At 43.5% G+C, this 136,583-nt stretch overlaps 1 protein-coding gene across 4 annotated transcripts; it reads right to left on the bottom strand.

The window, feature by feature from the left end:
- Window positions 1-28,762: 28,762 nt before the first annotated feature.
- Window positions 28,763-126,521, bottom strand: CHM (CHM Rab escort protein). 4 transcript variants are annotated; one of them, XM_058197043.1, is made up of 15 exons: window positions 126,434-126,521; window positions 112,071-112,137; window positions 103,279-103,351; window positions 101,604-101,728; window positions 94,970-95,366; window positions 89,568-89,684; window positions 87,112-87,232; window positions 86,149-86,374; window positions 67,586-67,663; window positions 55,451-55,555; window positions 49,821-49,887; window positions 48,554-48,650; window positions 39,341-39,430; window positions 30,752-30,921; window positions 28,763-29,508 (listed from the first exon to the last, which is right to left on the bottom strand). In XM_058197043.1, exons 1-15 carry the CDS (start codon window positions 126,480-126,482, stop codon window positions 29,323-29,325), a joined length of 1,968 nt encoding a protein of 655 aa, XP_058053026.1. In that variant the 5' UTR covers window positions 126,483-126,521; the 3' UTR covers window positions 28,763-29,322. The 4 variants fall into 4 exon arrangements, with proteins under 4 accessions (XP_058053026.1, XP_058053023.1, XP_058053024.1 ...); XM_058197040.1 differs by lacking the exons at window positions 28,763-29,508; window positions 30,752-30,921; window positions 67,586-67,663 and adding exons at window positions 31,702-32,445; window positions 33,683-33,852; window positions 68,126-68,203; XM_058197041.1 differs by lacking the exons at window positions 28,763-29,508; window positions 30,752-30,921 and adding exons at window positions 31,702-32,445; window positions 33,683-33,852.
- Between the last annotated feature and the right edge of the window lie 10,062 nt (window positions 126,522-136,583).

Raw genomic sequence — 136,583 nt, 5'->3', positions numbered from 1 at the left:
CATACATACATACATACATAAATATATCATTATAATTGTCCGTAGTAATTCTCCATTGATGAATAATGCACATACTGGTATCACTAATAACATCAATTCTATAGACCATTGACTGATGATGTCATGTTATTCTTCTAATGCTCAAAAATAAGTCTTTTAGCTCCAAAATTAAACACAGAGAATCCATTTTCTTTTTCCAGATGTTAATTTCCATGGGATAGGAACACAGTTCAAAGAAGAACACGAAAATATAAGAATATTAAATCTTAATGGAGTATACATGTGATCATTTCCTCAGTAATAGGACGCTGAACCAACATAGGCCTAGATGAATCATTCATTGCTTCAAAACGAATTCAAAAATTTGAAAGTGCCTACTGTTCCTGTCCTATTGTTCCCTTCATTATATCAAATTAATATAGCTAATGCATATTCTTTACTTATATATATATATATATATATATTTTCTTCATGATATGTTTTTTTACTTCTGACAATGTTTATGTCTACTGTTATGACAAAATTAAATAAATAAATAAAAAACTCCAACAAAATGAGAATTTATTCAAGTCGTTCCTGTCCAAGTGTAAAGATGCACAATAGAGCCGAGTTATATTTGTTTCCATTGTGAATAAGACATAATTCAAACTTTAATTGAACATTTTGGTATTTGTACTAGCATCTCTTGTTAGTGCGTCACATTGCAAGCTTTGATCAATTGAAATGTCTTAATCCGAAGCTTTAATCAGGCAGCAGTCTTGGGATAACACATTTAACCCAGCTATTTATTACCTAACCATAGCTTATTACCCAGTGGTTCTGGCAACATAACAAACACCTTAATTGGGTCAAGAACAAGGGTGAAATTGAGCAGGTTCTGACAGGTTCTGGAGAACCGGTAGCAGAAATTTTGAGTAGTTCGGAGAACCAGCAATACCACCTCTGGCTGGCCCCAGAGTGGGGTGGGAATGGAGATTTTGCAACATCCTTCCCTGGAGTGGGGTGGGAATGGAGATTTTGCAATATCCTTCCCCCAGGAGTGGGGAGGGAATGGGGATTTTGCAGTACCCTTCCCCTGCCACGCCCACCAAGCCGCGCCCAAGAACCGGTAGTAAAAAAAAAAATGAATTCCACCACTGATCAAGAACCACCTTTTCTACCAGCCCTATTAAGTAACCCAGTAAATCCCTACTTTATGAGAATTCTTTATATTGGTGATCCTTTCCCATTGGTGATGCAATCAGCAGTAAGCATGACTGGAGCACTGCAGCTAACCGTGCGAAGTACATTCTAAAGGTGACAGATCTTGTGATCATTATGGACTACTTTCTATTTTTCCATTTTGTTTCCTTGAAGGACCCCTGGGGGCCACTTCTCACAGTTCACTAAAAGTTGGAGTTCACACTGTACAGTTGATTTGGCAAAGGGCGTGGTGGAACCACCTGCTGAAGGAGAGGAGGCCCTGGTGGTGGTTACAAAAAATCATTCTAGCTTAGAGTCCATTCAGGAGAAGAAACATTTGAGGTCACACCCCTTGGTTTGTATCTGCTGTTTCCCAAGAGAAGGCAGACAGTTTAGGGAAGAGTCTTACAAACTGATGCTCAACAACAAAGAAACTTATTTGACCCATCCTTGGATCTGATCTGGTTACTTAGTTACTGTTGATAGAGAGCTACCCAACTGATTACTCCTCTGGTCTTTGAAGCCTTTGACTTCAAACTGGCCCTCACCTGTTAGGGTTCTGTCAGAGTTAGTATCTTCATACAGTCTACTACAAATCTGTTGCTGATGCAGGTATATTGTGTGAATGCTGTCACTATTTAGATCAGGGGTGTCGAACTTGAGACTCTGGGGGCCGGATTCAGTCCACGGGGTTCTTAAATCTGGCCCATGGGGTTTCCCTGGAAACAGCAAAGGACTGGGCCCGTGGTGCCTCTGCCAATGAAAACGAAGTTCGGGTGGGCTGCGCACGGCCCCCACAAGCTCTGTTTTCACTGGCAGAGGGTTGCAGGAGGCTGTCACAGCCAAAATCGGAGCTTGGGAGGGCTGCAGGTGGACCTCACAAGTTCCATTTTGCTGGCAGAAGGTTGCAGGTGCCCGTCGCAGCTGAAAACGGAGCTCGGGAGGGCTGCAGGCAGACCTTGTGAGTTCCGTTTTGCTGGCAGAGGGTTGCAGGAGCCTGTCGCAGCCGAGAACAGAGCTCGGGAGTCCATTTTTGCTGCCAGAGTTATTGGGCCACCACAGGGGCCCCTGAAATGAGTGATGTCAAGCTGGCCACACCCACCCTGGCCACACCCACCCCAGCTCCCCAAAATCAAACACAACCCTGATGCAGCCCTCGATGAAATCGAGTTTGTCACCCCTGGTCTAGATATATACAGGAATGGACACATCGACATGAAGCGGAAAGAGGTGGGTTGAGTCGATTGAGTATCCCACAAGGGTGGCCAACCAATCTTCGGTCCCCCTAATTGATGGATTCAGGCGTTCTTGTTTTCTCCCACGCATAATAAGCAGCGCATGATGTGCTCTGAGAAAGAGGACCAGAATTATTTCTGCCTGATACTGTTAGTACTGTTTCTCACACTTCGCCAGCGCTCTGCAGTTGACAAATCTGGGTTGTTCTTGGAACGGTGCCTATAGAAACTGAAGAGCAATGTGTTTGCAAGATATATATATAATTAGGCGCATGTTGCAACTGGTCCTTGGCTTCTGAGGAGTATCTTGCCCTATCAAAACTTCACCTATCCATAAATTAGAGCTGGTCTTAGTCACTTCATCCTAGCTTTACCCCCAAATCTTTGAGAATTATCCTGAAATACAAGATTAGAAGAAGAAGAAAAAGATAGAATGGATGAAGGAGAAGAGAGAAGTTGCTCATGACATCACTAAACAATCCTCTTCCCGGTCTTTTCCAGCTTCTTCAGTCCCCGAATCAGAGGTGGCATTCAGTCGGTTCAGACCGGTTTACCTGAACCGGTAGCGGAGATCACAGGTGGGCCCGCCCCCCCGCCCCAGCACTATGCCATCCTATTTAGCCACATTTTTTAGGCCGGGCGCATGCATGGAAGGTGCGCATGAAGCAAGCATGCACGTGCGTGGCAAACCGGTGGTAACAATATCTGAAACCCAGCGCTGCCTCAAATGTCATATCAAGTAGATGCATTCTGGTTAATATGAGAGATTACAGGTAGTCCTTGATTTACAACAAATTTGTTTAGTGACCGTTTGAAGTTACAGCGGCACTAAAAAAAGTGACGTATGACCATTTTTCACACTTATGACCACTACGGCAGGTGTTGTGTCTTGCCCGCCCTCAGAGCAGCCGGGGCCTTCTTATCTGCTCCCGAACACGGAGGAATGTATGCCTCCCGGCCCCAGTCCTGGCTCCATGCCCAGACAAACTGCAGAAGAAGGAGCACCTCCCAGCCCTGACTCCATGCCCAGGCAAACGGAGCAGCTAGACCCCTCCCCCTCCTCCACAGCATGTGAGCCTGAGGAGGGTTTATTACCAACAGCTGATTGGAGTGACCCTCGCATCAGAAGATTGGATAGGCGGAGGCAACAGAAGGAAGGGAGGGGCAGGCCTTAATGAGTGCTGAGTCATGGAGCCACACCCCATGGCCTATATAAAGGATCTGCTTTCTGGCAGTCTCTGAGTCAGGCAAAGTCGAACTTATCTTGCTGAAGTCACTTACTGGTCTCCTGCCTGCTCTGAGGACTTTGCTAGGACTTTGGGCAGAGCTGCAGAGGCAAACCTGATTCGGATTTCCCTGACCCGGCCGTCAGCGGAGGAGTGGGACACGACAGCAGGGGTCTCCAACCTTGGCGACTTTAAGACTTGTGGACTTCAACTCCCAGAAGTCCACAAGTCTTAAAGTCGCCAAGGTTGGAGACCCCTGCACTACGGTATTCCCATGGTCATCAAAATGATGACCAAAATTATCAAATCAAAATTATGATGGCTGCAGAGTCCGGGGGTCATGTGATTCCACTTTTGCAGCCTTCTGACAATGAGGAAGCCAAATTCACTTAACAACCAAGTTACTAACTTAACAACTGCAGTGATTCACTTAACAACTGGGAAGTGGCTCACCAGGCTAATGCAGCCTGTTATTAACACACAGCTGCCTGCAATTACAATTACTGCAGGCTCGAGTCCCACCAGGCCCAAGGTTGACTCAGCCTTCCATCCTTTATAAGGTAGGTAAAATGAGGACCCAGATTGTTGGGGGGGCAATAAGTTGACTTTGTATATAAATATACAAATAGGATGAGACTATTGCCTTATACAATGTAAACCGCCCTGAGTCTTCGGAGAAGGGCGGGATATAAATTCAAATTTAAAAAAAAAAAACTATGGCAAGAAAAACCCAAACATCATCAGATTAAGAGAGGAACAGATCCCTAGAAGAGTTGCATTTACATATTATGCTCAGCCGTGTTCCATTTAACCTTTGGTGAACAAAGCACAACCAATCTGGGTTCATACAAACTCCTGAGCCGTAAAACCAACATGGCTGCATCTACATGAGGGGCTAAACTAAAAATGAAGAAAACCACACGAAATCTTAGCACATTGACTCAGATACTACTTTTTTTTTTTTTTTACAGTGATCTCTTTTCCATTCTCAAGAGAAAGAAAAATCCACCCATAGTAGGAATGGTTACAAACAACAATTTCCTCACAAGGTTTGGTTGACCTCAAACAGCCATTCTGCCTTCTAGAAGGTGTGGACCATAGTTCACATAAATTCCAGCTCCATTACCAAAGTTGCCACTATTTTGAAACTTAATTAAATCACATTTGAATGGAGAGCAGGGATGAAATGCTACCGGTTCGCACTGGTTCGGGTGAACCGGTAGTAAAAAAAGCTACCGGTTTGGGCGAACCAGTAGTATTAAAAATGCTACTGGTTCGTCTGAAATGGTATTTCCGACGATCAGCTGTGCTGCCCGATTTACATTCACTAAAAAGCAGGAAATCCTGCTTTCTAGCAAATCTAAATCACACAGCACAGCTGTTCCCCCATTTGCTGTTTTATATACCTTTTTAAGCCTCCTTTTTCAGTGTGTTTGGCGCACACTGTGCATGTGTACATGCAGCATGAATTTGGCTTGCACTGAGCCTGCGCATTCAGTGAACCAGTGGCAAAGCTTCGAGGATTTCACTAATGATGGAGAGCTACTTAGGACCCATCATACAGGCCCCAGAGAGATAAATAAAATAAAGATGAATAATTGGACAAGGTTTCGGTGTTTGCGGTTCACCACTGGCAATTTTATGGCTCATGGCATAAAATTCAGAATTCCTGTGAACTTACTACAAAATTTATTTATGCTGTTTTTTCCGCTCAAATTCTCTGAGATGATGAGCAATATCCAAATAATTATAATGAAGGCGTTAAAAAAAATTCCTAAAGGGGAGACAGTTCAAAAGCAACTTACGCTGAATTGAAACTAATTCGCAGGTGGATTATAAAATGGTTGAAAACCACACAAAGTGAACTAAATATGGTTTGCAAATCCTGCAGACTGTAAATATCCTTTTCAGATCCTTTATACTTTTAAAATATTGAACAAGAACAAGATAGAATAAGATTAATGTCTCACCAGAAGACTCTGTTTGGATTTTTGATTACAAACTGCTGAAATATTTTTTTAAAAAGACATGGAAGCAAGATGGAAATGTATTAATTAAAATAAAAATAGGGTGATGAAGATGATGGATCTTGCTGAGACTGTTAAATTTACTTCTTCAATCAGAAAAAAAATAAATGAAACTTTATCTTTAGGGAAGACAGAAAACCCCTGACAAACTTTTTCCATGAAATGGAGAAAAATGCATTCCTGGTCTTGATGATTAGGAGAAAAAATAATAATAATAAAAAGTGAGCTCCCACTGCATTCTTTTTTCTTTTTTCTTTTCCTTCTATTTTTCTTTCTCTGTTCTCTCTATTTTGTATTGGTTTGTGTTAGTTTTTATCTCTTTTAGTAACATTTATTTAAAAAAAAACAAAGTAAAAACAATACATACCCTTTCTACCTATTTATGTTTGGAAAAAAGTCAATAACAATGAACTGTTTTACATATTGGCTCAAGAAAATAACCAGGATGTACCAGAACCGTAAAGACAACAAAAAAATCAAGCCCAATTTGCTTTTAATGAGACTTTTAAAACAAATTTAAAAACAGTAAGAATAACAGCATTGGGGGGAAATGTACTTTTTGTCTAATATTGAAATTATTCAAGGTTCAGGATCAGTTGAACCAAACATGTCCTCTGTTAAGTCATCCATATATGATTCATTCCAGAGGACTTTTTCAACAGACTATGGCTTTCTAACTGGTACCAAAAGGAAAAAGCACAATCACTTAGCAGCTGACCCAGTGGTGAAATCTGAACCGATTTGCTACCATGCGCACCAAAGGATTTCCTGCTTTCTAGTGAAGCTAAACCGCGTAGCACAGCTGATCCTGAGCTCGCTGTTCTACTTACCTTCCTAAGCCTCCTTTTGGCATGTGCTGCACACGTGCACATGCGCAGTACACACAACTAAAAGGAGGCTTGGGAAGGTAAGAAGAACAGCAAGGAGTGGGAATCAGCTGTGCCACGTGATTTAGCTTTGCTAGAAAGCAGGATTTCCTGCTTTCTAGCAAAGCTAAATCATGCGGCACAGCTGATCATCAGAAATACCAGTTCGGTTGGGAGGAACCAGTAGCTTTTTTAAACTACCAGTTTGCTCGAACCGGTAGGGGTTTTTTAACTACTGGTTCGCCCAAACCGGTATTTTTTATCACTATAGATTCACCTGTACCAGAATGATCCGGTAGCATTTCACTCCTGAGCTGACCCTGATGGATAGATCTCGAGTTGAGGGAAAACGTATCAATAAGATCTGACTTGCTTTATTATCTGATTCAGCTTAGCTTTGATTTTCTTGGTTTGCGGATCTCTTAATGGGTAAGGCAAGAGGGTTTCCTAACCACTCAATTTCTTCAGAGCTTGGGACTAAGCTCTTCCCTCCCATGAAAACAATAGGACTGTTGGGCTGCCATTTTACATCACAACATGAGGAGAGATAAACAAAGCTACCACCTACCATCTGTCCTACCAAAGGCAACTCCATGAAAGGAAACCAGGACGTTACACCAAAAATGACATTCCTGACACCAGGTGTGGAAGCCAAGCAACAAATCAGAATAGAACTGGAAAGGACCTTGGAAGTCTTCTAGTCCAACCCCCTGCTCAAGCAGAAGACCCTAGATCATCTTAGACAAGTGGCTGTCCTTAAAAACCTTCAGTGATGGAGCACCCACAACTTCTGAAGGCAATGTGTTCCACTGGTTAATTATCCTCACCATTAGGAAATGTCTCCTTAATTCTAGGTTGCTTCTCTCCTTAATTAATTCCCATCCATTGTTTCTTGTCTTGCCTTCTGGAACTTTGACCCCCCCCCCTCTTCTTTGTGGCAGCCTCTCAAATACTGAAATACTGTTATCATGTCACCCCATTCCTTCTTTTCTCTAGACTAAAAGGTAAAGGTAAAGGTTCCCCTCGCACATATGTGCAAGTTGTTCCCGACTCTAGGGGGCGGTGCTCAACTCCGTTTCAAAGCTGAAGAACCAGCGCTATCCGAAGACATCTCCGTGGTCATGGGCCTCTGGTGGCTCAGCAGACTAAGCAGTCTGTTATTAACAGCAGCTGCTTGCAATTACTGCAAGTTCAAGTCCCACCAGGCCCAAGGTTGACTCAGCCTTCCATCCTTTATAAGGTAGGTAAAATGAGGACCCAGATTGTTGGGGACAATAAAAGTTGACTTTGTATATAATATACAAATGGATGAAGACTATTGCTTAACACAATGTAAGCCGCCCTGAGTCTTCGGAGAAGGGCGGGATATAAATTCAAATAAAAAAATAAAATAAAAATAAAATAAAATAAATGACTCGATGCCAAAGTGCACAGAACACTGTTACCTTCTCACCAAAGGTGGTCCCTATTTTTCTACTTGCATTTTTTACGTGCTTTTGAACTACTAGGTTGGCAGAAGTTGGGAACAAGTAACGGGAGCTCACCCCATTATGTGGCACTAGGGATTTGAACCAGTGAACTGCCAACCTTTCGACCGACAACTCGTCTTAGCCACAGAGCCACCACGCATACCCATATATGACCCACTGTCAGGCTGCCTCTGATTATAACTAGGAAAGAATACACCTTGACTTCATTTGGAAATAAAGAAAAGTACTTTTACTAATTACATCTGGATAGCAGCAGGGTTTAAGGTGAATCTGAGACAGAATATGGCTGACAATCTGTATCACCCTATTCCTCCCTCCTCTTTCCCAAAAGGTCATCAGGTCTGGTCCAATGCCAGCTCCTTCCTGGGGTCCCGTGGTAATCTTCTTCCGCAGGTCTCTGGTTGTCAATCAAATCAGGAATGCAATGTTCGTTAGCGTTCGCGCTCAAACATTCCTGTTGAATTCAAACATTAATCTCTCCTCCCACCTTAATTATGTCAGACCGACACTCTTAAAGGCCCCTCTCTTCTTAACTTGAATCCAATAGCTATTTACATTAGAAATACAATCCCATTCTATCTAACAACTGAATATAAGGAGTACAAAGAGATACGAAGTTTGGAGTGGAGGCTGACACCCACACTCAATTCCTGCAACCGTTCTTCATAAGCCTCCAGGCCTTTAATCACCTTAGTTGCTCTACATCTTCTCAGTTGCTCTTCATCTTCAACTCCACCAGGACTCAAGGAGAAGCGGTGCCAAGTGGGATGGGCAAAGAGACTTCTAGGCTCAGCAGGTTCTAAGGCCCAGGGTGAGGCTGGCTCATGCCGATACTTCATCTAAAACATCCACATTTCTGGAGCAAGGAGAATTGGGAATCACAGTTGGTCAGGTGCCATTCTCTCTGTGTAAAGGTGTGACTCAGAGCCCTCACTTGGCTTCTTCTAAGAACACAAATCAAAGGATGGAGTTGGTACATTCTTAGGCAAGTTTCAGCTTATTAGACTCTTTGATCTTTGAAGGCTGGTGCTGAGAATAATATCTACCTATTTTTTTTTCCTTTTTAAGAGATGGTCTGTGGAGGCATTTCTCAGCCTTTGAGCAGAATATCTCTCGTTCCTGGGGATTGTTTCTTCTGGAACAAATCAACATCCATTCAAGATGTGTGTTGGGCACTGCACAGCTTAATTGTTTAAATTAATTTCAACTTATTAATGTTTGTATAACTGATCCTCAGGGAAAAGTAAACTACGGTAAATACGGTCTCATTTGAGAATGTGATGAATCCGCATACAGACGGAAGGTTAAACAACTAGCCTTGTGGTGCAACTGGAACAATCTGGAACTGAACACACTCAAAATCGTAGAAATGGTGGTGGACTTTAGGAGAAACCCTTCCATACTTCCACCTCTCACAATACTAAACAACACAGTATCAACAGTAGAGACCTTCAAATTTGTAGGTTCTATCATATCTCCAGACCTAAAATGGACAGCTAACATCAAAAACGTCATCAAAAAGCACAACAAGCAATGTTCTTTCTGTGCCAACTCAAAAAGTGCAAACTGCCCAAGGAGCTGCTGACACAGTTCTACAGAGGAATTCTGCACCTCCATAACTGTCTGGTTTGATTCTGCAACCCAACAAGACAGACACAGACTTCAGAGGATAATTAGAACTGCAGAAAGAACAATCACTACCAATCTGCCTTCCCTGGAGGACCTGTATCCTGCACGAGTCAAAAAGAGGGCTGTGAAAATATTTACAGACCCCTCACATCCTGGACATAAACTGTTTCAACTCCTACTCTCAAAACGACGCTATAGAGCACTGCACACCAGAATAACTAGACACAAGAACAGTTTTTTCCCCAAACGCCATCACTCTGCTAAACAAATAATTCCCTCAACACTGTCAAACTATTCACTAAGTCTGCATTACTATTAATCTTCTCATCGTCCCCATCACCCATCTCCTTCCACTTATGACTGCATGACTGTAACTTTGTTGCTTGTATCCTTACGATTTATATTGATATAGATTGTTTCCTGATTGCTTATTTGTACCCTACAACTATCAAGTGTTGTACCTTATGATTCTTGATGAACGTATCTTTTCTTTTATGTACGCTGAGAGCATATGCATCAAGACAAATTACTTGTATGTCCAATCACACTTGGCCAATAAAAAATTCTATTCTATCTATTCTTTTTTTTTTTTTATTCAAAAAGTTTTACAAAAAATTCCCCCCCCTTTCCCCCAACCCCCCTCCCTTCACTAATCCCCTCCCCCCTGACTTTCCAGAAGAAGCACAAGGTATAGTTAAAAATAAAACAAACATATGCTAAGAAAATTTTTCCCCAAAACTATTATACCAATTTCCCCTCTCTAGCTCTGACTTCCTCCTAACATAACCAAAATCCTTCAAAAAAAAATTAACAATTAACAGTAATAAAATATATAAATCAATAAAACAAATTAATCCTAAAGTATTTAAAACCAGCTAAAGCATAAAAATCCAATCCAATTCAGAGAATATCTCCCTTATAGCTTCTATAACCATATAATTTTTCCCCCAGGTCTTTCTTACATAAGATCTTTCGAGAATATTCTATTTAAAATTCAGTACAACACATTATAAAATTTCAATACAGAAAATTACAATATCTATTCAACTTTAGTCCTTCCTCGTCAAAATCCAGTATAAATCCAAATACCTAGTCTTTTATGATAGATATAAAACATATAATCAACCCATTTCTTCCAGATCTTCCTCAGATATTGTCTTTCAGGGACACTAATATTTTTGTCTGTTAATATTTCAAAACAACCTTGTATTCTATAAAAACAGGAAAATAACAACAACATAGAGGAAATGTTACCATGATCCCAAAACTTGGTTAGAAAGACTTCACTCTGGATGAACTTTGGGTGGGTGCCAGTAAGGGTGATCCTCCATTTATAAAATAGCTTTATTAATGGTGATAAACAGAAGAACCAAAGTACCCTCTCCCCCTACAAGACCTTAATACCTGGGCAGGTATTATCTAGAGAAAGGTGTTCTGCCCAATATCCATATACTTTTGATTCTAAAGTTTCTTTAGCATGATGGTATGGATAAGGAGCAATTAACTTTCACTTGTCTTTCACACAGACTTTCCAGCTAATATGTAATCTCCTTTTGGGAGTATATTATTATTCTTGTCAGGCTCAAGCAACCAGATCTACATGTGAAGGATTCTAACTCTTTTTGGCCAATAGAATAAGATAATAATATACAATCTCAACTTTTTACTTTTACGTAATATTATATACTAGACATTTCTATAACAACACACCTATCAAATCAGCAAATCCAGAATCCAAGTTTCATTCTTTTTCCTAACCTCAAGCATAAAGTCCAGAATCGGTTTCCCAATAGAAACAGAGGCCATTTATGTCAAAATTGAACATCCCTCTCTCAACAGAGGGACATGACATCATCTATCTCCAATCTACAAATTAGTCCTTTCAACAGTTCCAAGAAGGCTCCACACCCATTTGCACCACTCAGGTGACCCTGAGGACACAGATAAACCTCCAGACGACCTTAACGATCTGCTAAAAGAATGCAAATGTCCAGCTATCTGAAAGGTGTATAAATCCTTCCATTCCCCACCATCCAGTCAGAGCTGAAGAAGCTTCTTGGATGAGAAGAAAACACAGAAAGTCCAGTTGCCTCTTGAAATAACATCTTTGGGACAACTGTGACCTGGAAGACTTGAGAATCTCCATAGACAATAAGAACAAAAGTAAAATTGACTAATCATCTTTCAACTGAAAATCACTCAATGATCTCAGGAGCTCTATTGGGACCCAAAACTGTTCCTCCCCTCTTCAAGGCAGAACACTTCACAGCTACCCTACGCTGGTTGTGAATAGGGTAATTATGTCTTAATTAAGCTGGATAAAAGTTGAATGTACCGTGTGAACCTGGATCTCAAGTTCTTTTGTTATACTCAGAAAGAAAACAGGATGTTCTGTCTCCGTCCTCACTTTGGAGTAATGAGCTGGCCTACAGCCAGTGGGTTCACGGCTCCTATCAGTCCTGGCCGAGAAAACGCAGCTGCCTGCCAAAAAGTTCAAACAGATTAAGACTTCAGTTCACTTCGACACGGTTCAGCTAATTTGCTTCCAGTGGAACTGAGAGCAGTCCCAAAGCTCCTTATATATCCTGTGGGGTGGGGCTCCTGCCCCACCCTTCCCTCTGATGATGCCGCCTCTCTAATCTTCTGAAGCGCGGGTCGATCTAGGCTTGATTAGTATGATTATCAGCTGTGTCTGAGGGCGTAGCCTGAGGAAGGGAGGAATCAGGGGATGTCGGCTTCATTATGTCCTCCGACTGGCCTGGTTCTGGCTCCTGGAGCCGGGCCAAAGGAATCGGTACTTCTGAGGTAAGCCTTACCGGCCCTTCCCCCTCACTCTCGGAGTCACTTTCGGGCTAAGGGCCAGGTTCAGGGGCTGGAGCCACAACACAGGAATTGTATTGTTCTTAAGCCATTCAGTTCCATCACAATGTGTGGAGTGAATGACAAAATGTTTATGGATTAAAAGGAGTAATCAGAAATGATGGCAGCGTTTTCTAGAGGACCTTTCTTTCATCGGTCTGGAATGCAAAACTGCTCTCCTTCTCTGGCATGGTCACAGGAATAACCCACTAATTGTTGTGGTCCGCCAACAGCCTCGGAGCTGGCAGCTGAGTTGGACAGTGAGGAGGCTGGGGAGGACGATGGGCCAGTCCTGGAGTCTGGGGAAGGCCTGCATGAGGCTCTGCATCGGAGGCAGAGAGGGGGCCAGGGCCATCTGGGAGAGATGCGTACACTCTGGAGCCTCCAGTGGCAGACAGCAGAGAGGCAGAGGAACAAGAGGAGCCTGTTCCTAGTGCACACATGCAAAGAGCTGCCAGATGGCAAGAGCAGCTAAAGCAAAAAGGACGACTCAGGAGTAAGGCCAGGAAAATGATTGGGCCCTCCCATAAGACTTAAAAGAGCGACAACAGCTCTTGGGCTCTTTGTAGGAATGCTACGTTGCTACAATTGTTTCTTGTATTGTAGAGAAGCAGCCGGCACATTCTTGAAGCCTGTTAGAACTAAAGGAGGCATCAAAAGGAGGCTTGCGACAAAGTCAGCACCTTTCCTACTTCCTCAAGACACAAAGTACTGATATGGTCCTTCAGCCTAATATTTGCCCATCCCTGCGTTACAGCAGAAATGGCCCATTTGCTTTAACTGATAAGGTCTACAGATCATGATTGTAGAAAACAGTTGAGGAGTAGAATGGGCGACACTTGAATAGATAGTCATGTTTCATATCTGAGTGTTCAATATTTCCTTCCTTCCTTTCTCCTCCCTTCTTCCTTTTTGTTCCTTCCTTTCTCTTTCTCCTCCTTCCCTCTCCCCTTCTTTTTTTTCCTTCCTTCCTCCCTTCCTCCTTCTTCCTTTTCCTTCCTTCCTCCTTCCTTTTCCTTCCTTCCTTTCTCCTCCCTTCTTCCTTTTCCTTCCTTCCTTTCTCTTTTTCCTCCTTCCGTCTCCCCTTTTTCCTTCCTTCCTTTCTCCTCCCTTCCTCCTTCTTCCTTTTCCTTCCTTCCTCCTTCCTCCTTCCTTTTCCTTTCTTCTTCTCCTTCCTTCCTCCCTCTTTTTCCTTCCTTCCTTCCTTCTCCCTCCCTCCTTCTATTTATTCCTTCCTTTCCTTTCCTTTCTTCCTTCCTTTCTCCTCCCTTCTTCCTTTTCCTTCCTTTCTTCTCCCTCCCTCCTTCTATTCCTTCCATCCTTTCCCTTTTTTCTTCTCCCTCCTTCCTTTTCCTTCCTTCCTCCCTCTCTCCTCCCTTTTCCTTCCTTCCTTTCTTCTCCTTCCTTCTTCTTCCTCCTTCCTTCCTTTTCTTCTCTCTCCCTCCTTCCTTCCTTCCTTCTTCTTCCTTCCTTTCTTCTCCCTCCTCCTTTCTTTTCCTTCCTTCCTTTTCTTCTCTCTCCCTCCTTCCTTCCTTCCTTCTTCTTCCTTCCTTCCTTCCTCCCTCCTCCCTTCTTTTCTTCTCCCTCCCTCCTTTTCCTTCTTCCTTTCTTCTCCCTCCTCCCTTCCTTTCTTCTCCCTCCCTCCTTTTCCTTCTTCCTTTCTTCCTTCCTTTCTTCTTCCTCCTTTCTTTTCCTTCCTTCCTTTTCTTCTCCCTTCCTCCTCCCTTCTTTTCCCTCCCTCCTTTTCCTTCTTCCTTCCTTCCTTCCCATTCAAGGAGGAGAGGTCAGATTATTTAAGGGTGGATATGTCACTTGTTTTTTGCTTCAAGTTTTCAGAAAAACACGCTGCAGATCTTTAACAAGAATGCAGAAGGAATGTTCTAGGGGCTAGAAAACCAGAGGGTTTCATATTGCTGAACCCCACCCTGGAAGATGTATTGGTTAAGCTTTAATCTAGGTGCTAATTTTTGCTTCTTCCCGACAGTATTCTGCTTTAATTAGCTTTCCCAGATCTCAGCTTGTCTGGCCTGGTGGTCTGATAGTTAAGCAAGATGCTCTGCCTTTGCCAAGAGCTAGGATTTTTTTGGCTGCTCAGCATGAAGGAAAGGGCTACAGGGTGTGTTTAATGAAAAAATGAGGGCTAGCTGGGAGAACAGCAAGATAAACATCTGTGTGGATCAAACAACTGTGGGATCAAAAGAAAAAGCAAACCCAAATACGAGAAAAACATCCCAATAGTTGGTATGGCCGCTGAGCTAGAGGTCACAGAATTTTGCTATCCCCTTTTAAAATTAAATAGATAAAGGTAAAGGTTCCCCTCGCACATATGTTATAGACATTCCCGACTCTAGGGGGCGGTGCTCATCTCCGTTTCAAAGCCCAAGAGCTTTGAACACGTCTCCGTGGTCATGTGGCTGGCATGACTCAACGCCAAAGGCGCACGGAATGCTGTTACCTTCCCACCAAAGGTGGTCCCTATTTTTCTACTTGCATTTTTTATGTGCTTTTGAACTGCTAGGTTGGCAGAAGCTGGGAGAAGTAACGGGAGCTCACCCCGTTACACGGCACTAGGGATTCGAACCGCTGAACTGCCAACCTTTTGATCGACAAGCTCAGAATCTTAGCCAACTGAGCCACTGTGTCCCTCTTTAAAATTAAATAAATCACCTTAAATTTGTTTTTTTGGGGGGGTTGTAATTTATCAGCTTCCTTTGTGGCTTGGGTGTTAACTTCAGTTCTTTTATAAGAGTTTTATAAAACTTGTAAAAAGTGAGAGCCAGTTTGGTCGAGTGGATAAGACACCCAGCTAGTTGATTTTTGTAGACAGTAAACAGTAACAAAAAGTTGGAAGGGATCTTGGAGGTCATCTAATCCACTCAGGAGATCTGTACTAGGGATTCGAACCGCCAAACTGCCGACCTTTCTGATCAACAAGCTCGGTTAGAAATCAACAGAACATGAGTTTTGTTCCTGCTCATAGATAGGAAGCCACCTGTGATCTTATGGCCAGTCATTCTCTCTCACCCCTAGGAAGAAGGGAATGGCAAACAACTTTTGACATTTTGTCAATAAAACTGCAGGGACTTGTCCAGGCAGCTGCCAGGCGTCATACCCCCCATTTAAAATGTGAATGCCAGGCGTCATACACACTTTATAAAGCAATTATCTTCTGCATATAAAAGTATATAAGAGTGCCTTATTATTGTAATTGACAGTGCCTCTCTTAAAAATAGAACAAAATTCCTTAATTTTAACTCTCAGAACCAAAATTCAGTTTTCCTCAGTCACAAAAAGGTCTACTGTCTAGATTTGTTTAAGTTAAATCCCCCGACCTGATGTCCTCCTGGGTGTAACAACTTTCAAATTAGCATTTGCTTAATCTTCTAAATGAAGAATATACAAACTGGCCAGCACCACATACACTAAAAAGTCACAATCACTTGCAGAGGGCTAAAAAGCAATATCAGTGAATAGAACACTGACCACGTTCCTAAGTGCGAATTAAAAAATGGGGAGGACGCACAGCCTCTCCTGTTTAATACAACCTATTTTTTACAGTTGGAAACAATAATGTGGGTAAGCAAGAATGAAAAGTATCTGAAAAGTAGGAAAACAGTGTCCTCTGCTGGAGAGTTTCTTTCTTTTTCAAATGATCCTAATCTAGATCATTTTTAAAAATCATACAGAATAGAATAGAATAGAATAGAATAGAATAGAATAGAATAGAATAGAATAGAATAGAATAGAATAGAATGTAGAGTAGAGTAGAGTAGAGTAGAGTAGAGTAGAATAGAGAATAGAATAGAATAGAGTAGAGTAGAATATAGAGTAGAGTAGAGAATAGAATAGAGTAGAATATAGAGTATAGAGTAGAGTAGAGTAGACTAGAGAATAGAATAGAATAGAATAGAATAGAATAGAATAGAATAGAATAGAATAGAATAGAATGTAGAGTAGAGTAGAATAGAGTAAATAGAGAATAGAATAGAATAGAGTAGAGTAGAGTAGAATATAGAGTAGAGTAGAGAATAGAATAGAGTAGAATATAGAGTATAGAGTAGAGTAGACTAGAGAATAGAATAGAATAGAATAGAATAGAATAGAATAGAATAGAATAGAATAGAATAGAATAGAATAGAATTCTTTATTGGTCAAGTGTGATTGGACACACAAGGAATTTGTCTTTTCCATCCATTTCTTACCAATAACATATTTCCTCCAATAAAATCTTTTCCATATGTTCTACCTGCAGCTGGTCATCTTTCTGTGTTAGTGTGACTTCTGGTGACTATGTGATCAGACACCTACCTTTTAGCTAGAGCAGGGGTCTCCAAACTTAGTAACTTTAAGAGTAGTTGACTTCAAGTCCAAGAATTCCTAAGCATCTATTCTGAATCTTCATCTCCATTCCTCTGTTTTCCATCTTATCTGCAAGGGGGACCCAATCAGGAGCTTTTGCTGGGACCACCCCTAGAATTGCAGGTGCTCCTGAGCCCCTCCCATCAGAATTATTAAAAGAATTATTAGATTTTTATCCCATGTTTTTTAAAAAATCAAGATGGCAAACACACCTCCTGCTTCCTATTTTCCTCACAGCAACAATCCTTGAGAGAGAAGGAGCGGTCCAAAGAGCACCTACCAAAAAATAGCCTCTGGAAGGACTTGTATGTATTACGTATCCATTTGATTTATTTAATCCATTTGTTTAGTTGATATCATTTTAATTGTTTATTTTTTAAGATCGTCAACTTCTTGGAGTGGAACTCTCGGCATCACTTCTCAATCAGAAGCTCTGAGTTTAAAGTACTTTCTCTTCTTTTCCTTTGTTTAATTTATAGGCTCACAGTCAAGACAATCTTTCATCTTAAAAAGAAAATTTAAAAAATGAAATATAAACTAAAAACACAAGCTACGAAAGAAAAAGCTAAAAGTAATCTACCTTATATTTTACATTTATCAGCTGTCACTGGCTTACTAAAAAAAAATCACTACAGTAGTGCCAAAATTGTGGAAACCTTTTGAGAAAAGTGTATTTTCTAAAACTAGCTAATAACACCACTTTTTGTTTTTTTGGAGTAGTACCATAAAATTATATATCAATGGAAAGATAATTTAATCAAGAATGTAATGCAATAACTTTTATGAGGGATTTGCTATTTGAATAGCAGTTACAGTATAAAGAAGAAAAGTGAAACATGTAGAAAAAATGAGATATACAAAAATTATCACCATGTCAGTTAATACTTAGTTGGGTAACCTTTAGCATGAATTACGGCCTTACAACGTCTTTCCATAGAGTAAACCAAGTCTTTTAATTCTGCAGCTGTTATATTGTGAAACCAAGATTGAAGGATTGCTTCTATTAACTGGGTTTTATTGGTGGGTCGCTTCTGACTTAACAAGTTTCTTTAGTTGGCTCCATAGATTTTCAATTGGGTGAAGGTGTGGGCTATTCCAAGGCCTTTCCAGCAGTGGAATAGGATTATCTTGAAATCCCCCCCCCAAAAAAAGTGGTGTTATTAGCCATCAAACCTCAAAAATACACTTTTCCCAAAAGGTTTCCACAATTTTGGCCACTACTGTATATAATGTGAACTGTACAAAATATTATTGCAAGATATCACAAAATCTCAGCCAGAGTAGCACACATTACTGTGTCTATTAGGTTTTCCAAAAATAGATTGACCACACATTTCCAACAACCCTTCCTTGACCATACTGTGTTTATAACCATAGTACTAATAACAATAGTAGTATTTACATGAATTGCCATTCAAGATAAAAACCCAGGAAGATTCTATTCATTTTCACCATCAGATTTTCAAGTCGATTCAGGCACTAGATTGTGTCTGAAGAACTAAGTAAAGTTTACAACTGACGTTTTGGCACAGCCTGAATTCATAGGCTTCAAAATTTAAAGAGACCTCTTTTAAAGATTTCCCAGCAGGGGTCGCTATGAAGCAATGGTGGTTTGATTTCAAATAGAAACCCAAATTCAAAGCTTGGGATGGAAAAGAGAGGAAATACATTTGAAGAGAGTTGCAAGAAAGTACAATTGAAGGGACTCCTACCATGGATATTTTGATTTCACACACACACACACACACACACACACACACAAAGAGGCTTTATTTGAAAAAAGTTTGGAAAATTAGACCATCTGACGCTAAACCAAGATAATCAGATGCTTCTATCACCAGGTTTAGGAAGTTACCAGTTACTTCCACTCAAGGGTGGGCTTCAAAAATGTTAGCAAGGGAATCTCTGCCAGGTTGCTGTGTGGGTGTGGCCATGGTGGGCGTGGCCTAGTCAGCCTCTTGCACCACGGCGGGAGTGGGTGGGCTTTTTGCCTTCCCCGGGCTCTAGAGGCTTCCCTCGAGCCTCTGGGAGGGCGAAAATGGCCTTCCCAGGCTTTGGAGGCCCTCTGGAGGCCGGAAACGGACCCAAATTTCTGGCAAGCCTGTTTTTGGCCCTCCCTGAGCCTCTGCACGTGCCCTGAACTTTTGTTGCTGTTTGTTGTGAAGTCGTGTCCGACCCATCACGACCCCATGGACAATGTTCCTCCAGGCCTTCCTGTCCTCTACCATCCTCTGGAGTCCATTTAAGTTCATGCCTATTGCTTCAGTGACTCCATCCAGCCACCTCTTTCTCTGTCGTCCCATTCTTCTTTTGCCCTCAATCTTTCCCAGCATTAGGCTCTTCTCCAGTGAGTCCTTCCTTCTCATTAGGTGGCCAAAGTATTTCAGTTTCCTCTTCAAGATCTGGCCTTCTAAAGAGCAGTCAGGGTTGATCTCCTCTAGGAGAGACCGGTTGGATCGCCTTGCAGTCCAAGGGACTCAAAGGAGTCTTCTCCAGCACCAGAGTTCAAAGGCCTCCATTCTTTGGTGCTCAGCCTTCCTTATGGTTCAACTTTCACAGCCATACATTGGAACTGGGAAAACCATCGCCTTGACTATACGCACTTTTGTTGGCAAGGTGATGTCTCTGCTTTTTAGTATGCTGTCTAGATTTGCCCTGCACTTACCTGCATCCAAAAGGGGCTGTGTGGGGATTCCTGGTGGGTGGGGCGGGACAGGGCCAGTCAGGAGTGGGATTTGGGAGGTTCTCTGAACTGCACAAAATCTTAGCTAGAGGTTCTCCTGAACCCCTGCGTACCCCCAGCAGCCCACCGTTGCTTCCACTTGGCTCCAAAGCCAACACGTGTGGGAGCTGCCAGGGTGCGAGAAACTGTGTTCCACGAAGTCTTGTTGCACCATGAAGTCTTGTTGAATTGCATGATAGGAATCTCTCTCTCCCAGCTGTCATAGACCTGCCTGTCAGGACTAAGGATGGATGGTCTCCAGTGAATTGCGGCAGCTATTCAATTGTTCTTTTCATCTTTTGGCATGCAGTCTCCACGCCTTATCATCCACTCCTGGCCACGGCTACACAACCATTCATTTCTTCGCTGTTTTTTGAAGGAGGCTTCTTATCACCATGGAGCTGACATCTCCTTTGCATTAATAAGTTTCCCCCTTGTCCAGATACAATGCTCATTTTGAGCCACGGTCAGCCGATGAAGAGCTTGAGAGTCTGGAAAGCAAAATTTGGATCGGGGGACCTTAAATCCTAAAAGTATTTGCAGGATCTCAACCTGGAGAAAAATGTGAATTGGGTTCAGGATCTCTGTTTGGTTGCAGAGCCAAACCAGACAGTTATGGAGGTACAGATGACAGACTCAATAATTCCTCTGTAGAACTGAATCAGCAGCTCTTTGGGCAGTTTGAGCTTTCTGAGTTGGCGCAGAAAGAACAGTCTTTGTTGTGCTTTTTTGATGACATTTTTGATGTTAGCTTTCCATTTTAGATCTTGCGATATGGTAGAAGCTAGAAATGTGAAGGTCTCTACTGTTGATACTGTGTTGTCTAGTATTGTGAGAAGTGGAAGTATGGGAGGGTTTCTCCTAAAGTCCACCACCATTTCTACGGTTTTGAGTGTGTTCAGTTCCAGATTGTTCCAATCGCACCGTCTCCTGATCGTTCCATTTCTTGTATATGGAGATAGACATTTTATGGGGAGGCAGCAGAGAAGGGAAGAGAGGTTAGAAACCAATGGAAAAATCACTGCAGCTTGTTTTTAATTGGGAATGTTCAACCTTTTAAGTCCAGATGTAACTCATCAAGCATCCGCAATCATTGAATCCTAATTTTTAATGAGACCAGATGAGAGATGTTTAAATATCGCAGAACTAATCATACGATCTACAGTTAATGTTTTTCATGTATTTCAATTAACTGAATCAATTTCCTTTTCTTTTGTCCTGATCTCAACCTACTTTGATGTCGGGAGTGTCTCATCCAAGCTCGCAGCCCGGTGGGTGGGTGGGGGGAGTTTTAGCCTCTGTATCTTCTCCCTTGCTCAACAAGGGAATGTTCACAACTGATTGTAAAACGGGAAGGGCAACGGTTTCATTTCTTCCATCATGATAAAAACACAAAAAGTCCTGACGTTCTGAGCATGGGATGCATAGTTTTCTCCGTATATATTGCCCATTAAGCATCTCCTGCCAATGGGTTTCCTCTTGCAAAGGTAGTTTTCCAGTGGAGCGGGGAGGGAAGTGTCCATCCTTGAAAGAGAAGATCATCCTCCAAAATGGGCAACCTACAGCCACTATCTTGAAGAACACAACAGAAAAGAGCCATGGTGGCGCAGTGGTTAGAGTTGCAGTACTGCAGGCCACTTCTGCTGACTGCCAGCTGCCTGCAATTTGGCAATTCAAATCTCACCAGGCTCAAGGTTGACTCAGCCTTCCATCCTTCTAAGGTGAGTAAAATGAGGACCCAGATGGTTGGGGGCAATAGGATGACTCTGTAAACTGCTTAGAGAGGGCTGTGAAGCAGTATATAAGTCTAAGTGCTATTGCTCTTTTTTCCTCCCTCTCTCCCTCCCTCCCTCCCTCCCTTCCCTCCTTCCGTGTGCTTAGAATGCAGTATTGCAGGCTAACTCTGCCCACTGCCAGGAGTTCAATGCTCATCGGCTGAAGGTTGACTCTGACTTCCATCTTTCCTAGGTTGGTAAAATGAGGTTCCAGATTGTTGGGGGCAAGAGGCTGATTCTGTAAACTGCTTAGAGAGGGCTGTAAAAGCATTGTGCAGCAGTATATAAGTCTAAGTTTCCCTTCCCTCCCTTTCCTTTCCCTTCCCTTTCTTCCTTCCCTCCCCTCCCCTCCCCTCCCCTTCCTCCCTCCTGTCCCTTCCTTCCTTTCCCTTCCCTTCCTTCCTTCCCCTCCCCTCCCCTCCCTCCCTCCTGTCCCTTCCTTCCTTCCTTTCCCTTCCTTCCTTCCCTCCCCTCCCCTCCCCTTCCTCCCTCCTGTCCCTTCCTTCCTTTCCCTTCCCTTCCTTCTTTCCCTTCCCTTCCCTTCCCTTCCCTTTGGTGTGGTTAGAATGTAGTATTGCAGGCTAACTCTGCCCACTACCAGGAGTTCAACCCTCACTGGCCCAAGGTTGACTCAGCCTTCCATCCTTCCAAAGTGGGTAAAATGAAGACCCAGATTGTTGGGGGCCATAGGCTGACTCTGTAAACTGCTTAGAGAGAGCTGTAAAAGCACCGTGAAGCGATATGTAAGTCTTAAGTGCTTCTGCTACATTGGCTTCTCAAGAGTTCAAAGTCGTTACAAAATTCAGATCAACCCAACGGAAGCCACATTCCATCCAGAGCTCCCATCGCTTGGGTGTAAAAGTTGGGAGTGACTTTCTCATTTGATGGAGGAGCTTTGCAAACCGAGGGTAGAGAAGGGAGATCTAAAGGTAAAGGTAAAGGTAAAGGTTCCCCTCGCACATACATGCTAGTCGTTCCTGACTCTAGGGGGCGGTGCTCATCTCCGTTTCCAAGCCGAAGAGCCAGTGCTGTTCGAAGACGTCTCTGTGGTCATGTGGCCGGCATGACTCAAAGCCAAAGGCGCACGGAACGCTGTTACCTTCCCACCAAAGGTGGTCCCTATTTTTTCTACTTGCATTTTTACGTGCTTTTGAAACTGCTAGGTTGGCAGAAGCTGGGACAAGTAACGGCAGCTCACCCCATTACACGGCAGCACTAGGGATTCGAACCGCTGAGCTGCCGACCTTTCGATCAACAAGTTCAACATCCTAGCCCCTGAGCCACCGCATCCCTTAAGGAAGATCTACATGAGTAAAAAAAAAAAAAATCTTGATGAAGGAAAGCCTGGGAAGGCGAGACGAAAGCGAAGTATATCATCTTGATATTTACGTTAATGCTGAAAGGACGTTTTTGCATCTCTTGGGGCGGCTTTCTTCCTTTCTCTTTTCTCTCCATTCTGCTGACTGCAGGACAGGTGACGGAGAACCCTTCCCATTTTTTGCTGCTGACACAAGAGAAGGGCTTGCAAACGCGCTAGGAGTTTTTGATGCTGAGAAAGCAAGCTTCGGTGGAGAGAAGGAACGCAGCTGTCAGGATCCATCCTTTATTTTGGTTTCTAAATTATGACTTTGAAGGGCTGCGGGCTTCAGCAAAAATCTCGGCCTGGGTCGGAGGAAGCTTCACCGAGTTCAGTTTTAAATAGGCATCTACTCAACTTCATGGAAAGCCTGACTAATCTTGACAAGACATTAATACAATTGAACGAGTCCAGAAATATTTTACAAGAAGAGTTCTCCGCTCCTCTGTAAACAACAACAATACCTTATACCTCTAGACTTGAAATCCTGGGATTAGAAAACTTAGAACTCCGCCGACTCCAACATGACCTGTGTTTAACACACAGAATCATCTATTGCCATGTCCTTCCTGTAAAAGACTACTTCAGCTTCATTTGCAATAGTACAAGAGCAAACAATAGATTCAAACTTAATTAACCGCTTCAATCTTGATTGCAGAAAATATGAGTTTTGTAACAGAGTTGTTAACGCTTGGAACACACTACCTGACTCTGTGGTCTCCTCTCAAACTCCCAAAAGCTTTAACCAAAAACTGTCTACCATTGACCTCATCCCATTCCTAAGAGGACTATAAGGGGCGTGCATAAGTGCACAAAAGTGCCTACCGTTCCTGTCCTATTGTTTTCTTTCATTATATGTGCTTGTATATAATGTTGTGACAAAAATAAATAAATATTTTTTTTAAAAAAGGCTGTTTAAAAGGCTACCGTATGAACATTTATTCTTGGATTTCCCCAAAGTTTATGGTGAAGACATTTTTCCTTCGTTGTTTCATTTTCAACTTAATTCAAAATTCCTTCCTTCCTTTTTTCTTTCTTCCTTTTTCTTTCTCTTTTCTCTCCATTCTGCTGACTGCAGGACAGGTGACGGAGAACCCTTCCCATTTTTTGCTGCTGACACAAGAGAAGGGCTTGCAAACGCGCTAGGAGTTTTTGATGCTGAGAAAGCAAGCTTCGGTGGAGAGAAGGAACGCAGCTGTCAGGATCCATCCTTTATTTTGGTTTCTAAATTATGACTTTGAAGGGCTGCGGGCTTCAGCAAAAATCTCGGCCTGGGTCGGAGGAAGCTTCACCGAGTTCAGTTTTAAATAGGCATCTACTCAACTTCATGGAAAGCCTGACTAATCTTGACAAGACATTAATACAATTGAACGAGTCCAGAAATATTTTACAAGAAGAGTTCTCCGCTCCTCTGTAAACAACAACAATACCTTATACCTCTAGACTTGAAATCCTGGAATTAGAAAACTTAGAACTCCGCCGACTCCAACATGACCTGTGTTTAACACACAGAATCATCTATTGCCATGTCCTTCCTGTAAAAGACTACTTCAGCTTCATTTGCAATAGTACAAGAGCAAACAATAGATTCAAACTTAATTAACTGCTTCAATCTTGATTGCAGAAAATATGAGTTTTGTAACAGAGTTGTTAACGCTTGGAACACACTACCTGACTCTGTGGTCTCCTCTCAAACTCCCAAAAGCTTTAACCAAAAACTGTCTACCATTGACCTCACCCCATTCCTAAGAGGACTATAAGGGGCGTGCATAAGTGCACAAAAGTGCCTACCGTTCCTGTCCTATTGTTTTCTTTCACTATATGTGCTTGTATATAATGTTGTGACAAAAATAAATAAATTAATTTTTAAAAAAGGCTGTTTAAAAGGCAGCCTTTAAAATGTATGAACATTTATTTTTGGATTTCCCCAAAGTTTATGGTGAAGACATTTTTCCTTCGTTGTTTCATTTGCAACTTAATTCAAAATTCTTTCCTTCCTTTTTTCTTTCTCTTTCTTTCTCGTTCTTTTTTCCTTCCTTCCTTCCTTCCTTCCTTCCTTCCTTCCTTCCTTCCTTCCCTTTTCCCCCCTTCTCCTTTCCTATCCTGTGTGCACGCATGTATATGCAGGGGTGGGCTTCAAAAATTTTAGCAAGGGGTTCTCTACCTGGTTGCTGGTGGGTGTGGCCATGGTGGGCGGGGCCTAGTCAGCCTCCTGCACCATAAGGGAAGGCATTTTTCCCCTCCCCAGGCTCCAGAGATTTTCCACGAGTCTCCAGGAGGGCAAAAATGGCCTCCCCAGGCTCCGGAGGCCCTCTAGAAGACAGAAATGGCCCCGTTTTGGCCTTCCCAAACTTCCAATAGGCCCATTTTTCACCCTCCCCGAGCCTCTGCATGCACCCTGCACTTATCTGCATCCGAAACAGGCTGCCTGGGGACTCCTGGGAGGGGAGGGGTGGGCGGGGCCAGCCAGGAGTCAGATCTGGGGGTTCTCCAAACTACGCAGAATCTCAGCTAGAGGTTCTCCCGAAGCCCTGTGAAGCCCCAGCAGCCCAGCCGTGTGTATATGTATGCATATATGTCTTTTTGTATACATGACATATGCGTATATGATCTGAGAAATTGCTTTTGTAATAAGAGCAGAGTTGTAAAGAAAGCAGTAGGTAGGAAAATGGCTTTTTGTATGACAGAGCTGGGAAATGGATAGATAAAGGTAAAGGTTCCCCTCGCACATACATGCTAGTCGTTGCTGACTCTAGGGGGCAGTGCTCATCTCCGTTTCAAAGCCGAAGAGCCAGCACTGTCCAAAGACGTCTCCGTGGTCATGTGGCCAGCATGACTCAATGCCAAAGGCGCACGGAACACTGTTACCTTCCCACCAAGGTGGTCCCTATTTTTTCCACTTGCATTTTTACGTCCTTTCGAAACTACTAGATTGGCAGAAGCTGGGGCAAGTAACGGGAGCTCACCTCGTTACACGGCAGTACTAGGGATTCGAACCGCTGAGCTGCCAACCTTTCGATCGACAAGCTCAATGTCCTAGCCCCTGAGCCACCGCATCCCCTGGGAAATGGATATAATCGCTTAAAAACTAAGGTAGCCCTGGCTCTTGAGTTGTACTCTCCTTGTTTTTTTATTGCTGCCTCCCTTTGTAGTTATTATTGCCTCATTATACAGTCATTTGTACAATGTTTTGGCAGAGCTTCAGTATTGCATAAATTAAAGTCACTGCACCTAATTTTTGCCTACAGGTCGCTGATGAAAATGCCCGGAAAATTTCTATTTGAATGTCAAAGTTTGTCAACCATTAAAACGGATTGTTTTTCCATTATCTAATTCAATAGGAGAGGCAATCTTCAGCTTGTATGGCCACATTGCATGGAGAGATATCTGGGAAAGGAGGAGAGAAAGAGGGGGAGCAAAACCTTTCCTGCTTCTGCCTTAAAAAAAAAATGATCTTCCTAGCACAGCGAAGCCCACATGTTCCTAAGTCATGGCGTACATGAATTGTTTTGTTAATACACCTGCGACAGCTATGCTGCCGCAGTTCCATTTTCAGGCAAACAAGAGGGAAAGACATAAAAGCGGCTACAACAATTCGCTTTAACAACTTTTTGATGGGCTTCGGAAATCAAGAGGCTATCCGAGGGTTGCCGGAAATGGCCTGGGAAGCCATCAGCGTGCGCGTGCTTGAAATTGCACTTGCGTGCATGAAGAGTGGTGTGCGTGCAAAGGGAGATGCCGTCGCCTCCTCTGATTTCCTGTGAAATGCAGTGTAAAATTTGGATTATCGATACATGATTATGTATTAAATTGGCAGGCCACCGTGTCATTCCGATTCCCCCAAGGCTTGCAACGAGAATATTCACGCTTTACGGATTTATACATGTTCAGTTGTTGCTTCCAAAAAATAAATAAATGCATCCTCTCTGTTGTCCTCCATGTATGTCTATAACAGAGCCTCTGTCGTAAAGTGGCTGCCACATTTAAGCAAAGATGGCAGCCAACCTACAGTTCGCTTTCATGTTTTTGCTGAAAACCTGAAGGAAATGCCGGCTTTTCGAAAAACCATCATGAGGTCACATGACTGTGGATGTTGCAAATCGCCATGTCCATTGCTCAGTGCCCAAAGTTGGATCACGTGACTGGAGGAGAGGGAAGGGGCCAGATTATAAGCAGGTCGGTCTGTTGTTAGGTGATTGGTTGTAAGTCAAGGACTATTTATATGAAGTTACTTTGACTACCGTATTGATTTATATTCATCCATGGAGGTTCCATACTGTTGCACATTCTAAGCAAGGAGATGTCTACATTTCTGAGTAGGCTTCTGGAATTGAAGGCCATCAACTGATGGAAGGTGAGACCAAGACATCTTTCGGCCAATCCCTTCCTTTAATAACCTCCTCTCTTTCTGTCCGTTTTGCTTCAGTTTCTCCTGTCCTTTTGTATTTCTTCTCACTGTTGGGCTCTCTTTTCTTCCTATCCAGGTGGCTTCTAAGCTAAATAACAGGTCATGTTGCTCAATACGAATCGTTTACCTAGGGAATTAGGGAAAGTTGCTTTGGGGACAACCACCTTTTAAGTTTAGATGGTCAGAGCAAAACGATGGTTGCATCTCAAAGGGGCTTTTTCAAAAGGCAACTCAACTGCTTCTTCCCTTGAGTAAGAAGTAGTAGTTTCGCTTCTCATCCAAGAAGCTTCATCGATTCGGGCAGGATGGTGAGGGCGATGGAAGGATTAGTTTTGATGAGATGAAGGGGGGATTGGAAGGAACATATTGCTTTGCAGTCATCTGGTCATTAGCACTCTCTCTGAGAGCTCTTGAGGCCACTTGGGTGTTTTATCTATGCCTTCAGGGTCACCTGAATCAGGCTGCAATTGGTTGTGGAATCTTCTTGGAACTGCTGAAAGGACTATGTTGTAGACAGGAGCTCGGGGTTATCTCATCCCTCCCCATCTGTTAAGAGAGGGCTGCTTAAATGTTAACATAAATAGCCTCTTTTACCCCTCTTTCAAACCAATGGTCCTCTCTATCCAGAATGTGGACTTTGCGGTTCTTTGAAAGAGTGGCCTTTTTCCTTTCAAACACAAACAGACTGCTGAATCTTGTCCTGATATATTTGCTCTTCTATGTCGTGCCATGTGTTTGCGAAGTGGTTGTTTTGTTTCAATGTACGAGAAGGTTGCATCTTTCTTGCCTTCTGCTTCATCCCCAAATATGGTGGTACCAGTGGCGGGATTCAATGTTTTTTTATTACCATTTCTGTGGGCGTGGCTTGGTGAGCGTGGCATGGCTTGGTGGGCGTGGCAGGGGAAGGATACTGAGAAATCTCCATTCCCACCCCACTCCAGGGGAAGATTACTGCAAAATCCCCATTTCCTCCCGATCAGCTGGGACTCGGGAGGCAGAGAATAGATGGGGGCGGGGCCAGTCAGAGGTGGTATTTACCAGTTCTCCGAACTACTCAAAATTTCCACTACCGGTTCTTCAGAACTGGTCAGAACCTGCTGAAACCCACCTCTGGGCGGTACCCACAGGTAGTGTCACTACCTCCCTCAGCCAAGTTGTGTGGCAGGCCCTCAAGACCTTTGCTCATAAATAACAGATTTTTATTTTAGAAATGTTACCTAAAAGGATTCATTTTTCTACTGGATCACTTCAGCAGCAGGGGAATAAAAAGGTGCGAATATTGAATGAACTTCAACGGGCTTGAAGGATAACACCGCCACTCGTTAAAAAATTCAATTAACCTTATCTTTCTTTAACATGATTAATTATCCTACAGATAAATGACTCCTTTGGGGAAGAAAAAAAGAGTATCATCTTTTGAGCCATACCTGTCTAGCATGCTTTGCTTGTCCTCCTTCCTTTTGCCAAACCAACTTGTCCTTTTTAGCATATTTGTATGTATGCAATTCATAAAAAAAAAAGACGGGAATCCACAATAGTTCTAGAACGTTCTTTTTGTAACAGTTCAAAACTGGCCGGTTGCAAATTTAATACGCAGGTGTTTGAAAGTTTAAAAATGCGACCCACTCACTGTTTCCAAGAAAGCTGCGCGATCTACTTTATTACGCAAGTTTGCTGAGGTTTAAGACAAGTGAGTTTCAAAGCCACTTCAGAGATGATTCTGTACAGCAAGCCGAAACGGAACTGTGTTAATATTGAAAGGCGTAGCTTTCAGGAAGAAGAATTTGTGCCGTAACAGAAGACGTATGTTCCCAACAAGAGGGGACTGGGGAGGTGGGAATGCCTGGGAATCAGTTTGCCCTTCCTTTGAAAAACAAGCCAAATGACATATGGAGCTACTGTTGACTTGGGCCAACTGGCCGAACTGGCCCTGAAGGTTGGAAAGCCTTATTTACAAGATATCGACATGGGTTTCTAGGAGAAATGAGTCAAGCATGTAATACTTTTTTTTTTTAACCCAATGACTGGAAGGCCCTTCATATTCCCAACTCAATTCAAGTCTTATCAAACCAACTCCGCAGAGGCCCCCACCCTAATTCCTGGAGTTACACACGATGCACAACAACTGTTAGAACTCTGCTCAGGGTCTGGGGCCACCGGGTTTCGATTCCGGGCCTAGTCGCCACCTCATTCCTCAGGAGGTTCTTCTTCAAGGTTCTTCTCGGGCACCTTTTCTGCCTTGCCTTCTGATGGATTGCTGAACCCAGGATCTTCGGGCTGAGTTCCATCTCCATCGTAGATGATATCTTCGGGATTGGGAGGTGGGGGACAGAATTCTTCACCCGGGAACATTTCTTGAAAGATGGCTTCTGCCTGTTTGGAAAAACCAATATATTATTTTGGAAGTCTCGGGGGCTTCTTGGAAATCTTTCATTTTTATCTGGGCTCCCTCCTGTGCAATATTGTTATTTTACCAAATCACCAATAGGGTGTTAAAAACCTATTTATCAAATAGGTTTTATAACAGATGGTGGCCAATGCAATTGGGAATCCAGGTTGGTGGTGAAATGCACTTATCTTCGCTACCGGTTTGGGAATGTGAGCACGCTCGCGCCTCTTCTGCGCATGTGCAGAGGGTCAAAAACGGGACGTAATGACGTTCCGGCGGGTGGGCAGAGACTCCCGTTGCCGGCTCTACCGGTTTACGCGAGCCGGATAGAACCGGCTGAATTTTACCACTGATCCAGATGCTTTGCCCCAGTTCTTTCTCTTTCTCCTTCTCTCCTTCCTTCCTTCTCTCTCCTTTCCTTCCTTTCTTCTTCCTTCCTTCTTCCCTCCCTCCATCTCTCCCTCCCATACTTTCTGTTTCCTCATAGGCTGCCAAGCTGTCAGGATAGTTTTTACCTGAATACACTGTCAGCAGAAGATTTTAAGTGAGTTACTTATAGACCCTGGGCTATAAGTAGCTCACCTCTGTGTTAAAAAGACAGGGAATAATTTAAAGAAGTATGAAAACCATGCCACAGACTTTAATCCAACTGATATCAAAAGAAGGAGAGTCAAAGGGAAATGTTGATCGGCTCAGAGAATATAAATATGCTTGAAGCGTCATTAATACATGCTTTTGTATGAGCACACAGGTAAATCTAGTCACCATTTATTCTTAAACAATGTAAGCAAGGTAAATAAATATACATGCAAGGTATTTTAAATTACTATTGGTTTTTTTTTCTCCCCCTGCAAAATACCTGATATCTATTTGGCCTGAGAGAACTTGCTTGCCTTAGTCGTTTATATATTCCTACCTTACCCAGAAAAGGGTCTCTGGTGGCTCAACAGACTAATGCAGTTTGTTATTAACAGCAGCTGCTTGCAATTACTGCAGGTTCAAGCCCCACCAGGCCCAAGGTTGACTCAGCCTTCCATCCTTTATAAGGTAGGTAAAATGAGGACCCAGATTGTTGGGGGCAATAAATTGACTTTGTATATAATATACAAATGGATGAAGACTATTGCTTGACATAGTGTAAGCCGCCCTGAGTCTTCGGAGAAGGGCGGGATATAAATGCAAATAAAAATTAAAAAAAATATAAAAAAATAAAAGTGAATGATGTACCTGTTTGACAGCGCAGTCATTCCCTAGTCCCCCGTCCGGCCCAGAACAAACATACATATTGGAGGGCAGATTATCATACGAAGCCCTGTCAACGCTGGAGGAATCCCTCATGTTGAAATACACAGACCAGAGAATCTGAGGTTTGGTTCCTTCCCCTTCATCTTCCCCTTCTGAAAAGAGAAGGCAACTGTCTTAGCATCCGCAGCTTTCAAAGGAACTGAAACCTGGAAGAATTCACAAAATCTGAAAAGCAAAGCATTGGGGATTCTCTTTAAAGGAAGAAGGTAGCGAACATTTCTGACTCTGCGCATCACTGATGGCAACGGGGGGGGGAGGGGGAGAAGAGGATGATTTCCACATGTGCCCACCACTTAACAGTTTAACAGAGTTGGGAGGGACCTCGTAGGTCATCTAGTCCAACCCACCTCTGGGCGGTACCCACAGGTAGTGTCACTACTTCCGTCAGCCAAGTTGTGTGGCAGGCCCTCAAGACCTTTGCTCATAAATAACAGTTTTTTATTTTAGAAATGTTACCTAAAAGGATTCATTTTTCTACTGGATCACTTCAGCAGCAGGGGAATAAAAAGGTGCGAATATTGAATGAACTTCAACGGGCTTGAAGGATAACACCGCCACTCGTTAAAAAATTCAATTAACCTTATCTTTCTTTAACATGATTAATTATCCTACAGATAAATGACTCCTTTGGGGAAAAAAAAAAAGGAGTATCATCTTTTGAGCCATACCTGTCTAACATGCATTGCTTGTCCTCCTTCCTTTTGCCAAACCAACTTGTCCTTTTTAGCATATTTGTATGTATGCAATTCATAAAAAAAAAAAGAGGGGAATCCACAATAGTTCTAGAACGTTCTTTTTGTAACAGTTCAAAACTGGCCGGTTGCAAATTTAATACGCAGGTGTTTGAAAGTTTAAAAATGCGACCCACTCACTTGTTTCCAAGAAAGCTGCGCGATCTACTTTATTACGCAAGTTTGCTGAGGTTTAAGACAAGTGAGTTTCAAAGCCACTTCAGAGATGATTCTGTACAGCAAGCCGAAACGGAACCGTGTTAATATTGAAAAGCGTAGCTTTCAGGAAGAAGAATTTGTGCCGTAACAGAAGACGTATGTTCCCAACAAGAGGGGACTGGGGAGGTGGGAATGCCTGGGAATCAGTTTGCCCTTCCTTTGAAAAACAAGCCAAATGACATATGGAGCTACTGTTGACTTGGGCCAACTGGCCGAACTGGCCCTGAAGGTTGGAAAGCCTTATTTACAAGATATCGACATGGGTTTCTAGGAGAAATGAGTCAAGCATGTAATACTTTTTTTTTTTAACCCAATGACTGGAAGGCCCTTCATATTCCAAACTCAATTCAAGTCTTATCAAACCAACTCCGCAGAGGCCCCCACCCGAATTCCTGGAGTTACACACGATGCACAACAACTGTTAGAACTCTGCTCAGGGTCTGGGGCCACCGGGTTTCGATTCCGGGCCTAGTCGCCGCCTCATTCCTCAGGAGGTTCTTCTTCAAGGTTCTTCTCGGGCACTTTTTCTGCCTTGCCTTCCGATGGATTGCTGAACCCAGGATCTTCGGGCTGAGTTCCATCTCCATCGTAGATGATATCTTCGGGATTGGGAGGTGGGGGACAGAATTCTTCACCCGGGAACATTTCTTGAAAGATGGCTTCTGCCTGTTTGGAAAAACCAATATATTATTTTGGAAGTCTCGGGGGCTTCTTGGAAATCTTTCATTTTTATCTGGGCTCCCTCCTGTGCAATATTATTTTACCAAATCACCAATAGGGTGTTAAAACCTGTTTATCAAATAGGTTTTATAATAGATGGTGGCCAATGCAATTGGGCATCCAGGTTGGTGGTGAAATGCACTTATCTTCGCTACCGGTTTGGGAATGTGAGCACGCTCGCGCCTCTTCTGCGCATGTGCAGAGGGTCAAAAACGGGACGTAATGACGTTCCGGCGGGTGGGCAGAGACTCCCGTTGCCGGCTCTACTGGTTTACGCGAGCCGGATAGAACCGGCTGAATTTCACCACTGATCCAGATGCTTTGACCCAGTTCTTTCTCTTTCTCCTTCTCTCCTTCCTTCCTTCCTTCCTTCCTTCCTTCCTTCTTTCTTCCTCCTCCTCCTCCCTCCCTCCCATACTTTCTGTTTCCTCATAGGCTGCCAAGCTGTCAGGATAGTTTTTACCTGAATACACTGTCAGCAGAAGATTTTAAGTGAGTTACTTATAGACCCTGGGCTATAAGTAGCTCACCTCTGTGTTAAAAAGACAGGGAATAATTTAAAGAAGTATGAACACCATACCACAGACTTTAATCCAACTGATATCAAAAGAAGGAGAGTCAAAGGGAAATGTTGATCGGCTCAGAGAATATAAATATGCTTGAAGCGTCATTAATACATGCTTTTGTATGAGCACACAGGTAAATCTAGTCACCATTTATTCTTAAACAATGTAAGCAAGGTAAATAAATATACATGCAAGGTATTTTAAATTACTATTGGTTTTTTTTCTCCCCCCCGCAAAATACCTGATATCTATTTGGCCTGAGAGAACTTGCTTGCCTTAGTCGTTTATATATTCCTACCTTACCCAGAAAAGGGTCTCTGGTGGCTCAACAGACTAATGCAATTTGTTATTAACAGCAGCTGCTTGCAGTTACTGCAGGTTCAAGCCCCACCAGGCCCAAGGTTGACTCAGCCTTCCATCCTTTATAAGGTAGGTAAAATGAGGACCCAGATTGTTGGGGGCAATAAATTGACTTTCTATATAATATACAAATGGATGAAGACTATTGCTTGACATAGTGTAAGCCGCCCTGAGTCTTTGGAGAAGGGCGGGATATAAATGCAAATAAAAAAAATAAAATAAAATAAAAATAAAAAAAATAAAAGTGAATGATGTACCTGTTTGACAGCGCAGTCGTTCCCTAGTCCCCCGTCCGGCCCAGAACAAACGTACATATTGGAGGGCAAATTATCATACGAAGCCCTGTCAACGCTGGAGGAATCCCTCATGTTGAAATACACGGACCAGAGAATCTGAGGTTTGGTTCCTTCCCCTTCATCTTCCCCTTCTGAAAAGAGAAGGCAACTGTCTTAGCATCTATAGCTTTCAAAGGAACTGAAACCTGGAAGAATTCACAAAATCTGAAAAGCAAAGCATTGGGGATTCTCTTTAAAGGAAGAAGGTAGCGAACATTTCTGACTCTGCGCATCACTGATGGCAACCGGGGGGCAGGGGGGGGAGAGAAGGGGATGGTTTCTCATGTGCCCACCACTTAACAGTTTAACAGAGTTGGGAGGGACCTCGTAGGTCATCTAGTCCAACCCACCCCCCTCTGTGTGGGCAAACCTGCTGTCGCCAACTGCTCTTCCGGGTTCTGTCACGCGCATGCGCATCGGACAGTTATCCAGCGTGCATGCACACTGAACAGCTGCTCTTTTTCGCAAAGACCAGCTGTCTGGCGCGCATGCGCGCAATGGAACCCGGAAAAGCAGCTGGCTGCCCTGCGCATGCGCCCCGGTTAGCTGCTCTCTTCTGGGTTTTGGCGCTCCGGCGCGCGCACACATACAATCCAGTTTCGGCACATTGTGCCGAAAAGGTTCACCATCACTGCCCTACAGCATTTCTGACAGATGGCAGTCCAGTCTCTTCTTGAAAGCCTCCAGTGATGAAGCTCCCACAACTTCTGAAGGCAACTTCTGTTCCATCGGTTGATTGCTCTCTGTCAGGAATAGGTTGATCCCCTCCTCCCTGGGCAGCCCCTCAAATACTGGAAGACTCCTATCATGTCTCCCCTGGTCCTTCTCTTCACTAGATTATCCATGCCCAGTTCCTGCAACATTGTTCAATCGAATGCTTCTTGGGGGAAAAATACATTTTGATTTAAGTTTAACACCATCAAACAGATTAACAGATTAACAGAGTTGGAAGGGACCTTACAGGTCATCTAGTCCAACCCACCCCCCTCTGTGTGGGCAAACCTGCTGTCGCCAACTGCTCTTCCGGGTTCTGTCACGCGCATGCGCATCGGACAGTTATCCAGCGTGCATGCACACTGAACAGCTGCTCTTTTTCGCAAAGACCAGCTGTCTGGCGCGCATGCGCGCAATGGAACCCGGAAAAGCAGCTGGCTGCCCTGCGCATGTGCCCCGGTTAGCTGCTCTCTTCTGGGTTTTGGCACTCCGGCGCACGCACACATACAATCCAGTTTCGGCACATTGTGCCGAAAAGGTTCACCATCACTGCCCTACACGATTTCTGACAGATGGCAGTCCAGTCTCTTCTTGAAAGCCTCCAGTGATGAAACTCCCACAACTTCTGAAGGCAATTTCTGTTCCATCGGTTGATTGCTCTCTGTCAGGAATAGGTTGATCCCCTCCTCCCTGGGCAGCCCCTCAAATACTGGAAGACTCCTATCATGTCTCCCCTGGTCCTTCTCTTCACTAGATTAGCCATGCCCAGTTCCTGCAACATTGTTCAATCGAATGCTTCTTGGGGGAAAAATACATTTTGATTTAAGTTTAACACCATCAATCATATTAACAGATTAACAGAGTTGGAAGGGACCTTACAGGTCATCTAGTCCAACCCCCCGCTCAAACAGGAGACCCTACACCATTTCTGACAAATGGCAGTCCAATCTCTTCTTGAAAGCCTCCAGTGATGAAGCTCCCACAACTTCCGAAGGCAACTTCTGTTCCATCGGTTGATGGTTCTCACTGTCAGAAAATTTCTCCTTATTTCCAGGTTGAATCTCTCCTTGTTCAGTTTCCATCCATTATTCCTTGTCTGGACTTCAGATGCTTTGGAAAATAGCTTGACCCCCTCCTCTCTGTGGCAGCCCCTCAAATATTGGAAGACTCCTATCCTGTCTCCTCTGGTCCTTTTCTTCACTAGACTTGATATGCCCAGTTCCTGCAACCGTTCATCGTATGTTTTAGCCTCCATGCCCCTAATCATCTTGGTTGCTCTTTTCTTCACTCTTTCTAGAGTCTCAACTTGTGCAAATGGAGCTTTGCACATTTGCACGCTTTCCTGCTGCTTGTGCGGCCTGGTTAAGAATGTCTGTTAACTTCTCAGACACTTTTAGCTTCAAGTGACTATTATTATTATTATTATTATTATTATTATTATTATTATTATTATTATTATTATTATTATTATTTACACAAAATGACAGTATACACAGCAAACGAGATAAATATGCTGGATTTGGTATCACAGATCACTAGTCGAACACTTCCCAAGCGTTTAGGACTGTGTGATGTATCGGCGAATTATGCGAGCAGATCCCAGTAAGGTGACCTTCTGCAGCTGACCAATGGTGATCTTGTCAGCGCCAATTGCTTTTAAGTGCTTGCCTAGGTCTTTAGGCACAGTTCCCAGTGTGCCGAGTACCACTGGAACCACCTGCACTGGTTTATGCCAGAGTCTCTGCAATTCAATTCTCAAATCTTGATATCTGGTGACTTTTTCAAGTTGTTTCTCATCGATTCTGCTGTCACCAGGTATAGCAATGTCGACTATCCACACTTTTTTCTTTTCCACAATCGTGATATCCAGGGTATTGTGTTCCAAAACTTCTTGTTGTTGTTGTTGTTGTTGTTGTTGTTGTTGTTGTTATTATTATCACCATCATTATTATTATTATTATCATCATCATTTTAAAAAGATAGGTGGGTTAGAGCATCTAGCAGGGAACAAAGGAGATTATCCAGTCTTATTTGTGCCTGCGAACAAATTGTTGCCTGTAATCTTCAAAAAACTGTTCCCAAAAATAATAGTTCATTTCTTCTCGTATCGTTCGGGAGGGTCTGTCTGCCAGAAGAGAATGGAGCCTTTTCTTGAATATTATTAAAAGTTCCTACTGCTGCTATTTTATGAAAAAAAAAAGAAGAAGTTACTTCTTCATAATTTAGGCAGGAAAATGAATAAAGTCCTCTTCCTTTAGGTGACTTTGCTTCTCTGACCTGCCATGGCCCAGTGCTCGCTTTATCTGGTGATTCATTTTCAATAACTCCAACAGTATTTGTTCTGACATTTTAATTAAAATACGACTACTACCTCATCTTGATGATAAAAAGGCCTATGTGTCAATGAAAACTACCTTCTCAGTGCCTCAGTGCACCTGAGGACTCTCCTGATCAGAGGCTTCCTCTGAACGAACTCCGGGCAGCTTCTAAACAATACATCACTTCAAAACTAGACCATTTTAAACATTAAGATTAATGCTAAGAAAGAAAGGGGAGGGGAAGCCGGGAGGAAAGAGAAGGAAAGACAAACGTTCACAGGCAGCCTAGCTTTTATTTTTTCCTCCCCCTTCTGTTTAGGCTCTGGTAGTTCTTGATCGCAGTAAAAGTTAGACAATTTAAGTTTTGAGAAGCTTTGTTTGAAGCAAAGGATCTACCAAGGTTTATTTCACCTCTCTGCTAGTGGTAACAGAGTAGTAGACATCTTATCCCTCTCCTCCTCCTTCTTCCTCTTCCTCCTCCTCCTCTTCTTCTCCTCCTCCTCCTTCTTTGTCTCAGCCTTCTCCTCTTCCTCCTTCTCCTCCTCCTGCTCATCAGCCTTCTCCTCCTCCTCCTTCTTTGTCTCAGCCTTCTCCTCCTCCTCCTCCTCTTTCTTCTCCTCCTCCTTCTTTGTCTCAGCCTTCTCCTCCTCCTTCTCCTCCTTCTCCTCCTCCTCCTCCTTCTTTGTCTCAGCCTTCTCCTTCTCCTCCTCCTCCTCCTTCTTTGTCTCAGCCTTCTCCTCCTCCTCCTCCTCCTCCTTCTCCTCCTCCTCCTCCTTCTTTGTCTCAGCCTCCTCCTCCTCCTCCTCCTCCTCCTCCTCCTCCTCCTCCTCCTTCTTTGTCTCAGCCTCCTCTTCCTTCATCTCAGCCTTCTCCTTCTCCTCCTCCAAGAACTGATCCTGGGGATCGTCTGAAGTCTGCATTACAAGTAATCCTTGATTTACAACGGTTCATTTAGAGGAGGCGTGTCAAACTGGCGGCCTGCGGGGTGGATGCGTCTCCCACAGGTCACGCCCACCCCAGCTCCGCGACGGGGAAACACGTTGCAAAATGTCACGTCATGGCAACGAGTTTGACACCCGTGATTTTGAGACCGTTGGTTACAACATCCCTGGAAAAAAAGTGACGTATGACAGTTTGTCACACTTACGACCGCTGCAGCCTTCCCGTTGGTCGCGTGATCAAAAATTTGGATGCTTTGGCAACTGGTTCGTATTTATGACGATTGCAGTGTCCTGGGGGTCATGCGATCCCCTTTTGAGACCTTCTGGCAAGCAAAGTCAACGGGGAAACCAGAGTCACTGAAACAACCGTGGTACTAACTTAACCGCTGCAGCGACTCCCTTAACAACTGTGGCAAAAAAGGTTGTAAAATGGGGCCAAATTCATTTAACAACTGTCTTGCTTAGAACAGAAATCTTGGCCTCGATTGTGGTTGTATATCGAGGACTACTGTAATTGTAGGATCAGGGCTGGAAATTTGGTCTCAAATAGCTGGAAGCACACAGCTAATATTCACTGGAGGAGCACATCTTATTTTTCTGAAGCTGTTTCTCATCCTTTAGAGCAGGGCTGGCCAACTATGGCCCCTTTATAACTTGTGGACTTCAACTCCCAGAATTCCTATTTTCAATGGCTGGCACAGGAATTATGGGAGTTGAAGTCCACAAGTCATAAAGAGGCCATAGTTATCCAGTCCTGCCTTAGAGATGGTGAAATGTTTCAGGGGGGGAAAAGATTTGAAACCTTCATGCCAGGGGTGAAATGCTCCCGGTTCAAACCGGATCGCCCGATCTGGTACCAATGGCGGTGGGTGGTTCGGAGAACTGGTAGCAAAAATCTGCCTCCCCCCCACCCATGCCCAGCTGAGCTGCGCGATCATCAGAATATTTTTTTTTAACTTTTAAATGCATTTTTTCTTTGGCCGAAAAATTGCTTTTAAAAGTAAAAAAAAACACCCTCTGATGATTGCACGGCTCAGCTGGAATCGTCAGAACCCTTTAAAAGCTTTTTTTCTACAACCTCTTTGGCGGAAGAGGTTGTAAAAAAATGCTTTTAAAAGGCTCTGACGATCCCAGCTGAGTTGCTTGATCGTCAGAGCCTTTTTTTCCTTTTAAAGGCAAAAAAAAAATGCTTTTAAAAGAAAACAAAAGCCTCTGACGATCAGGCAACTCAGCCGGGATCTTCAGAGCTTTTTAAAAGCATTTTTCTACAACCTCTTCGGCTGAAGAGGTTGTAGAAAAAATTCTTTTAAAAGTAAAAAAAAAAAAGTTCACCACACCTACCCAGTCACATTACTCCCCCACCACGCCCACAGGATCAGTAGTAACAAATTTTACATTTCACCATTGCTTCATGCCGCCTTTGCACTTGGGGGAAAAAAAAATACAGGAACACGCATTTAACAGAAAAGCGGGGTGGGGGGGGGAGCCATTTAGCCAGACGATTACACAACGGGTATCAGGCACTTTGAATGGGAAGAAAAATGGCAAATCTTCATTTTTGTTTAATCTTAAACCACCTCCACCTCCCACACACACACACATTTCACCTGTTTCTGCAACACTGAATAACTGCTCCACTACGTGTGTCAGGTCTTCTTTAGCGGTTCGAATAGAAGGACAGGTCAAATGAACCAAATCTGTTGAAAGAATGGAAGAGCAAAGTGGTTATTCAAGGCGCCGATTCATTCACTCGATTTATATCCTGTCTTGGTATTGGTAATGAAAACTCAAGGTGACCAACGACGATACAGAAGGATCACATGTATGGATCCATGACTTGACTGGTTTCAATTATTTGAATGTTTTGACGACTCGCAATGATTTGGGTTGAAGGCAGTGGTGGGATTCAACCAGTTCGCACCACTTCGGGAGAACCGGTTGTTAACTTTCTGAACAGATTGGCAAACTGGTTGTTGGAAGAAATCATTAGGGCAGAGAACCGGTTGTTAAATTGCTTGAATCCCACCACTGGTTGAAGCCCAGCATGCTTGGAAGCAGTGCAAGCAGAGGTGGCTTTCAGCAGGTTCTGACCAGTTCTGGAGAACCGGTAGAAGAAATTCCGAGTAGTTTGGAGAACCGGTAAATACCACCTCTGGCTGGCCACGCCCCCATCTATTCTCTGCCTCCCGAGTCCCAGATGATCGGGAGGAAATGGGGATTTTGCAGTAACCTTCCCCTGGAGTGGGGTGGGAATGGAGATTTTATAGTATCCTTCCCCTGCCACGCCCATCAAGCCATGCCCACATAACCGGTAGTAAAAAAAACCTGAATCCCACCACTGGTACCACCATATTTGGGAATGAGGTAGAAGGCAAGAAAGATGCAACCTTCTCGTACATTGAAACAAAACAACCACTTCGCAAACACATGGCACAACATAGAACAGCAAACTCATCAGGACAAGTTTCAGCAGTCAGTTTGCGTTTGAAAGCAAAAAGGCCACTCTTTCGAAGAACCGCAAAGTCCACATTCTGGGTAGAGAGGACCATTGGTTTGAAAGAGGGGTAAAGAGGCTATTTAAGTTAACATTTAACCAGCCCTCTTAACAGAGCGGGAGGGATAAGACACCCCCTTCTACTTCTCCAAAAGCAGACTTATAACAGATTAACAGAGTTGGAAGTAACCTTTGTAGGTTATCTACTCCAACCCCCGCCCCCACAACCAAGCAGGAGACCCTACACTATTTCTGACAGATGGCAGCCCAGTCTCTTCTTGAAAGCTTCCAATGATGAAGCTCTCACAACTTCTAAAGACAAGCTCTTCCATCGGCTGATTGTTCTCACTGTCAGAAAAGTTCTCCTTATTTCCAGGTTGAATCTCCCCTTGTTCAGTTTCCATCCATTATTCCTTGTCTGGCCTTCAGGTGCTTTGGAAAATAGCTTGACCCCCTCCTGTTTGTGGCAGCCCCTCAATTATTGGAAGACTGCTATCCTGTCTCCCCTGGTCCTTCTCTTCACTAGACTAGCCATACCCAGTTCCTGCAACCGTTTATTGTATGTTTTAGTCTCCAGTCCTCTAATCATCTTGGTTCCTCTTCTCTGCCTTTTTTCTAGAGTCTCAACATCTTTTTTATAGTGCAGTGACCAAAACTGTATGACTCACCACACAGCATTGAAAACTGAATATTTTTTCTTAAAAGGTTTGGAGAAGAGGAGGGAGGGAGGGAGGGAGGGAGGAGGAGGAGGAGGAGGAGAAGGAAGGAAGGAAGGAAGGAAGGAAAGCTAAGGATGAAGGACCTTTCTTGAAAGTTATCTAATCCTGGAATCCAGAAGAACAAAGTGTATTGATTAGAGATCTAATTGCCACATATTAATAACAGGCCCTGAATTTTTATGCTAAAATGAGGCCAAGGAGGAAAGATAGAGAGGCAGCAATACGATTGGGGAACATAGGACAACCTAAGGACAATTTCTTCCTCTCCATCCTATTTAGGACCGTTTAGTGTCACATCTTTTTATTAGGTTGCCATAATATAAAATACAAAGGAGAATGAAAAAAGGGGAAACTAAGGGAGGAAAAAAGAAAGAAGGGAGCGTAGAGTAAAAGGGGAGAAATTTAAAAAAAAACCACATTGACTTTTGACTCTTTTTAGCGCACTAGAAGATAATACCGTTACAGCCACAACTTTTTGCTTTTATACATTAATATATACTAGCAGGGGTGGGATTCAGCTGGTTCAGCGAACCGGATCTTAATTTTAATCTGGTTCACTGAACCAGTTGTTCCAAGGACTGGCTGACCCCGCCCCTCCCCGCCCCTCCCAGGAGTCTCCACGCAGCCCATTTTGGATTCCAAGTGCAGGGCACTGTTCTACAAAGCTGTTCTAATCTACAAAACCCAAACTCCGAACAGTTTAGTGGTTCAGGATATCGATGGGCTAGAGGAGATATGGGAGCAGGTGAAATAATTGAAAACAAAATGGAAACTATTGGGGAAAAAAATGGCTGGTTATTTGTGACTCGTCCTCCCTCCTCTCCTCAGCCGGGCCCCTCCCGTCTCCAACCAGGCCTTTTATCAGACTCCGAGTCTGATAATGAAGATGAACGGCCTTCATGCCTCCAGTCCCCGGCCCTGGCCCCATGCCCGGAGAGGATACAAGGAGTGAAAGGAGAAGCCCAATAAACCTCACTCATACAGCGTGTGTTCCTTTGGCTCAGCCTTCAGAGCAGAAAGCCAGCCAGGTGGTGGAATTACCCGGGCCTACTCCCTCTGACCCCTCCCTTTCCCAGACGCTGACAGCAGATCCAGCTGAAGACAATTCAGATGGGTGGACCCTCGCTTCCGGAGATCTGAGAGGTGACGCCAGCAGAAGGAAGGGAGGGGCAGGCCTGGATAAATGCTGAGTCATGGAGCCACACCCCACAGCCTATATAAAGGACCTGCTTTTGGCATTAAGCAAAGTCTTATCCAGTTTGCTGATACCGGACCCTATCGCTGAAGTCACAACTTGGACTCCTGCCTGCCCTGATAAACCTCGAAGGAACTTGGCAAGCTGCAGAGACTTCATTGCCAAGTTTGTTACGGACTTCCTTGACTCGTTCGTCGGAGTGGGGGTGGGACACGACAGGTTAGAATACCAAACAGCTACAGCCATTATGCAACATTCTCGACTGTTTTAATGGTTTCGTCCTGAAATGCAATACAGGTAGTCCTCGATTTACAACCATTTGCTTACTGGCAATTCAAAGTTACAACAGCACTGGAAAAAGTGACTTATGGCCGTTTTTTTACACTTACGACCATTGTAGCACCTCCCCCCCCCACGGTCACATGATCCACATTCAGACTTTTGGCAACTGGCTCGTATTTATGACGGTTGCAGTGTCCCGGAGTCCTCTTTTACGACCTTCTGACCAGCGAAGTCTAGGGAGAAGCCAGATTTGCTGAACGACCAGGTTGCTAAAACAACTGTAGTGAGAAAGATGGTAAAAATGGGGCAAAACTCACTCAACGTCTCGCTTAGCAAAAGAAACGTTGGGCTCGATTGTGGTCGTAAGTCGAGGAGCACCTGTACGTATTTTCTTCCTGGGCTTGAGAACCTTCAGCCTACATTGAGCTTAAGAGTCCAACCAGCTGTGCTGAGCCAAGCATCTGGGAATTCCTGCCAAGGATTTTCCTGCATCTTTCATTTGGCAGTGCAGTTATAATTCAGGAGGGGTTAAAAAAAATAGCTGTGTGTTAAATGCTTGCATCCTATGGCGTCTTCATACGGAGTTTAAAAAAAAATTAAGATAACCATCTGTCATTCTAATGAATGAGCATTAACGGTCCCGTTGACCTGAAGTGTAAATACATAATTAGAGCCTTTTCTCCAAAGCTTATTAAAATGATTTTTAATAATAGGGGGAAGAAATAGGCAGAGAGATTCAAGCGCAGGTAAGTAATGAGGCGAATGACGTCTTACGCTTAGAGGAGAATTTCCCAATTTACAACGTCGGTTGCAAAAGGGGGAGGAGGTCGTACTGTTGCGGTCCACCAGCAGCCTATGGAGCTGGCAACTGAGTCGGACGGCGATGAGGCTGAGGTGAGGCCAGGGCCATCAGGAAGTGAGGACTCCAGAGCCTCCAGAGACTGATAGTAGTGAGGCAGAGGAACAGGAGGAACCTGTTCCTAATGCATGCATGAGAACAGCTGCCAGAAGGCAAGAGCAGCTCAAGCAAAGAGGACGACTCGGGAGTAAGGCCAAGAGATGATTAGCCCCTCCCATAAGGCTTAAAACCGACCAGCAACGGCGTTTGGGCTCTTTGTCGGAAAACAACGTTGGTGGCTTCGTCTTCTGATTCGTCTACATCTTGCATTTATTTCTGAACGTTTGCCAAGAAAGGCCTTTGGCAGTTTGCCTAATTGGACCAAGGTTTGCGATAGGACTGAGGAATTCGTGTTGGGGGGCATTTCTGGACCGGGAGGCCCTATGCACGGTCACTCACGCTCTCGTGACGTCTCGCCTGGATTACTGCAACGCTCTCTACATGGGGCTTCCCTTGAAGGGCATCCGGAGGCTACAGTTAGTCCAGAATGCGGCTGCGCGGGTGATAGATGGAGCCCCTCGTGGCTCCCGCATAACACCCATCCTGCGCAGGCTGCACTGGCTACCTGTGGCCTTCCGGGTGCGCTTCAAGGTTTTGGTGACCACCTTTAAAGCGCTCCATGGCATAGGGCCGGGTTATCTACGGGACCGCCTACTGCGACCAGATACCTCTCACCGACCCGTGCGCTCTCACAGAGGGACTCCTCAGGGTGCCGTCAGCTAGGCAGTGTCGTCTGGCGGCGCCCAGGAAGGGCCTTCTCTGTGGGGCTCCGCCCTCTGGAACAAACTCCCCCCAGGACTCCGTCAACTTCCGGATCTTCGAACCTTCCGTCGCGAGCTCAAGACACATTTATTCATCTGTGCAGGACTGGCTTAGATTTTTAAATTTAGAGGGGTTTTAAATTGATTTTAATATTTATATTTCTATTTTAATAATTGGTATTATTAATTATTGGCATTAGAATAAGTCTTTTAATGATTATTTTAATTTGTATATTGATGTTTTTATATGCCTGTAAACCGCCCTGAGTCCTTTGGGAGATAGGGCGGTATATAAGTTTAAATAATAAATAAATAAATAAATAAATAAATTTGTTTTAATTTGAGTTGAACGACGCTGGGAATGAAGTAAATCTCAGCTGTTTGAATAAAGTTTGTTTTTTTCACGGACCGGGATTTTCAGGAGGCCGGGATAGCTCAGGCTGTTAAGAAGCCTGTTATTAGAACACAGTAGCCTGCAATTACTGCAGGTTCAAGCCCGGCCCAAGGTTGACTCAGTCTTCCATCCTTTATAAGGTAGTTAAAATGAGGACCCAGATTGTTGGGGGGGCAATAAGTTGACTTTGTTATATATATATATATATATATATATATACACACACACACACAAATAGAATGAGACTATTGCCTTATACACTGTAAGCCGCCCTGAGTCTTTGGAGAAGGGCGGGATATAAATGTAAACAAAAAAAGAAAAAAAAAAGAGCCTAATGCTGGGAAAGATTGAAGGCAAAAGAAGAAGAATGGGATGGCAGAGAATGAGGTGGCTGGATGGAGTCACTGAAGCAGTCCGCATGAGCTTAAATGGACTCCAGACGATGGTAGAGGACAGGAAGGCCTGGAGGAACGTGGTCCATGGGGTTGTGATGGGTCAGACACGACTTCGCAACTAACAACAACAAAAGCCCAAAATAACAGTTTTAGATACTAAACTCCTTTATTTAAATCCAAGGGTGTCCAACCTTGGTAATGAGCATTAACGGTCCCGTTGACCTGAAGTGTAAATACATAATTAGAGCCTTTTCTCCAAAGCTTATTAAAATGATTTTTAATAATAGGGGGAAGAAATAGGCAGAGAGATTCAAGTGCAGGTAAGTAATGAGGCGAATGACGTCTTACGCTTAGAGGAGAATTTCCCAATTTACAACGTCGGTTGCAAAAGGGGGAGGAGGTCGTACTGTTGCGGTCCACCAGCAGCCTATGGAGCTGGCAACTGAGTCGGACGGCGATGAGGCTGAGGTGAGGCCAGGGCCATCGGGAAGTGAGGACTCCAGAGCCTCCAGAGACTGATAGTAGTGAGGCAGAGGAACAGGAGGAACCTGTTCCTAATGCATGCATGAGAAGAGCTGCCAGAAGGCAAGAGCAGCTCAAGCAAAGAGGACGACTCGGGAGTAAGGCCAAGAGATGATTAGCCCCTCCCATAAGGCTTAAAACCGACCAGCAACGGCGTTTGGGCTCTTTGTCGGAAAACAACGTTGGTGGCTTCGTCTTCTGATTCGTCTACATCTTGCATTTATTTCTGAACGTTTGCCAAGAAAGGCCTTTGGCAGTTTGCCTAATTGGACCAAGGTTTGCGATAGGACTGAGGAATTCGTGTTGGGGGGCATTTCTGGACCGGAGGCCCTATGCACGGTCACTCACGCCTCGTGACGCCTCGCCTGGATTACTGCAACGCTCTCTACATGGGGCTTCCTTGAAGGGCATCCGAGGCTACAGTTAGTCCAGAATGCGGCTGCGCGGGTGATAGATGGAGCCCCTCGTGGCTCCCGCATAACACCCATCCTGCGCAGGCTGCACTGGCTACCTGTGGCCTTCCGGGTGCGCTTCAAGGTTTTGGTGACCACCTTTAAAGCGCTCCATGGCATAGGGCCGGGTTATCTACGGGACCGCCTACTGCGACCAGATACCTCTCACCGACCCGTGCGCTCTCACAGAGAGGGACTCCTCAGGGTGCCGTCAGCTAGGCAGTGTCGTCTGGCGACGCCCAGGGGAAGGGCCTTCTCTGTGGGGGCTCCCGCCCTCTGGAACAAACTCCCCCCAGGACTCCGTCAACTTCCGGATCTTCGAACCTTCCGTCGCGAGCTCAAGACACATTTATTCATCTGTGCAGGACTTGCTTAGATTTTTAAATTTAGAGGGGTTTTAAATTGATTTTAATATTTATATTTCTATTTTTAATAATTGGTATTATTAATTATTGGCATTAGAATAAGTCTTTTAATGATTATTTTAATTTGTATATTGATGTTTTTATATGCCTGTAAACCGCCCTGAGTCCTTTGGGAGATAGGGCGGTATATAAGTTTAAATAATAAATAAATAAATAAATAAATAAATTTGTTTTAATTTGAGTTGAACGACGCTGGGAATGAAGTAAATCTCAGCTGTTTGAATAAAGTTTGTTTTTTTCACGGACCGGGATTTTCAGGAGGCCGGGATAGCTCAGGCTGTTAAGAAGCCTGTTATTAGAACACAGTAGCCTGCAATTACTGCAGGTTCAAGCCCGGCCCAAGGTTGACTCAGTCTTCCATCCTTTATAAGGTAGGTAAAATGAGGACCCAGATTGTTGGGGGGGCAATAAGTTGACTTTGTTATATATATATATATATATATATATACACACACACACACAAATAGAATGAGACTATTGCCTTATACACTGTAAGCCGCCCTGAGTCTTCGGAGAAGGGCGGGATATAAATGTAAACAAAAAAAGAAAAAAAAAAGAGCCTAATGCTGGGAAAGATTGAAGGCAAAAGAAGAAGAATGGGATGGCAGAGAATGAGGTGGCTGGATGGAGTCACTGAAGCAGTCCGCATGAGCTTAAATGGACTCCAGACGATGGTAGAGGACAGGAAGGCCTGGAGGAACGTGGTCCATGGGGTTGTGATGGGTCAGACACGACTTCGCAACTAACAACAACAAAAGCCCAAAATAACAGTTTTAGATACTAAACTCCTTTATTTAAATCCAAGGGTGTCCAACCTTGGTAACTTTTAAGACTTCTGGATTTCGACTCCCAGAATTTCCCAGCCGACATGGAATTCAGATTTCCATTCTTAAAGTTGGCACAGTTGGACACCTCTGATTTAATCCACAGGATCCACAAGACATTTGTAAGCTAAGGAGAATACCGTGTTTCCCCGAAAATAAGACCCTGTCTTATATTTTTTTGAACTCCGAAATAAGTGCTTGGCCTTATTTTCAGGGAGGTCTTATTATTTTGGGGCGCGTGGAGCATGATGGGGCTCCTCTTGCTGTCTTACCTGATTTCCAGCTCTGCATTTGAATATTTTTGGGGAGGGCTTATTTTCGGGGGGGGGAGGCTTATTTTAGTGCATGCGCTCAAAAGCCTGACTGGGCTTATTATCAGGGGATGTCTTATTTTCGGGGAAACAGGGTAGGACAAGAAAATTCTGCTGATGATGTTACCTAGTCTGGTAACGAAATGTTCAGAAACCAGATAAGGGCCTCTGGTGGCTCAATGGACTAAGTCTGTCTGTTATTAACACAGCTGCTTGCAATTACTGCAAGTTCAAGTCCCACCAGGCCCAAGGTTGACTCAGCCTTCCATCCTTTATAAGGTAGGTAAAATGAGGACCCAGATTGTTGGGGGCAATAAAAGTTGACTTTGTATATAATATACAAATGGATGAAGACTATTGCTTAACCCTGTGTTAGCCGCCCTGAGTCTTCGGAGAAGGGCGGGATATAAATGCAAATAAATAAAAAATAAAAAAAATAAATGTTCAGAAGCTTTGGAGAGCAAACCACTGCCAAAATCCTATAAAATACCTTTTATAGAAGAGGTATAACTTCATCTTATCCTTTCTTTAGAATAAATTTCAATAGATATATGAATTCATCTAATTATCAAGGTTAATCTAATGAGTGGTGCGGTGGCCTAGAGGTGGAGCTCTCGCCGCACAATCAGCAGGCTGTGAGTTTGATCCTAGGTAGAGGCAAATGTTTCTCTCTCTGGGCACAATTTGGCATTTGGGCTTTGCCGGAAAACAACGTTGTAGCTGTGTCTTCTGCTTCGCCTTCTGCTTCGTCTACGTCTTTGTTTTTGTGGCTTCTGGACATTTGCCAAGAAAGCCCTTTGGCAGTTTGCCTAATTGGACCAAGGTTTGAGAGATAATTGAGGAATTTGTGTTGGGAGGCATTTGTTTTACTTTGAGTTGAACGACGCTAGGAATGAAGTAATTCCCAGCTGTTCGAATAAAGTTTGTTTGTTTTTCCACGGACTGAGTTTATTACTACCTACTTGGCCGGGGTCACAACAGTGATTTGCATACATCTGTAAAGATGGGCTTCTAATCCCATCTCTTCTTTAAGCTCCTTCTCTTCCATCTCTGGTACTGATCCTATCAATAAAAACAACCTGGGCTTTCATGTCGCTGTGTCTGATCTTGAGTTCAGAAGTACCTGTGGGAAAACCTAGTCTACTCACATGTATTTTTCATGCAGATCATAGCTGAAGAACACAATTCCACAAGGCAAACAGCCGGACGGCCTTTCTCCTGAGGTGGGACAGTCAGAATGGAAATCTGGAATGGAAACAGAAGACCTTATAGATACCTCATACATACCTACATACATACATATATACACCCAGTATACACACTATGGCCACACCTCCACGCATAGAACTCTTTTCAGAAGATCATTTGACTTAAGGAAATGGGAGGGATTAGAATGGTTTAATTTCAGCCACGCTCCATCAGAACTGAGATTCCCCTCAGTTTGGAGCTGCCATTTGTCCAGTTGGCATGGTGAAAAAGCCAGGAAGACATTCTTCCTTCAGCTTGAGATGCCACCACCTGGTCTTCCAAATTCTAAAACATGCATTTTTTTTTTTATCTAACCAACTGAAATCTACGAGTAACTTTTTTAAAATTTTCGGCGGGATCAAATGCGAATCCATTTTTACTTCTAACGAATATTCCGCCCATCAAATGTTTACTAATATTACCAAAAATTGACTTCTGGGACATAAGGCTTTCTTTTTAACTAGCTGTCGTGTCCCACTCCTCCTCTGACGGCCGGGTCGGGGAAGTCCGTATCAAGCGTGGCTGCAAAGCCTCTGCAGCTTTGCCAAAGTTCTGTCAGAATTCTCAGGGCAGGCAGGAGACCAGGATGTGACTTCAGCAATCCAAGTTAGACTTTGCCTGACTCAAAGAATGCCAGAAAGCAGATCCTTTATATAGGCGATGGGGTTGGCTCCATGACTCAGACTTATCCAGGCCTGCCCCTCCCCTTCTTTTGCTGACGTCGCCTCTCCACTCTCCGGAAGCGTGGGTCCCTCCAGCCTCCAGCTGTTGGCAATTCCAGCTCGTGACTGGCTTCACATTCCCCAGGGTCACATGCTGTGGGGGAGGGGCCCAGCTGCTCCGTTTGTCCGGGCATGGTGCCAGGACTGGGGGCTGGAGGCATGTCAGGCCATTTGTCTTGCTCGGTCTGTCTGGGCATGGTGCCAGGACTGGGGGCTGGAGGCATGCCAGGACATTCTTCTGTACTATCAGTGTCTGGCAGGAGATGAGAGGGGCCCGGCTGCGGAGAGGGGGGTGAGCGAGGCACAACACTAGCAAAGAATCCAGAGGTGGCAAAGCCAAATCCGTTTTTACAAAACACTGTAAATAACTAACTAGACAAAAATTAATCCGGGATATTCGATGGTCTCGAGGAAAGGGGAAATGAGTTTGAGTGGGTGGGCTCACCTGCTGATCAGAGCTCTCATTATTCTGTATGGATCGATCAGTTATGAGAATTGCTCTGGAGATCTGCCTGCCAGGGAATAAGCAAAGCTCCATCATCAATCAATCAATCAATCAATCAATCAATCAATCATCATCATCATTATCATAATGTGGAAAAAGTTGTCGGAAATGAGAAGTTGAAGATCTTGTGGGACTTTCGAATACAGACGGATCATCATTTGGAACACAACATGCCAGATATCACAGTTGTTAAAAACCAAAGCGTACAATTTATTGATGTTGTTGTACCAGGAGATGCCAGAGTTGAAGAAAAATAACTGGGGAAAAAAAATCACGAAATATTGCAACCTGGCCATCGAAACTTCACGATTATGGATGAAACATGTAACAGTGATACCTATTGTCATCGGGGCACTTGGTACCATGTCTAAGAATTTTATAAAATACATCAAGAAATTGTAGCTTCCTGCAATAACACCAGCAGAACTGCAAAAAACTGGGCTACTCGGAACATTGTATGTTTTAAGAAGATACTTGGTTGATAACCAGTATCCTGGCAGCAACCCGTATCAACCATTAGCACCAGTAAATCGTATTTGTGATACGTTTTTAAATGTTCAGTTGACTGAGTTTTACGTTTAATGAACAAAAGATGATGATGATGATGATGATGATGATGATGATGTACTTGGTTGATACCTAGGTTGATACCTAGGATGCTGGCAGCAACCCATATCAACCATTAGCACCAGTCAATGGTATTTTGAATGTTCAGTTGACTGAGTTTCATGTTTATTGAATAAAAGTATAATAAAAATAATGATGATGATGATGATGTACTTGGTTGATAGCTAGGATGCTGGCAGCAACCTGTATCAAACATTAGCACCAGTCAGTGGTATTTGTAATGCATTTTTGAATGTTCAGTTGACTGAGTTTCATGTTTAATGAATAAAAGAGATAATAATAATAATAATAATAACAACAACAACAACAACAACAATAATAATGAGGAGGAGGAGGAGGAGGGGGAGGAGAAGGAGAAGGAGGAGGAGGAGGAGAGGAGGAGGAGGAGGAGGAGAAGAAGAAGAAGAAGAAGAAGAAGAAGAAGAAGAAGAAGAAGAAGAAGAAGAAGAAGAAGAAGAAGAAGAAGAAGAAGAAGAAGAAGAAGAAGAAGAAGAACCACCACAACAACAGCAACAGCAGGAGGAGGAGGAGGAGGAGGAGGAGGAGGAGGAGGAGGAGGAGGAGGAGGAGGAGGAGGAGGAGGAGGAGGAGGAGGAGGAGGAGGAGGAGAAGAAGAAGAAGAAGAAGAAGAAGAAGAAGAAGAAGAAGAAGAAGAAGAAGAAGAAGAAGAAGAAGAAGAAGAAGAAGAAGAAGAAGAAGAAGAAGAAGAAGAAGAAGAAGAAGAAGGAGGAGGAGGAGGAGGAGGAGGAGGAGGAGGAGGAGGAGGAGGAGGAGGAGACGTCGTCATGTGGATCCACATTTGGCTCTTCATCAAAAACAACACATGTTGCCCAATGCAAGTAATGTTCAACACTCGGCAGTCTGAACACGGTTAATGACATTTTCACATAAGGCCTGCTTAAGTTAAGATATTAGTAATGACTCAAATCAGGCTTATATAAAGGTTACAGGCGCTTGCTTAATAGCCATCAAAATGTAATGAAGACACCGAGGACTCCGTATGGAATGTGATGTTTAGCCATCTCTAAGTTATTTCCAACAGCAAATTGTCGTGCGGAGAGCGAGCGTGCAAACAGTTACCCACAGTTACTGTAATGCGCAGTCATTCAACTGCTGAAATTCAAATGCCAACCAGAAGTTGTCGTGCGTGCCTATGATTAAAGCTCCCGACTGCCTTCTCCTGCTTTCTGCAAGCCACTTGGAGAACTAAAGAGATCATCAAGAATGCTATGGCAGTGGGAAACGTTGAGAAGAAGCCCCAGCGCAAGTGGGCAAGTGGCTTCCAGATGCTGCCATAGACTATCCATGTCAATGACCAGGAAGGGCACTCGGTGTCATGTCCCCCTCCCCCTCCGACGACCGGGTCTGGGAAGTCTGTATCAAGTGTGGCCACAAAGCCTCTGCAGCTTTGCCAAATTCCTTTCAGAGTTCTCAGGCAGGCAGGAACCCAAGGTGTGACTTCAGCAAACCAGATGAGACTTTGCTTGACTCAAGGAATGCCAAAAAGCAGATCCTTTATATAGGCCATGGGGTGTGGCTCCATGACTCAGCACTTATCCAGGCCTGCCCCTCCCTTCCTTTTGCTGACGTCACCTCTCAGATCTCCAGAAGCGGGGATCCGTCCACTGTAAATTCCCTTCCTCCGGATCTGCTGCCGGCAATTCTAACACGTGGCTGGCTTCGTGCTCACACGCTGTAGGAGCGAGGTTTGTTTGTTCATTCCTGACATTCTGTCTGGGCATGGTGCCAGGGTTGGGGGCTGGAGGCATGCCAGGCCGTTCCTCTTCATTATCAGACTCTGAATCTGACAGCAGGCCCAGCAGGAGGAGGGAGGGGCCCGGCTGAGGAGAGGAGGGCGGGCGAGGCACAACACTCAGATTATCTTGTGCTCCAGGTCTAATTGATGACCCTGAGCATGCCAGAAAGAGCTGCTTGGATTTCAATTGACAGCCTGCTATTTTATTAATAGAACATAGAATAATAGAGATGGAAGGGACCTTGGAGGTCTTCAAGTCCAACCCTCTGCTCAAGTAGAAGACCTGATATCAGTGATGGCGAACCTTTTAGACAGCGAGTGCCCAAACTGTGTATGCGCGCATGTCCAAACTGAAAGGTGCATGAACGAGCGCATCCGAGGACATGTGCACGCATTCGCGCACCTTTCAGTTTGGGCATGCACGCACACGTGTGAACAAGTGCATGCATGGAAATGCATGAATGTGCGCATGTGCAGACATGCACAAACATGAGCATGTGCAAACATGAATAAAGGCACACATGTGCAGACATGCACAAACATGCGCATGCACAGAAGAGACCTAAAGACCAGCCGGCCGGTGGGAGATGGGGCATCCCAATATCGGCAGCGCCACAAGAGGTAAGGTCTTTTTCTTTCATGAGCTTCTGTTTCATCGTTTGCAGGGAAACAGAAGCTCACAAAAGAAACACCACAGAGATCTGACCTGGGGTGATGTTCTGTCCCCCCTCGCCTCCGTCCGAGTGATGGCTTAATTAGCCGGCACTATCAGCTCTGGCAGCAAACTAGCGAGTGTCTTCCAAATGTCTCTGTTATTTCCCTCGACGCCGATGAGTCACCCAGAAACAAACAGTACTTCAGCTCTTAGTTAATTAGTTGATTTGCCTGCTACGAAGAGGCACAGCAGCTCTTGCTGCCTTTATATCCTGTGGGGTGTGGCTCCATGACTCAGCACTTCCTAGGCCTGCTTCTGTTGTTCCCGCCTCTCCTGCCTACGAAACCTAGGGTCCAGCCAGGCCTGATTGCCATCAGCTGGGTCTGGAGGCGTGGCCTGAGGAGGGAAAGAGTCAGGGGACAGAGGCCTTGTTATCTCTTCCACCTGGCCTGCCTCTGGCTCCTGGAACTGAGCCAGGGAAGCCGGTGCTCCCGAGTTAAGTCCTGACGGCCCTTCCCCCTCACTGTCCAAGTCACTTTCTGGAAGGAGGCCCGGCTCGGGGGGGCGCAGACACAACAGGTGACATCATGCGTGCCAGCAGAGAGGGTTCTGTGTGCCACCTCTGGCATGCATGCCATAGGTTCTCCATCACGGTCTTATACCCTTCTGGACAAATGGCTGTCCAGTCTCTTCTTGACAACCTCTAGTGGTGGAATATCCACCACTCCAGCAAGCTATTCTTTTGGGGTGCAATGTAGACTAGCATGGTGCACTCCAGGCTACGTGACTTTGTCACTGCTAAATAGCATTCTGGCTGGTGGATCTCATAAGGATCACTCAGCAACACGTGAACCGAAAATAATAACGGTTAATACCGTATTCTGTTACATCACATCATCGTCTTTTAGCAACCCCATAATCCCTTGCGAGGTGGAGTCTGGCCAACTGAATGGAGTTGAGTGTTTACTGGCCAGATGCCCTTCTTGTCACCAATGCGGAGTTTTGTTCAGCAGATACATTCTCATTATGCCCGGAGACAGAAATATCTGCCTCTATCTAAGATCAAACTCACAGCCTGCTGATTGTGAGGCGAGAGCTCCTTGCTCTAGGCAACCGCACCACTCAAATCTGTTGCACCATATGAAATAAATAAAAAGCTATTCTACTGATTAATTTTTCTCAAGGTCAGAAAATTTCTCCTTACTTCTAGGTTTGATCTCTCATTAACAAGCTTGTACCCATTATTTTGTGTTTTGCCCTCTGGTGCTTTGGAGACTGAGTCAGTGACAATCTCTCAAGTACTAGAAGACAGGTAGGTATCATGTTTAAGATCAACTTAATCTTATTCAATCCCCTGCTCACTGCAGGATCCACTGGAAAAGCCTTTTTCGATCTTGACAAAATTAAGAAGACGGCTGGACTTCAGCTCCAAAAATAGTCCAGCCAGTTTTATGGATGTTTTTGCTAATAGATAAGGCATGAAATATGAGATGAAGAAACATTTATTTAACCTTACAGGGGGGTGAAGGTTTGTCAAGAAAGGAAATACAATATGAGAATTCAAGCCATCCTATCACTGTCTCGTCTAGGTCATATTTATCTGGGTCTCCAACCTTTAATCTCTGACCAGGATTGTGCCTATATCTGCATGCGTGCTCGACATTGAAGAAACACAGGTGGGCCATCCATATGCAAAGAGAGGGACATAACATTTAATATATTAGCAGACCTTTTTTCAGATTGATTTTCAAAACGAAGACTAATTTTGAATCCAGGGTTTCCCCCAGGGTGTAAAACTGGCTGATTTTTACAAGGGTTGATATAATAAATATATATAAGTCACGTACGAGCAGGGCTGGGCTGCTGGAGGTTCGGGAGAACCTCTAGCTAAGATTCTGCGCAGTTCGGAGAACCCCCAAATCCCACTCCTGGCTGGCCCTGCCCACTCTTCCCCTCCCAGGACTCCTCAGGCGGCCTGTTTTGGATGCAGGTAAGTGCAGGGGGCGTGTGGAGGCTGAAAAATGGGGCTACCAGAAGTTCGGGAAGGCCGGAAACAGACCCGTTTCTGTCCTCCAGAGGGCCTCCGGAGCCTGGGGAGGCCATTTTTGCCCTTCTGGAGGCTCGAGGAAAACCTACAGAGCCTGGGGAGGGCAAAAACACCCCCCCTTGCAGTGGTGCAGGAGGCCAACTAGGCCACGCCTACATGGTCACGCCCACCCAGCAACTGGGCAGAGAACCCCTTGCTAACATTTTTGAAGCTCACCCCAGCATCCGAGTTAACTAGGTAGAGGCTGCAAGAGGAAATTGGTCTATATAGAATTTTTTTTTCTGACCAATCTGCAGTAATTTCACAGTAATCCAGAGAATCAACAAAATTAATAGTTGAGACCGAGATGGATATCCACAAACTTAAAAGACTTCTAAAACGAGAACGTGTGGATACATGAAATTAAAAGTGTATCTGAACTTAGGTCTGGCTGATTTACTTCTGAGTAAGCATGCCCTGTTAGTTATTCTTGTGTCGATATTTACCTGTAAGATACGTTTTTGCATATTTTTTCTGAAAGGTAACTATCCTCCACAACAAAATAACTTGCATTTATTCTTTGACCGAAATGATCGATGACTGCTTTACACCTGTTGGAAAATAAGAGGGAAAAGTTTTTTTAAAAAAAGCAAAACGATTTGTGTCATTGTTAGATTCAGGAATATAAAATATTTACAGACTATATATATAAAAAATACCCTAACCAACATGTTTCCTTTCATTGGAGCTTTTAGCGTGAATTAAGAGTTTGGTCTGCATTTTTTTATTTAGTCTTGATTTAGTCTGCTCTTGGTTTTATTACGTGAAACTCTGTCAAGGTGGGTTATTTTCAACACTGTTTACACAAAATTGTGTTTGGATCTTTTTTAAAAAATATATATTAACTTATTAATATTTTAACATATTAATGTTAAATTAATTATAAATATTATATATTTATAATTTATAAATATATATTAATTAGTTAATTAATATTATATATATATTAATTAACATATATGTTTATCTATAATTATGAATATTAACAAAGAAAACATTTTTGTAATGATTTAGGCGGCTTTTCTATCATAACATACTAACAGAGTTGGAAGGGACCTTGGAGGTCTTCTAGTCCAACCCACTGCCCAGGCAGGAAACCCTACACCATTTTAGACAAATGGGTATCCAACATCTTCTTAAAAACGTCCAGTGTTGGAGCATCCACAACTTCTGCAGGCAAGTTGTTCCACTTATTGATTGTTCTAATGGTTAGAAAATTTTTCCTTAGTTCTAGGTTGCTTCTCTCCTTGATTAGTTTCCACCCACTGCTTCTTGTCCTGCCCTCAGGTGCTTTGGAGAATAGTTTGACTCCCTCTTCTTTGTGGCAACCCCTGAGATATTGGAAGACTGCCATCATGTCACCCTTAGTCCTTCTTTTCATTAAACTAGACATACCCAGTTCCTGCAACCGTTCTTCATAGATTTTAGCCTCCAGTCATCTTTGTTGCCCTTCTCTGCACTCTATCTTTAGTACCTTTCCAAGAACATGATCTTCTTTAGCCTGTTATTCTTTCTGTACCAGGGGAAAAGTTTCCCCAGATTATAGATCTGAAGAATCTGAAACAATCAGTCTATCACCCTGTGTCTATATATCTATCCATCCTTCTTTCCCTCCCTCCTTTCTTTTAAGAATATTTTTGAGTGTAGACGCTCTTCTACATTCTTTCCCTCGCATCCTGGACATAAACTGTTTCAACTCCTACCCTCAAAACGACGCTATAGAGCACTGCACACCAGAACAACTAGACACAAGGACAGTTTTTTTCCCGAAGGCCATCACTCTGCCAAACAAATAATTCCATCAACACTGTCAAACTATGTACTGAATCTGCACTACTATTAATCGTCTCATAGTTCCCATCACCAATCTCTTTCCACTTATGACTGTATGACTGTAACTTTGTTGCTGGTAATCCTTATGATTTATATTGATATATTGACCATCAATTGTGTTGTAAATGTTGTACCTTGATGAAGGTATCTTTTCTTTTATGTACACTGAGAGCATATGCACCAAGACAAATTCCTTGTGTGTCCAATCACACTTGGCCAATAAAATTCTATTCTCTTCTCTTCTCTTCTCTTCTCTTCTCTTCTCTTCTCTTCTCTTCTATTCTTCAGCCTCATCGCTGTCCGGCTCCGTTGTCAGCTCCGCAGGCTGCTGGCGGACCACAACAATAAACTAGGTTGCCCTCTTAGCCTAGAATGAATTATTTTTCCACCAGTATTGGGCTTTTGAGCAACTTTTTTTAAAAAGTTGAAACCAAATCAAATGATGTTTGGGGGGGCTGCAAAATTTATACCAGTAGGATGGCGCAAACACAAAACATGTCCCAGCTTCCTCAGTGTACCAAAGCACAGGGTGGTTAGGTTTAGCATGACATCTGCCTTTACTTTTATCCACTAAATGTTGTGATATTATACAGTGCCTTAACCAGAATTCGGTTGACTTAAATATCATATAATAAAGAAGACAGGGAATGGATCTATGGCTAATTTACCTTTCTGGTTTCTAGAGATAGGACTAGGACAGGGGTCTCCAAACTTTTGAATCCCAGAATTCCTCAGCCAGCCTTTCTAGTTTCTAGGTATAGAAATCGTGGGTTGTAAATCACGGTTAGAATTTTTAATCAAAATCACTCAAACCAAGTTTTAGATGAATTTAGCTGCAGAAAAAGAAATGAAGTACTCAGCTGAAAGTCACAGGGTTTCCTTCCAGTGTTATGACACCTTCCTCTCTTCTCCTCGCCCAACAGAACATCATTCCAAGCAGTGGTGGGATTCAGCCGGTTCGGGTGAAACAGTAGTTAAAACTGCTGGCTGACCCCGCCCCTCCCCTCCCTTTCCAGAAGTCCCCAAGAACCCCAGTTTGGTTCCCAGGTAAGTGCAGGGAGGCCTCCTAGGCCCAAAATGGGGCGCGGGGGGTGTGCCCCCACCCCCGTGGCCCATTTTTGCTCCCAGGAGGGTGCAAGAGGCCAAGTACTGCATGTCACACCCCCTGGCCATAGCTGCCATGGCAGGGGTGAAATGTAAAATTTGTTACTACCGGTTCTGTGGGCGTGGCTTGGTGGGGTGTTAATGTGACTGGATGGGCGTGGCCAACATTTTTTTGTTTACTTTTAAAAGCATTTTTTCTACAACCTCTTGGGCCGAAGAGGCTCAGGCTGTAAGATAGCCTGTTATTAAAACACAGCAGCCTGCAATTACTGCAGGCTCGAATCCCACCAGGCCCAAGGTTGACTCAGCCTTCCATCCTTTATAAGGTAGGTAAAATGAGGACCCAGATTGTTGGGGGGGCAATAAATTGACTTTGTAAATATACAAATAGAATGAGACTATTGCCTTACACACTGTAAGCTGCCCTGAGTCTTCGGAGAAGGGCGGGATATAAATGTAAAAAAAAAAAAAAAAAGAGGTTGTAAAAAAATGCTTTTAAAAGGTTCCGACGATCCCAGCTGAGCTGCCTGCTCATCAGAGGCTTTTCTTTTAAAAGCATTTTTTTGCCTTTAAAAGAAAAAAAAGCCTCTGACGATCAGGCAACTCAGCTTAATGTAGAAAAAATGCTTTTAAAAGGTTCTGACGATTCCAGCTGAGCCGTGCGATCATCAGAGGCTTTTTTTTTACTTTTAAAAGCATTTTTTTGGCCAAAGAAAAAATGCTTTTAAAAGTTAAAAAAAGAAAACCTCTGATGATTGCACAACTGAGCTGGGCATGGGGGGTGGGGGCAGGGATTTTTGCTACCAGTTCTTCGAACCACCCGCCGCCATCGCTACTGGATCGGGCAATCCAGTCCGAACCGGGAGCATTTCACCCCTGCACCATGGGCATGCCCACCCAGCCAGTCATTAGGGCAGAGAACCGGTTGTTAAATTAAATCTGATCCACCAGGGCCTCTGGTGGCTCAGACTGCTAAGACAGTCTGTTATTAACAGCAGCTGCTTGCAATTACTGCAGGTTCAAGTCCCACCAGGCCCAAGGTTGACTCAGCCTTCCATCCTTTATAAGGTAGGTAAAATGAGGACCCAGATTGTTGGGGGCAATAAGTTGACTTTGTATATAATATACAAATGGATGAAGACTATTGCTTGACATAGTGTAAGCCGCCCTGAGTCTTCAGAGAAGGGCGGGATATAAATGCAAATAATAATAATAATAATTTGAATCCCACCACTGATTCCAAGACCAGAAAGACACTCCCCCCAGTTAGAGATTTCCCCCCCCTCCAAATATTTGCAATCTTTCCTATACTTCCAAGTCTCCTCGCATCTCCCTTTCATTTGGCGGTGTTGTATTACTTACATAAGAATCATCACAACTGAATATTCAACAAATGATAAATGAACAACATGAACTGAATTAGAGAGAAACAAGAGGAATTTATTCTACTTGTGACAGTTAAGTGTTTTTATTTATACGGCCCAATTTTGTTTTGCTGTCAATTCACTGAACACTGCCAAGAATGCCAGCCAAAATGTTGGAATCACCATTTACATCAAACTAAATTCTTTGCTACTGTTTATGAAGCTGTTTTTGTACATTCTTGGCTGGGGGAAGAAAAGAGGGGGAAGGTGGATTAAATATCGTATTACGGGACCTCACAGAAAGAGTATATGCCCCTATTATTCGGTGTATAAGACACACTTTTCCCTCCCAAAAAGTGGGTGGAAATGCCTGTGTCTTATACAGCAAATGCTGCTAAAGCCCCGCCCACCCTTCAGCTTCCGCCTCTCAGCAATTTGCCTCCTTGCAGCAAACAGCAAACAGCCTGGTCAGCTTCAGCACAGCCTGATTTCGCACCAGCAGTTGATTGGCGGTTGGATTGGTCTCCTAGAATACCGCTATCAGCTGTTCCAGGTTGCAGGGATTGCCACCGCCCGTCACTGCTGCCACCTATCGCTGCTTCCGCGAGTTCCATTTTTGGCCTCCGTGTGTCTGGTTTTCGGCTTCCGCGTGCCCTATTTTCAGCCTGTTCCAGGCGGTGGGGATAGGCAGTGGCGGTGGCGATCCCTGCCTCCTGGAACGGGCTGAAAATGGGGTGCACAGAGATGGCGATAGGCGGCAGCAGTAATGGGCAGTGGCAGCGCCGGTGGGCGGTGGCGATCCCTGCCTCCTGGAACGGGCTGAAAATGGGGTGCACAGAGATGGCGATAGGCGGCAGCAGTAATGGGCAGTGTCAGCGCCGATGGGCGGTAGCGATCCCTGCAGCCTGGAACAGCTGATAGGCAGTATTCCGGGAGGCCGATCCAACCACCAATCAGCTGCTTGTGCTAAATCAGGCTGTGCTGAAGCTGACCAGGCTGTTTGCTGTTCGCTGCAAGGAGGCAAATTGCTGGGAGGCAGAGGCGGATTTTTTTCCCCTCTTGTTTTCCTCCCCAAAAGCTAGGTATGTCTTATACCTCAGAGAGTGTGTGTCTGTGTGTCTGTGTGTGTTCTTACTTCATCATTCAACAATGGCTAATGCCAGAGATTAGTTCACGATCAGAGAAAAAGAACACAACATTCCTCTTAAAACCAATCTTTACTTTTTTTTTCTTTCTTTAAAAAAAGGAGGATCAGCAGAAGAATTCTTTCAAGTGCCAGGCTCAAATAAGGAAGCCACTTATACAATGACATTATCAGGTCTCTCTGTCATCTGATATCTGTTCAGACAATGAATCATACAGAACCTCCATTGACCTTCTTCAATGTGTCTAGATAAAAGGATGAAAATTAGAATCCATCTCCTTGCCAAGTGCCACCAGTTATAAATGTACTTTATAGGGCTCATTATCCAAACTAATGGACTAAGGGCGACATCCTTGAAATGGACTTACCAGCACTGACAAAGCCAGCAAGCAATAATTCAGGAAAGATATGTAAATTAAAGTGTTTGCTATATTTTTTAATTATTATTGTGAAAAGATAAATTCACATTTGTCATTTCGCTTGGAGGCCGGCGGCTTCTTCGGAAACACGCTCAAAATTGGGCTCGAAGCAAAACAGGGATGATGGTTTTTAAATGTAGATCACAAAACCCACAAACACAAATTGAAACATTTTAAACCTTGTGGAAATGAAACTCCATAGACAATAGCTATGTTCCGTTAAAAAAACAAAACCTGAAAGTTTAAATTAAAAGGGGGAAAGGAAGTTAACCAGGAAGGAAATGCAATATTCAGCACCCTAAAGGCAAAAAATTTTTTAAAAAAATTCCAAACAGGCAACAAATTTGATTGGCTTTTGGCTGCATTAGCAGAAATACAATTCTTGGTTTAATTAGGACTGACTATAGATGTAACTTAGGAAAGCAGTGGCTCAGTGGCTAAGATGCTGAGCTTGTCGACCGAAAGGTTGGCAGTTCGAATCCCTAGTGCCGCATAATAGGGTGAGCTCCTGTTACTTGTCCCAGCTTCTGCCAACCTAGCAGTTCAAAAGCATGTAAAAAATGTAAGTAGAAAAATAGGGACCACCTTTGGTGGGAAGGTAACAGCGTTCTGTGCGCCTTTGGTGTTGAGTCATGCCAGCCAGATGACCATGGAGACGTCTTCACACAGTGCTGGCTCTTCAGCTTTGAAACAGAGATGAAGACCATCCCCTAAAGTCAGGAACAACTAGACATATGTGCGAGGGGAACCTTTACCATTACCTTTATAAATGTAAACACTTTATTCCCCCATTCCCTCTCCTTGGCATTATTTTAAGTTATAAATGCAGATACCCACACTTCTGGGGACACAAGCCTTATCTGCAATAATTGAGAATGTCCTCTTGGAAGGACAAATCTTAAGTGTGGGGATAGCCAAGTTTATTAATCCAATTCCACCATTCGGTTCAACCATTCCTTAGGACCAGGAGACCTGCCAAATGGAAAGCTGCATGATAGAAAGACGGGACATTTGTATTATCCAGTATGTGAAGCTCTGTGGACCAGAAGCAACTTCCCAACTTCCCTTCTGCTTAGGTAAATTAGTGCCAGGCAGGAAGAATTGGGACCAAACGTTAAGTTCTAGTTAAGGTATTGCTCGTGCCTATAACAGAGGAATTGGCACTAGATAAGAGTCAGCAGAATTCAGGAAGGGTTGGACTTAGACCGCTTATGGCAGGGGTATCAAACTCAAGACCCGGGGGCTGCATCTGGCCTGCAGAGCCACCCTGGAAACAGTGAAGGACCAGCCCGCAGTGCCTCTGCCAGCGAAAATGGAGCTCGGGAGGGCCACGCACGGCCCTCATGAGCTCCATTTTCACTGGCAGTGGGTTGCAGAATGCTGTCCCAGCCAAAAACGGCGCTTGCGTTGGCCGCGCGGGGTCTTGAACTCCGTTTTCGCTGGCAGAGGATTGCAGGAGGCCGCTGCAGCCAAAAATAGAGCTCGGGAGCCCATTTTCACTGGCAGAGTACTCAGGCCACCTGGCCCTCTGAATCAAACACAACGCTGATGCGCAGAGGTGGTATTCAGCCAGTTTGGATTGGTTCACTGGAACCGGTAGCGGAAATGACGGGTGGGCCTGCCCTATGCCATCCTATTTAGACACATTTTTGAGGCTGGGTGCATGCGCGGAAGGCAGGCAAGCGTGCGTGCGAACCGGGTGCGTGCGCATGAAGTGAGTGTGTGCACGCAGGGCGAATCGGTAGTAACATAATCCGAGCGAATTAAAGAGGATGATGCGGTCCTCAATGAAATTTTGACACTCCTGGCTTATGGGAAGGCTGATTACTCTTGACTCCATCCCCAGCCTCTGCCTGTCCTTCTCCTACACTTGGGGTTGAGTGGGAGTCCTTGGGCAAGCAAAGTCTGGTAATCGTCAGTCATCTGATTTCCAGCTTTCAAGATGTGACTGCCATAAATACCTATGAAGAGCCCGATGAATCAAATCAAAAGCCTGTCTGGTTTCAAATTCTACCTCTGTACACTATGTCTAAAGTGTACAACGAGGACATGGGAGCTGTGACATCTTCATGCTCATATTCCAGAAAGCACCGGAGCTATTGATGCAAGTCTAATCTTCAGTGGGTTTTTTCTAACCTTCCTTCTCAGGTCAGTTGGTTGGCCATCACTACAACCTGATTCAAAGCAAAAAAATGTGACTTATTTGATTTTTGGATTAGTGTTGTGACTAACTATTAGTGTTGTGACAACTATTCATGTTGTCACTTCATGAATAGAATGGAATGGGGTGGAATGGAATGGAATGGAATGGAATTGGAAATGAAAATAGAAAAACAGCTTTGGCAGGCACCTCGGAGGTCTTCTAGTCCAGTCCCCTGCTTGAGCACAGAACCGTATACAATTCCAGACAAATGTCTGTCCAATCTCTTCTTTAAGACCTCCAGTGATGGAGCACCCACACCTTCTGGAGACAAACTGTTCCACTAATTAATGGTTCTGCCAGGAATTTCTTCTTATTTCTAAGTTGTATCTCTCCTTCATAAGCCTTTATCTGTTGTTTCTTGCTCTGCCTTCGGGTGCTTTGCAATATATTTACTACTAGCTGATAACCCGGTGTTGGCCGGGTATTTATGTATCCCAATCCTTACAGGCTTTTAAAAGTATATGTATATGTATATTATAAATGCACAAAATCACTATAAGTCTTTGGGTCCCATCCCCTGTCCACACCCATCGGTAACCACCATCCAGTGCCTGACGGTTTTGGGGCTGCGCATGGCTGGCCGCCGTGGTAACCACCAGAGCTGATACCCATCTGACAACAATGGTCCTCCTCGCCATCTGGAAGGGCCCAGCAGGTGGCGCATGGCTGCTGCGGAAGGCTGCCGAGACCAATCAGCTGGGCGGCCGCTAAATTCACCCCAGGAGGTGTTAGGGGTGTCTTACCCCTACAGTATTTTTTTCCAGAGAGTAAGTCATCTGTGTACCAAGTTTGGTTGAAATTGATTGAGGCATTCCAGAGTTATGCTGGAACATACATACATACATACACACACACACACACACACACACACACACACACAGAGCCATATATATATATTTGTTTTCTGAGGTTTTCGCGGGTGTTTGTATATAGGTCTTTGGTTATTCGGGTTTTCTCCCGCGTAAAATTGGAAGTGTCTTGGCGACGTTTCGACGAAGTCTCATTCGTCATCTTCAGGCTTCAGCTTCGTGCTTCTGGGAGCAATGTGTGATTGCAGCTGTTTCTTCCAGCTGCAATCACACATTGCTCCCAAAAGGAAGAAACAGCTGCAATCACACATTACTCCCAGAAGCACAAAGCTGAAGCCTGAAGATGACGAATGAGACTTCGTCGAAACGTCGCCAAGACACTTCCAATTTTACGCGGGAGAAAACCCGAATAACCAAAGACATATACATATATATATATATATATATATATATATATATGAGAAATAATTATGGTTAAGCAAAATATTGTATTTGTATAATGTATGAACTCAGTCCGGCTCTGATGGTACCAAATTTAACATGTTGACTATATTCTGCAAGGAGGAAGCTCTTGGGCCTATCTTTTCTGAATCCTCCCCTCAACTTAATTGTATTATCCCAGATTTTGGTGATGTAATGGAGCGTGTATAATTTTATAAGTCTATATTAGATCCTCCCTTAGCTACTCTTTTTCCTAAGCTGAGTTGCCCCAAATTTTACATTTCCTTGAAAGAGAATTACCTTAGCTTCTCAATCATTACATCCCCTCTTTTTAAAAACTCTACAACACCCACCATTTCCCACAAATGCGGAGACTGGATTGCATTCCAAATATAATTGTTCAACAAAGCAACAGAAAAAAAAGCATTTTAAACTCAGCATTACATTTATCTTTACAACAACAATGTGGACCGACATACCTGGTTTTTCATCAATTACCTATAGATCCCTATTTTTTCCCCTCAAGTATCTGATTATCATTAGAGGGGGGGGGAACCCTTAAAAAGATAAAGCCTCTTGAATCAAGTTTGACTTTTAGCTATTTCATCAGCACATCTGTGCAATTTTCATGGGAACCGTATGGAAGTGATTTGCCATTGTTAACGTTTTGCTGCAAATCTCACCTTCTCGGTCTGGAGAAATATAATCCACCCAAACAATCCACAAAGTAGGTTAAGTACAGATGGGTCTACATCAGAGGTGGTATTCAGCAGGTTCTGACCAGTTCTGAAGAACCGGTAGCGGAAATTTTGAGTAGTTCGGAGAACTGGTAAATACCACCTCTGACTGGGTCTGCCCCCATCTATTCTCTGCCTCCCAAGTCCCAGTTGATCGGGACAAAATGGGGATTTTGCAGTAACCTTCCCCTGGAGTCGGGTGGGAATGGAGATTTTACAGTATCCTTCCTCTGGAATGGGGTGAGAATGGAGATTTTATAGTATCCTTCCCCTGCCATGCCCACCAAGCCACGCCCACAGAACCAGTAGTAAAAAAAATTTGAATCCCACCTCTGGCCTACATACTTTAGAGCAGGGGTCTCCAACATTGGCCACTTTAAGATTTGTGGACTTCAACTCCCAGAGTTCCTCAGCCAGCAAAGCTGGGAGTTGAAGTCCACAAGTCTTAAAGTGACCAAGGTTGGGGACCCCTGCTATACAGCATTCATGCATTGTATTCATACATTCATACAATGTATTCATACTTTGGTTGGCAATGGGCTACTGTGGTTCTCCCTTCTAATTTTTCTGGTTGTAGATAGTGTGTGTATGGACAAATATATAAGCAAGAAACTTTATTTGTTAATCTGCCTGTCTTCTTAATAATAGCATGCCTATGTAACTGTCTCACTTGAAAGATATGTGGATGTGGTGCAGTTCACATTCCATGCCCCTCCAGATGTTGCTGAATGACAATTAGCAGCTCTCTACCATGCTGTCCCTTCCATTTTTTTTTAGTGACAATTTGATAAGAATATCCGGGATGCAGTTTTATGTTTTTGATTTTGGTTAACAAGGTAAGGGTAGCATTTTGATGAGTTGGAGCTGCTACATACAGGATAGAGGAAGGCTACATCCCCTACCCTTCGGGTCCCAGTTCTGCATGGGAAGCAACAAAACACAGACGGGAGTCACCCCATCTGAAGCTACTCCATTATCCTAATTCAGTGATCTCCAAGCCTGGCAACTTTAAGACTTGTAGACTTCCAGAAATGGCTGGCTGAGGAATTCTGGGTGTGGAAATCCACAAGTCTTAAAGTTGCCAAGTTTGAAGACGTCTGTCCTAGTTCTATAACTAGAAACCCGAAAAGTAAATTAGCCATAGAATCATTCCCTCTCTTGTTTATTATGATATTTAACTAACCCAAATTCTGATTAAGGCACTCTATAATATCACAACATTTAGCTGATAAAATTAAGTGCAGATGTCATACTAAACCTAACCACCCCTAATCTTTAGTACACTGAACAAGCTTGTACTGACCTAGGCTTCCTCAGAAAGTACACAGCACAAACTTAGTCCTGGCAAACTTCTTTAATTCATGTCGTGGTGAATTATTGTCATTCCCAGTCCAAAAGGCTTCCCAAACAGTATTTACAAACACCCACCTTATCTCCCTTGGAATGCTGCCAGAGAACTAATTGCCACACGCAAGGCAAGGCCAAACTTAGCACAGAGTCAAACAGAACTTTTCCAGAGCTTTTGCCGATGAACTGCTAATTGCTTCCTGCAAAAGTTCACTTCTCTTTTATGTCTTATGGGAGGGGCCAATCATCTCCAAGTCTTACTCCCACGTCGACCCTGTTTTCTTAATTGTTTCTCCCTTCTGGCAGCTCTGTGCATGCACACACTGGGAACAGGCTCCCGCTGTTCTTCTGCCTCGCTGATGTCAGACTCCGGAGACAGCAAAGAACTACCAGATGGCCCCGGCCCCCTCTCTGCCTCCGACTTGGAGCCCTCATCCAAGCCTTCCCCAGACTCCAGGACTGGCCCACGTTCCTCCCCAACCTCCTCACTGTCCAAATCTTTTGCCTGCTCTGCTGGCTGCTGGCGGGCCACAACAAAGCTGGTCATGTTTTGTGCTTTGCACCATCCTATTGGCATAAATTTTGCAGCCCCCAAACATCCGTTGATTTGGTTCCAACTTTACAAAAAAAACAAAAAAAGTTGCTCAAAAGCCCAATAGTGGTGGAAAAAATAATTCATTCTAGGCTAAGAGGGCAGCGTAGTTTATGACAACAATCTACCTAAAAACTCATTAAAGCTTTTTCTCTTAGAGTGACATGCATTATCAGCAAAGATTAATCTGATGAATCTTTAGGTGAGCTTCATTTTTAAAAAATGCAATAACAGAGGGCTTTGTTGTCATCTGATGAAAATCAATTAGAGTAGGTAAGGCCATAAGGAAAACTAACATCACTCATCACCAGACCTCCGGCAACTGAAATGATCTGTCTTCCAAGCTTGGATGATCAGGAGGCTGCAGTAATATCAGAGGGAAATTAATTTAGTTTCTTTATTCTAAACCCACTTTCCTAGTTCGGGAGGACCTATACACAAATTATTTTTAATCAAGGTTGATGTGTTATTAATACCAAGGAAGATCTTTGAAGAATCGTTTTTTTAAAAAAATAAGACCCTGGCATTTTTCATCTCGTAGTTGCGTTTATATAAACGAGAGAGAAGGTTACCTCGCTCAAGACTTACCTTCGAAGTTCTTTGTCTAACACAAGACACTTTATGGAGTGCCGGAGGCAATAGATCCCACCAAATACTGCACACATCCTAAATGAACGTCAGAAATCAAGAAAAAAAGGCATCAGGCTTAGAGCATTTTAGATCTATTTTTTTTCTAAAAACAAGAATGTTCACTGATTTATTTAAATCGATCCATGAAACAGAAAGCATTGCAACCTCTGTGGCTCAGACTGCTAATGCAGTCTGTTATTAACAGCAGCTGCCTGCAATTACTGCAGGTTCTAGTCCCACCAGGCCCAAAGTTGACTCAGCCTTCCATCCTTTATAAGGTAGGTAAAATGAGGACCCAGATTGTTGGGGGCAATAAGTTGACTTTGTATATAAATATACAAATAGAATGAAGACTATTGCTAACATAGTGTAAGCCGCCCTGAGTCTTCGGAGAAGGGCGGGATATAAATGCAAATTTTAAAAAATAAGACCCTGGCATTTTTCATCTCGTAGTTGCGTTTATATAAACGAGAGAAGGTTACCTCGCTCAAGACTTACCTTCGAAGTTCTTTGTCTAACACAAGACACTTTATGGAGTGCCGGAGGCAATAGATCCCACCAAATACTGCACACATCCTAAATGAACGTCAGAAATCAAGAAAACAAGGCATCAGGCTTAGAGCATTTTAGATCTATTTTTTTTTTCTAAAAACAAGAAAGTTCACTGATTTATTTAAATCGATCCATGAAACAGGAAGCATTGCAACCTCTGTGGCTCAGACTGCTAATGCAGTCTGTTATTAACAGCAGCTGCCTGCAATTACTGCAGGTTCTAGTCCCACCAGGCCCAAGGTTGACTCAGCCTTCCATCCTTTATAAGGTCGGTAAAATGAGGACCCAGATTGTTGGGGGCAATAAGCTGACTTTGTATATAAATATACAAATAGAATGAAGACTATTGCTAACAATAGTGTAAGCCGCCCTGAGTCTTCGGAGAAGGGCGGGATATAAATGCAAATTTTAAAAAAAATTGTGAATTCATTACAAATGTTTTAGGAATAATCTCCTAGGCATAGTTGCATATCATGTAAGGGGAAATCAAGGTAGAATTTGAGCAAATAATCTTAGTTTAGAGCTGGCTTGCCATCCTGATCTATTTGAGTCCATTTTACAGTAATTGTGGGCTTGCATATAACAAGAAGTTATCCTTTATGGTTTGGTTGGATGTTCTCAAGAAAAAGAGGAATGCCCTGCAAGCAAACCTTGTTTGTTCACATCATGATTTCTTAAGCCAGGATTCCTAGAATACAGGATTCCTAGAATACATAAACCAACTCTGGCAAGGTTTATGTAAGGAAAACTTGTAGAAGATATCCAAAAACTCAAATCATATGCAGTGAAAAAATAAAGGCTAAGTAATCATTAAAACTCTGTATAATCACAAATAACATTTCATTCATAACTTGGCTTGAGGAAGTGCTGAAATTAAGTTCCTTTCCCAAATATCATGGTGAATATAATCGAGAGTCAACTTTGAATTATTTCAATTTTCCTTCCTGGGGCAAATTCTATCTTCTTACCTTAATCAGTTTAAGAGTTGGCCAGCAGAGCTGTTAACCACGGTCAGCATTAACTAGATCAGGGGTCAGCAACCTGCGGCTCTGGAGCCGCATGTGGCTCTTTTATCCCTCTGCTGCGGCTCCCTGTCGCCGGTTGGCTCCACAATTGATAGGACTTTCGGTTAGGACAGGCAGAGGAGGCGCACTAGGAGGCCCACTAGGAGAAGACTCTATGGTGGAGGAACCGGACTTCCGGTCAGCACAGGAAAAAGCATGCCACGCTAGGAGAAGACTCTATGGTGGGGGAACTGGACTAGTCTGGTTCCCCCAGCATAGTTTTTTTTTTTAAATTTATTTACATTTATATCCCGCCCTTCTCCGAAGACTCAGGGCGGCTTACATGTATAAGGCAATAATCTCATTCTATTTGTATATTTACAAAGTCAACTTATTGCCCCCCCAACAATCTGGGTCCTCATTTTACCTACCTTATAAAGGATGGAAGGCTGAGTCAACCTTGGGCCGGGCTTGAACCTGCAGTAATTGCAGGCTGCTGTGTTTTAATAACAGGCTTCTTTACAGCCTGAGCTACCACGGCCCTTAGTTTTCTCCTAGCGCAGCGTCCTTTTTCCTATGCCGATCAGTTCTCTGGTTTCCCCCATCATAGAGTTTCCTCCTAGCGTGGCGTCCTGTTTCCTCTACCTGTCCTAACCGAAAGCCCTATCAATTGTGGAGCCGACCAGTGATAAGGAGCTGCAGCAGAGGGATGAAAGAGCCACATGAGGCTCCAGAGCCACGGGTTGCCGACTCCTGTCCTAACACCTCGAGGCTTGTTACAAACATCAACAGAACACAGGCACAAAGGTCTGTATTTCAGTAAGGATTACTAGTGGTTTCATGTAAAAAAAGCACCATGGTGCTTTCAGTTAATAAAAACTGGTGGTTCCACCTCCTGCCATCACTGCTTTTTCACTTCCTACCACCAAAATCCACTGACTTACCGGCCTGCTCTCAAAACAGCCTCTTTCGACTAGAGATTGTCACCCCAGATCCCTGGCTGGAGAACAATAATCAAGATCAAGTGACAAATGATATGGCAGATGTTGGAACAATGACTTTGTGCCTTCAATAAAGGTCCCTCTCTCAATTAAAAGAAAGGTCACCAAATGCAAAACCAGAGTGACTTAGCAGCTTAAAAACAAAAGAGAGGGAAATGCAACCGAAGGCTGCACCGAATGAAAAGGTTGGATCTTTTTGTCTTATAAAATATGAAAGAAAAAAAATATGTCTTTCCAAAAGCAAAATAATCAAGATCTGCTTCTCCCATAATAAGAGGCAGAGTTTTTGGCCATCCAACAGAGGAAACGTATGTGTTTGTTAGAGAAGGAACAAGGAGCAACATGCAGGAACCCACAATGACAGCAAAAACACTTAGTAATTTCCCCCGCCCCCGCCCAGTTAAATCACTACTTTTTCTTTTCTTTTCTTTTTTCTGTCACATCCAGCTGAATCAACAAGTCGAAAAGCTGAGCCGCCAGGATTGTTTTCATACTTGGAGAATAAAATAATAAAAGAGTCTGAAAACTCATACGATTTCTATTCCTGATTGGCCTGCCGCTAAGAGTAAGCCCTACATGATGTTCTCTTCCCTACTTAGTCAGGACAGGAAAACCGAGCTCCAGTCTTCATCAATTACTCGTGTTTTACAAACCAGCTTTCCTCGACTCCGTGAAGCCTAAATGTGATAGATCACAACTTCCAGAATCCCAAAACCAGTAAGGCAGCTGGAGAAGAGAACAACTGGGGGGGAAAAAACTATTAAGTCGACAATCTCCATTCTGAAAGTTTATCTCATACCTTAGTTCTGAATGTAGGATGCAGGGGTGAAATGCTCCTGGTTTGGACCGGATCGTCCGATTTGGTAGCGATGGTGGCGGGTGATTCAGAGAACTGGTAGCAAAAATCCCTGCCCCACCCCCCCGCATGCCCAGCTGAGCCGCGTGATCATCAGAGGGTTTTTTTATTTTTAAAAGCATTTTTTCTTTGGCTGAAAAAATGCTTTTAAAAGTAAAAAAGAAAAAAGCCTCTGATGTTCGCGCGGCTCAGCTGGGATTGTCAGAACCCTTTCAAAGCATTTTTTTCTACAAGCTCTTCGACCGAAGAGGTTGTAGAAAAAATGCTTTTAAAAGTAAAAAAAAAAAAAAAAGTTGGCCATGCCCATCCAGTCACATCACCCTCCCACCAAGCCACGCCCACAGAACCGGTAGTAAAACATTTTACATTTCACCCCTGGTAGAATGGAATGGATGAATGAACGTGGCGAATGCCATCCACGGATGAACATTATTCACAAACCAAAAGCACACACTATAATCCCAAAGGTGCTTTTGTCAAAAGGCAACTGTACTTTCTGTCGTGTCCCACTCCTCCGCTGAGGGCCGGGCCAGGGAAATCCGAATCAGGCATGCCTCTGCAGCTCTGCCAAAGTCCTAGCAAAGTCCTCAGGGCAGGCAGGAGACCAGAAAGTGACTTCAGCAAGATATGTTTAGACTTTGCCTGATTCAGAGAATGCCAGAAAGCAGGTCCTTTATATAGGCCATGGGGTGTGGCTCCATGACTCAGCACTTATCCAGGCCTGCCCCTCCCTTCCTTCTGTTGCCTCCGTCTATCAAGTCTTCTGACGCGAGGGTCAGTCCAGTCGGCAACTGTTGGTAATTGACCTCCCTCAGGCTCACATGCTGTGGAGGAGGGGGAGGGGTCTAGTTGCTCCGTTTGCCTGGGCATGGAGCCAGAGCTGGGGGCTGGAGGTATTTCTTCCTCTTCAGCCTGTCTGGGCATGGAGCCAGGGCTGGGGCCGGGAGGCATACTAGGACATTCCTCCGTGTTCGGAAGCAGATAAGAAGACCCCGGCTGAGGTGAGATTGGACGAGACACAACACTTTCTTCCTTGAAGACGTTTCGCTTCTCATCCAAGAAGCTACTTCGCTTCTGACTGAATGGTAGAGGGTGGAAGGATTTCTGAGCGTTGCTTGAGGCCATTTGGAGGTTTATCTGAGCCCCTGAACAGTGTCACCTGAATCCAGGTAGTCCTCGATTTACGACCCCAATCGAGCCCAACGTTTCTGTTGTTAAGTGAGACATTAGTTAAGCAAGCTTGGCCCTGTTTTACGACCTTCACTGCCATAGGTGTTAAAGTGAATCCCTGCAGTTGATAAGTTAGTAACGTACGGTTGTTAAGTGAATCCGGCTTCCTCATTGACTTTGCTTGTCAGAAGATCGCAAGCGGGGATCACATGCCCTTGGGACATAAAATGTCGCGAAACTCACTTAAGAAACGTCTCACTTAGCAACAGAAATCTTAGGCTCACAAGTCGAGGACTGCCTGTACATCACCTCTGTCAGGAAACAGAAAACAGGTAGGAGATGAAATATGGCATTAATATACTGGTTTGGAGGGACGCAGTGGATCAGCGGCTAAGACGCTGAGCTTGTCGATCAGAAAGGTCGGCAGTCCAGCAGTTCGAATTCCTAAAGCCGCATAACGGGGGTGAGCTCCCGTTACTTGTCCCAGCTTCTGCCAACCTAGCAGTTCGAAAGCACGTAAAAAATGCAAGTAGGAAAATCGGGACCACCTTTGGTGGGAAGGGAACAGCGTTCCGTGCGCCTTTGGTGTTGAGTCATGCCAGCCACATGACCACGGAGACGTCTTCGGACAGCGCTGGCTCTTTGGCTTTGAAATGGAGATGAGCACCGCCCCCTAGAGTCTGGAACGACTAGCACATATATGCAAGGGGAACCTTTACCTTTATACTGGTTTTAAAGAAAATCAGAAAACTTGAAATCTATTGCAACAACCAAACCCATTATTGTATCCATGTTATTGGATGGATACATGCCGCGAGCTTAAAACATACTTATTTAATTGCGCAGGACTGAGTTAGATTTTAAATTTATGGTTTTAAATTGGGTTTTATTCCTATATTTTAATTATTGGGCTTTTAGAATAAGTTTTTTAATTGTTTTTTATTGTACATATATGCAAGGGGAACCTTTACCTTTATACTGGTTTTAAAGAAAATCAGAAAACTTGAAATCTATTGCAACAAATAAATAAATAAATAAATAAATCCCCCCCCCCGACATACATACACCTCTTTTATTTAAAATAGACTAAACTCAGAGGCTTGGCTTGGCTGGGACCCAAGCACAAAAGTACTTCTGATTACTATTAACCCTAAATAGACATTTAAACTGATATTCTTCTAATTAATTGGCTACTGTCTCTGCCAATAATTCCGCCTCTGCTGAAAGATCACGCCTGCTCTGCACTCCGCTTCAACTCTGCCCTGCTGACATCAAACCACATTACAGCTAAATTAACAGTTGTGAAAATTTTTGCCCTGCTAGTCGCCTCTCTGCTCCCCCTGCCCAGCCGCCTCCTCCCTAGCCTTCAAATGCCATTTCAGTTTCTATCACGGCAAAAGAAGAAAAAAAAGAAGAAGAAAAAAACACCAGCCACTGCAATTTCTAATACAACAGCACAACAATGGGGCCCATTAATAGCCGAACTTCTGACAGCACCAGTTCTCTGTGATTTATGAGTTTGTATATAATTTGATTATTCTATTAATTCTACTGATTACTGCTAGAGCTAATCCAGTGAAGGTCACTCCCTAAAATAAATCTTCATTACTCTTCCGCAGAAAATAACTGCCTCTAACGGGTTGTTTTCTTTAATTAAAACATGAACCGTTACAAGAGGCTTCGGGCTTGGCTCGTCTGGTGGTTGACAAGCTGGGAGAATCTCTTGGATCAGAACATTGGGAAGAAGGCAATAAAAGCAATTCAAATGCTTCTTTATCGGAGGCTTTCAAGGTAGGTAGTCCTCGACTTAACAACAATTCATTTAGTGATCGACTGAAGGCCATAGCACTGAAAAAAAAAATCACTCGTGACCGTTTTTCACACTTACGACCGTTGCAGCATCCCCATGTTAGTTGGCTACTTTATTGTCAGTGCAGCTCGCACAATGAAATTAAATGCCATCTTTTTTTTTTTCCCATAAAAAAGTTTTATTTTTACAATCATGTACAACTCATTCAATGTACAGTTATATACAATTATTCGGGCCTGCCCAGTCACCACCCCCCTTTTTAACACTCTTCCCTCTTCTACCTTCTACTTTCCAGACCTTCCTCTCCTTCTCTTATCTACATCCTCTCCTCCCTCCACCCTACACCTTCCTTCTCCCTCTTCTACACCTCTTCCTTCCTCTTCTCCTCTTTCCTACCTCCTACTCTCTCCTCTTTTCTCCCTCCCCACCGTTCTAAAATGGTAACTGGGCAGACCCGGCCCTACATTAATTATATTTATACATCTTCAATAATCCCTGTACATTAACCATCACTCCATCTCTAGCCTCAACCCCTCCCCCTTACCCCCCACCCCCGACCCCGACTTCCCAGAACAAAATGCAGGGTATCAAAACTAACAATCATAATCTAAAATAATTCCTAAATTATTATCTCTAGTCTCTCCACACTTAATCACACTCTCAATTCCCCTCTCCTTCAGAAATATATCTAATACAAAATATTTCCTAAATTTACTCATATGCTATTCGGTATTTTTTTATCTGATACTTATTTTGAATATAATCAATCCACATTTTCCATTCTAAAATATATGCCATCTTCAGTGTACATCATACATTAAAAAACTATAAAAATAAAACAAAAATACACATCCTGTCACGTGATCAAAAGTCAGAGGCTCGACAACCGACTCATGTTTATGACATGTCCCGGGGTCATGTGATCGTATTTTGAGACCTTCTGACAAGCAAAGTCACTTAACTACCCTGCGACTGGATTTAACTTTGTTACCTTTGAGCAATAATTAGCGCTGCAAACCAGTTTTACAGAAAATTGAATGGGAGACCGCACTTGGTGGGCGAGTCACCATAAACTCTGATCACGCTTTCAACGATCGTAACTGAGGTCACCTCCATTGACCTAACAATACGAAATTCAATGTAGAGAAAAGTAAAGTCTCAAACTTAGGCAAGAAAAACCAGAAGTACACATATAGACTGGGTGAAACCAGGCTTAACAGCAGTAACTGTGAGAGGGAACTTGGAGTCTCAGTGGACAATCAATTCAATATGAGCCTATAGTGTGCAGCGGCAGCCAAAAAAGCCAATGCAATCCTAAATTGCATTAACAGAGGGATACAATCAAGATCAAGGGCGGTACTAATACCACTCTATAAAGCCCTAGTAAGACCATACCTAGAATACAGTATCCAGTTTTGGTCACCACACTATAAAAAAAGAAGTTGAGACTCTAGAAAGAGTGCAGAGAAGAGCAACCAAGAGGATTAGGGGACTGGAGGCTAAAACAGGATGAATGGTTGCAGGAACTGGGCATGGCTAGTCTAGTGAAGAGAAGGACCAGGGGAGACAGGATGGCAGTCTTCCAATATTTGAGGGGCTGTCACAGAGAGGAGGGGGGTCAAGCTATTCTCCAAAGCACCTGAAGACCAGACAAGGAATAATGGATGGAAACTGAACAAGGAGAGATTCAACCTGGAAATAAGGAGACATTTTCTGACAGTGAGCAATCAACCCTTGGAATAGAAGCTGCCTTCAGAAGTTGTGGGAGCTTCATCATTGGAAGCTTTCAAGAAGCTTTCTGCCATCTGTCAGAAATGGTATAGAGTCACCTGCTTGGGCAGGGGGTTGGACTAGATGACCTACAAGGTCCCTTCCAACTCTATTAATCTGTTATCATAAACCATGATTTCACCAACACAATCAGCTAAAAAGCCAAACAGACTGAGATGGACAGGATTCAAATAATTTCTCTACCCTCAGCGGATTATTTTGGATTATTCACTAATTTGCTGCTGTTGTTCTGATTTCTCCTTTTATGGTTCTGTTTATCTCTCTCTCTCTCTCTCTCTCTCTCTCTCTCTTTTTTGGTCTGTGTAATAATGAGGGGGGAAAAACAGTCTTACTCAACTACGTACAGTTGTTGTGAACATAAAATAGAAATATGGAACCCAGGTGTATCACTCAGCTCTTGGGTCCCATGATCATGTGATCTAAATTCAGATGCTTGGGGCAACTGACTCGTATTTATGACGGTTGCAGAGTCCCGGGGTCATGTGATCAACTTTTTGCAACCTTCTGACAAGCAAATTCAACAACGTTAAGTGAACAACAACAATAATTGCAGCGATTCACTTAACGAATATGGCAAGAAAGGGCCTACAATGGGGCAAAACTCACCTAACAAATGCCTCACTTAGCAACAGAACATCTGGACTCAACTGTGAGAACAACCTGTAAAATAAAATCGGGCTAAAATATAATAACCCTTCAAGTGTTGTTGTTGTTAGTTGCGAAGTCGTCTCCGACCCATCATGACCCCATGGACAACATTCCTCCAGGCCTTCCTGTCCTCTACCATCCTCTGGAGTCCATTTAAACTCATGCCTACTGCTTCAGTGACTCCAGCCAGCCAGCTCGTTCTCTGTCGTCCCCTTCTTCTTTTGCCCTCAATCTTTCCCAGCATTCGGCTCTTCTCCAGGGAGTCCTTCTTTCTCCTTAGATGGCCAAAGTATTTTAGTTTCCTCTTTGGGATCTAGCCTTCTAAAGAGCAGTCAGGGTTGACCTCCTCTAGAACTGACTTGTTTGTTCGCCTTGCAATCCAAGGGACTCCCAGGAGTCTTCTCCAGCACCAGAATTCAAAGGCCTCAATTCTTTGGTGCTCAGCCTTTCTTATGGTCCAACCTTCACAGCCATAGATTGCAACTGGGAAAACCATCGCCTTGACTATACGCACTTTTGTTGGCAGGGTGATGTCTCTGCTTTTTAGTATGCTGTCTAGATTTGCCATAGCTTTCTTCCCCAGGAGCAAGCATCTTTTAATTTCTTGGTTGCAGTCCCCATCTGCGGTGATCTTGGAGCCCAGGAAAATAAAATCTTTTACTACCTCTTCAAGTAGGATGGGATATATAGACCTGGTTCATGCTTATTCCAGTCCGGTGATGGCCTGATTGGTGCTACACAATGTTTTGCTTAACTGAAGGAGCAAGGAATGGAGGCAGGGGTGAAATCCAGCAGGTTTTGGAGAACCGGCAATGGAAATTTTAAGTAGTTCGGAGAACCGGCAAATGCCACCTCTGGCTGGTCCCAGAGTGGGGAAGGAATGGGGATTTTGCAGTATCCTTCCCTCAGGAGTGGGGAGGGAATGGGGATTTTGCAGTATCCTTCCCCCAGGAGTGGGGAGGGAATGGGGATTTTGCAGTATCCTTCCCCCTGGAGTGGGGAGGGAATGGGGATTTTGCAGCATCCTTCCCCTGGAATGGGGAGGGAATGGGGATTTTGCAGTATCCTTCCCCCTGGAGTGGGAGGAATGGGATTTTGCAGCATCCTTCCCCCTGGAGTGGGGAGGGAATGGGGATTTTGCAGCATCCTTCCCCTGGAGTGGGGAGGGAATGGGGATTTTGCAGCATCCTTCCCCTGGAATGGGGAGGGAATGGGGATTTTGCAGTATCCTTCCCCCAGGAGTGGGGAGGGAATGGGGATTTTGCAGTATCCTTCCCCTGGAGTGGGGAGGGAATGGGGATTTTGCAGCATCCTTCCCCTGGAGTGGGGTGGGAATGGGGATTTTGCAGTACTCTTCCCCTGCCACACCCACCAAGCCGTGCCCACAGAACCAGTAGTAAAAAAAATTGAATTTCACCACTGCATGGAGGGCTTCATAAACCACACCAAGTTATCAAATATGGTTTACAGCACAACCTGGTTATTTGGCTTAATGTGTTGTGTGAATGCTCCCAAACACTATGCCATGCTGGCTTTCTTAACCATCTATTCTCCTAGGAGGAACTTCAGCGGAATTGCTCCTCCAGAGGCATCTGAGTATCTGATCTGATTGGGCGTTAAAGAATATTCCTCCCCCCCTCAAAAAAAAAGCCCAAAAGTCAGAGATCCCTGGACCAGGGGATGGATTGAATCATCTTGTATATGTTAAACACGTGCGCTTACAACCACAATTGAGCCTCAAATTTCCGTTGCTGAACGAGACGTTTGTTAAGTGTGTTGTGCATCATTTTTACGACCATCCTTGCCATATTTGTTAAGTGAATCACTGCCGTTGTTAAGTTAGAAACATGGTTGTTAACTGAATCGGGCTTTGGGTTTGGCTTGTAAGAAGGTCTTAAAGGGGGGGGGGGTCACATGACCCTGCGGACGTTGCCCCCGTCATAAATGTGAGTCAGTTGCCAAGCGCCTGAATTTTGATCACCACGGAGATGCTGGCAACAGTCGTAAGTGTGAAAAACACTCATGTCACTTTTTTCAGTGCCGTTGTGACTTTGAACGGTCACTAAGCGAACTGTTGTAAATCGAGGATTGCTTGCATCCAGCAACCGACTATTTAACAACAACAACAACAACAGCAGCAGCAAAATCTCAAAAGTATTTTGAATGGTATTTTCCAAGAAACGGTTTCCTCACAACGGATTGCGAAGTGGAACTCTCACAAAGGCCTTTGTGTGCTTAGGAGGCATGTTTCAACACAAAGGTTATTTTCAAATTAAAAGGCCTGTCCTGTCAAAACTTGAGAAATAATACGGGCAAGGACAACAAACGCATTCCATAGCTTTATTAACGACAGCGCTCACTGATCTGTGAATAACCGAGAGAGAGAAAAGAGAAGATTATTGAGTTACTTTACCAATCTATCCATCCATCATTGGACAGCAGGTCTCAGACGTGATGGATGGTCTCACTTCACTGATATTTGTCCCAAACTAAGATTCGCTTGAAGGAAGGAAGGAAGGAAGGAAGGAAGGATGGAAGGAAGGAAGGAAGGAAGGATGGAAGGAAGAGGGAGGGAAGAAGAAAGGAAAGAAATGGAGGAAGGAAGGACAGAGGGAAGGGGGAAGGAAGGAAGGAGGGTGGGAGAGGAAGGAAGGAAAGAGGAATAAAAGAATAAAGTAGAGAGGGAAGAAGGATGGAGAGAGAGGGAGGAAGAAAGAAGAGAGGGAGGGAGGGAGGGAGGGAGACATGATAGCACTGTTCCAATATCTCAGGAGCTGCCACAAAGAGGGAGTCAAACTATTCTCCAAAGCACCTGAAGGCAGGACAAGAAGCAATGGGTGGAAACTAATCTAGGAGAGAAGCAATTTAGAACTAACAAATTTCCTGACAATTAGAACAATTAATCAGTGGAACAGAAGTTGTAAATGCTCCAACACTGGCAGTTTTTAAGATTATGTTGGATAACCATTTGTCTGAAGTGGTGTAGGGTTTCCTGCCTAAGCAGGGGGTTGGACTAGAAGATCTCTAAGGTCCCTTCATCTATTCTATTCTATTCTATTCTATTCTATTCTATTCTATTCTATTCTACTCTACTTGTCTGGCAATCTGAAGTTCCTGTCCTGACTGTTGTTATAAGTAGAGGACCACTGTAGTAGTGACTTCAGAAGCTGCTTTGGATTCAATTTGTTCAATTTTGCGTTGATGTCCTGGCCGCTCACCTCCCACCAACTAAGATTCTTCTTTCTGCAACTGGATGCAGAGCTGCCCTTCTCCTCTTCCTTCTACCTTCCCTGAAAGAGGCACACAGAATGCAAATTGGCTCTTTAAAACTGGTGATAAAAGATTTTCACCATGCTTGAAATTGGGTGTCATTTATTATTAAATTGCCAATTAACACCTCTGCGCATCTGTAAAGTCAAGGATCTACGAGACAAGAGAGGTCTTGTGTTTGTAGACGGAGAGAACTAACACATTAAAACATGCACGCTCATGATTAAATCAGCCTTAATGAACTTTGGATCTTCAAATATGAGGTGGCAGTGCCAGGATTGTCTGGGGTAATGGGAAGAAGTCTAGCATGGCTGGAGAAGGCTGAATTAAAGGATTTATTTTTTTAAAAAAAAATTGAGAAACCAAGTTAGCTAAGCTTCTGTACTTTTGGGCAGCTTTCTTTTGGGCCTGAGTTAGGTACAGCAGTCGAACAACAGAAAACTGTCATCTTCTACACTGAAGCCAAAGATAAGGAAGAAACCAAATGCTATCTGGAATTATCTGCATCAAACTGGAGATCCAGCAAAATTTCCCACCCCTTAACCTTAACCCACCATATAAACCGTGGCTTCTCCTTTAGGAAACAGAGAGTTGGGCAAAAAGGGGATGCAGTGGCTCAGTGGCTAAGACACCGAGCTTGTCGATCGACAGGTCGGCAGCTCAGCGGTTCGAATCCCTAGTGCTGCCGTGTAACGGGGTGAGCTCCCGTTCCTTGTCCCAGCTTCTGCCAACCTAGCCGTTCGAAAGCACGTAAAAAAATGCAAGTAGAAAAAAAAAAAAGACCGGAGTTCCATATGCCTCTCGTGTTGAGTCATGCCGGCCACATGACCACGGAGACGTCTTCGGACAGCGTTGGCTCTTCGGCTTTGAAACGGAGATGAGCACCGCCCCCTAGAGTCGGGAACGACTAGCACATATGTGCATGGGGATCCTTTACCTTTACCCTTAACCCATCATATACACCATGGCTTCTCCTTTAGGAAACAGAGAGTTAGGCATCACTCTAAACGTACATTTGTTGGGACTTATTTTTCAGCAGTGAAGAACGCAGTACATTGGGGTCCTTGCTGCTGTCTGAGCTTGGTTGTTTTCTTGCAGACGTTCCATTGTCGATTATCAACTGGCACTGATGATGTTCCCTAGTTCGATTACGAAACGCCTGCAAGGAAACAACCAACCTCAGAGAGCAGCAAGGGCTCCAAAGTCCTCCTCCTCCTTCCTCCCTCCTCCTCCTCCTCCAGCTCACAAACCCCATTCTAATGGTGGGGTCTTGGGGGTTCGGCAGGGTTCAGGCAATCCTCTAGCCAAGGATCACCGGGATTTGGTGAACCCCCAAATACCACCCCTGAATCCCACCCCTCCCATCTCAGGAGTCACCACACAGCCTGTTCATCATTCCAGGTAAGAGTAGGGGCCGCGCGGAGGGTCTGGGAGGGCAAAAAATGGTCCTACCCTGGGGAAAGCTGTTTTCACCCTCTTGGAAGCTCAAAGAAAGCCTCTGGAGGCTCAAGGAAAGCCTCGGGAGCCTGGGGAGGGAGAAAAACTAGGCCACACCCACCCAGCAACGAGGCAGCAAACCCGTTGCTAAAGGATCTGAAGCCCACCCCTGCCCCACTCCTTTCTAACACTGATGATGTTACCTAGTTGGATCGTGAAATGTCTGCAACAAATCAACCAAGCTCAGAGAGCACCAAGGACCCCACAGTCCTCCTCCCTGCAACCTTCCTGCCTTCCAACACTGATGATGTTCCCTAGCTGGGTAAATGAAACGTCTTCATGAAACAACCAAGCTCAGAGAGCACCGAGGACCCCACAGTTCAACCCTGAGCTTCGCATCACAACATCTGATCTTACGGTGCTTGGACTAAAACCTCAGCATTGCATTGTTATTCTTTAGAATAGTTCCACGAGACTGTGATTCAAAGATGTCTCTCCAAACATCCAAGTCCTTCTTTTGTACTCTAGAAAAATGTAAATATCTTTTTGTGTGGTTTTGGGGGACAAAGAGGAGGGGAGGAAAGAAAAACAGCCTCCAGGAAGAAAAAAATACCCGATCGTCCCTCTTTTGGAACAATGGAATGCTTTCATTTTCATTGCCAGATGTATTTTGAAACCCCACCATAAAGTTGTCAGAAGGTCCCAATCTCCACAGAAGGAAGACTCCTTCCATCAAAGGAAAGGAATCCGAGGTTTTAATTCAGGGGTCTCCAACCTTGGCAACTTTAAGACTTGTGGACTTCAACTCCCAGAATCCCTCAGCCAGCAAAGCTGGCTGAGGAATTCTGGGAGTTGAAGTCCACAAGTCTTAAAGTTGCTAAGGTTGGAGACCCCTGTTCTAATACACTCAGCCACAGAAAAGAAACCCCTTCGTCAGGAAGGAACTATGTACTGGTTAGATCTAGACTTAAACTTGCAATAACTTTATTGGCACTTTGAATGTACATTAATCGGCATACATTGTTCTGACCTGGGCTTCCTTAGAAAGCATACAGCACAATTTAGTCCCGCCAAACCTCTTTTATTCATACGGCTGTTCCCAGTCCGAAAGGCTTCTCAAACAGCCTTTTCAGGGGAATGTTTATAAACACCCATCTTATCTCCCTTGGAATGCTGCCAGAGAACTAATTGCCACAGGCAGGGCAAGGCCAAACTTAGCACAGAGTCAAACAGAACTTTCCAAAGCTTGAACTGATCAGATGAACTAATTGCTTCCTGCAAAAGCTCACGTCCGGTTCGCTTCTCTTTTATGTTTTATGGGAGGGGCCAATCATTTCCAAGCCTTACTCCCAAGTCAACCCTGTTTTCTTACTTATTCTTGACTTCTGGAAGCTCTGCGCATGCACACACTGGGATCAGGCTCCAGTTGTTATTCTGCCTCGCTGATGTCAGACTCTGGTGGCTCCAGAGGCAGCAAATAGCAGATGGCCTTGGCCCCCTCTCTGCCTCTGACTCACAGCCCTCGTCCGAGCCTTCCCCAGACTCCAGGACTGGCCCATGTTCCAACCTCCTCACTGTCCGAATCTGCTGCTAGCTCTGCTGGCTGCTGGCGGGCCACAACATACATTAAAATGAAATTTCGTTGCACACAGCTCTCAAGGGGTCCCCACTTCCAATATACACTACGTAAACATGACTAAATAAATAAATAAGTATGCATATAACCACATATACTATATGACAGAGGAACAACACAGTCTAATTCGGGTGTATACATGTACATGGTGAGAAAAATCTTGCAAGTTGGCCAGACTGATGGCCTAGTGTTGTGGCCTGTCAACCGCCGGACCCTCCAGCACCCAAATCAGAGGAGAAGGAGGCATGGGAGTCAGGGTCAGCATCAAGGCAACCTGAGAGCTCCGAGGGGGAAGAGGGAATGGAGTTGACAGACAGAGTGAGTCAGAGGTGGAGCCTGGGCTGTCCGTCAGCCCTCAGATGGAGAGTCAACAACCCCCAGGTCTGGAAGTGGCTAATGAGGAAGAGGAGCAGGAGCTGGGCCCAGTGCCTGACGCGCGACTGTGCAGAAGGCAGAGGAGAGGAGAGCAGTGGAAATCTATTGGCCGGTCCTTGGGACGGAAAAGTCATTGCTATTAGCGAAGCCCCACCCTAGCTCTGGGGATAAAAGACAGGGGGCCACACATGAATTGACAACTATTCATCTTCCAGACAGACAAACTTGTTGGCTTGCATTGAAAGAGAAACTTTTTGCATGGGCTGCTGGCGCTCCTAATAAAGGAATCTTTAAGTTAACTTCAGAGGGTTTGTCGTGTAAGGAACAAAGCTGTTACAGAATCTGGTAGTCCTCCTAGAAATACTTCGAAACCTTCTCCAATCTACAACCAGCATTAAACAGCTCAGGTGAAGAAACAAATGATTGCAGTACGTAAATATAATTTTGATGAGCCCTGCATTTAAAAATGGGCACCTTTGTTGATGGAAGTTACAGAATAATCATCATCATAATCATCACCATCATCATCCTCCATTGGTCATTATGCAAAAAATATGACTTGCCTGTATCCAAAAATTCATGGGAACATAAAGTGGAAAAAGTTATAGAAAATGAGAAGGTGAAGTTCTTGTGGGAGTTTCAAATACAGACGGATCGTCACTTGGAACACAACACGCCAGATATCACAGTTGTCGAAAACCGAAATGTATAATTTATTGACATCGCAGTACCAGGAGATGCCAGAGTCAAAGAAAAAGAACTGGAAAAAAATCATGAAATAGCGCGACTTGGCCATTGAAACTACACGGCTATGGGTGAAACATGTAACAGTGATACCCATTGTCATCAGGGCACTTAGTATCGTGTCCAAGAATTTTATAAGATACGTCAACAAATTACAGCTTCCTGCAATAACACCAGCAGAAGTGCAAAAAACTGCGCTACTTGGAACATCCTACGTCTTAAGAAGGTACTTGGTTGATACCTAGGATGCTGGCAGCAACCCATATCAACCATTAGCACCAGTATTTGTGATGCATTTTTGAATGTTCAGTTGACTAAGTTTCATGTTTAATGAATAAAGCAAATAATAATAATAAGAGGAGGAGGACGAGGGGGAGGAAGAGGAGGAGGAAGTCGGGTTGGCTCACAACTGTTTCAGAATAACTCCTGATTTTACATACACTTCAGGGACCACCACAGTTCTCGAGAACGTTGCAGAGTTGATGCCCAGCTCATTCGGAATGCAAGGAGATGACTTACAAATGTCTTTGGATCATTCACATAAATATGCATGCATGCCGTTTATAACGGTAGCCTTGATGAGAAGACATAGGATAACTGAGCGCAAGGAACGCTTAAGAGGGTTACATTAAAACAGAATATGAAGAGGCGGTTAGAAATCACAGGGCAAGTGACACCTTATTCTGATAACCCGGCGATAAAAAATTGTGGGCTATGATGTATAGGCAGAATGATTGTTGCCACTTGGTAGACCGGTTGAACACTCTTCCTGGAAATCTTACAGGCCAGGCAGAACTGGGAAACACATACCAGGGTACAGGTAGTCAGATACAGATTAACAGAGTTGGTAGGGACCTTGTAGGTCACCTAGCCCAACCCCCAACCCCCGTACGCAGTCCTCGACGTATGAACACAATTGAGCCCAAAATTCCTGTTGCTTAGCGAAACAGTTGTTAAGTGAATCACTGCAGATGTTAAGTTAGTATTAGCAATAGCAATAGCACTTAAGACTTATATACCGCTTCCTAGTGCTTCACAGCCCTCTCTAAGCAGTTTACAAAATCAGCATATTGCCCTCAAACATCTAGGTCTTCATTTTACCGACCTTGGAAGGATGGAAGGATGAGTCAACCTTGAGCTGGTCAGGATCGAACTGCTGGCAGTGGACAGAATTAGCCTGCAATACTGCATTCTAACCACTGTGCCACCAGGGCTCATAATAGCAACAGCACTTAGACTTATATACCACTTCATAGCGATTTACAGCCCTAAGTGATTTACAGAGGCCAGCCTATTGCCCCCAACACTCTGGGTCCTCATTTTACCCTCCTTGGAAGGATGGAAGGCTGAGTCAACTTTGAGTTGATGAGATTCGATCTGTTGAACTGCAGCTAGCAGTCAGCTGAAGTAGCCTGTAGTGCTGCACTCTAACCACTGCGCCATCTCAGCTCAGTAACATGGTTGTTAAGTGAACTTAACAACCCCATGGACTTCGCTGGTCGCAAAAGGGGATCGCACGACCGCGGGATGCTGCAACCGTCATAAATATGAGTCAGTGGCCAAGCGTCTGAATTTTGATCACATGACCACGGGGATGCTGGAGAGGTCGTAAGTGTGAAAAATGGTCATAAGTCACCATTTTTAAAAGTAAAAAAAAAGTCTCTGATGATCGCGCGGCTCAGCTGTGATCGTCAGAGCCTTTTTTTTTTTACCTTTTAAAAGCATTTTTTAAAAGAAGTGGCAAGCAGAGAAGTGGGCAGCCGGGCACTGGGTAGGCGGCAGAGATTTTTGCTACCGGTTCTCCGAATCACCTGCCGCCATCGCTACCAGATCAGCCGATCCGGTCCGAACCGGGAGCATTTCAGCCCTGAGGATAAATGCCAAGCCAAGGTTTGCTTTAACCACAATATGATAAATAAAACCACAGCAACCAGGTTTATATGGCTGAGGGATTCTGGGAGTTGAAATCCACACATTTTAAAGTTGCCAAGGTAGGGCAACCCTGTTCTAAAGTATCAAGTCTTCGCCAATGAAGAGTCCCTTTCTCGACTTCTGTCCATCTAAGTGCAAAGCAACACAAGGCCTGCATGCCCTATTTGCTTAAACAGCAGATGCACATTTTCCAACTCAAACTCTTATAAGATGTCAAAAGGAAAACAATAGACGTTTTATTAAAAAAAGAACTAGAGTGCCTTAAAAAAAAGAGAGAGAGAGGAAATATACTTACCGACAAAAACACTGAGGGATTTCTCCTTGGCCGTACAAAGGAAATAAGAAGGGGGTGTTGCCGTAGCGCCCCAGGCACTGCAGAAATTTTTGAGTGGCCTTCAGTCCGTCAATGGTGCAGCAGTCGGCCTCCGAGACCATCGCGATGGAATGCAGAATGAAATGCTGCAGGTTGGGAGTTAACTTCTGGGTTTTTAAATAGTCGGCAAACCTGCGATCCTTCTGAGCTGTCTCGGGAGAAGGGAAAAGAGGAGAGGAAGGGAAGGGAAGGGGGAAGGGAAGGGAAGGGAAAGGAAGGGAAGGGAAGAGGGAAGGGAAGGGGAAAGGAAGGGAAGAGGGAAAGGAAGGAAGAGGAAGGAAGGAAGGAAGGAAGGAAGAGAAGAGAAGAGAAGAGAAGAGAAGAGAGGAGAGGAGGGAGGGAGGGAGGGAGGGAGAGGAGAGGGGAAGGGAAGGGAAGAGAAGAGAAGAGAAGAGAAAAGAAGAGAAGAGAAAAGGGAAGGAGAGGGAATGGAAGGGAAGGGAAAGGACGAAAGGGGGAGGGGAGGGGAGGGGAGGAGAGAAGTAATTTCAGCATGACCATCTTTCTACATGTCAAGAAAACACAAGGTGCTCAGTTACAAGCAGTCCTTTACGTACGACTGATCGCTTAGCAACCATTCTGTGTTGTCTTACGCCAAGGTCCCAAGATCATCCCTTCCAGATCTAGGGTTGGCCAACTAGGGCATCACGAACGCCAACATCCAGACTGAGCACAGAGTTGTCAATTGGTCTCGGCCACCCTCGGGAATGGTCAGAACATCTCCACCACAGCAACCAAACAATGTAAGGTGCTTGGGAACTCCAGCCACCTGGCGCTTCCTGACATGCTCCCACGGTAAATTAGGATCACAAGGTTTTCAGAGAGGTTCCATTCATTGAAAAATAAGGAGACGGAGGATTTCACCATTCGGGGAAAGAGACTCACCTTGATATTCATCGGGGCGTTGTTCAAAATCCAGGCAAAAGGTCAGAAATCTCATCAGCATTCTTTTTTCCACCATTGTCAGCTGTTTGTTATTGAAGATGTCCGCTCTGGAACATGGAACCTGAAACGAGACTTTTGGGTCATCCTCCCTTTTCCATTTGGCACGAGCAAGATCTAAAATGGACAGCTAACATCAAAAACATCATTAAAAAAGGACAACAAAGAATGTTCTTTCTGCGCCAACTCAGTAAGCTCAAACTGCCCAAGGAGCTGCTGATTCAGTTCTACAGAGGAATTATTGAGTCTGTCATTTGCACCTCTATAACTGTCTGGTTCGGTTCTGCAACCCAACAAGAAAAACACAGACTTCAGAGGATAATTAGAACTGCAGAAAAAATAATTGCTACCAACCTGCCTTCCATTGAGGACCTGTATACTGCACGAATCAAGAAGAGGGCCATGAAAATATTTACAGACCCCTCACATCCTGGACATAAACTGTTTCAACTCCTACCCTCAAAACGACGCTATAGAGCACTGCACACCAGAACAACTAGACACAAGAACAGTTTTTTCCCGAAGGCCATCACTCTGCTAAACAAATAATTCCATCAACACTGTCAAACTATTTACTGAATCTGCACTACTATTAATCTTCTCATAGTTCCCATCACCAATCTCTTTCCACTTATGACTGTATGACTATAACTTGTTGCTGGCAATCCTTATGATTTATATTGATATATTGACCATCAATTGTGTTGTAAATGTTGTACCTTGATGAAGGTATCTTTTCTTTTATGTACACTGAGAGCATATGCACCAAGACAAATTCCTTGTGTGTCCAATCACACTTGGCCAATAAAAATTCTATTCTATTCTATTCTATTCTATTCTATTCTATTCTATTCTATTCTATTCTATTCTATTCTATTCTATTCTATTCTATGAGATAGAAATGACAGTATCCTTGCAAAGAGGAACTCACAACCGAGGGGCTGACTACTCCCTTGTGCTGTGACCCAGGCCCAAGTAGGTAGTAGGAAACTCAGTCAGTTTAAAAACAAACAGACTTTATTAGAACAGCTGAGAATAAACTCCTTCTCAGCGTCGTCCAAACTAAATCAAAGCAAATTCTGCCCAACACAATTCCTCACCAACCTTGGTCCAATTAGGCAAACTGCCAAAGGCCTTTCTTGGCAAACGTTCAGAAGACATCGATAAAAATAAATGCAAGATGACGAAGCTATCAATGTTGTTTTCCGGCAAAGCCCAAACACCGTTGCTGGTCTTTTAAGCCTTATGGGAGGGGCCAATCATCTCGTCCTCTCTGCTTGAGCTGCTCTTGCCTTCTGGCAGCTCTTCTCATGTGTGCATTAGGAACAGGCTTCTCCTGTTCCTCTGCCTCACTACTGTCAGCCTCTGGAGGCTCCGGTGTCCACACATCACTCCCAGATGGCCCTGGCCCCTCCTCTGCCTCCAACCCAAAGCCCTCATCCGGGCCTTCCCCAGCCTCCAAGACTGGCCCACAGCTCCACAGGCTGCTGGCGGACCACAACACGTTGAGAGTCCCACCTATCCCAAATTTAAGTGGCCATGTCAGACCTGGAAGCCATCTTTAGCATTGGGCCTTCAGGCGTGCCACATTTACTACAGTGGGAAACTGGGAGGGGGGATTGTATGGAGCCAGGGTGATATGTAGTCATAACAACATTCCTTTCTCAGAGAATCAAGGACATCTTGCCCTGCACCTGAAAGGCTGGAACTGGGAGGCATCTCCAGTTGGGAAGATGCTTGGATTGGACCATGTGATGGACATGTGGGTGCTGGGCAGGGACTTGGACTTTCCTTTGGGCGGGGAAAACCTGGAAGCTTTCAGATTCGGGTTTTCCCAGATGTGCCAATATGACATCTCTAATAAAACGGAACTTTGAGGAACTTCATCCTTCAGAGTCTTCTTTCTTTGGGGGTGTTACTTAGAACCCTGACAGGCCATTTTAAGATTTTTTCCCCATTTGGTTTTTAATTGTCATGATTCTATAATTTTTTTAAAAATCCTAATTTAATTTTTACTTTTAACATTAATTTTTATATGTTGCTTTATTTATCAGTTGGATTATATTGTATGCAGCCCAGAAGCTCTCTTTGAGGGAGTTGGGTAGTTTAGAAATAAGAAAGGAAGGAAGGAAGGGCAAGAACACATAGACTTCACAGTGCTTTTACAGCCCTCTCTAAGCGGTTTACAGAGTCAGCATGTTGCCCCCAACAATCTGGGTCCTCATTTTACCAACCTCAGAAGGACGGAAGGCTGAGCCGGTCAGGATCGAACTCTTGGCAGTGGGCAGAGTCAGCCTGCAATCTTCTACTGTAAACCACAGCACCACCACGGCTCAGTGAAAAGGAACATTTTCCAAAGAGCTGTGAGTTCAATTTTGTAATTTGGCCGATTAGCGTACCTGTTCCACTCTGCCATCTCTCAAGACAAGAATACGGGTAACGTTTTTGAACTCGGCATATCGGCTGACGTTTGACTTAATGAGGAGGTCAATCAACAAGCCTCGGGAATAGAGGAGCTGCAGGAGAGAGAAGAAGAAGTAGTATACAAATTCTTCGGAGAAAACACAATTGCTATTTTAAATACATTTTTTCTTCCTTGCTGTTCTTGCTTACAAAGGAACCCACTGCCAAGAATGCTAGGCATTTTGGTAAATGAAAAGTGGCTCTTCTAGCCAAGAAACTGGAAGGAGGGGGAAAAAAAAGTCCGCAAACAGTCTTAAAAATAAATAATGACATTTTGAAAAAGCAGCAGCAAATCAGCCCTTATGCAGCTGGAGGAAATAACCTCAAAGGCTGACAGGACACTACCGAAGTAATATCTTTCTGCAAAATTATATTATCCATTAGGAAAAGACCTGGAAAGACACTCTTAGAATTACAGTAGTGGCCAAAATTGTGGAAACATTTTGGGAAAAGTGCATTTTCTAAAACTAGCTAATAACACCACTTTTTTTTTTTTTTTGAGTAATATCATATAATTATATATCAATGGAAAAATAATTTAATCAAGAATGTAGTGCAATAACTTTTATGAAGGATTTGCTATTAGCATGGTAGTTACAGTAAAAAAGAAGAAAAGTGAAACGTAGAAAAAAACGAGATAGACAAAATTTATCACCACAGAAAAAACAAGATATACAAAAATTATCTCCAAGTCAGTTAATACCTAGTTGGGTCACCTTTAGCATGAATTACAGCCTTACAACGTCTTCCCATGGAGTGAACCAAGTCTTTTAGTTCTGCAGCTGTTATAATGTGAAACCAAGATTGAAGGATGGCTTCTATTAACTGGGTTTTATTGATGGGTCGCTACTTTAGTCAGCTCCATAGATTTTCAACTGGGTTAAGGTCTGGGCTATTTCCAGGCCACTCCAGCAGTGGAATAGGAATATCTTGAAACTCCCCCCGAAAAAGTGATGTTATTAGCTATCAAACCTTAAAAATACACTTTTCTCAAAAGGTTTCCACAATTTTGGCCACTATTGTAAAAGAAACTACAGGTGGTCCTCGACTTATGACCACAATTGAGTCCAAAATTTCTGCTGCCGAGCAAGACAGTTATTAAGTGAGTTTTGCCCCATTTTACGGCTTTTCTTGCCCCAGTGGTTAAGGGAACCACTGCAGTTGTTAAGCAAGTAATGTGGCTGTTAAGTGAATTTGCCTTCCCCGTGGATTTCGTTTCTTAGAACAGGGGTCTGCAAACTTGGCTCTTTTAAGCCTTGTGGACTTCAAATCCCAGAGTTCCTCAGCCAGCAAAGCTCTGGGAGTTTAAGTCCACAAGTCTTAAAAGAGCCAAGTTTGCAGACCCCTGACTTAGAAGGTTGCCAAAAGGGGGGATCACATTACCCCAGGAACCATCGTAAATGTGAGACCATTGCCAAGCGTCTGAATTTTGATCATGTGACCATGGGGATGCTGCAATGGTCGTTAAGTGCAAAAAATGGTCATAAGTCGGTTTTTTTCAGTGACGTAACTTCGAACGGTGACCAAATAAACCATTTGTTAAGTCAAGAATTGTCTGTATTTGATACTATTCAAATCAGAAAGTATCTGGAAGAAAATTAAAAAGATTCTTACTGGAGGTATTCACGACGCTCAAACCTTCAAATCATTAAAAAAAAACAACCATCTAGCTATATATTCTGGAAGAATATATTTGACAAGACTTCCAGGGGTTTTAATCTTCTTTCTAATATTCTACATATCCTTTCTACTTTATCTTCCACGGAGGTTTTTTTGTGTTTGGGCTCCCGAGCTTAACGGCTGTCTTTATTTCTTCAATATCCCAGCAAGCTTGCAAGGGTTACAGGTTGAAACCATAAAACTCAATCTTCTAAATACCTTCGCTCACTTGGTATAAGCTCCCAATTTATTATACATTCTTGGAAGGACATGAACGTTAAAAACCCCGGCTGCCCAAGATGGATGACCTCACTTTGAAAAGGCAATGCTCCACTGGAGAACGTTAGTTACAACAGGCCATCGTTCTCAAAAGTAGCCAGAATCAGAAGATGACTTTGCAAGGCCAGATGAATTCGCTTTCCAAATCCAAGCTCTGTGCCTTGTGTCCAGGGATCTTGGGCAGAAGATCATGGATGGCAAAAAAGACCAAACCAAACCAAACCAGAACTACGGAGAGCTCTGAGCAAAGTTTGCTTTGATGAGAGGTTAAATCAGGGCTAGATTCTAGACCAGGGTGGATAAAAATCAATGACTTTTTTTTTTTAAAAAAAGATTTTTTTAATTTAAATTGAATTTTTTTTTCATTTTTTTCAAATTTATTTTAATATAATGCCTTTGGAGCAGGGGTGAAATGCTCCCGGTACGGACTGGATCGCCCATTCCGGTAGCGATGGTGGCGGGTGGTTCGGAGAACCGGTAGCAAAAATCCCTGCCCCTCCCTCCCACCCCCACCCCCAGCTGAGCTCATCAGAGGGTTTTTTTTTTGTTCATCAGAGGGTTTTTTTTTTAAACTTTTAAAAGCATTTTTTCCTTCGGCCAAAAAAATGCTTTTCAAGGTAAAAAAAAAGCCTCTGATGATCATGCGGCTCAGCTGGGATCCTCAGAACCCTTTAAAAGCATTTTTTCTACCACCTCTTCGGTAGAAGAGGTTGTAAAAAAAAAGCTTTTAAAAGGCTCCTCTGGCGATCCCAGCTGAGTTGCCTGATCGCCAGAACCTTTTAAAAGCATTTTTTCTACCACCTCTGAAGAGGTTGTAAAAAAATGCTTTTAAAAGGTTCTGGAGATCAGGCACCCCAGCTGGGATCATCAGAACCCTTGAAAAGCTTTTTTTCCTCTGGCGATCCCAGCTGAGTTGCCTGATCATCACAGGCTTTTAAAAGCATTTTTTTTACAACTTCTTCGGCCGAAGAAAAAATGCTTTTAAAAGTTTTAAAAAAAAAAGTTGGCCATACCCACCCAGTCACATTACCACCACCACCCCACCAAGCCACGCCCACAGAACCGGTAGTAACAAATTTTACATTTCACCCCTGCTTTGGAGTTAAAAAAAATCTATCTAAAGATAGTTTTCTATTTAAGATACATTAATAATTTAATTTATTCAGCATGAAATGGAGCTTAGTTATGTAGCACGAGGCTGTAGACTCTGCAATATTTACATTTTGGGTAAACTCATTCAATGTGTCCAAGCTCTGCATGCTAAACAGGAAACCTTCGTTTTGTTTGCAAATGATAATATTAAAGATTCCAACTACCAGCCAGAATGAGTCCCTACGTTGAAAGAGCACCTGTCACTTCAGATCCATCATGGCAGCGCCTGTTAGCGGGCATCCACTCACCTGCTGCCTGTCACGTCCCTCACCTGGTTGTGTCACTGCCGCACCACCAGCCGTCCCATTGAAGTGACTGGGACGGTCGGCGAATCAACAGCAGGTCAGAGGAGAAGACGCTGCGGGACAGAGATGACAGGTACTCTTTAAAAATTATGATTTGTCGCATTTTTCGGAGTATAAGACGCATCCGCCCCACTTAAAAGTGGGTGAAAATTTTGGAGCGTCTTAAAAGCCTGAATACGGGCCCATTTGGCATGCAGCGCGCATGTGCGGTTAGCGAACCGGTGGCAAACCAGTTCAGATTTCACTACTGGTTTGAAAGCCACCCAGAGTTGCTTCTAGAGCAGGGGTCTGCAAACTTGGCTCTTTTAAGACTTGTGGACTTCAATTCCCAGAGTTCCTCAGCCAGCTTTGCTCTGGGAGTTGAAGCCCACAAGTCTTAAAAGAGCCAAGTTTGCAGACCCCTGCTCTAGGCGAAATTCTAATACATAAGTAAATAAACTTTAGGGTTGCATGGAATTGCACCATTTATGAGCAGAGCTTGTATGCTCGGTAAGGAATGGTTAAATTCCTTAAATGGGAGGTGATTTTATAGTACACCCCCTCCATTAGTTTTGGAAAGTCCCATGAAGTTTGAAGTCTAAGGAGACTTCAAACTTCATGGGACTTTCCAAAACTAATGGAGGGGGTGTACTATACTCTGCGATATGGGATGTGTGGGATAGACCAGCTGCCGCTCGGAAACCATTTTTTGTCTCCTGGAAGTCGTGATCAAAATACAATGTTAGCTTCGCCTTCTCTGAGAAACCTGTCTGTGCGTAAGTGAACCCTTCTTTACAATTGTCAAATGTTCTTTCCTAAAGTTACTTATGCTCCCTGACAGAGGAATCCTAATATTGCTATTACATTCTTAGCCTTTAATGATTTTCCATGTGTACAGCTAGTCCTTGAGTTACAACTGCTCAGTTTAGTGAGCATTCCAAGTTACAACAGCATTGAAAAGAGTGTTTTTTGCACTTATGACCGTTGCAGATCCCCATGATCACACAATCAAAATTCAGATGCTTGGCAGCAGTCGTGTTGATCCCTTCTTTTGAGACCTTCTGTCGAGGAAAGTCAACGGGGAGACCAGATTCACTTAATAACTTAACAACTCCAGCAATTCACAAAGTAACTGGGACAAGGTCGTAAAACGGGGCAAAACTCCCTTAAGAAATGTCAACAGCTAGGATTGTATTTGCACAAAATTGGAAAAGTGAAGAGATCCCTACAGGTGAGAATGTGATTAGGAAAATACTAGAATGTGCAGAAATGGACAGATTGACACTGGTTATCGAAGAGAAAGAACAAACTGATTATTATACAATTTGGGAATCTTTTTACCAGTGGTTAGAGAATAAACTTAAGAATTAATAGTAAAATAAGTTACTTAAAGTATAGAAAATGTATTAATGGTTAGTATAATTAATAGAGTTAAATAAATCACAGTGGGATTGTTAGAATGGTAGATACTTAAGGTATTGGAAATTAAGCCAAGATGAGATTAAACAATGAATAAGGTTGTATATTTTAATGCTGGCACAAAATATTTGTACCCAGACAACACACTTGTTAATGGAAAATGGATTGTTTATATAGAATAGAATAGAATAGAATAGAATAGAATAGAATAGAATTTTTATTGGCCAAGTGTGATTGGACGCACAAGGAATTTGTCTTGGTGCATAAGCTCTCAGTGTACATAAAAGAAAAGATACCTTCATCAAGGTACAACACTTACAACACTTAATCAGTCATAGGGTACAAATTTAACACTTAATGATACAACACTTAATGATAGTCATTATAAAAATAAAATTTTAAAAAAACTTTTTAAAAAAATGTCTGGCTTAGCAACAGAAATTTGGGGCTGTTTTAGTTCGTAAGTCGCGAACTATCTGCATTATTAATAAGCAGAGGTGACTTTAAAAAAAAACAACCCAGAAAAATATAGTTCAGTCCCTTACCTTAGAAATTAAATCAATATTAAACCGCCTGCCTTCTTTTACAATTTGGGGATAGGTGATTTTCCTTGGTTCAGCTGCAGCTTCAGGGACTGGCTCAGATTTATGGTCTCCTGCTTCCAATGCGGTTGAATCGGGCACGGTGCTCTCAGAGGATTTCCCTTCCACAGAAGTCCCTCCTGTGTCCTCTTCATTACTGGTACCTTGTGGGTCACTTCCTGCATCGCTTTGAGGGCAGAGCTCTTTGCTTTTGGCCCCACCGTCTGAAGACAAGCATCCATTCTCCACCTCGGTGACCGAGGCAGAGGTCTCCTCTGAATCCTTATTAAAGGCAGAAGTGGCTGAGGCAGATGGTCTTGATAGTGCACCAGCTTCTTCAACATCTTCGGCTGAGTCCTGGCTGGGTTGTTGTTGTTGTTTTTCCACAAAGAGAGAAAGAAAAATCAGTTCCCCATCAACCCTGATTTGCAGTTAAAAGGCTTCCCCAACTTAGCCAAGGCAACAAGAACTATGATGTCTATGGAGATTCATTCAGGTCACAGTTGTCCCAAAAGATGCTTTTTTCAAAAAAAGAAAATAGAATAGAATAGAATAGAGTAGAGTAGAGTAGAGTAGAGTAGAGTAGAGTAGAGTAGAGTAGAGTAGAGTAGAGTAAACAGAACAGAACAGAACAATAATGGAATGGAATAGAAATAATAGAAAGGGAAATAGAGAAATAGAAGTAGAGCTGGAAGGGACCTTGAAGGTCTTCTAGTCCAGCCCACTGCTCAAGCAGGAATACCAATGCTATTTCAAGTAAGTGGCTGTCTAGTCTTTTAAAAACCTCCAGTGATTGAGCGCCCACGATTTCTGGAGGCAAGCTATTCCACTGGTTCATTGTCCTCTCTGTTAGGAAGTTTCTCCTTAATTCCAGGTTGCTTCTCTCTTTGATTAGTTTCCAACCACTGTTTCTTGTCCTGCCCTCCAGTGCTTTGGAGACTAATTTGATCCCCTCTTCTTTGTGGAAGCCCCTCAAATACTGGAATGCCGCTATCATGTCGCCCCTAATTCCTTTCCTTAGATTAGCCAGACCCAAATCCTGCAGCTATTCTTTATATGGTTTAGTCTCCAGGCCTTTGATCATCTTAGTTGCTCTTCTCTGAACTTGTTCCAAGTTTTCCAAGTCTCTGAATTAGACTTTCTTGGGGGGGGGGAGTGTTTCCCCCTTGAAAACGTTTCGCTTCTCATCCAAGAAGAGAACTTCTCACCCTGGAAGCGAACTTCTTCAGAACTGAAGAAGCTCCTTGCATGAGAAGCAAAATGTTTTCCAGGGGTAAAAACAAAAACAAAAACAAGGAAGGTCAGTTGCTTTTTGGAAAAAGCACCTTTGGGACAACAAGAGCTACGCCTCTCTGCTTTGATCCACTTGCACTGCAGTTATAATAATCCGAGGTAAAGTAAAGGTAAAAGTTCCCCTCGCACATACGTGCTAGTCGTTGCCGACTCTAGGGGGCGGTGCTCATCTCCGTTTCAAAGCCAAAGAGCCAGCGCTGTCCGAAGACGTCTCCGTGGTCACGTGGACGGCATGACTCAACGCCAAAGGCGCACGGAACGCTGTTACCTTCCCACCAAAGGTGGTCCCTATTTTTTCTACTTGCATTTTTTACGTGCTTTCGAAACTGCTAGGTTGGCAGAAGCTGGGACAAGTAACGGGAGCTCACCCCGTTAGGCGGCAGCACTAGGGATTCGAACCGCTGAGCTGCCGACCTTTCGATCGACAAGCTCAACGTCCTAGTCCCTGAGCCACCGCGTCCACAATAATCTGAACCTGGATGCTATTTCAGAAATGACATCCTAAACTATGGCAAAAGGTACGGTAGGTAAAGAATGATGCCAAGTAGATAGAGGCATTTTATACCTGAAATAGGCCAGGATTGTCATTCTTCTCCCACCTCCCAAATTTGAATGTGTGTTTGTGTGTGTGTGTGTGTAGGCATGGAACAGGTAGTCCTTGACTTACAACAATTCATTTAGTGACCGTTCAAAGTTACAACTTCACTGAAAAAAGTAACCTATGACCATTTTTCACAATTATGACTGTTGTAGCATCTCTCTGGTCACGTGATCAAAATTCAGGCGCTGGCTCCTATTTATGACGGTTGTAGTGTCCCAGGGTCATGTGATCCCCCTTTTACGACCTTCTGACGGGCAAAGACAAGGGGGAAGCCAGATTTCATTTAACAACCGTGCTATTAACTTAACAACTGCAGTGATCCACTTACCGTACTTTTTGGAGTATAAGACACACTTTTTCCCCCCGAAAAGAGGGTGGAAATGTTGGTGCATCTTATAGTCTGAAAAATACAATTAACAACGCTGGCCAGAAAGGTCGTAAAAATGAGGCAAAATCAGTGGTGAAATGTAAAATTTGTTACTACTGGTTCTGTGGGCGTGGCTTGGGGGGGGGAACGTGACTGGGTGGATGCGGCCAACTTTTTTTTTTAACTTATGAAAGCATTTTTTCTACAACTTCTTCAGCCGAAGAGATTGTAAAAAAATGCTTTTAAAAGGCTCCTCTGACGATCCCAACTGAGTTGCCTGATCGTCAGAGGATTTTCTTTTCTTTTAAAAGCATTTTTTATTTGCCTTTAAACAAAAAAAAAGCCTCTGACGATCAAGCAACTCAGCTGAGATCAGCAGAGGAGCCTTTTTAAAAGCATTTTTACTATAACCTCTTCGGCCAAAGAGGTTATAGAAAAAATGCTTTTAAACGCCTCTGACGATCCCAGCTGAGCTGCGCGATCATCAGAGGCTTTTTTTTTTACTTTTAAAAGCATTTTTTTGGCTGAAGAAAAAATGCTTTTAAACGCCTCTGACGATCCCAGCTGAGCTGCGCGATCATCAGAGGCTTTTTTTTTTACTTTTAAAAGCATTTTTTTGGCTGAAGAAAAAATGCTTTTAAAAGTAAAAAAAACAACCTCTGATGATCTCATGGCTCAGCTGGGCATGGGGGGTGGGAGGGGGATTTTTGCTACCGGTTCTCCGAACCACCTGCCTCCATCACTACCAGATCGGGCGATCCAGTCTGTACCGGGAGCATTTCACCCCTGGGCAAAATCCACTGAAGAAAGGTCTCACTTAGCGACATAAATTTTAGGCTCGAGGCCGATCATAAGTTAAGGACTACCTGTTGCTGAGTGGTTGCTGGACTCCCAATTGGGGAAAATCCAATCTATTTTGTCTGCAAAGAACTGAAAATCGCTCCCTGCCGGCCTCCCAACTAAGCAGAAACTTCTATCTAATCTTCCTGGAACAACAATGAATTAAAAAGCAACTCTGGAGTACGAATCTGAAATTGATAATCACCATCCCCCGGATATTTTTTCACCCAAGGACATAATTTTCAAACAGAATAGATGCGGCAAATAAAAACAGAAGCGGGTGGGGTGGGGGATGTTCACATTTAAATCTTTGTACAGGTCTGGTGGTGATGGGGGAGGGGAAGGAAAATCTCCCATCCCCTCGCTCCTTTTTCAGTCCTGCTATCTCACAAAAAGGGATACATCTGCAGCACCAATTGTGGTGTAAATTCTGAACATTATCTAGTGTCGTTCATTAATTAATGGTCCCAACAAAGGAAATCTCTCAAAGCCAATGTGTCTTATTAATGCTTTGCCACAGTCACCCTTCCGATAGGTCAAAAGAAAAACTGCCAACCAGCTGGTTAATTTATGCAGCCCAGGTGTTCACTATTTATTTTTCAGTCGGTTTTCCCTTTTTTAAAATTCTTTTTCTCTAGCCCACTTGTTGCAGAGATGGTATTTTCTTCCTTTGATGGATGCATTTTGTTTGGTGGCCGGCAGTTCAGCTTTGTGCATTCTATTACCGCTGCTACCCAGCTGTTTTATCCTTTCAAAAATAAATGTTTAATGGCAACTTCATAGGAGTTCAGGCAAGTTAAGAAGCAAAGTGGGGAGGAAGAAAAAAAAGGATCTGAAGCACATAAAGCAACAGAATGGTGTCGAATCAATTGTTCCTCGAGCATAAACTAAATGCAGGGATTTGGGTTTTGGTTTGGTTTGAAACAGCTTTTCTTTTTTTACATGGGCGCCATTCAAATATATATATATATATATATATATATATATATATATATATATATATATATATATATATATATATATATATATTCAAAAGCAAAGAGCTGATGCAGATGCAATAACCAATCCAGAGCTACAAGAACAGTCTAGAACAGGGTTGTCAAACTCGATTTAATTGAGGGCTGCATCAGGGTTGTGTTTGACCTCGAGAACCCTGGGATGTGACCAGAGATGGGCATAGCCAGCTCGACGTCACTCGTCGAGGCTCCGTTTTCAGCCGCGATGGCCTCTTGCAACCCTCGGCCAGCAAAAAACGGAACTTGGGGAAGCCACGCACGGTCTACCCAGGTTCTGTTTTCAGCCAAGACGGCCTCCGGCAGCCCTCTGTCAGCAAAAACGGAGGTCCCCAAGCTTCAGTTTTGCTGGCAAAGGGCTGCAGGAGGCTGTCGTGGCTGAAAACGGAGGCTGAAAACTCCGTTTTCACTGGCAGAGGCACCCCGGGCTAGTCTTTCATTGTTTCCAAGGCCGCCCCATGGGCCAGATCTAAGCACACCATGGGTGTCGTGTCCCACTCCTCCGCTGACGGCCGGGTCAGGGAAATCCGAATCAGGCATGCCTCTGCAGCTCTGCCAAAGTCCTAGCAAAGTCCTCAAGGCAGGCAGGAGACCAGAAAGTGACTTCAGCAAGATATGTTCGACTTTGCCTGACTCAGAGACTGCCAGAAAGCAGATCCTTTATATAGGCCATGGGGTGTGGCTCCATGACTCAGCACTTATCCAGGCCTGCCCCTCCCTTCCTTCTGACGCCGCCGCCTATCAATTCTTCTGAAGCGAGGGTCACTCCAGTCGGCAGCTGTTGGTAATTGACCTCCCTCAGGCTCACATGCTGTGGGGGAGGGGGAGGGGTCTAGTTGCTCCGTTTGCCTGGGCATGGAGCCAGGGCTGGGGCCGGGAGGTGCTCCCTCCTCCGCAGCCTGTCTGGGCATGGAGCCAGGGCTGGGGCCGGGAGGTATACTAGGACATTCCTCAGCATTCGGAAGCAGATAAGAAGACCCCGGCTGCGGTGAGAGCGGGCAAGATACAACAATGGGCCAGATTCGACCCGCCGGCCTTGAGTTTGACACCCCGGCTCTAGAAGGAGGAACGATGTAAACCAACACCATCCCCCTAAAATAGTCAAGGATTAGGAGCAATTCACTCCCTTATAGGAAAGAATTGCAAATGTTTGGAGCGGTTTAATAGGAGAGGACAAAAGAGACAGAAAACAATAAAAGTTAATTAATGTTATACGCTGTGAAGAAAGCAACGCGCATTCTTCGTCTTTACTCATAATACTTCATCAATCATACGATGACGTATCTATCAATCTTCCTAATTCCGGTCACCTGATGAAACCAATTTGTAGGCAAAATGGGATTGACAAAAGGAAATATTTATTACACTCACTATAAATTGTTTATACAAAAAACAAAAAGCAGGGTACACACTGAATAAACTATAAATAAGTGAGATGCACCAGGGGATTGGCTACCAAGAGCTTTGGTGATCGCTACAGACTTTAGCGGGTTATATACAGATAAAATGTTCATGGATAATATGGCTGCTTTTCTCCGTCTTTTAAGGACAATTTCTTTTTTCCCAATTGCCGCCCAAATCAAGGAAAAGTCAAACTGCTACCCAAAATGTATCTGTCTATTTCCACAAGCCACACTCAAGCCAGACTCATGACATCTTATAATGAGAGTGAAACTGCGGCTTTGGTAGGTCTGGGACGGTCTCAGTAAGTAGACAAATCTTTTTTCCATCACGTTTTTCAAGTTTAGTATTAACAGATTAACAGAGTTGGAAGGGACCTTGTAGGTCATCTAGTCCAACCCTCCGCCCGAGCAGGAGACCCTACACCATTTCTGATATAGAGAAGGATGGATTAGATTCCTGAAGTCACTTAGGGTTTCATAATGCTTGAATTGGCGAGCAGCTCCAAATATCTTAAGAATTTTACTTTTCATTAAAGGTAAAGGTAAAGGTTCCCCTCGCACATATGTGCTAGTCGTTCCCGACTCTAGGGGGTGGTGCTCATCTCCGTTTCAAAGCCGAAGAGCCAGCGCTGTCTGAAGACGTCTCCGTGGTCATGTGGCCAACATAACTAAATGCCAAAGGCGCACGGAACGCTGTTACCTTCCCACCAAAGGTGGTCCCTATTTTTCTACTTGCATTTTTTACCTGCTTTCGAACTGCTAGGTTGGCAGAAGCTGGAACAAGTAACGGGAGCTCACCCCATTACACTGCAGCACTAGGGATTTGAACCACTGAACTGCCGACCTTTTGAGTGACAAGCTCAGCGTCTTAGCCACTGAGCCACTACATCCCTCACTACATTTCATTATCCCCTTCAAAATAACCACCAATAATTGAAGTTACACACTGCATTATATCAATCTGGGATCCACCACACACTAAATTGTGGCTAATTGAATAATTCATAGTTTAAAAAAACAGGACTTAGTAGAATATGCAAACACATTCTATTAAATTAAATGCACATCATCTTGTACTCACCTAACATAGCAGAAATATTCTACATTCTGGATGGTTTGATCTTCCTTGTTAAGAGGAAGCGCTTCCTCATTTTCAAGAATTAGTTCTTGCCAAGCTGTACTTTCCTCACATGGATCAGCCGGTTCCTTGTAATAGCAGGAACAAAGAAAAAAAAGTTTATATTAGAAAGGGGGGGCGCTTTTTTTTTTTTTTGCCTTTAAAAGAAAAAAAAGCCTCTGACAATCAGGCAACTCAGCTGGGATCGTCAGAGTCGTTTAAAAGGGTTTTTTTACAACCTCTTCTAAAAGGTTGTACAACCTCTTTTTGGGCAGAAGGGGTTGTAGAAAAAATGCTTTTAAAAGGCTCTGATGATCCCAGCTGAGCTGCGCAATTATCAGAGGCTTTTTTTTACTTTTAAAAGCATTTTTCGGCGAAAGGAAAAATGCTTTTAAAAGTAAAAAAAAAAAAAAATCTCTGATGATCGCGTGGCTCAGCTGGGAATGGGGGGGGCAGGGATTTTTGCTACCGGTTCTCCGAACTACCCGCTGCCATCGCTACCAGATCACGCAATCCGGTCTGAACCAGGAGCATTTCACCCCTGTGTTAAAGGCTTATCAAGTTGCAAGATGGTTTTTGAAAACAAGTTGAACCTTTTTAAACTTCTGCAAAGTACAGCATAACAGAATGCAGACAGCAAATCTACCTATAGCTAATTCTGATTGGCTCATGATTCCTACAACATAGGAAGACAATTATTATATGGATTAAAGAACCATTTAAAAAAAGAAGAAGGTTAAAGGCTATGTAGGACACGATAGTATTATTGGAATTTTCAGTCACTTTCTTCATTTTTGGAATTAAAAAAAACCCCAAATAACAGTAGGCTTAAGAATTTTTTTTTCTGCAGGATCCAAGGGTCCAGAGGTTTTGTCTCCTGAGCTTTTGGACTCGTGTAGGAACTGATCTTCAACTGATCTTTCTAGCACTCTGGTGACCCACCGAGATTGAATCCTCCAACATTATCCTGGAACAGGATAGTTTCGCTTTCATTCAAAAAAAAATTTCTTTCTACTTTGCAAAAAAAAATATATTAAAAAATCTAACGAAAATAGCACAACACTTGTTCCACTGGTTTGCAGTGTGATGTTGGAAGGGTTCTTGAGATAGGCAGAAAGACCTGAGGTTGCCAAATCTATCCTTACATGTTGTTTTCACTGGGTGAATCGATCAACTGGTTCCTTCTTGGTGGAATTTAATCTAAGCAGAAATATATTAAAATTATTTAAAATTAGGAGGTGGGAACAGAGCACATCTCCTTTTCTCCCCACCTATGTCAGAATTTTCAACTCTGGCTCCTAAAAAAAAGGAAAACAGGCCCGGAAGACTTACATTTAAATTAAAACTAATGTTTCAAGAAAAAAAATACCATGTTTCCCCCAAAATAAGAACGGGTCTTCTATTAATTTTTGCTCCAAAAGATGCAATAGGGCTTATTTTCTGGTTAGGTCTTATTTGGGGAGAAATACGGTACTCAATGCATCCACCTGGCTGACAATCTTAACTGGGGCTTATTTTGGGAGTAGGGCTTATATTACGAGCATCCTGAAAAATCATGTTAGGACTTATTGTCCGGTTGGATCTTATTTTCAGGGAAATAAGGTAGAATTTGAGATAAAACAATAAAGCTGCTCCTTACTTGGTTTTCTTTTATCCAGGACAATAATCCTGAGAAGCTAAAACTTGTCCAATTTCCTCCATAGTAATTTCTCCTGTGGCAACAGTGGGAGAAGGAATAAAGAAAAGAAGAAGAAGAAGAAAAAGGGTCAGCAATTTCCTTATTGTAAGGATTTCTGCTATTACCTACAGTTATGGAGAAAAATGTCCCAGAAAAGAAACTTTCACATGCCTCTATGAATAAAGAGAATTATACAAACCAATTCCAACAAACAAAAATCCCTCTTCCTTTCTCCATTTAGTCACCATGTTTGCCATTTAAAAGTAGGATATAATTTCTTATAGGCATAGCAGTGTATTCAGCGACAAAGTTTTGATTAGGAGCGTAAGCGTAATTGAGCCTCATATTTACACCTTTACTATTTATTACATTTTAATGTCACCCCACCTCTTCTACAAGGTAACTCGGGGTGGCGAATAATAAATCATCATCTTATTTTAATGACCTCATAATTTTTTTTTAATTTTTTTTTTTACATTTATACCCCGCCCTTCTCCGAAGACTCAGGGCGGCTTACAATGTATAAGGCAATAGTCTCATTCTATTTGTATATTTTTTTACAAAGTCAACTTATTGCCCCCCCAACAATCTGGGTCCTCATTTTACCTACCTTATAAAGAGTGGAAGGCTGAGTCAACCTTGGGCCGGGCTCGAACCTGCAGTAATTGCAGGCTTTGTGTTCTAATAACAGGCTTCTCTATTGCCTGAGCTATCCCGGCCCTGGTGGGTTGCCCCCGGTTCAAATGGTTTACAAGAACCGGTAGTAAAAGTGGCGGGAGGCTCCACCCACTGACCCAGATGTCATCAGGGAGCTTCTGCACATGTGCAGAAATGCGTGTGCGCACGAGCGAAGCAAGCGCGTGCACGCAGCCCCGTTGCAAACTGGTAGTAAAGGTAAGTAGAACCCACCCCTGCCCATAAATCCCTTGCGGAGTGGAGTCTGAGCAAGTGAATGGAGCTGAGTGTTTACTGGCCGGATGCCCTTCCTGTCGCCAATGCGGAGTTTTTTTCAGCAGATCTATTCGCATTGTGCCCAGAGAGAGAAATATCTGCCACTACCTTGAATCGAACTCACAACGTTTAGGCCACAGCACCATTCTGGTGAATAATAAATATTAATAATTTAATAAATAATAATTTACATCTTTTAAGTGAAGTTATACAGGTAGTCGTCGACTTACAACAATTCCTTAAGTGACTGTTCGAAGTTACAACAGCACTGAAAAAAGTGACTTATGACCGTTTTGCACACTTGTGACGGTTGCAGCATTCCCATAGTCACATGATCAAAATTCAGATGCTTGGCAACTGGCTCGTATTTATGACGGTTGCATTGACCTGGGGTCATGTGACCCTCTTTTGCGGCCTTCTGCCAAGCAAAGTCAATGGGGACACCGGATTCACTAAAAACTGTGTTGGTAACTGAACAACTGCAGTGATTCGCTTAACAAGTGTGGCAAGAATGGTCGTAAAATGGGACAAAATTCACCTAACAACTGTCTTGCTCAACAAGACATTTTAGGCTCAGTTGTGGTCGTAAGTCAGGAACTACCTGTAGTAACATCTGCAATGAGTTGAAAACCAAACTGGAGCCCTACAAGAACAATACCAAATCAAAGGGCCGGTGAATATCGCAGGCTGGTAAAGCCTGTTATTAAGCCTGTTATTAAGAACACAGCAGCCTGCAATTACTGCAGGTTCGAGCCCGGCCCAAGGTTGACTCAGCCTTCCACCCTTTATAAGGTAGGTAAAATGAGGACCCAGATTGTTGGGGGGGCAATAAGTTGACTTTGTAAAAATATACAAATAGAATGAGACTATTGCCTTATACACTGTAAGCCGCCCTGAGTCTTCGGAGAAGGGCGGGGTATAAATGTAAACAAAAAAAAAAAAAAAAGGAGTCAAAAAGCATTTTTACAATAGCAAAACGCACACACAACATAGGCACGCACAGAGAGATATCCGTCTAGTTGAAAATTTTCTTTGGGGAATCCGATAAATACATGTCAGGGTAATGAGGATTTAAAGCTGACCAGCCGCTGTAAAGATGATGAACTGGGGATGAGTCAGCAGGGGTATTGCCGCCTTAAGAAGCGGTCTATATAAGGGAGGCCATTAGAGGGCCTCTCTCTCTCTCTCTCTCTCCTCGTGTATCTCTCTCCTCGTCGTATTCTATCTGTATTATAGTTCTCCGTGTAGAGTCGAAGATTGATTGCTTGCCTGGTTGGTATGTGCCTACCATGTGTATGTCTGTATATAGAAGTCTTGTGTACATTACCGTGTTTCCCTGAAAATAAGACCCTGTCTTATATTCTTTTGAACCCCAAAATAAGCGCTTGGCCTTATTTTCGGGGAGGTCTTATTATTTTGGGGCGCGTAGAGCAAGACGGGGCTCCTCTTGACGTCCTACCTGATTTCCAGCTCTGTCTCCTTAACCTTAACCAGAGGAAATTTATTTATTTATTTATTTTTCAAATTTTTATACCGCCCTTCTCCGAAGACTCAGGGCGGTGTACAGCATAAATAAAACATAAATATTAAAAAAGTTAAAATACAATACAAGTTAAAAATCTGATTTATGAAATGGCAGAGATCAGCTGCACATGTGTTTAAATATTTATTTAAATTTATTTATTTATTTAAATATATTTAAATATTTTCGGAGAGGGCTTATTTTTGGGGGGAGGCTTATTTTAGTGCATGCGCTCAAAAACCTGATTGGGCTTATTATCAGGGGATGTCTTATTTTCAGGGAAACAGGGTATCTGTAATGACAAAACTTCTGTGTCCTGTATTTTGCTTTTGGGTTGTCTCAAAATAGTAGTCACGCTATAAACACACTGACAATACAAAACAAAACCGTAAAACTCCCTAAACAGAAAGAACCGTCTTTTAAGAATTCTTAAAACATAAAAGTAAAGGTTCCCCTCCCACATATGGGCTAGTCGTTCAAAACTCTAGGGGTCGGTGCTCATCTCCGTTTCAAAGCTGAAGAGCCAGCGCTGTCTGAAGACGTCTCCGTAGTCATGTGGCCGGCATGACTCAACGCCAAAGGCGCACAGAACGCTGTTCCCTTCCCACCAAAGGTGGTCCCTATTTTCCTACCTGCATTTTGTAACCTGCTTTCGAACTGCTAGGTTGGCAGAAGCTGGGACAGTAACGTTACACGGCAGCACTAGGGATTCAAACCGCTGAACTGCCGACCTTTTGATCAACAAGGTCAGCGTCTTAGCCTCTGAGCCACCACGTCCCCCCTCTTAAAACATGGGGACTGTCAAATTTTCCAAACCTGAATATTCCAATTCTTGATTACTCGGGATTGTAGATCATACATATTGGTTTTTTCAGCTTCTGGTTAATGTCCTGACATATTCCAAAGCTCATGAAGGCTCCGGTGGGTCAGGCTAGCCACTAATCGTAATTCAAGCCATAGATCTCCAATAAGCCTCTGGTCTCCGAGCCAAAAGAGACCTTCATAAATGTCGGGAAGTTAGAAAAGTGTCATCGATAGAAATGCAAGAGCAGAATTTGGAGGGGGAAAGGCTAGTTTTTGCCGTGAATGCCAGTTAGGAAAGCCGCCTCTTTCAATACAGTCATCGCCCTGGGTGGGGTGGTGGTGGAAATGAATCAAAGGCAACAGTCTGGGAAGAAGCGGCTGATGTCTGGTGATTTCTCCAGAGACCTGCTTGCACGTGTCTTTCTCTATTTGATCTCTTTCTGGAGGGAGAAGGAAGGGGAAGAAGAGGAGGTCCGGCTGTCAGCCGAGTGAGTTCTCCCTTAACTAGCAAACTTTCTCCTGCATCTGCGTTAAAAGCAAGGATGTACAAAGTCATCTGCATCAAATTGTAGAAGTTCCAACTAACCGTCTTGATGAAGCTGTTATTACAGTGTGAGTGTTGCTCATCGCCGACCCTCTCCAGGGGTGTCAAACTGGCGGCCCGTGGGCCAGATGCATCACCCAGCTCCACGAAGGGGGAAAATGTCATGAAATGTTACGCGACGGTAATGCCTCCCCCGCGCAGCGCGTTTCAGCAGGCAGAGTGCTGCAGGAGGCCATGGAGGATAAAAACAAGGCACAGGGGAGCCACACGCGCTCCCCTGTGCCCTGTTTTGGCTGGTAAAGAGTTGCAGGAGGTGTTGTGGTCCTCCAGCAGCCTGCAGAGCTGGCAGCGGAGTTGGACAGCGATGAGACTGAGGAAGAACATGGGCCAGTCTTGGAGGCTGTGGAAGGTCCAGATGAGGGATCTGTGTCAGAGGCAGAGGTGGGATCAGGGCCATCGGGGAGTGATGTGCGGACTCTGGAGCCTCCAGAGGCTGACAGTAGAGAGGCAGAGGAAAAGGAGGAGCCTGTTCCTAATGCACGCATGAGAAGAGCTGACAAAAGGCAAGAGCAGCTAAAGCAAAGAGGACGGGATTAGGGCCAAGAGATGATTGGCTCCTCCCATAAGGCTTAAAAGACCAGCAACGGCTCTTTGTCGGAAAACAACATTGATAGCCTTGCTCCTTGTCTTGTTGCATTTATTTCTTTGTCGGCATCTTCTGCTTCTGAACTTTTGCCAAGAAAAGCCTTTGGCAGGTTGCCTAATTAAACCAAGGTTGGTGATAAGACTGAAGAATTGTGTTATGAAGAATTTGTTTTGAATTAGTTTGGACTATGCTGAGAATGAGTTTAATTCTCAGCTATTCTAATAGTCTGTTTTTGAACAGATTGCATCTAATAATACCTGCTTGGGCCTGGGTCACAACAGGAGGCCATTCAGGCCAAAAACAAGACAGAGGGAGCCACCTGCGCCCCCACCCTGTGCCCCGTTTTCGCCAGCAGGATGCTGCAGGAGGCATCTGTCCTGTCCCCCCACCCCCGCTGGCCCGTGGAGAACTACAATGTTTTTCCGGCCCTTGAAGAAATCCAGTTTGACACCCCTGAATTAAAGGGACATGTTTCCTTCCAGCTTTCTGATTCCTGATAGCACATTCCTCCAGAATATGTCCCAGTGTGATCAGGGCTTCGATAGAAAAAGAGATAGGGATGAGAAATTTTTTTTAAAAAAAGAAAAAGAATGTCAATGCCCTTATAGGATACCGTAATAGCATGGCTTTATTGACCATTTGGATCCCAATTCAAATTCATTGGTTGGAGGCAAGACCTAAAAGATAATGGCTTTCTGCTTTTAACAAGCCATGTCAGGCAAATCCATCCACATTTGTTTAGTAAACAATGATTAAACACTCGTGCCTTAGTATGAGAAACCAGCCACTAATTCCAATCATTAATTGTAATGTCTTACTTCAATAGGAAAAAAATAGATTAAAACTAAACAGAAGTTTCTCCTACCACAATGACTAGCTTAAGTTTTGCTCTTAAGCCTCACCAATAATACTTCCATTATAGCTCTACCAAGGTCTCTGAAACACCTGAGCTTTGATCAATTAATTGAAAAATCAATTGAAAAATGATGCCTTACTGACAAAAAAGTGTTGAAGAATAAACCGAATTTTATTGCTAGATAGAAGTTGGGGAAGTTAAGGAAATAGGTTGCTCTCCTGTTTCCTTTTTTTCCCTGCCATCAAAGCAACCCAACCGATGGATAAACAAGAGCAGCGTCCCCCAAAATAAGATTTGCAAAGACGGAAGAGAGGTGACTTGGGGAGGAAAATCTTCATGCATACACAAATTGCTTCTCCCAACTAAATTTCCATTCAAACTTTTGCAACTTCCAAGTTTAAACTCAATGCCAAGGCGGCCGTATTCTGAATTGCAAATTACTTTTCTAAATCACTTAGCATCCATCCTTGAAATTCCACATGTCAACAGCTCATTAATACCTACAGTAAATGCAGCTCTCTGAGAAAGAACCACTGGTTGGTGGGTTGTTGTTTTTTTTTAACGTTTTATTGAGACAGATAGCTAAAGAAAGCCTCCTTCAATTACAATTTGGCAGAAGCTAACTTTGGTTTTAAAACACGATTATAGGAATTTATGACCGGGCTACAATGGAAGTGACTATTTTGAATATGATTAGCGGTCTGGAGAAGGAGAGGCTGGAGACGGTGTTTATAAATCAACAGAGGTGCTGTTCAATGGTTTATAATGGTTCGCTTCAGATCATCCACCATCATCACCTAAGTGGTATATTATGATAAACACAAAACAGTGGTGGGAGATTAAAAGTGATAAGATTCTCTTGGGGTAATGAATCCAAGCAGCTTTGGCATCAAAAAGTAGATCAACAGTTTCCTTTGACTCCCAAAAGTTTCTTCCAGCCACCCACATAAGTTTTCCATCTAATTCCCATCAGAAAGTAAAGGTAGCCCTTGACTTACAACAGCTCATTTTGACCACATCCTGGACATAAACTGTTTCAACTCCTACCCTCAAAACGACGCTATAGAGCACTGCACACCAGAACAACTAGACACAAGAGCAGTTTTTCCCCGAAGGCCATCACTCTGCTAAACAAATAATTCCCTCAACACTGTCAGACTATTTACTGAATCTGCACTACTATTAATCTTCTCATCGTTCCCATCACCCATCTCCTTCCACTTATGACACTATGACTGTAACTTTGTTGCTGGTAATCCTTATGATTTATATTGATATATATGATCATCATTTGCGTTGTAAATGTTGTACCTTGATGAAGGTATCTTTTCTTTTATGTACACTGAGAGCATATGCACCAAGACAAATTCCGTGTGTGTCCAATCACACTTGGCCAATAAAAAATTCTATTCTATTCTATTCTATTCTATTCTATTCTATTCTATTTTTCACACTTACAACTACTGCAGCATTCCCATGCTCACATGATCGAAAGTCAGATGCTTGGCAATTGACTCATATTTATGACGGTTGCCGTGTCCCGGGGTCACGCGATTCCCCTTTTGCGACCGTCTAATAAGCAAGGTCAACAGGGAAGCCAGATTCACTTAAGAACTGTGTAGCGGACTTAATAACTGCAATGATTCACTTAACAAATGCGGCAAGGAAGGTTGTAAAATGGGGCAAAACTCAAATGTCTCACTTAGCAACAGAAAGGTTGGGCTCAATTGTTGTCGTAAGTCGAGGACTACCCAGGGAAGATTTAAAGTTTACCCAGCACCAATAAAGAACAGATTTATGAGGGTGGCCAATATCCAGATCCTCCATCTCATATGCTGCTCGCCTAAGAAACCCATGCAAAACTGGTGGATTTAAATTTTGAGAGGTAACACTCCGGTAGCAGTTTCTTCCTTTTCTTTAACTAAATTTTAGTTGCATCCTCTTCTCTTGGGAGCTGTATTTCTGGTGGAGGGGGTGGGGGACAATGACAATTATTTCAAAGTGATGGAATTGCTTGCAGAAGGAACAACTGCAGGCTTGTGAATTAAATGAAAGCAAGAACCTTTTTCCCATTCTGGCTTGGGAAGTGCAAATATGTATAACTGTTATAACAGGGGAATAAGGGAGCGAGCAACCTTTATATAAATATTGTACCTAAAGCTATTAATGGAGCAAAATAAACTGTTAAGCTTAGCACAATTTAAAGCTTAACACTTTTTCCTCCCAACTCTGAGAAAAAGAAGTGTTAGGAATTACGCTTTTTTTTTCCATTTAGAAACAAACATACAGAGCTGTCAAATCAACAAATTAGCTTTGCAAATAATGAACAGCACTGGCATCCAATTGCTATTTCCTTTCCTGCTTCTGGACCAAGGGCCCACGGGCCGCATCCGGGCCGCAGGGTGCTTAGATCTGGCCCATAGAACCACCCTGGAAACAGCAAAGGAACCGGCCCACGGTGCCTCTGCCAGTGAAAATGGAGCAGCCATCCCGAGCTCCGTTTTCGCTGGTAGAGGGTTCTAGGAGGCCGTCGCAGCCCAAAACGGAACTCGGGAGCCCATTTTTGCTGGGCTGCCACAACTGAAGTGAGGTTGCTAGCAGACACCCTTCAGTTGCTCCTCCCTGCTTTTCATGCCAGCAGAAAAGATGGAACAAACCACAGAATCTCTTCCTAATGTGCAGCAGAAAAGATGGAAGCATGCCAGCATGCCAGCATAAAAGATGGAACAAATCACAGAATCTCTTCCTAATGTGTGGATCATTTAACCTACCCCACCAAAGGTTAATTCTAGCTTGTTCCCACTTTGGTAACACGAAGCCCAAAGTTGTGATTTGTTCTTGGCTTCAAATGTTTGCTTCTTTCTTTCTTTCTTTCTTTCTTTCTTTCTTTCTTTCTTTCTTTCTTTCCTTCCTTTCTTTTTCTTTCTTTCTCTTTCTTTCTTTCCTTCCTTCTTTCCTTTCCTTCCTTCCTTCTCTCCCTCTTTCTTTTTCTTTTTACTTCCTTCTTTCCCTCCCTTTCTTTCTTTCTTTCCTTCCTTCTTTCTCTTTCTTTCCTTCCTTCTTTTTCTTTCCCATCCTTCCTTCCCTCCTTTCCTCTTTATTCCTTCCTTCTCTCCCTCTTTCATTTTCTTTTTCCTTCCTTCCTTCCTTCCTTCCTTCCTTCCTTCTCTACCTCCCTCCCTCTCCTTCCTTTCCTTTCTTTTGCTTCCTTCCTTCCAAAGAATCAAGTCAGGATCTCCTCCATTAAGCCAGCCTTTGGTGTCAATGGTTGCTAGGACCTATAGCAGTGTTTCCCAAATGTGAGAACTTTAAGAAGTTTAGACTTCCACTTCAACTTCTGGGAATTAAAGTCCACGCATCACGAAGTTCCCAAGGTTGAGAAAAGCTAACCTATGTACAATGTACAATGTACATTGATGGAAGGACTTACGAATCCACATGAAGAACCCGCTGGCCACTCCTTGCACATGCTGCTGCAATGATAGACTCGGGTAGGCCTATAAAAGAGACAAGGTTTCAAGTTATGATCAAAAGATTTTAAGATCCATGCATTTTGAGGAAAGACCGTTTCCCCTCCCCAACCCCCAAAATGACCCATTATTTGGTTACTCTTCTCGGACACTAACGGAGATAGTTCTACTGTATCTCCAGATTAGTTATTGTCTATTCTCTCTTCCATTACTTTCTATGAGAGCTCCTTGGTGCTATCTGAGCTTGCTTGTTTTCTTGCAGATGTTTCATTACCCAAAGTAGGTAACCTCATCGGTGCACTAATATTACCTACAGTCGTGGCCAAAAGTGGAAACCTTTTGGGGAAAGTGTATTTTTGAGGTTTGATGGCTAATAACACCACTTTTTTTGGGGGGGGGAGTTTCAAGATAATCTTATTCCACTGCTAGAATGGCCTGGGAATAGCCTAGCTCTTAACCCAATTGGAAATCTATGGAGCCGACTAAAGAAACTGGTCAGTCAGAAGCAACCCAGCAATAAAACCCAGTTCATAGAAGCAATCCTTCAATCTTGGTTTCACATTATAACAGCTGCAGAACTAAAAGATTTGGTTCACTCCATGGGAAGACGACGTAAGGCTGTAATTTATGCTAAAGGTTACCCAACAAAGTATTAACTGACTATGGTGATCGTTTCTGTATATCTTGTTTTTTCTACGTGTTTCACTTTCCTTCTTTATACTGTAACTGCTACTGTAATAGCAAATCCTTCATAAAATTATTGCATTACATTCTTGATTAAATTATCTTTCCATTGATATATAATTTTATGGTATTACTGCAAAAAAAATGTGATGTTATTAGCTAATTTTAGAAAATATACTTTTCCCAAAAGGTTTCCACAATTTTGGCCACAATTGCAGTTTGAGTAATGAAACATCTGCAAGAAAACAAGCAAGCTCAGAGAGCGCCAACGAGCCCTCATTTCAATCCTGAGCTACAAATATTCTCCTTTCCAAAAGGAATCTCGCAGTTCTTATTTCCTTGCTCTTCCTCAGGCATGTAGGGATTCTTTTCTCACTCAAGAATTCCTGATTTGAGTTTTCTCGTATCTAGACATTCTTTTCGGTATCTCAAAATGTAGAGAAGCGAATCGTAATTTGGTTACTGAGTTCTGTCCTTTCTCATTTGCCCAGGATCGCCATTGTGAGCTTTGATCTAGATCAGTGTTTCTCAACGTTAGCTGTTTTTAAGACGTCTGGACTCCAAGTCCCAGAATTCCGCAGCCAGCATGGCTGGGCTGCCTGAAGAATTCTGGGAGTTGAATTCCACCTGTATTAAAATAGCCAAGGTTGAGCAACAGTGCTCTAGACCAGGGGTCACCAATTTTTCGGACCTCAGGGACCACTAAAGTCACAATTTTAAATCCCGTGGACCACTAATATGATCTGCCTAATGACCGGCTGTGTGGGTGTGGCTAGGTGGTCATGTGACTGGGTGGGCATGGCCAACTCCATGTCAATCACATCGAGGAGTGCCTCACCAGTCTCTATTTGCCCCTCCTCTACCAGTCACTCCTTGCCTGCCTGCCCGGGATCCTTAGGGCCCCAACAGAAAGTTGTTGAAGCTAAGCAGCCACCACAAGAAAGAGTTGGCTCAGTTCAAATTCGATCTGGCCAAAAGGAGGCTCAGCAGAAGCATCTCACTGAGGACTACGAGCATAGGTTTTCCAAGCAAAGGGAAGACCTGCAGGAGTGCAAGGCCAGGTACCGGCACCTGGAGGCTCAGTGGGTTGAGATGGTCAGCCAGTTCCAGGCCATGAGGCAGTCCCACTGGAACAAGGCCCTCCAGCTCTTCACCACCAGCGGCGCTTCCCTCCAGCCTTTGCCCAAAGCCCTGAATCAGGAGGCTGAAGCAGATCCCAAGTCAGAATTTCTGCCCCCCTCTGACCCACACAAAAAGACACCAAAGGGGGAGACTCTCTGCAGCAACACAAACGTTCACTGCACGTATCCGGCCCAGGGGCCGTAGTTTGAGTACCCCTGATTTAGTGCAATATAAAAAATTCAAATAATTTTTCTGTGGACCACCAAAATTTTCTCGCAGACTACCAGTGGTCCACGGACCCCCAGTTGGTGACCGCTGCTCTAGACCAGGGGTCGATTGCATTGAGGGCAGCATCAGGGTTGTGTTTGACCTGGGGGGGGCAGAGTGGGTGTGGCCAGGATAAGCCTGGCCAGCTCAACGTCCTGCAGCCCTCTACCATTGAAAGGGGAGCCCGGGAGGGCTGGCAGAGGCACCACGGGCCGGTCCTTCGCTGTTTCCAGGGCAGCACCGCAGACCAGATTTAAGTACCCCATGGGCCGGATCCAGTTTGACACCCCTGCTCTAGACGATGGGCTTAGGGTATATTAGCATTGTACGTTTTGAAGGGCAAAATATGTATGCCAAAGTAAAAAAATAATAATCAATTAATCAATCAATAGCAAATAAATAAAGCAGATCCACAGGCCTAAAACCTTGCCAGCTTTGTTTTAACAAACTGGGATTCAGAGCAACTAAACAGCAGTAAGTGGTCCTTAATCCTTTTACCTGGGAGAGGATACCACTTCAAATGATTCATACATCAGAATTCAATATCTAGAATATCACCTGAAGCAATAAAAGGCAATATGTGGAATACTGCTGGAGGCAATAAAAGGAAAGTGCTTCACATAAAGAAAAAAGAGAAAAGAAAAGACATTGATCAAAGGCAGTTAGACATCAAGTTGTAGAATGCGGTTTGTAACTAGAATTTCAAAGATTATTCAACTTAGTACAAATAAATTCCTGGGAGAAAGAGACAGGGAGAAGAGAGGGTGACAGAACCTAAATAGTAAGGGAGAGGAACCAGTTATCCAGTTCAATGTGAGAACTCCAAAACTGAGCGATTTATATTTACGAAACTGCATAAAAATCTATTCAAAAGTATATCTTGCCCAGTGAAGGGCCTTCTTGTGTTAAGCTAGCCTTTCTCAAAATACCTGGAAGGCAGCAGGTTGCAGGAGAAAAAATATGAAACCACTAGGAATCAAACTATTTTCAGTTGATTATAAGGACTTTCTTGGATTATTTCCAAATGATTCAAGGAAGGAAGTTTCGTACACAACCACTGTGGTTTGTATACTCTGAATTATGGTTTAGGACAGTGGTTCTCAACCGATGGTCTGCGGACCGCTGGGGGCAGGGCCAAGATGACATTACAGGAGGTCCATGAAGGCTAGAAAAAAATGTTATGATTTAAATCTTGAGTTAAGTCTTGGGGGTCCGTGGTCATGTTCCGTAGCCACGAAAGGTATTTAAAGGGGGTCCGTGGTGAAGTAAAAATTGAGAAACTTTGGTTTAGGACAGTGGTAGTCAACCTGGTCCCTACCGCCCACTAGTGGGCGTTCCAGCTTTCATGGTGGGCGGTAGGGGTTTTGTCCAATACTGAAGCACTTTCCTTTTTTTTAATTTTAATTGACTTTTTAAAAAGTTTTCATAGCATTATTTAAAAACATTTTCATTAGGTTTTCATAAAATTCCCTGTGACAATTTCAATTTTTGAAAATATACTGTTTGTATCACCCGCGCATAAGTTTAGTTCAAATTACGTAAGTGAAACTAAATGGCGCAAACAAAACAGCCTCTTCCCAGAATAGCTCGCGCATCTCCCCCCACACCACCCAGCTGTAACAGATAAGCAGAGCTGGTAGCCGGCGACCCACTCCCCAAACCCAATCCACGATGCGCGAGAGGTATGTGCAGATGACGATATATGGCGCATTACTGTGGAACCGGTGGGCAGTTAGAAAATTTTACTACTAACAGAGATACAAAAGTGGGCGGTAGGTATAAAAAGTTTGATTACCTCTGGTTTAGGAGGTTGTGCAAACTCAGCCAAAGATAGCTACTGTGTCCCCGAAAATAAGACCTCCCTGGATAATAAGCCCAATCGGGCTTTTGAGCACATGCGCTAAAATAAGCACCCCCGAAAATAAGCCCTCCCTGAAAATATTTAAACACATGTGCAGTTAGTCCCCGCCATTTCCTCTGGTTAGGGTTAGGGCAGGGGTCAGCAACCTGCGGCTCTGGAGCCGCATGTGGCTCTTTCATCCCTCTGCTGCAGCTCCCTGTTGCTGGTCGGCTCCACAATTGATAGGCCTTTTGGTTAGGACAGGTAGAGGAAAAAGGATGCCGCACTAGGAGGAGACTCTATGGTGGGGGAACCAGACTTCCGGTCGGCTCCAGAATTGAACGGGAGCTTCTGGTTAGGACCTTTGTGGCTCTTTGAACGTTTAAGGTTGCCGACCCCTGGGTTAAGGAGACAGAGCTGGAAATGAGGTAAGGCGGCAAGAGGAGCCCAGTCTTGCTCCACGTACCCCAAAATAATAAGGCCTCCCCAAAAATAAGGCCAAGTGCTTATTTCAGGGTTCAAAAAAATATAAGACAGGGTCTTATTTTCGGGAAAACACAGTATATCAACAAACCACAAGTACACAACCTACGAGTAAGATTGACGTGCAAACACGGGCACCAAGTCCCCTTCATTCAACCTGAATGAAGACCAGATCTGCTATAAAGAGAAGCATCAACCTAGCATTATGGAGATTTGCAAAACCGCTTACAGATCCTATTCCCTCCTTTGAAAACAAAATGGGAGTTCATGTGTGGTTGCAGCTAATAACTTGTGTGTTTGAGTGTCTACTTAACCTATCTCCCAAAAACGACCAAAAGAAATCGGGGAGGGTGCTAGAAAGCACCCTTGCAGACTATAAAGGGAGGAGAAGAACCTCACAGTTTATTATTATTTGTAGTAAGTACCTTCTTTGCATCTTCTTGTGAGAATGCCAATGAAATACCCTCAAAACTCTAAATGTGCTTATTTTGTCAAAAAATAGTGTTCATCCTTGCATCGAAGCAAACTTCCCTTGAGAAAACAATTCTGGACAACTCATACTCATTGGTTAATATTTATGGAGTCCCAGACATTGTGGCTATTCAACTGCCTATAGTTAAACCACACTGTGATGTGTAAATCAGTATGATGTGTAAACTGAAAGCAGGGATGGGTGCCAGGCTATATTCTCGCCCACTATAATCAGCTTATCACAAAAGCCTGAAAGTGGTTTATAAGCACCTCTGGCTGTTGTGTGTTATATTTATCGCAAAAATAAAGATCTCTGTAGAAAATGCCAAGAGAAATCAACTGGAAGATGTTACAGGAAAGTTTTAACTTTTTCAACCAAGTCTGAATAAGCTGCAGGAAGTTGCATACATGGAACTCTCCAAGGTGCTGAAATTCGACCTCCAGTAAATGCACTTTGTTCTACAGCAGGAGTCTCCAGCCTTGGTTGCTTTAAGACTTGTGGACTTCAACTCCCAGAACTCCTCAACCAGCATGGGTTGGCTGGGGAATTCTGGGAGTTGAAGTCCACAAGTCTTAAAGCGGCCAAGGCTGGAGAGCTCTGTTCTGCAGCATCTTGTGGGCACACGGTCAAAATTGGGACTACCTTTGTGCTATAAATCTTCCTTTGCTCCTTTGCAAAGATTCCTTATATGTAATGCCCCAGACTCCACTCCGTGCCACAGCTGCCCGCCCAAGGGAATCCTAAATACTGTTATTTTACAGTACAAGAAGAAACTGAAATGGGTCCCCTCTTGTGAATGTTAACACCGAGAAAAGGTGTGAATGGTACATCCTGGAGCAATGCTATCAAAACAATGCTTCTTTACATAGAGAGTGCTTTAACAGCTGCTGAGCACATGGGTTTTGTGCAGATTCTGGCTAGAAAACTCTTGAAAATAATCACTGAGATTGATAATCTGGGGGCTAGATAAAAGCCCAATTTAGTATTAAACACTGGAACACAAAATATCAAAGAACTGGGAAAAGATTACACCTCAAAACATTCAAACCAATTAAACTAGGCAGGGCAGGGGGTTTAAAAAAACCCAGGTTTCCTGATGCCCCAGGGTCTCTGTTTGGGCTAGTGTGCCATGATACATTTTAAAAACCGTATTAGTATTTGGAATTGATTTTTCTTAACATTATACTTACATAAGATAAACATAAAGTAACATCACCACCATTCCTGGCATATCGACCAATAAATAACAGCTTCCTCTGACAGGACTCTGATGACTGGGCGAAGCCCAAACGCTTTCAGCCAAAATCACAGGGAGCTATAAATCACACTTTTATTTTATAGAATATTTCAAAATGGATTCCTGCCTTCTACCTTGAAAGTCATTTCATGTGTTATTTATAACTAGCGAAGATCAGAAACAGAAAGAAGGGGAAAAATTGCATGGAACCAGAAAATTTACAGTGGTTGGGCTTTGGTGTTTTTATATATAACTATTTTTTAGAGTGGGAAACAGAGAGAAGAAACATACTGTTTGACATACAGTCAGAAACCACAAATACCTTTCAGATGGGGACAAAGTGTAGGTTATAAGTTAAACAATAAGAATGTTTAGAAGTAGAATTTGTATATAGAGGTTAAATAGGATACAGATACCAATGTAGGAAAAGCTGTTATGAGTAATGAAATTTTGACGCGTTTGTCTTTGTGTGTTTTATATATATATTTGTTTTTGTGAATTGTGCTTTTTTTTGTATTGTGTATTTTAACTTTTGGAAATTCAATAAATATTATTAAAAAAAAGTTAAAACAACAGCTAACTAGCACAATATCCCAGTTAGGATGAAGAACAGACAGGTATACTGTGATCCAAAGATGAAAATACAGAATCAAATTTGGCACCATTCCCAATCCTTCTTTCAAAACAGCACTGACTCTGAGATTGACATCAAACAGAACTACACCATCTTTCAATCATAATTTGTTTATTAAGCCACAACTGGTTGGCCTCAGACATTGGGCTAAAAGACTCTACAGAATTCACGTAGCTTGGCACAATACCTGAATGTTATCAGAAGATGCAGTCCAAGGCAGTGGTGGTATTCAGTAGTTCTATCCAGTTTGGGCAAACCGGTTGCAGCACCTGCGGGAGGCTCTGCCCACCTGCCCGGACGTCACCACGGCATGCACAGAAGGGCCCCGCGCGCTCACATTTGCAAACCAGTAGCGAAGGTAAGTTAATACCACCTCTAATACCAAGGTCTCCATTTCTAAAGAATCCTCTCAAGTTCTGGTTAAAATAGGGACTGAAGGAATTGTTATTGGTTTTTTTTTAATGTTTCCCAAATTTAATTGTGGGCAAAACATAGGCTATCTAGCAGTAACCTATCTTTCGAAAAAACCATTTTTGTACAACCAATAACCCCCCTAGAAACATTAAAATCTGAACTGGCGTTCTGATTCAAACTGGAGTAATAACTGCTTTGATGATGGCTATGATGAACACATTTCTTATCGAAATGGACTCTTTTCCAAGCCCACCAAGGCTCGCCTAAGACTTGGCCTTCTTTGTGCTCCTGCATAAAGTTCCTCAATTCATTTGATTACATTCTGCCGTTCCTCAGGGGTCACCAAACTTTCGGATCTCAGGGACCACTAAATTCATAATTTTAAATCCCGGGGACCACTAATACGATCTGCCTAATGACCGCCTGGGTGGGGTAGCTAGGTGGTCATGTGACTGGGTGAGGGTGGCCAACTCGATGTCACTCACGTCGAGGGCACCTCGCCGGCCTCTATTCACCCTTCCCCTACCAGCCACTCCTCGCCTGTCCGCCCGGGCTCCGTAGGACCCCAACAGAAAGCAGTTGTTGGAGCTAAGCAGCCACCATGAAAAAGAATTGGCAAAACAGCCAGATCAGTTCAAATTGGATCTGGCCGAGAATGAGGCTCAGCAGAAGCACCTCACTGAGGACTATGAGCATAGGCTTTCCACATAAAGGGAAGACCTGTGGGAGTGCAAGACCAGGTAGCAGCACCTGGAGGCTCAGCAGGCTAAGATGGTCAGTCAGTTCCAGGCCATGATGCAGTCCCACTGGAACAAGGCCCTCCGGCTCTTTGCCACCAGCTGTACTTCCCTCCAGCCTTTGCCCAAAGCCACACCCTAAATGGGAATTTTTGCCCCCCTCCAACTGGCACAGAAAGACCCCTAAGGGGGAGACTCTCTGCAGCAACACAAATGTTTGTTGCACATAACCAGCCCAGGGGCCATAGTTTGAGGATCTCTGATTTAGTGCAATATAAAAAGTGCAAATAACCACCAAAATTTTCTCACGGACCACCAGTGGTCCATGGACCACCAGTTGGTGACTGCTGTTTTAACCATCCTACATCACACAGAAGATAACAGGGTCAGAGTTCCAGATGAGGTTACTTCCTCCTTGGTCCTGTTCTTCTCTCCAGAATACAAGAAATTTAAAAGGAAGTCTCTTTCATTCAACTTTATCCTCTCCATTAAGAATCTCAGTTGGTGGTAACCCATAGCTGACCATAACTGGCCTAGAAAGCTAAAGGTATCAGTATTGATTAGTACTTGGACTGGAGACTATCAAGAACTGCTAGGGCTGTAGGCTAAATCTACAAAGTGGGAAAAAAAATATTCCAAAAAGTAATTCTTTATTTTTGGCAAGATAACTGGATGTCAATAGTCACCAGTAATTGAGCTGAATTCAAGAATGTTTTTAGCTTCCCCTCCTCCATAAGAGGGAGTTTGGGCCAATCTGTGTAGTTTTCCTCACTCAGGGACACCTAATAAGCTTTATATATGAAGGCTAAGACGATGATCGAAAGGTCGGCAGTTCAACAGTTTGAATTCCTAGTGCTGTGTAACGGGGTGAGCTCCTGTTACTTGTCCCAGCTTCTGCCAACCTAGCAGTTCGAAAGCACATAAAAAATGCAAGTAGAAAAAATAGGGACCACCTTTGGTGGGAAGGTAACAGCGTTCCGTGCGCCTTTGGCATTGAATCATGCCGGCCACATGACCATGGAGACGTCTTCGGACAGCACTGGCTCTTCGGCTTTGAAATGGAGATGAGCACCGCCCCCTAGGGTCGGGAACGACTCGCACATATGTGCGAGGGGAAACTTTACCTTTACCTAAGAGTCTGAACCAAGTGATTCCTGATCTTGGGCTAACATAACCTTTAGAGCAACCTTTAAGGTCCAGAAGTTTGTTTGTTTTTAACTGAAACCTCAATAATCAGATGCCGATTAGTTGGCTCATGACAAACATCCATATACTGAAATAAGGAACGACATCCTATAAACGCATATTGAAGCTAATTCTTATCTGAACTGAATGTTGAACACACAGCAAAAATCAATTTCTGGACCTGCTAATCTCCTTAACCTTCAGCACTGCCATTTTTGCCCCAGTCCAATTTAGAACAGGTCTACCTAATCTTGCATACTAGATGCCCTGATGTTGTCCACATCTGGCAGCTGTAACTTAAAGCACAATTTAAATATATTTGACATAGCTTAGCTATTGTTTGAAACATACTGAATGCATTTTGAATGTATTCAAAATCAGAGTCATATAGGCTGGGTTGCGATATTGGACTAAACCATAGTACACATTTCTTACTGCACTGTAAAACATTAGTCCTCATGGTTTATGATTTAGAGCAGAGGTGTCAAACTCAAGACCCAGGGACCAGATCCAGCCCGCAGGGTGCTTAGCTCTGGCCCATGGGGCTGTCCTGGAAACAGCAAAGGACCAGCAAGCCGTCACAACCAAAAACGGAGCTTAGAAGCCAGTTTTCGCTGGCAGAGCACTCGGGCCACCACAGGTGCCCCGAGATGAGTGACCTCAAGCTGACCACACTCACCTTGGCCCCTAAAGTCAAACACAGCCCCGATGCGGCCCTCAATGAAATCCAGTTTGACACCCCTGATTTAGATTGACACACAAGCCCATCCAATTGAGGCTAAAGAAACCATAGTTAAAGAAAACAATGAAGAAACTCAGTCACAGCACCTCATGGTTCTTCCAAAACGGCAATAATTGTTCCTGCATGACAGATTCTACAAATTTCCCATTTTTAATATTCATGAAGGGAAAGAAGTATGTAAATGAGCACAAGCACTTTCAGAACTAAGCAAGTAGCTAAAGAGAAGGGAGGGGGGAGAATAATAAATTCCTAGGAATAAATAAATATAGTCCCTGACAAAGGAGAGAGTGAACAAGACATTCCGTTTTAACTCGTGGTTTATTAAAGTTTGAATGAAACACAATTATCTGCATTCGCAAAGCATGCAAAACCAAAATGTTTTAGTGAAGAATACTGCCTAACCTCAGGCAGGCGTGGTTTATTCAGTAACATTTGGTTAAACAAACCATAGCTTAATGTGTTAGACAGTCTTTGTCAGGCACTCTTAACTCAGAGTTTTTCTATAGCCAGGCTAGCTACTGATAATAGCATTATTCATCCGGATGATATGTCTGGCTTCTGTTAATGTCTGCAAAGAACTACATGCTAAACAGTCTACAGAGTACAGATCCAATTTTTTTTTTTTTAAAAATGTGTGGACAAATAAATAATTGGAAATGCAAATAATTTTAATTTTAAAATAGTTTTATTTCACTTTACTGCATGCATTTGATGGATTTATTATAACCTGGCTTGAAAGCCTTAAAAGCATTCAGCATCCATATTAACTTGTTTAAATAAAACAAAATACAAAGAACTTTGTATTTGCAGTGCTTTCAGATCCAACATGAAAAGCAATTACAGCAAATGAGCTAAATGCAGTTGCAGAAAGAAAAGGCGTATTTTCCAGCAATGGACAAGAAAACTAAGGTCTCTAAATTGTATGAGGCTTTGTTTTATCCATCCAACGCATCCATCCAATTCTTCACTCCCCAGTAAAAACCCAGAAGGTTCTGTTAATCTCACGAGCAAACACAAATCCAATCACCCAGTCCAAGATTATGCTGCCTAACAGAGCCAGATTGGTGTAGTGGTTAAGGTACCAAGCTAGAAACCAGAAGGCTTTGAGTTCCAGTCCTGCCTTAGGCACAAAGCCAGTTGGGTGACTTTGCAGTCCTTCTCCCTCATCTCTAGAAGACAGTGGCAAAACACTTCCAAATAAAGTTATCAGGAAAACTGTAGGGACTAGTCCAGGCACTCACCTCAAGAGCTCAAGACTGACTTGAAGGCCAGGAGAGCCAGTTTGGTACAGCAGTTTATTTATTTATTTATTTATTTATTTGATTTCTATACCACCCTTCTCCCGAAGGACTCAGGGCGGTGTACAGGCAAGAATAAAACAGACGGTACAATATACAAATTTAAAATGCAGTTAAAAAACTTATTTTAAAATTGGCCTGAGAAGTAAAATATATAATAAGCTAAAAAACCCCATTTAAAATTAATTTCTAAGAATTTAAAAATTTGTTAAAATCAATTTAAGCCAGCCCCGCGCAAATAAAAAGATGTGTCTTCAGTTCGCGACGGAATGTCCGAAGGTCAGGTATTTGGCGTAAACCCGGGGGAAGTTCGTTCCAGAGGGTGGGAGCCCCCACAGAGAAGGACCTTCCCCTGGGGGCCGCCAGCCGACATTGCTTGGCGGACGACACCCTGAGAAGTCCCTCTCTGTGAGAGCGTACGGGTCGATGGGAGGCATATGGTAACAGCAGGCGGTCCCGTAAGTACCCAGGCCCAGTTAAAAGCACCAGGATAGAAACGAAGAGACCATTCAGTTCTAGTCTTGCCATCAACATGAAGGCAATTGAGAAACTTCGGACCAGTCCTTCCATCTCAGCTCCAGGAAAGCAATGGAACTGGATGAAGGCCATGGCAAACCACTCCCCTTGGAAGGCCTGTTTGGTGTAGTGGGAAATTAACAAACCAATAATCCAGAAATCATGAATTCTAATCCCGCTTTAGACACCAAGCAGGGGTGAAATCCAAAAAATTTCCCTACTGGTTCTGTGGGCGTGGCTTGGCAGGCGTGGCAGGGGATATTGCAAAATCCCCATTCACACCCCACTCCAGGGAAAGGATATTGCAAAATCCCCATTCCCACCCTACTCTGGGGCCAGCCAGAGGTGGTATTTGCAGGTTCTCCGAACTAATGAAAATTTCCACTACCGGTTCTCCAAACTGCTCAAAATTTCCGCTACTGGTTCATCAGAACCTGTTAGAACCTGTTGGATTTCACCCCTGACACAAAGCCAGTTGGGTGGGGGGTGGGGGGCTTTGGATCACTCCTTCTCTCTCTCTCTCTCTCTCTCTCTCCCTCTCACACACACAGACACACACACTCACTCCCAGCACAGCAACAGCAATGGAAAAAGGCAAACCATTTCTACTGGAAAGCCAACTTGATGCTGTTTATGAGTTCTTAAGACATGGGCCTCAATCAGCTGGGTGACCTTGGGCCAGTCCCTCTCTCTCTCAGCCCTAGGAAGGAGGCAAACCACATCAGAAAACCTTGCTCAGAAACCTGCAGGGACTTACCCACAAGACCACGCCAGGAGTTGACACTAAGACAGAGAGATTTCATTTAAGCCAGTGCTTCTCAATTATTTTCTGTCATGCCCCCCTAGGAAGAAGAAAACATTTTTCGCGCCCCCCGCGATTGGATACAGAGATATAAACACGGGGCTTAGCTTGTTATGACAGTGTTTGCCGAGGTCAAACGCGCCCCCCTTTACGGAGCCTCACTATTTGAGAAGCACTGATTTAAGCTAATTCCATCCTTATACAGTTAGAATTATCATTAGGAAGACAATTACTAAGGGATTCTCAAATGTGCTGCCCACTGTCAGAAACAGAAATCAATGGGATTCATTGACAGAGTTAAGTGTTGGACTAGAACTGAAGTCACTCTTTTTCAGCCCAGACCAACCCCACCCTTTTGCTGTGAGGAAAAAATGTAGAGGAAAAGGGTGCAATGCAGACCAATACAAGCATCTAGAACAAGATGATATCAAGGAGAGAACCAACCTAGAATTGAGGATTAATTTCCTGGCAGCTACAACAATCATTAATCAGTGGAACGGTTTGCCTCCAGAAGTTGTGAATGCTTCAACTATGGAAGTTTTTAAGAAGAGATTGGACAGCCAATTGTCTGAAATGGTACTGGGTTTCCTGCCTGAGCAGGGGGTTGGACTAGAAGACCTCCAAGGTCCCTTCCAACTCTATTACTCTGTGTGTGTGCTTGTGTAGATATATGATAGATTAGACAGACAGACCGACAGATATGGTACATAGGGGATGGATGGATGGATGGATGGATGGATGGATGGATGGATGGATAGATAGATAGATAGATAGATAGATAGATAGATAGATAGATAGATGATAATTATTATTATTATTATTATTATTATTATTATTATTATTATTATTATTATTATTATTATTTATTTGATTTCTATACCGCCCTTCTCCCGAAGGACTCCATCTATAGATAGATAGATGGATGGACGATGGATGGACGGATGGATAAGATAGATAGATGGACAGACAGACAGACAGACAGAAAGATAGATGATGGATGGACGGATGGATAAGATAGATGGACGGACGGACAGACAGACAGATATAGATGATGGATGGACGGATGGATAAGAGATGGATGGATGAATGGATAGATAGATAGATAGATGGATGGATGATGGATGGACGGATGGATAAGATAGATAGATAGATAGATAGATAGATAGATAGATAGATAGATAGATAGATAGATAGATAGATAGATAGATAGATAGATAGATAGATAGATAGATGATGGATGGATAAGATAGATAGATAGATAGATAGATATAAATTAGATTTAGATATATATTTATTTATAAACACACACACACACACATTATATAGGGCCCAAGACAATTCCTCTTCATTCAATGTGACTCAGGAAAGCCAAAAAATTGAACACGCCTAGAGAAAAACATCTACAAAATAATAACAATAATGATAATAGTGATAATAATGATAATAATAATGCATTTTTGAATGTACAGTTGACTGAGTTTCATGTTTAATGAATAAAGTAAATAATAATAATAATAATAATAATAATAATAATAATAATAATAATAATAATAATAATAATAATAATAATAATAATAATAAAAAATAATAATACAACCAAAAATCCACCAGCCCCTGCCCCCTTTTCTCTCAACGGCGCAGCGGCCACCCATTAGCCTGGCATCGTCTGCCCTTCCAAACCTGGGCTTGGCTGGGGATGATGGTAGTTGTAGTCCACCCCTGGGGGTCGCACCCGATGCAGGGAAGGATCAGGTTCATTTCCAAAGCTGCTTCCTTCTCTCCCTGGCTTCCAAAGCCCTGGCCAATCTCGCCCCCTCGCTCCAGCCTCGGACACGCTTCCCTAACCCCGGCCCAGCCATTCGCACGTTACATTCACGCGAGTTCCCTCACCCGTTCCTATGACCACCACATCAAACTCGGAAGGGAGGTGGTCCGCCATCTTGGGAGGGGAAATTTTTTTTTCCGCCCGCGGTCACGTGACGCCTCTGCGTCGGCCGAGCGCTGCCGGAAGCGAGTGGAGGCGGAGAGGGGGGCCCGGAAATTTCTTCGCGGGGCATTGTGGGCAATGTAGTTCGTCTTTCCAACTCTCCGCCGGAGCGAGCGTTCGAAAGGGAGTTTCGTTTGGTCCTCCGCTTTGCTTTCGCGCAAAACGTTTGCGCCTATTTAGCTTGAGCGCCTTTTTAAAAATAATCCCTTTAATGTAACATTAAAGTTGCAAGATTTAACATAACATAACATAATAACAGAGTTGGAAGGGACCTTGGAGGTCTTCTAGTCCAACCCCCTGCCGAGGCAGGAAACTGAATTTAGCAATTCCTTCCTACTGCTGTTTCTCCAACGGCTGCATAAGGGGTAGACTGCTTTATAGTATGGAAGTTCTACTTCTATCTATCTATCTATCTATCTATCTATCTATCTATCTATCTATCTATCTCTATCTATCTATCTATCTATCTATCTATCTATCTATCTATCTATCTATATCTCTCTCTCTCTCTATGTGTGTGTGTGTGCCTCATAAGCTACAATTAAATTTAAAGCAAATAAACCATTCATTAGGGTCCGCCCCTTAAGCAAGGGGGCTGGACTAGAAGACCTCCAAGGTCCCTTCCAGTTCCGTTCCGTTCCGTTCTGTTTCGTTTTATTTATTTATTTATTTATTTATTTATATATTTATTTTGTCACAACAATATATGTAACTATCATACAGAAAGGTTATATAGTATATAAAGGTATAGAAGAAAAGAAAAACAATAGGACAGGAACGGTAGGCACGTTTGTGCACTTATGCACGCCCCTTATGGTCCTCTTAGGAATGGGGTGAGGTCAATAGTAGAAAGTTTTTGGTTAAAGCTTTTAGGATTATGAGAAGAGACCACAGAGTCAGGTAAAGTATTCCAAGCACTGATGATTCTGTTACAGAAGTCATATTTTCTGCAATCTAGATTAAAGCGGTTGACATTAAGTTTAAATCTATTGGTTGCTCTTGTATTATTGCAATTAAAGCTGAAGTAGTCTTTGACAGGAAGGACATTACAATAGATGATTCTATGAGTTAAACTTAGGTCTTGTCGAAGGCGACTGAGTTCCAAGTTTTCCAAGCCCAGGATTTCAAGTCTAGTGGGATAAGGTATTTTGTTGTTTACAGAGGAATGGAGAACTCTTCTTGTAAAATATTTCTGGACACGTTCAATTGTATTGATGTCAGAGATACCAATATTCATTCCATCCTGGGTTCTGGCTGAAGTCATGGTTAAAGCAAGGCAAAGCTTAATGTGATATGTAAATCCAAATAGCCTCTTATTCTCTCTGCGTTCTTTTTCTTCTTTGTTACCCATCGTTCTCCAGGGTGGGGTCTGACATTCAGAAGTAATCCCAGACATAAAATCATTCATTCTCACCTTTAACAAGTGGCTATTACAGACAGGAAGGTTTTGGGCTGAAGGCCGGCTTTTCCAGGAATAGATATTGCAGACTTGTGGGCTCTCAAATAAGTATGAAGACATACGGGAGCCTTAATATCTGATACCACTAAGGGGAAAGAAAACTGACTCTTATTCCATTAGTGCATTGTTAGAATAGAATAGAATAGAATTTTTTATTGGCCAAGTGTGATTGGACACACAAGGAATTTGTCTTGGTGCCTATGCTCTCAGTGTACATAAAAGAAAAGATACCTTCATCAAGGTACAACATTTACAACACAAATGATGGTCAATATATCAATATAAATCATAAGGATTCCAGCAACAAAGTTACAGTCATACAGTCATAAGTGGAAAGAGATGGGTGATGGGAATGATGAGAAGATTAATAGTAGTGCAGATTTAGTAAATAGTTTGACAGTGTTGAGGGAATTATTTGTTTAGCAGAGTGATGGCATTTGGGAAGAAACTGTCCTTGTATCTAGTTGTTCTGCTGTGCAGTGCTCTATAGCGTCTTTTTGAGGGTAGGAGCTGAAACTATTTATGTCCAAGATGTGAGGGATCTGTAAATATTTTCACGGCCCTCTTCTTGATTCGTGCTGTATACAGGTCCTCAATGGAAGGCAGGTTGGTTGCAATTATTATTTTGTTATAAGGTAGTGATGGCTAACTTTTTTGTTGTTGCGTGCCAAAAGTGCAATGCATGTATGACCCCCGCGCCCCCCCGCACATGTGTGTGTGACCCCCCCACTTGCATTCCCCCAGCCACCCTGTGATGTGCAGGTGACCCCCCCACACCTCGTTTTGGGCCTACTGGCCTCCCTGCAGCCTCTTGGGGGTCCCCCGCGGCCCGTTTTTGCTCCCAGAAAGCTGCAGGGAGGCCTGCCTGCACCCATAATGCAATGTGCGCATGACACACACACACACACAGTGCCCCTATCCCCATACATGCGTGCGCAACCACCCAGCGCTCCTCCAGCCCCACATGCATGCACATGCAACAGCCCCCCCTCCCCCCTCCAGCGGCCCGTTTTTGGTCCCAGGCAGCTGCAGGGAAGTGTGCGGGGCCCAAAATGGGCCGCAGGGAGCGTGGTGACCCCCCCCCATGCTCCCCACGCACATGCACATGTGACCCCACACACACATGAGTACATGTCTCCCACATGCGCCCCACTCCCTGTGCATGCACAGCAGAGACCTGAATATCAGCTGGCTGGGGGAGCCGTATGCGCATGCAGGGTGGAGCTGAGCTGGGTGACAGCTCACGTGCCCACAGAGTGGGCTCCATGAGCCACCTGTGGCACGCTGACATAGGTTCGCCCTCACGGTTATAAGGTCTCAGTTCACCCGCAAGAAGGGGAAAAGATGAGATAGCTGAAAAACACTTATACAAGCTAAATATTTATCCAATTCAGTGAGTTAATAACTTGGCTATGAGACGGTGACTAGAAATGGACTCAGTGGCAAATCTGAGACGTTACTCTCTAAATCAGAGATTGTAGAACTCAAAAAACAGTGAAAGGGGAAAACCAAAATAATCAAGAATCCAGATTCATATTCCCTGCAAAGAAAGGACACACAGGTGGTCCTTAACTCACGATGAAAATGGAGCCCAAAATTTTATTGCTGAGTGAGACAGTTGTTAAGTGAGTTTTGCCCCATCTTGCAATCTTTCTTGCCACAGTTGTTAAGGGAATCACTGCAGTTGTTAAGTTACTAATGTGGTTGTTAAGTGAATCTCACTGTTGTGGTCCTCCAGTAGCCTGCGGAGCTGGCAACAGAGTCGGACAGCAATGAGGCTAAGGAAGAACATGAGCCAGTCCTGGAGGCTGGGGAAGGCCCGGATGAGGGCTGTGTGTCGGAGGCAGAGATGGGGCCAGGGACATCTGGGAGTGATGTGCGGACTCCGGAGGCTCCAGAGGCTGACAGTAGTGAGGCAGAGGAACAGGATGAGCCTGTTCCTAATGCACGCATGAGAAGAGTTGCCAGAAGGCAAGAGCAGCTAAAGCAAAGTGGACGACTCATGAGTAGGGCCAAGAAATGATTAGCCCCTCCCATAAGGTTTAAAAGACCAGCAACGTTATTTGGGCTCTTTGCCAGAAAGCAACGTTGATAGCCTTGCTCCTTGTCTTGCTCCATTTATTTCTTGCCGGCGTCTTCTGCTTTTGAACTTTTGCCAAGAAAAGCCTTTGGCAGGTTGCCTAATTAGACCAAGGTTGGAGAATTGTGTTATGAAGAATTTGTTTTGATTTAGTTTGGACGATGCTGAGAATGAGTTAATTCTCAGCTGTTCTAATAAAGTCTGTTTGTTTTTGAACTGACTGCATCTATTACTACCTACTTGGGCCTGGATCACAACACTCACTTCCCCCTTGACTTTGCATTTCAGAAGGTCACAAAAGGGGATCATTTGACCCCGGGACACTGCAACCGTCATAAATATGAGTCAGTTGCCAAGCATCGGCATTTTGATCACTTGACCATGGGGATGCTGCAATGATCATAAGTGTGAAAAAAGGGTCATAAGTCACTTTCTTCAGTGCTATTGTAACTTCGAACAGTCACTGAATGAATTGTTGTAAGTCGAGAACTACCTGTAATATGTTTTTTCATTAAAAGAGGGGGAAAAAGAACCTTAAAACTGAGGTGATATCTCAGATCTGGTTTCTGTACCTGTGGGTATAAAAGTACAGTGTCGTGACACATGATAGAAAGGATAGAGAAATGATTGAGTAGAAGCGCAGTAATAAAATGTGTTCTATGACATCACCAAAAAATGACGCGGTGGCTCACGTGACTAAGATGCTGAGCTTGTCAGTCGAAAGGTTGGTAGTTCGGCAGTTCAAATCCCTAGTGCCACGTAATGGGGTGAGCTCCCATTACTTGTCCCAGCTTCTGCCAACCTAGCAGTTCGAAAGCAGGCAAAAAATGCAAGTAGAAAAATAGGGACCACCTTTGGTGGGAAGAGAACAGTGTTCCATGCGCCTTTGGTGCTTAGTCATGCCGGCCACATGACCACAGAGATGTCTTCAGACAGCGCTGGCTCTTTGGCTTTGAAAAGGAGATGAGCACCGCCCTCTAGAATCGGGAACGACTAGCACATATGTGCGAAGGGAATCTTTATCTTTATCTTATGACATCACCATTAAAAAGATGCATTTGCAAATGGATATTATTATAATGCATTTGCAAGTGGATATTATTATGTTGTGTTTGATGTTCCTTGCCAATCACACCAGATGCCCTGTGAAATCAGTATGCAAAATTACACAAGTTATGGATACATAGACAATATTTGCTTTGGTCAGTGACCAAAATCAAGCCAAGTTATGGATTAACACAGTGTATGAACAAGCATGTGCAGCTAATCCAGAATTTGGTTTGTTTGCCGTGACTCGTGGAAAGCTTGGACCTTAACATCAACTGCAAACCACCATGATGAAGAATTGCTGAAAAACATATCCTGGCAGTTTTATTATTGTGTGGACCAGAATTCTCTGAGTGAACCACATAATTAAAATCATTAAACACTTTTGATTTCAAATAAAGGCGCCAGAGTCATAGTTAGGGGATCGAGGCAAGTAGAGCACACTTAGTTTTATAGATAATATAACAAAATTACCGTAAGTCACACTGTCAACCTTCCGACTAGTGTACTCAACCAAGCAAGCACGAGTGAGACAATCCAATCTTTGAATGTAAAACTTTATTGAGTACATCATTTCAGCACTGATTAGGGCAAAACCAGATCTAACTAATTCCTGTGCAAACCCACATAATTAAAGTATAGATTCTCCTTCCCTCTATTAGAGCAGGTCACATTGTCCAATTGAGTCTCATTATACTGTTATGAGAAAAAGTCAGCAGCATTGGGGATTCGTCGGAAAACGCGTCAAACACACCATAGCTATTTTATATCACAAATGTGGCAAATCTTTTGCCCCGCTTGTTCCTTTTCCTTTTAGTAATAAATTGACTACGAGCCACACAGTTTATGAATTGCGATTTTAGTATAGTTAGACCATGTATAATTGACAGAGTGGATTTTATCATGGATTTTATTTGTTATTTATTATTTTATTCTATAATTTTTAATTGTATATTTATTGAGTGTTTGATTTGTTCTGGTTTCTGGTCTATGACTGTAATAAAATTCTGTTCTGTTCTGAGAAAAAGTCTTTGACTCTGGCAAACACCTGCCGAAGTGTCCTTAGTTCTCACGTCTGTCTTCTTAATATCTGGAGCCTACATTCCATCTTCCCCTTTCCTCCCTCCTGGTTCTTTGGCAAGCTGAGAAGCGATAATGGTTGCAACAGCAAAACCGTGCTTCGAAACTTGACACACATTCAGGGAAACAAACTTGTACTGATCGGATAAAAGTAACTGTACATGAAAATAAATTAGCATTGTCTTAGTGAACAAGCAATTTCCCAGGACCGGAATGATGGAGTCTATGTCTGTGTTTCTTCATAAGGGCACAATCTTCCATCAGGATATTTCTTGAGAATTGTAGAATCATAGGGCTGGAAGGGACCTTGGAAGTCTTCTAGTCCAGGGGTCTCCAACCTTGTCAACTTTAAGCCTGGTGGACTTCAACTCCCAGAATTCCCCAGCCAGCAAAGCCAGCTGGCTGGGGGATTCTGGGAGTTGAAGTCCACCAGGCTTAAAGTTGACAAGGTTGGAGACCCCTGCTCTAGTCCAACTCCCTATCCATGGTAGAAGACCTTAACTCAGAACAGATTTCTATGTTGGATTTGCCAACAAGAACAGCTGTCAGGAGGACATCAAAATGTGCTAATATTAAAGCTCTTCAGAGTTTAGGGACAGTTATTGAGTTTAAGTATCCTGCCAGTCTAACAACTGGGGTGGTGGGGATGTTCACTTACTTGATTCAAGTTGGGCTTTCAAATTTCTTTTTTTGTTTTTAGTTGTGAAGTCGTATCTGATCCATTGCGACCCCATGGACAACGTTCCTCCAGGCCTTCCTGTCCTCTACCATCCCCCAGAGACCAGTTAAGCTCACGCCGACTGCTTCAGTGACTCCATGAAGCCACCTCGTTCTCTGTCGTCCCGTTCTTCTTTTGCCCTCCATCATTCCCAGCATTAGGCTCTTCTCCAGTGAGTCCTTCCTTCTCATCAGATGGCCAAAGTATTTGAGTTTTCTCTTCAGGATCTGGCCTTCTAAGGAGCAGTCAGGGTTGATCTCCTCTAGGACTGACTTGTTTGTTTGCCTTGCAGTCCAAGGGACTCGTAGGAGTCTTCTCCAGCACCAGAGTTCAAAGGCCTCATAACGTTCTCCCTTTTTCTGTTCATGCTTTCCTAAAATAAACATGAACAGTAGATTAATATACTTAAGGAGAAAGCATGGTATGTTGTTGTTGTTAGTTGTGAAGTCCTTTCCGACCCATCGCAACTCCATGGACAACGTTCCTCCAGGCCTTCCTGTCCTCTACCATCCCCTGGAGACCATTTAAGCTCATGCCGACTGCTTCAGTGACTCCATCCATCTACCTCGTTCTCCGTTGTCCCATTCTTCTTTTGCCCTCAATCGTTCCCAGCATTAGGCTCTTCTCCAGGGAGTCCTTCCTTCTCATCAGGTGGCCAAAGTATTTGAGTTTCCTCTTCAGGATCTGGCCTTCTAAAGAGCAGTCAGGGTTGATCTCCCCTAGGACTGACCGGTTTGATCGCCTTGCAGTCCAAGGGACTCGCAGGAGTCTTCTCTAGCACCAGAGTTCAAAGGCCTCAATTCTTTGGCTCTCAGCCTTTCTAATGGTCCAACTTTCACAGAATATTTTATTGCAACACCCCCATCACTGGATTAAAACCTCATGGAGGAGAGGGACGAGGGAGGGGGAAAAAAAACACAGGTATGAATAATTTTTATAGCCGTTGGCACGGCCCATTAGAAAAATGTCTTATAGTCTTTCTCTCCCCCCCCCCCCGCCCTCTACCCCTTTAGCTATTTAATTGCAGTGTCATAGTAACAGAAAAGGAGCACACTCAATTCTGCATGGATGAATAAGCACATTCAATAAAAAAGATTTAACAGAGTCAGTCAAACACTGGTTTAAACATTTTCTGCATAACAGACCGCAAAATGACATTCGTTTTACCACTACATCCTTCTACATTGGAAACAAACAGAAAGGCCCAGCACTTTACCGGCATATTCAATAGCGTGAGTGAAAAATTTCCTTATATTTCAAAGAACAAGCCCTTTTTGTCAATTACAATAGCCTGCTACACCTATTGAAGAAGGAGCAAGATTACACTGGAAAGGAAAAAAAAGAGAGACAGCCCTTTGCAGTCATTCAATTACCATACACTCGCTTTCTTCCCCTTCTTTATCTTTTATCAGTACGCTTCTGGATGCATTTGTAATCTAGGGGTGGCCTTCGAGCAAACAAGTGCAATTAATGAGTAGGTGTGGAATGATGAACAACGTGTAACAATAAAACGTGCAAAATTGGATTTAGCTGAGGTTTTTTTTTTCTTAATTCTTCCCTCGCAACCGTCAAACGCTTCTCTCTTTATAAGTGATTTTTTTGGGGTTACTGTATGCCAATTGCTTTCCCTAATATACAGTTTCATGGAGCGAGTGGGGAATTCAGAAAGTGTGTTTTGGTTTAAGTCGATCCATTGATAATGCCTGTTTAGTATCATTGCTACCAAAATGGTAACCTTCAGCCAGTGGTGGGATTCAGCCAGTTCGCACCACTTCGGGAGAACTGGTTGTTAACTTTCTGAGCAGTTTGGCAAACTGGTTGTTGGAAGAAATCATTAGGGCAGAGAACTGGTTGTTAAATTACTTGAATCCCACCACTGCCTTCAGCCTTACTTCATGTCTCTAATAAGTATTTTTGTCTCCGTCTTATTAACAGAGTTATAAAGTAATTCCACAACTAAGTTGCATTATTGTCCTCTCGGAAAAGAAGGAGTCAAATTTGTTGTTATACCGTAATTGATTGTGGCAAGTATAGATCTGCCTATTTTGCCTATTTGACTGTTAAACATAGTTTTTACTATATCGACTATGATTTATTCCGAAGTAAGAATTGGATTTAGTGAAGCTTAACATTGCAACTGCAATCAAACTACGAGATTTAAACCCAGCTATCAAAAGAAAGAAATATGCTGCCCGTATTGTGACTGTAGCTTTCCTGACGGTGAGAACAATTAATCAGTGGAACGACTTGCCTCCCAAAGTTGTGAATGCTCCAACACTGGAAGTTTTTAAAGAAAAGATTGGCCAACTACTTGTCTGAAATGGTATAGGATTTCCTGCCTGAGCAGGGGGTAGGACTACAAGAACTCCAAGGTCCCTTCCAACTCTATTATTTTGTGTGTGGTGTGTATGTGTGTGTGTGTGTGTGTGTGTGTGTGTAGATACCATGTTTTCCCGAAAATAAGACTCTGTCTTATATTTTTTTGAACCCTGAAATAAGCGCATGGCCTTATTGCCATGCGCTCAAAAGCTCAAATTAGGCTTATTATCAGGGGATGTCTTATTTTGGGAGAAACAGGGTAGGTAGGTAGGTAGGTAGGTAGATGAGAGAGAGAGAGAGAGAGAGAGAGAGAGAGAGAGAGAGAGAGAGAGAGGTAGGATTCAAATAATTTAACAACCAGTTCTCTGCCCTAATGATTTCTTCCCACAACCAGTTCACCAAACTGTTCAGAAAGTTAACAATCGGTTCTCCCGAAGTGGTGCAAACTGGCTGAATACCACCACTGGATGGATGGATAGATAGATAGATAGATAGATAGATAGATAGATAGATAGATAGATAGATAGGCAGGTAGATAGATAGACAAGCAGGTAGGCTGGTAGGTAGGTAGGTAGATGATTGATTGATAGATAGATAGATAGATAGATAGATAGATAGATAGATAGATAGACAGACAGACAGACAAACAGACAGACAGAGACAAACGGGTGTATATATATATATATATATATATATATATATATATATATATATATATATATATATATATATATATATATATATATTCTGAGGTTTTCGCGGGTGTTTGTATGTAGGTCTTTTGTTATTCGGGTTTTCTCCCGCGTAAAATTGGAAGTGTCTTGGCGACATTTCGACGAAGTCTTATTCGTCATCTTCAGGCTTCAGCTTCGTGCTTCTGGGAGCAATTGTCAGGAGGTGACACGAGGCTGGCTCTGGGGAATTATAAATGCTTCTTTGGTGGATGGGGTTTTCCCCGCTGCCTTGAAAGAGGCGGTGGTGAGACCCCTCCTCAAGAAGCCTTCCCTGGATCCAGCTATTTTGGGGAATTATCGTCCAATCTCCAACCTTCGCTTTGTGGCGAAGGTTGTAGAGAGTGTGGTTGCATGGCAGCTTCCCCAGTACCTGGATGAAGCCGTCTATCTAGACCCGTTCCAGTCCGGCTTCCGGCCCGGTCATATTACGGAGACAGCTTTGGTCGCGTTGGTGGATGACCTCTGGAGGGCCAGGGATAGGGGTTGTTCCTCTGCCCTGGTCCTATTAGATCTCTCAGCGGCTTTCAATACCATCGACCATGGTATCTTGCTGCACCGGTTGGGGAGTTTGGGAGTGGGAGGCACCGTTTATTAGTGGTCTCCTCCTATCTCTCCG

This window comes from Ahaetulla prasina, chromosome 11 (genome assembly GCF_028640845.1).
Source record: "Ahaetulla prasina isolate Xishuangbanna chromosome 11, ASM2864084v1, whole genome shotgun sequence".
Taxonomy (NCBI): Eukaryota; Metazoa; Chordata; class Lepidosauria; order Squamata; family Colubridae; genus Ahaetulla; species Ahaetulla prasina.
The sequence above is the reverse complement of the archived record's forward strand: the minus strand, read 5'-3'. Positions and strand labels throughout refer to the sequence as shown.

Coding starts and splice junctions, on each gene's coding strand:
- CHM (XM_058197043.1), bottom strand. CDS start 126,482: ATGGCGGACCACCTCCCTTCCGAGTTTGATGTGGTGGTCATAGGAACG. Junction 48,651..49,820: donor ATGAGAGCTCTGATCAGCAG/GTGAGCCCACCC, acceptor TTTCCATTCCAG/ATTTCCATTCTGACTGTCCC. Junction 30,922..39,340: donor ATTCAGTGTTGCAGAAACAG/GTGAAATGTGTG, acceptor TTCTCTTTTCAG/AAGGGGAAGATGAAGGGGAA.